The sequence below is a fragment of the Helianthus annuus genome, chromosome 6 (genome assembly GCF_002127325.2).
Source record: "Helianthus annuus cultivar XRQ/B chromosome 6, HanXRQr2.0-SUNRISE, whole genome shotgun sequence".
Lineage (NCBI taxonomy): Eukaryota > Viridiplantae > Streptophyta > Magnoliopsida > Asterales > Asteraceae > Helianthus > Helianthus annuus.
Genome location: NC_035438.2, coordinates 94,191,760 through 94,335,938, shown reverse-complemented (window position 1 = coordinate 94,335,938; position 144,179 = coordinate 94,191,760). Strand labels below are relative to the sequence as shown.

General features: G+C 38.1%; 1 protein-coding gene across 1 annotated transcript; it reads right to left on the bottom strand.

Annotated features, from left to right (window-relative positions):
* Positions 1 to 124,049: 124,049 nt before the first annotated feature.
* LOC110944899 lies at positions 124,050 to 124,910 on the bottom strand. Its single transcript, XM_022186544.1, has one exon. It carries the CDS (start codon positions 124,908 to 124,910, stop codon positions 124,050 to 124,052), a length of 861 nt encoding a protein of 286 aa, XP_022042236.1.
* Between the last annotated feature and the right edge of the window lie 19,269 nt (positions 124,911 to 144,179).

Genomic DNA, 144,179 nt, shown 5'->3' with positions numbered 1-144,179 from the left:
GGAGGCATAAAGGTATTCTCCTTTAGCCATCCATCGGTAGAGAATTTATTCAACTTTATTCTCTTCCAACAACAGGAATTTAAACGCGTTTTATGTGATTTTTCTAATATAATCTTACAATTAATTTTAGTCACTCATTAACTTTTGGCTAAACTTTTAATTTAATTTCTATCATACAAGATCAATAAAACAAAATTATTGCGGATTAATGAACTTGTTTCATACAAGAATCCACATATGGGCCAACTGAAAGTCACTCACAAGCTTCAACAGTTACATGTTGGCATAATTCTTACCATGCCTAGAAGCAAACTGAAGCTTGCTTTCATAAAGAACAACAAGGCAAGGAAAAACTCATTCATGAAAAGAAAGGAATGTTTAAAGAACAAGTTGAAGGAGGTATCAATCTTATGCAACATCGAGGCATGCGTGATAATGTATAGCTCATACGAACCCAAGCTAGAGGTGTGGACTGAAGACAACACTGCCTTTCAAAATGTGTTGAATGCGTTTCTAACAAAGTCACCCATGGAGATGGGCAAGTTTTTATTGAATCAGGATAGCTATATCTAGGAAAGTAACAACAAGATTAAGTAGAAGATCAAGAAGCAGATTGCGGTGAACTGTAATATGGCAATACCAACATGACTATGTAACTGGATGGTAACCCGCCTGAATGGACTAGTAATGATGTGGAGCATGGTTTGGATCTTAATCCGTGAGCCAGGATGTGTAGATCTTGTCATGAATACGCAACTGAAAGTTCCCAAGCTGCTCAACTTGTTTATTTTATTTGTTACATATATATTAAACCTGTTTTGGACCATTATTATTTTTTTAATTCATAAGCAAATATGTGACAACCCGCAACTTCAGGTTACTACTTTAACCTAACCACAGTTAATTTAATCATACATTCATAGCACTACATTTAACTAGTGTTAGTTAAAATAAGTCTACGTTTGTAATTCGGGGAATTACTGGAACACACACATGATAACTCTCCAACATTGGCGACTAACACGGATAATAATTATAACCGGATGGTTTATACCAAACTTATGTGTTGCATGAAAAATACGTGAATTATGTGTTTTAAGTGTGAATTACAAGATGTTATGTGCTTTTTTTTTTGTGAAAAGTAATAATTAAGGTTGTATCATGACTCTTAGGGAAAGTTATAATATAATATAACAAAAACCCTAAACACTCCCCATTATTTCACTTGTTGAATCCTCCTCTCTAATCATTTGGGCATCACACAAATTCCACACAATCATTCGTTGTTTTTCTGATCCTTCTATCCATCAATGTTTCAAGAACCAACTCTAAATCAATCTAAGGTAAGGTTTATATTACACTTGTTATGTTGTTTCTTTGATTCATATAAACCCTAGACATCCAAACACGCACTTGAAAATTATATTCTTAAGGAAAATAATTAAAGCACGACCACTATGAAATTATACTTATATTTGAAATATCAAGAAAACCTTTATGGGAATACACATGGCATTATTATAGTATAAAAAAGTATGCAACAATTTATATACAAGATGAGGCCTATAAGTATCTTAGAGTTTTCTACATCTTGATTAACTAGAGCAAAGAAAAAAAAATCAGAGGTTACATTAGTTATACCTCATTCCACAAAGTTGCCTAGAAAGAGCAAAGGTCTCCAAAAGATCCAAATGGCAAGGGTGGAGAAAGTAAGCGACTTACTGGTTACCTTCTCTAAATGCCGTTGTGTCTTGTTTACAAATGCAAGTGAGCTTAGCATCTTGTGCGGGGTTGAAATTGCAATCATTATCTTCTCTGGAGGCATAACGGTATTCTCCTTTGGCCATCCATCGGTAGAGAATTTATTCAACTTTATTCTCTTCCAACAGTAGGAATTTAAACGCTTTTTATGTGATTTTTTTATATAAATTTACAATTAATTTTAGTCACTCATTAAATTTTGGCTAAACTTTTAATTTAATTTCTATCACACAAGATCAATAAAAAAAACTATTGCGGATTAATGAACTTGTTTCATACAAGAACCCACATAAGGGCCAACTTAAAGTCACTCACAAGGGTCATAACCTAATGATAACTGGATTTTCTTTAGTCCAAAAAAGTAGTATTTCGAAATACGCTTCCAGTGGCACTAGAATCACAATTTTTAGATGTCCGTTAATATTTTAAACGAATTATTTGGTTTCAGTGGTCAATGCTGCATTTTCTCCAGAATTTGTGTGTTGTGTTTTATGTCATATCTTGGTAGATATTTGATGTTAGGTTATAAAATTTATATAGTAGATAGTCTTATGTTTCTGTACAAATCTCCAAGTGGAATTAGGTCAATTGGGTAATCGAGGATTTTTAAATGAATTTTTTCATAAGCTGTAGTCAGAAAATGACGATCTAGCCACTGCTTAGCAAATGAATTTTCTAATTTTTGTATAAAGAGTTAGAACTTCTAAATTTTACACAAATCCTATCCAACCAAAATATGCGTCACATAAAATAATTGTAATTTTTAAGCTTGTTTACTATTTTAATAAAATCACTGATAACAACCCACAATACTAGAAAACTGCTGCTATTCCCACGTCAATTTACGTGGGAAATCCGTGGGTAACTGCGTTACCCACGGATTTCCCACAAAAATGGGTTGTGGGAATTCTGCTCGTGGATAATTTTTTTTGACGCATTTCTTACAAATTCTCCTACTCATTTCCCACACAAATGTTTTGTTAGAATTCTCCTACACATTTCTCACGGAAGTAATTTTCTTAATTTTCCAACGCATTTGCCACGAAACATTACTTTTTTAATATTTTGTGTTTGAATCAATAATATTTATTTTTATTATATATATTTTATATATTTTAATTTTTTTACACAATTCCTACGGAAAGTTTTTTTCTTCCTACACAATTCCAATGGAATGTATTCGTTTTTCCTATATAGTTCCTACGGAAATATTTTTTTCCTACACAGTTCCAATGAAATACGTTCTTAATTCCTACATAATTTCTGCAATATTAGTTTTTTTCCTACATAATTCCAACAGAATGTATTATTTTTTCCCACATATTTCCTACGAATTTATCTTTGTTTCCTACACAATTCCAACAGAATGTGACGAAACCTGTTTATTCTTTTTCCTACATGTTTCCTATGGATAGACACTACTACAAAAAACAGAGCATTAGACGGGGTGATTTGAACTTTAAGACGGGGTTTCTAACCCCGTCTTAAAATACCGCGTCTTAAAATACGGTGTTTTTTGACGGGGTTTAAAGTAGACCCCGTCTTAAAAGATGATTTAAAAGATGATGAACCCCGTCTTTTAATCCAAAATACATATTTAAAAAGTTATTAACTATTATATGATGAACCCCGTCTTAAAATGTAAGCTGGAAAAAAATATAAAATTTGACATTTTCGAGCCCATTCAAAACCCGAACAAATCAAGCCAGTATATGTACACCAATTCAAACCTTTTCAAGTCAACCCAATCACATTAAATTCGGAAATAAACTGGTCAAATTACAATTATTTGCTAAATGTATAACAAGCTACATTAAATTACAAACTACATACAATTCCAAAATCTATATATAAAGCTAAACTAATGGAATACCTAACTCTTTAAAAGAACCAGCATCAACTCCTTCAGCAACATATGTATGGCATTGTCCGTAGCCTTTCTCATGTTGTTCCACATCTAAAAATAGGTAAATAGTAGAAGTTATTTCAAATATCATCAACGGAAACTAATAGTAAATAAATATAGGCAACAACATCTTCAATATATAACAACTATATAGTCATATATTCACATATCATATTTATACTAGTTGTGTGACCGGTGCGTTGCTGCATTAACCCTCGGTCAACATCGAATTGGTAAAATTATGTCGAACGTCTATTTCACTCAACTTACTATATAACAACTATATAATCATATATTCACATATCATTATATACAATATACCAAAGTTCCATCATACACTTATACAAAGGTGCCAGTGAGTTTAGTAGTTTACTAATACCATTGACCTATTATAATCATATTTTCCAAATCCAACAAATTCTAAGTTAATATTTTTGACTCAAAAATAACATTTACTTAAAACCTATGACATTTTCCATCCTGCATTTTACCAGGTTGTTGGTACCAACATGCTTTTCTTTTACTAAAGCCCAAAGTAAACCCACAGGTGCATGGCCTACATTTAATATGGCATCTAAATCAAGACATGACCTTATGAATTTCATGTTTGAGTAAACTTACATAACACAAAATTTCTGGCCGAGTAACTTAACACCATCGCCGTTATCGTTAACTTCACGTCCTCATCCCCATCACCAGTCTATCAACATCATCATCATCCGTGTCTCATCATCATCATCGAAACGCGGCTGGTGGCTGGCCGGACCTGAGAACGAGGGTGAGAACGAGGAAGAAGACCGGAGAAGAAGAAAGGAGGGTGTTGGGGTGTGCGACGGTCAGAGAAAATGGCCGGGGTTCCAATCTCCGGTCACCGGAATTTTGAGAGAGAAAGAGAGAGAGTGGCAGGTGATGTGGAGAGAAAGAGAGGAACCAGTGGGGGTGTCGGCTAAAAAGAAAAGTGGGGGCTAGGGTTTAAGTTAGTTATTTATATCAAGGGTTTCAAGTGGGCCTGGGCCCACTTCGTGTGGTCCAATGACATTCCTACGGCTCGTTTTCACTCCCGAATTTCTTAGGTTGTCGTAAAATAAATTTTTAGAGTCGAAACACTAAAAATTATGTCGGAAATTGAAGTTTGTCATGTTCTATCGCCGGTTGCGTTAAAATTGCGCAAAACGTTTCATTTGTCGTTTTTAATCCGTTTTTCGATCCGATCTCGTCTGCGGATGTTAAAATTCGATTACGAAGCTATATATTTCATAATATTTCAGTTTTGAAGGTAATACGCGTGTCCGATGTTTCTGTTTCGTTGTCGGTGCATTCCTGCAGTCACGTTTCTCGTTCACGTTTGCGTTTTGTGAAGTTCGAAAGCATGATTTTTTTCGCAAAACCACATTCATAAGTATAAGTTATACGTATAAACTTCATATTTGTCAGCATTGTCAGTATTTTGTCCGGTGTCAGTTCGTAATCGTTTAACGCTCAACAAATTTCCCGAAAATCACCATACGCGCACTGTAAAGTCAGATAGGCGTTCCAAGGCATACCAAGAGCCTAATTAAGTTAATTCATGCCTTAAACACTATTTATTATTGTCTTAAAATTTTGCTAATCACGTGATTAGAAGCTGTTAATTACCGGTTGTCACATACATGCCCTAATAGACTATGTTAAGCCTCAATATATATATATTAATGGATCGTTCAGGCTTTATTATGAAACATTCGATGTTGAAGGGTTAAAGAACGTTGTATTGGGTGCTATTATATCGTAATGAAGATTTACAAGTCATACATGCCCTAATAGACTGGGTTACAGCTTGGAGTTCCAATCTCCGGTCACCAGATTTATGACGAATTGCTAAAAGGAAACGTATTTCGTAGGAATTGCGTTAGTATTTTCCTACACATTTCCTACAGATATATATAACTTTGTTTTAAAAATAACATATATGTGTATTACAAAACAAAAAAAAATTATCCATTCCATGAGTAATCTATCGGAATTTCCAACACACTTCCTACGGAATTAATTTAGAAATAACAAATATTTTTATTAAATAATAAAACTTTATATTTTAATATCGTTAATTTTATTTACTATAAATATTTTTTATGATAAATTGGATTCCTACGCATTTCCTACTAATGATTAAAATGAAAACGAATTTTGTAGGAATTGCGTCAGTATTTTCCTACACGTTTCCTACGAATTTCGTAGGAAATGTGTCAGTATTTTTAAATGTGCTTTAAAAATAACATATATGTGTATTACAAAAAATATTATCCATTCCGTCAGTAATCTGTCGGAATTTCCAACACATATCCTACATAATCAATTTAGAAATAACATATATTTTTATTAAATAATAAAATTTATATTTTAATATCATTAATTTTGGTTATTATGAATATTTTTTACGATAAATTGGATTCCTATGCATTTCCTACTAATCGTTAAAATAAAAACGAATCCCGTCAGAATTCCGTCGAAAATTTCGGACACATTTCTTACGCATACCAATTCCTATGAATTCCGACTAATAGTTAAAATGAAAATGAATTCCGTCGCAAATACGTGGGAAATTTCTGACACTTTTCCTATGCATAACAATTTGTGGCTTTTTTCTCGCTTTTTTTTTGTCACAAAACTAAGACCCTTTCTTGTTCATCAGAATTTCGTGGGAAAAGTGTAGGCATTTTCGTTCGTAAGAAATATGTAGGAAATTTTGGTAGGAATAGTAGCAGTTTTCTAGTAGTGATATGAATCAAAATGAAACAAACGCAATCTAACAATAAGGGAGTGTCAGCTTATTTTAAACCAAATTATCTACAAATAAACCAAAAGCATACATGCATTACAAAAACAGATTCATAAACCAAAGGTTTGAACGTCCATTTCTTTTAACAAATTAGGGAGTGCCACCTGATGTCCTAACTTCCCACTCTTAGAACCAAAATTGGATTCATGAACCAAAATCCAATCCCACTTTATTTGCCAAAATCCAATCCCACTTTGTTTTGTAGTGCCACTTGAAGTGTGCATTTGTGCCTCCACGAAATTATAGAGTGTTTTCTTTCTTTCATCTTGTGCCTTAGTGCCAACAAGAAGAGATAGGTTCCATGAGGAAGGCCTACGAGCTGACCAACCTCTCTCCAAAGATAAATTCTCAAAATTCTTCCTCGTTTGCACTTCAAAAAAATAACACCAGTAGTTTAGTTCACCAATGATGTATTTATGAGGATCAAGGAACACTTTATACACAATTTTACTGGGTTTTGATTATCACACGAGTCGATAATCGCCGTTGGTAAGAGTGTAGTCATCTTCAAATGGTTGTAACCTCTTAGCTTCCTCACTCTCTTGAATTTGATAAACGTATTTAATTTAGTATTTTATTTTCAGTATTAACTTGTTTATCTTTTTACCAACTCTTAATTTATTATCTTTTGTGATAAGATCATTTGGCTCCTAATAAATTAACTTAATAACTTAATTTGACTAAATTAATTTAACTTAACTTTCATAACTGAGGATGTGTATGGCTTCTAGTACCCTTAGTCATATCCGGTGCCAAGCTTTAGGTATTGAACTAGAGCTTACAAGTAAGCTTCTAATATTCATCCATATCTTACAAGTAGGTCTCTTGTATTGAGCTAGATTCGGGTGATAAGTTTCAGGTACAACATCAGATTGGGTGAAAGGCTTCTTGTATTTCACCCAGGGAGCCTTCTTGTAAAGCACAAAAACGTGCCTTAAGAAAAGTTAAATTATCTCACATAAAAACTTTCAAAAAAAAAAAAAAAAAAAAGCAACGATGGTCCCTGCAGTTTTTTACTTTTAAAAACTTGCCCTATTTATTTAAAAGAAAACTTATTAGGTTTATTTTATAGTTTCACAATTTATAAATCAAATTTTATAAACTTAAAATCTTAAGTGAAATTGTATATGACTTTTAAAAATCTCAAGTCTTATATTTTACACACTTTATAAATTTCAAAATAAAAACCTTTATAATTGTTATTAACTATTTAAATTTCATTTATATTTGATGTATTTATAAAAAAATCAACTATTATTTAAATAAATAAATACTCCAAAAAGTTTGCAAACAGAAAACCTTTATATTATTTGATGAGCATGGAGAATAAACAAATATGAATGGAAATTGCTGAATAAAATAGCCAACTTGTATTCTTGAATATAATGGAAGTACTTTGGAATTAGAAAAATGATATACAAGGCTGAAAAATTCTTGGTGGTTACAAAAGTGGTGATCAATGGCGGATCTAAAACATATTCAAGGGTATCCTAATTTTTTTGAAGCTACGAGTGTCTTAACATTTCTTTTTGTAGGCTTTCAGTCTCCTAAAAGCTTCTTTGAATCTCATAGTATCCAACTCAAAACATTGCTAAATAGATGCTACAATTTGAATGAACGATCTAGACATTGAGTCCAACAATTTTCTCACCATGTTTCCCTCTTCAATAGTGGTTCCAATACTTTTTGCCTCATTAACCCTCTCAATCTACCCAAAAAATCATCAACTGAATCTCCCTCCTTCATATAAGTGTTTTCAAACTCTCTCCTCAAAGTTTGAAGTCTGAATATTCTTACTCGATCCGCCCCAAGAAATCTTGTCTTTAAAACATCCCATACAAGTTGGCCTCAGTGTAACATGCTAATTGCAACACGAGATCATCGGGTGTTGTTGATGCATATTGTGTGGATGCAGCTCGTTTCGTTCAACTTCGTTACGAAGTGAAGACCGAAGCAAGATATCCCCCATCTTGACTCGGAAGGACTTTGACTTTGTACATGTTGTAAAACAGATGCAAGAGTGCAATCTGTTAGATGTTAGCATAGTGTATCTTGATGTATGTTTGTGATCTGCAAGTTCTGCATGTAGCAGCCATAGACCATGGCCAGTATGGGTGTACACGAAAAACATCAGTCAAGTCAACAAAGAACATCATTCGTCCTATTGCTATCCACGAAGAACCATGATGTTTCGTCAGTTTGGGTTTGGACGAAATACTTCCATCTTTCGTGGGTTATGGTTGTTGGCAGGAAGATCTCACGAAGAACCCATATTCTTCGTGGGTTAATATATTTCGTGGGCCTTGTCTTTGGGCCCAGTACATCTTTCGTAGGTTGCTGGATATGTTGGATATTTATACAGACTTGCAGCACATAACAGAAAATAGAGCACACTAGCAAAGTTTGAGAGCTTTTTCTTGTATTACCAATGTAACCAAACTCTGCTGGATCAATATACATGAGCTTTAAACTTTGAATCTTTTCTTGTATTTTGTGTTCTTTGGCTTAGTTTGCACCTACACTTGGATTCCACACTCGTGTATGTGTTACATAACAAGGGAGTAGGTTTATCTTGATCCTCCGAGTGGACCTACAAGTGGCATCAGAGCGTAAGGCTTGATTTCTTGTTGAAAATCGAGTTTCCGGTGTGATTTTCGAGTGGGTGTTGAGTGTGTCTTGTATAATCTTTAGAAACCCAGTTTTGTTTCATAAAATTCTGAATTAAAACTCGAAAATCGTCAGTATTTAATGTTGTTTTTCGGATAAATATTTTTGAAACAGCTGGAGACAGTCGAAAGGACAAGACTTATTGAGTTTTGAAGTGAAAATTATAACTCACCATTTTTTCCGGCGAGCAAGGTCACCGGAAAAGTCACCAAAAGTGATAACTATAACTGGAAAATTTGCTTTAAACTTTCAAAGTCATATACAAGATTCTGTTTTTAAAAAGAAATTTTCCACCTACTTTTTTCACGAAAATCCTTTCTGTGAAACCGATCATTCACGAAACACCTTTTGGACGAAGAACTAACATACAGTTTAAACATCTTCCACGAAGAACTATCTTTCACCAAAGATTTTATCTATCCATTCACGAATGTTACTCGTCCTTCATGAATGAAGAGGTATTCTTCATAAATTCAATGCCAGGTACACTCCTCAACAAAATGGCGTCGCTAAGCGTAAGAACCGCACATTGATCGAAACTGCAAGGACTATGTGGGTAGAGTCACAGTTTCCCATTCCTTTGTTGAGTGAAGCTGTGGCCTCTGCTTGCTACACGATGAATCGAGTCCTTACCGTAAAAAGACACAACAAGACCTGCATTGAGCTACTGCATAAACGGAAACCAGACTTACTATTTCTTGAACCGTTTGGGGCTCCTTACACTATGATCGATCCTGATGGAAAGTTTGGGGCAAAAGCAATTGAGGGATACTTTCTTGGGTATGCCACCCCGAATTTAAGAGTTTGGAATCGCGATACAAAAAGGATTGAGGAATGGTCTGAAGTCAGAGTACAAAGGCATACGTTGCCAGTCAGATGTCCGGGTCATCCATGGATGTTTAAGTACGATGACTTTTTCAATTCGATCAATATTGAAGAAGATGTAGTAGATGCTGCGGCACAAATGTTTTTCGAGAGTGACAACGCAACAGAATCACCATTGGTTCGTCCAATTATTGTCAACAATCAAGAATCATCTTCGGTTAACAATAATGCTCTCGATAATGAGGATTTTCACGATGCTGCTGAACTTAATGAATCTTCAGAGGATGATGAATTTCTCGATGCAGACCAAGAAGTTCCTGCAATAGTTGTGCATGGTACTTCTGAGGCTACACCCCCAGTGGACTGCCCTAAAACAGCTGAAGCTACTGCATCATCCTCTTCGCCAGTTCATGGTATTGATTTGGTTGTAGATCTCAACTTCAACAATCTATCTGGGTAATTCTTAGGTTTTTTCTTTTTTTAGGTTATGTTTTTTTTTTCAACTTATGTAATGTTTGGTTTTTTAGTATTAATGAAATTATTTTTATATCTTATGTCACACCCTGTCTTTTGCGGAAGCGTATGATGTGTGACTAGTTTGTTATCATTGCATTCAATCATAATAAACAACTACATGATTAAAACGATGTTCATCCATTCAGAAAATCTTGAGTATTACAACACTTAATTACTTAAGTTTTAAAGCAAAACCTTCATCTACGTTACAATTCAACAAAAGTGGATGACATCTAAGCTTGTAGTCTACTTCTAGTTACGACACTTGCGCCCAAGATCCATCCTATAACCTGAAATACATGTAATTTTGGAAAACATCAACATAAAGTTGAGCGAGTTCATGCGTTTTGCATACCATGTATGAAAACATGGTATGTATCTTGTTTAGATAAAGTATTCTTGTATAAATCAAGTTTTCTTATGTACACCACGTACTAATTGAATGTTTCTACAAGGACATTAAGGCATGTGAGGACATATGGAGCATTAGTGTTGGCTCCTTTAAGGCATGTGAGGACTTATGGAGCATTAGTGTTGGCTCCTTTAAGGCATGTGAGGACTTATGGAGCATTAGTGTTGACTCCTTTAACGCATGTGAGAACATATGGAGCATTAGTGTTGGCTCCTTTACTGTGTCGATTACCCTCGACTGTGTCGATTAACCTCGACTGTGTCGATTTCCCTCGACTATGTCGATTAACCTCGACTGTGTCGATTTCCCTCGACTGTGTCGATTAACCTCGACTGTGTCGATTACCCTCGACTGTGACTCCGAAGCACTACTAGGTACTAGTTTTGACCATGAGTGGGGTTCGGCCGTACCCGTTAGATCTAACCCTCGTCCCTAATTAATGAATGTTTTTAATGGCTTGGTACTAGTTTTCACCAGGCATTTTTAGTATTTAGTCTATGCTCACATGATCTAGTATTTTCTAGGCATTTCTTAAAGCGCATCATACTCGGTACTCGTTCGGTACTCGTTCTCACCAAGTGTGCTTCTCGTATTTTTGTATTCTCAAATCGCATCATACTTGGTACTCGTTCTCACCAAGAGTGCTTCTTGTATTTTTTTTTTACCATTTGTAAAAAAATTGTAATATTTGTAACATGTATTTCACCCCCGAGAGTTATAAAACCAAAAACAGTTAAAGAAAAGGGGGAGCATGAACTCACAACTTTGCGTTACTTGCGTCGTAAACTTCACTGGATTTGCTTAGCTAGCGTCGTGACCTAAACGTGTTTTATTAACGTTAGTCACTAGACTTGTGTCGCACAAGTACGAGTCACTATATTTTGTGTATGTGTTCATGTGTTAAAAATATTTTATATTTTTAACTATGTATCTTACTTGAATTATTCTCTCAAAAATAAATATAAGTATCTTGTATTTTACACTTTGCACCCGAATTATGTATTTTGTCTAAATATGTTGTATGTGTATTTGCAAGTCCTAATATACTAGCACGTATTATACATACCACATACGTCTAGCACAAAGTTTAGTAATCAACAAATATATATACTTTTCCTCAGATAACATACTCGATATTTAGACATGCAAATTACAACTTATGTCATTCCAACTTAAATATCCAAATCTGGTCTGTTTTCGAGCATTTTAATAAAATAGTTATCTTATTTCAAAAATTCCCAACTTTTTACAGAAGGTGTTAAACGATCTAGATATTATTGTGTAAAAATCTCGGGATCCAATTCATTACCAATATTTCAATAAAAATCATTTTCCGGACTGCAATCAGATTCATTATTTTCTGACTGCAGCCCACGGAATAATTCACTAAAAATTCATTGTAAGTCGGATTGACGAAATTCCAGTGGGACAATTACTATGACATCAGTATCCATCTACAGTACCAGTTTCATGATCTAACTCTATACAGAACTCAAGTTATGACAGAAAACATAACGTATATTTTCAGCAGAAAAATGCAGCTCTAGCTGCAGTTACAAAATGACACTTTAAAAATAGTAAACGAAGTCTAAAAATTATGATTCCAGTGCCATTAGAACCGTATTTCATAATGCATAAATCTAGGCTTCAGAAAATACATTTTTCGTTGAGTTATGGTCTGGTTACAGCCAGTTAAAGGTGGCTGGAAATGCAGATCAGCAAGCTGTTTTTAGTTTAAAGGTTACTAAAACGCACGCATACGATCACCATTTGTCCTAATAACGATTTATATCGTAACATATATTATTTACAGCAGATTAGTGTTTGTATTACTCAGATTTATCATGTTTTACACATATATCTTCTCTTTATCCACCTTTAACACATCATGTTCAACATTTGTTCATGATCTTTAAAGTTTCTTAACTTTTATCATTCTTATCATCTATTAACCACCAAAGACAAGAACAAGATGAAGATTTAGAACACTTACTACTAGCACAAGGCTAGGGGAGTATCAAAGCGTAAAAGTGGTGGATAAAAGAAAAAGAGAGCAGTCCTTCAACTTCCGAACGCACCGAGCTTCGTCGTTCACCTTCTTGCACCTTTGTATGGATGGAAAATGGCTAGAAGGTGACTTGAAGGAGGTTGTATGGTGGTGTGGTGGTGGCTGCCGATTTCAAAGAAAGAGAAGGGAGAGTGAAATTTTTGGTTAAGTGTTGAGGTGTATGGAATGAATGAAATGAATGGTCTTGTGGGGATACTTATAATCCATTTAGAGCTATTAACCATTAAACAATATGTCCTCTAGATATAAGACATACATGATTTAAATAATCAAAAGTTGGATGGTGTGTTCCCTAGGGGAACCGAATCGTTGGGGGGTTTATGTGGTTAGATCTTAACCATTTAGTTAGGTAACTAGTTAAGATAGTTAGGTGATTAATTTAGTTATTAGTGTGTTATGTGTCATAACGGGTGTTAGGGTGTTCGGGGACCCTAACTAGCTCAGAAAAGGAAAAACAATGTCATTGTCAATATTTTTATGTTCCGGGTAAAGTCCGGTTGTTCGGTTGGATACTGATCCGTTAAAGTTCTTAATAAGCATTTAAAGTGTCGTTAAGTACCTTTTTGTAATATTTTCGATTCCCGTCACTTAGGGAGATATTCTGGATGATAAAACGACATTTCTGCACAATATTTATGTTGTTAAAAGCTGATTTGTGCTGAATTTAATAAAATTCTGCACTTAAAGTGTGTTTCAGGTGCTTTTTAGTGCGTATTTTAGCTTCCGTAAAGTTTATACATAAACCCTCGTATATACTCTTGGGTTTTAATGTATTCTTGTCGTTGGACCTACACCTAGGCCCTAATTCTAATGTCTGACTGCTTTCTGTAGTTCTGTTGACACGATGTGTCTTACCGGTGAGTTTACTAATTTATGTCGCAACGCTCTCGTTTATGCATAAAGCAATATTTTGTAGTATAAAACGTGCATGAATTCACTTGTATGGAATTCAGAAACTTATTTGTCATGTAAACTAGATCATGTACGTTCATTAAAGCACAGATCACTGTTCATTTAGTGTACTGAATGTACGGAAAAGTGACGGTTGTCACAGTCTCCCCCCGTTTAAATAATTTCGTCCCGAAATTCAAGCGATTCCATCGGTCGCAGGGGAGTTGTGAAACAAATATGGTCATTTATATTCGAAACACGTCTTCGTGTTCTCATGTCATGTATTTTATCGTACTCAAGTAAATCAATCATGTCTCTTCTGCATCTTGTGGACTCTTGGTCCGAAACCTCAGCAGGTTCTATAGTATTGTGGACTCTTGGTCCGTAACCTTAACAGGTTTCTATAGTATTGCGGACTCTTGGTCCAAAACTGTTGGACCGTTCTTTGACCCGAAAAGTCAGTCAGAGTAGCTCATCTTCATGTATGAAGGCGGAATCAACATATATGAAGTTACAACAGCTTATCCTTTCAATTCCTATCTTTTTATTGCTTTCTGATGAAATTTTGACAGAGTTTCGGCTCCTAAGCACACACACATACATGCATAACAACTATGAACCGCTCAGCCTATTTATAGAGTTCCTGGTCCGCTCATAAGACATGCCAAATGAGCGGTCCAGAACACTTGACATATAAGCGGTCCAGAATAATGACATAAAAGCGGTCCAAGATGATACATTGACTAATAAGCGGACCAACACCTATTTAACACAATATTTACACTTTGACCCCCTGTTGACCAATCTTGACTTCAGACTTTTTGTAGACGCAGTCAACAGACATTCCGTGCATCAACAGACTCCCCCTTGGATGTTGACGTAGTCTTTATCAGTCTTCAGTTCCATAGTCTTTAGTCTTTGTCTTTTCACCAACTCTGTCTATCCTCTCAAGCATTCTTCACAGGTTTCAGCATTAACACCTGTCTCTAACTTCAACTTCCCAATAATTTTTGATCCGGACTTCCCCTTTTACTGACTCCCCCTCTCAATATGCTGGAATCTCGAGATATCTGATTCAAGCTTTGACAATTTGTCTCCGTTGGGAAATAAAGTTCAAACCTGTTACTCACCCAATAACATTACAATCTATCTTTTCAACCAATAGAAACTAACTCAATCAGCTTTAGAAATCCACTCAAGTTTTCAAGTTCAAGTTAATGACCCTGAATACTTGATTAATCTACCAAGTTCAATTTAATGACCCTGGTTGATCTTTTGACGAATCAAACTGATTTAGTAAAACAATTTTTCAATTTTTTCAAAGTTTTTTTTAAATAACAAGTATCAATTTAATGAACTTGTTTTGACTTTGAAAACAAAACACATTTGCAACAATGTAAGCTCTCCTCATTCTTCAGCTCAGAATCTCCTGCATCTGCTTCATCTTGCTAGAATCCGACAATCAACTTTCCACTCTGGTTTGTCTAAAATAAAGCAGAAATAAAATCTTTTTGGATTTTAAGGTGATCTAAACTAAGAAATGAAATAAGAAAAAAAAACTTAAATTTCGGAAAGTAAACTATTTACAAGTTTTATTTTTGGTGAGCGTGTCATGGAATCATATCAGCTTTTCAGACAGATTACAAGTACCGTTAAGCTATATTACATATTCAGACTTAAACAATTCACCTCGATTGTCGATATACTGATCCATCTTAAATTCTCACACAAACTTCAATCTATTCAGGATACTGTTTAAGTGTTTTAAGAACATAGATCAATTCATGTGTTCCACCTCTTGAATATACTCCCGTATCCAGAATCCCAATATTCAGTCTTACAGGCAAGAATACTACAATGATGTCTGTACATAAATTAGGGGTTAAATGCGAGAACTGAGTGATCTCAGGTCAGAACTTCCGTTCAGCAGAGAGATATCAGCTTCGACTTTGCAGTGTGTCCCCTTTAGAGGATCTTTTCAGCTACAACAACTGATTATCAATTTTATTGTCTAATCAGCTGAGGGCTTCATGCTATATTTCAAGCATTTTGGATAAAGTATTAGCCAAGGACTAGGTCAGAACTACCGTTCAGCAGAAGTCCCGGAATAATACCCCAGACATCATAGAGTATAACCACCTAGTATATCAGAATACGAGACCTTTCAAACGAGATTTCAGGGGTTACCTATATATCCAAGTAGTGTTCCCCACGAATTTCACAAGTTTGAAATTTTAGGTTTATATCCCGAATAAATCTACTAAATGTACGAAAACCTATCGACACATCGTTAGTGAGACTGTTTAACTCATTTTGTCTTTCCAAATCTTTAGCATACTGTAATTGTCTTGCTGATGTACTATCATTTTCCCTATATACACAAGCTCTTTTTCAATTTTATCATGTTTTTGTATTTTTGCATTTTTTACTGTTTTTGTATTTTTCTGAAAATAAACTATGTACAACTATCTATCTCCCCCTAAATACCAAAACACGTAAAAAACCGACAAACCATCGCAGATTGTTTCTCATCTTCATCCGCAACAGTACTCTCATCAACGCTCACAGCCCCATCCGACACCGAAAGCAATTTCATACCATTAAGTTTTAACAAATATTGAAACCGATTTTTATCAAAAGCTTTGGTATGCAAATAGCTTTTTGTTCGTCAGTGTGGATTTTCTCAATTCGTATCAACTTTTTCTCGAAGCAATCGCAAATAAAGTGATGACGAATCTCGATATGTTTAGTTTTAGTGTGATGTACTGGATTTTTAGTTATATTAATTGCAGCCTCATTATCAACAAACAGAGGTGTGTTAAGAAACTGCAAACCGTAGTCGCGCATCTGTTGCTGTATCCACAGGATCTGAGAGCAGCAACTGCTAGCAGAAACATACTCCGCTTCACATGTAGATAGCGCCACAGATGTTTGTTTCTTACACTGCCAAGTAACCAATCTCGGACCAAAGAACTGGCATCCTGCAGTTGTTGATTTCGCGTTGACTTTGCAGCATCCGAAATCTGAATCGGAATACCCTTCGAGTGTAAAATCGCCTTTTCTAGGATACCATAACCCCAATGACGGAGTACCTTTCAGGTAACGTAATATCTTCTTGACAATAATCATGTGCGATTCTCTCGGGTTAGACTGATATCTTGCTGCGAGGCACGTTGGGTACATGATGTCAGGACGTGAAGCAGTTAGGTACATCAAAGAACCTATCATGGAACGGTAAAATGTTTCATCAGCCCTATCTCCGGTGAGATCTGGGTGAATCCCATGATTAGTCGCAAGTGGGGTAGCAGCTGGAGTAGAACTTGACATTCCAAATTTCTCTAGAATATCATGCACGTACTTCGTTTGATGAATGAAAATTCCCTCAGGAAGTTGTTCAACTTGTAATCCTAGAAAGAATTTCATCTCCCCCATTGATGACATTTCGAATTTCTGCTTCATCACCTGTTCGAAATCTTCGCATAATTTCTCATTTGTTGACCCAAAAATTATATCATCCACATAAATTTGTACTATCAGAAGATGACCATCAACAACTTTAGTGAAGAGAGTGGCATCCACTTTTCCACGTATAAACTGGTTAGCAAGTAGGTGTTGAGACAAAGTTTCGTACCAGGCTCTCGGCGCCTGATGTAGACCATACAACGCTTTGTCCAGCAGATAAACTTTGTTCTTGTGGATTGGGTCAGTAAAGCCCGGCGGCTGACCAACATAAACCTCCTCTTTGACCTTCCCATAAAGAAACGCTGATTTTACATCCAACTGATATACTTTGAAATTTTTCCAGGACGCAAATGCTAGGAAGATTCTGATAGCCTCTAGTCGTGCGACAGGAGCATAGACTTCGGTAAAATCAATCCCCTCCTGTTGACTAAAGCCCTGAACAACGAGTCGAGCTTTGTTCCTTACAACCACTCCTCTATCGTCCCTCTTACATTTAAAAACCCATTTTGTATTGATTTTTCGTTGACCCTCCGGCAAATCCACTAACTTCCAAACACCTAACTTCTCAAACTGACCTAACTCTTCTTGCATTGCTATGACCCAAGAGTCTTCAGTAAGCGCCTCTTTGTAAGTCCTCGGTTCGACATGCGAGATAAAACAACTTAATGAAAATTCAGTTTGTAAAGGTGCTACTGTAGAATAAAAACACGTTAAGCCCTGGTCAATTTGACGTCTCGTGCGAACGCCCGATTGCAATTCTCCTATTATCAACTCCTCTGGATGATAAGAAAGAGTTCGCGGCATCACTTCGCTTGGAACTTCTACATTTCCCTCCAGATTAGTAACATTCTGCTCTGCATCTTGATCACCAACTTGGTTTGTTTGACTTGACAACTGGACCTGCTCCCCCTCAAGATCTGAATCACCATGGTCAAAAACTGGCATATTTTCAGCTTCTTGATCATCATTCACCTCCGACTGATTACCAGGAGCAACTTCATCATCATGTTCACCAGCGTTACTAGGACCTGCTTCATCATCATTTGAAGTCTCCCGAGGTCTACTAGAATACTCTGCTGGAAACCTGAGCGTTGATTCATACTCTCGCAAAATATCCAGCTCATCAAAGAAATCTTCTTCTTCCTCTGATTCTTCTCTCATGTCAAACGAATCCCAAAGTTTGTCATAATGATAACACCATGAATCACCAGGATTCTGTGGCGGCATAGTGTACCCTTGACATTCAACATTTGCTGCCTCAATAATCTGCTTGTCGCTTGGAATGAAGACACGTCGCAAAGGACTTGAATAACCCACAAAGATTCCCTCAACGTTCTTCGGACCAAACTTTCCTTGAGGCTCTATCACCGTACAGGGTGACCCAAACGGTTCTAGATACTTCAAATTCGGCTTGCGTTTATTGAGTAGCTCAAAACACGTCTTGTTGAACTTCTTTACAGTAAGAACTCTGTTGAGAGTATAACATGCAGCAAAAACAGCTTCAGCCCAGAAATTAATTGGTAACTTAGAGTCTGCAAGCATCGTTCTGGCTGTCCCGATTAGCGTCCGGTTTTTGCATTCTGCAACTCCATTTTGCTGTGGAGTGTACGGAGCACTAAACTCATGCAGTATACCTCTTTCGTCACAAAATTCTTCCATCTTACTGTTTTTGAACTCAGCACCATTATCACTGCGAATTCTACAGATCAGCCTCTGGTACAGATTCTCAATTTTCTTAAACAATGCCATCAAGCTATCAAAAGTCTCATCTTTTGATTTCAAAAACATCACCCAAGAAAATCTGGAATAATCATCAGTCACGACCAAACAGTAGGAATCTCCTGTTATACTCTTGACATTCACTGGACCAAACAAATCCATGTGAAGTCTTTCCAAAGGTTTTGAAACTGAATTGACTTGCTTTGAGGGATGTGACTTTTTCTTCTGTTTGCCTTTGACACAACTTATGCACTCCCCTTCCAGATGAAAACCTTTAATATTCACTCCAGTAACCAAATCGTTATGTACCAAGTGATTCATTTTCCTTAGGTGAATATGCCCCATCTTTCGGTGCCATAACCTTGACTCTTTTTCCGTTGCTCTGGACACAAAACAATGAGCCTGACCCGTGGTTGTAGTAGCAACGCTCATGTCCAACACGTACAGATCGTTGACTCTTGGTGCCCTCATGATGATCCACTCTTCAGGTATCACAAATCCCGGTTTCAAGATCAAACATTCTTTGTCGGTGAAATGAGTAGTATACATCCTGTCACAGATCTGGGAGATACTTAGCAGGTTGTTCTCCAGCTCAGCGATGTAGTTAACTCTTTCAAACGTTATAATGCCATTTGACAATGTTCCTTTACCTATGATCCTTCCTCCTTGATTACCCGCAAAACCCACATAAACACCGTTAATGCTATTCATATCATACAGCAATGCGGTCTTCCCTGTCATATGCCTTGACGCTCCACTATCCATTATCCACCTGGATACAAGTTTTGGAAGATCCTGCACATAACAAATCATCATTTAGACAACTTCAAGAAAGATGCCGATTCATGCTTCGCAATCCAGGAAGCTCCGGGAATTCAAACTGTTTAGTCAAACATTGAGTCCACCCAGGCCTCATCAGCCTTAGGTGCAACCTTGACTCTCGCAATTTGAATTTTGAAATTTTCAGCCTTGAGTGGCGGAAAATTTGCATCATAATCAACAATAATTTGCTCTTCAGCCTTTTTCTCTTTAGAATTTGAAACTTTCTTCTCAACCTTTGATTCAGTTTTTGGTTTCCACACCTGTTGAGTTTCTGCAACCCTTTTATAAAATTTATCATTTTGAGTTACCAATTTCTTTACGGGTTCAGTTTTTGCTTTTACGTTGTCGATTTTAACGTGTTTCTTCTCAACCACTTTCTTCTCAACATACATCGGTGCTTTACCCTTCACATCAACCTTCTTTTGTTGAACCTTCACAGCATCAGTCCTAGGCTTCACATATGTACACTTTCGTGCAATATGACCAACTTGTTCACATCTAAAACAAGTACGAGTATCAGCTACCCGACTCGTGCCTTCAGACTGAGCATGCGAAGCTCTCTTCTCAAAAAATTCTTTGTTTGATTTTGAATAAATTTCTTTTTCTTCATCAGCAAGTGAACTTGAACTGTTCACAATTTTTTTCTTTTCGACAAACCTCTTGTGTGAAACATTCTTTTTCTGAAACGATTTACCCCCCTGATAACCACCCGACCAATTGTTTCTGTTGTTATTGTAAAAACGCGGTGGATAACCAGTTTTCTTGTTGTAAACCCTGTCTTTCTTTTGACTCAAATTGTTCACTGCTGACAACTCGACTTCAACAAGTTTGAAAACATTTGTCAATTTGTTCATGTTAACATTCTCAATCGGAAACTCTGAATCCGAAAACAACTTATCCGAACCCATCATCTTGTACATGACAAGATCAGATTCATCATGTAAGTTGTTTTTGGACTTTTGCTTTGGAATGTATTTGTCTAGAAAACACCCATCCTCCTCAGAAGTGTCACAATCCGGTTTAAGCACTTTGTCTACCACATCATTTTGGACACTTTCGTCATTGGAAGACGTGAACATGACATCAATATTCTCCGGAAGTTGCACTTCACTTCCTTCCTCAAGTTCAACCAACCCAGATTCCTTTTTAGTGTAATTGTGCAAAATTGGTGGTGGAACTTTGTGAAACCCTACACCGGTACCATCTGAAAAAACATCCTCGCCAGCTTTGTTTTTTCCTATAGGTTTAGGAACAATATGCTGCAACACATAGCTTGCAGAGTTATAACTGTTAAGTTTCAACTGAATTCGCTCATTCTCTATTTCAGCTTCTTGAACTTTAAGTTTAAATTTAGCAATCTCATCCAGTTGTTTATTCATTGATTCTTCTTTTATTCTCACCACAGCTCGCAGATGTTCATTTTCTTTAAACGTTTTACCATTTCGTTCATCACTTTCTTTAACTGTGGCTTTGAGTTTTTCAAATTTTTCAGAAATTTTACGATTTTCAAGAATTAGCTTTTCATTTTCAGTTTTAACCTTTTCATGATCAATTTTATCTTTTTCCATTTGAGAAGTTAACTCTTTGATTCGTTCAGTTGAAGCTCTCACAGTTTTGTCACGACCGAGTATTTGATCCTCAACACTGCTGACCTTGGCTGTCAGGTTTTTAATTTTCTCATTGTTGAGGTACGTGACAGTACTACAGAAATTGCATTCTTTTACCTGACGCATTAGCTGACACATTTTGATTGACCTGATCCTTAGACTCAGAAACAGAATTAGGATCTACCTCAAGTGCTTTTGCAGCTAGCACTTTGTCAGCCATCTTTCCCAGATTTTCAGCTGTCAACTCCTGCGTAACATCGATCAAACCCGTATCAATCTTTTTCACTTCATCTATCTCTTCTTTTTCTTTCTTTTCTTTCTCCTATTTCTCTTTCTCTTCTTGTTCTTCAATCATCTTTGACGTTGGTGTTCCCCACCACTTGTGCTGCCAATATTCATCTTCTTCTTTATACTCCTTGATGATGGCCTCGATATCAAGCGTTTTGTCATCAATTGCAATGTTGCCACACTTATCAAGGTAGCACTCTCTGTTTAGATCCCATCTATTCGCTCTTTCTGCCTCTAGATATACACCAGACAATCTGATAATCTTGTTTTCAGCAACCATCTTTCGGTATTTATACTTCTGTTCCTCTGTTCGATTATCTTTCCATGGAATAGGCTCATTCTTCGCCATAAAAGCATAACCAACAGCATCTTCTTCCGGTAAAACCTCTTTGCTCCAATCGTAACCCTCATCATCATAAATCACAGCTAAAGCCCTCGATTTGTCTCTGTTTTCTTCCTGCTGCTTCAATCTGGGCGGCTCAGATTTATTTTGATGATAGATTGCCTTCTTGTAATAGTCATCTCGAAACGGATTCTCCGATTCATCAGCATATGCATTCCTGCATTCCCTCTTGAAATGACCCTTCTGCTTACACTTAAAGCACGTCACCTTCGATTTATCAAACCCCAACTTTGTAGACGGACCTCCGATTGTCTTTCTCCCGGTAATTTCCATGAAACGCTGAGCACGTCGAACAGCACTCGCCATTGCCCAACGAATATCGATCAGTTCCATTTCCTCCGGGTCTATCTGATCGTAGTCTTCTTTTGTCAGATTTGTGTTCCCGATCTTTCTGGCCACCAAACCTTCATAGGACTCCAACACAGACGCCAGGAAAACCATTTGTTGCTTGGCCGACTCTTCATCAAAGTTCAGTGCGTTCTTCAGATCTATTGCGATGTTGCACGAAAACTTCGCATCAGAACGATTTGTAGAAGACGTAGATCCACTATGATAACCACTGTGGCTTCCACTGCTTGAACTGCTTTGCCTTTCTTTGTTTGCTGAAGAAACATTCTCAGCAGAAAATGCAGTTTTCGGAGAAGTAGCTTTCGGCATCAAGCTTTTCGGATAATAAAGATCCAAGTTTTGCTGATAGGATGAGTGATTGACTTTGTAAGTTTTCTTCAATTCAAGCTCATGACTTTCAAGTCTCTCAATCACCAAATCTAGAGTCAAATTTTCAGGAGAAATAGAGTTCTTCAACATTAATGCGTAATATCTCCAATCCACTTCATCTGGTAAGGAATCGAACAGTTTATCAACAAGTTCTTCCGGAGAATACGTGATCTTATGTCGTGCAAGTTCCAGCTTCAGATGACCGAACCTTTCAATCATTTTACAAACCGATTCATTTTTAAGACAACTAAACATGTCAAACTCTTTTCTAAGAAGTTTCGTTTTATTTTTTACAATCTCTTTGCTACCAAGACACTTCTTTTCAAGCTTTTCCCACAAATCTTTAGCATTGGAGTAATCTATCAGTGAAATGATATCTTCTCGCACCGATTGAAACAATAATGCCACACACTTTTGCTCTGCCACAAAGGATTCAATTTCGTCAGCTGATGATAAAGTTTCTCCACTTTTGTCTCCATGAACATATCCATTTTTCAAACTCTTCCAACTTGCAAACGCGAAAGCCATCAACCAATCCTCAAATTTTCTCGACTAACGGCTATATTCCTCGATTGCCATAAGCTTTGGAGGTTTGTTGAATGTACCGAATGCACTCTCAGACTCCCAAGCTTCCTTCTTTTTCTCCTTTGATTGATTCTCATTTGTATTGTTCGAAGATGTATCGTTGTTTCCCGAACTACCCGTGAATGCATACATGTCGCTGAACGGATTCATGAAAATATCATCCATTTTGATCGTACCTGCAAAATCAAACAACACTTAGAAAAATTTTGGTTTTGAAAAATAACAGATCCACAAAAGCGAACCGATCTATACTACTTGGCAGAAAAACGAACTGATTAGGTTCAAATAAGCGAACCAGAAATGTTCAAATATGCGAACCAAACAATTCCAACTATGTCCTCTTGAGCGGACCACAAATGTCAGAAAAGCGAGTCAACAGTATTTCAAGCGATCCAGAATATGATCGTTCGAGCGGGCCAGGAAATCCAAACAAATATTTCGAGCGGTTCAGAATATGATCGTTCGAGCGGGCCAGGTAGTGTCCGTTCGAGCGATCCTAACAGTAATATTGTCCGAAAAAGCGATCCAAACAGATTTTGTTCATAAAAGCGGTCCTGAATGTTCGAAAACGCGATCCATAGTTTTTAGCCTGTTTTACCTATTTTTAGTCCGAATTTCACTCTAAAACTTTCTAGGGTTTGTTATTAGTGTGTTTTATACGTTATACTCAAATTTCAGACAATTTTGACCGTTGGAACCACTAGAAACTGAAAAAGTATGAGAGAAAGTGAGTAGAAAAGAGAGATTTCTGCAGATCTATGCTGTAGTAGTATGAACTCCTCGTCCTGTGCTCTGATACCATTTGTTGGACCGTTCTTTGACCCGAAAAGTCAGTCAGAGTAGCTCATCTTCATGTATGAAGGCGGAATCAACATATATGAAGTTACAACAGCTTATCCTTTCAATTCCTATCTTTTTATTGCTTTCTGATGAAATTTTGACAGAGTTTCGGCTCCTAAGCACACACACATACATGCATAACAACTATGAACCGCTCAGCCTATTTATAGAGTTCCTGGTCCGCTCATAAGACATGCCAAATGAGCGGTCCAGAACACTTGACATATAAGCGGTCCAGAATAATGACATAAAAGCGGTCCAAGATGATACATTGACTAATAAGCGGACCAACACCTATTTAACACAATATTTACACTTTGACCCCCTGTTGACCAATCTTGACTTCAGACTTTTTGTAGACGCAGTCAACAAACATTCCGTGCATCAACAAAAACCTCAACAGGTTTCTATAGTATTGTGGACTCTTGGTCCAAAACCTCAACAGGTTTCGATCGTTTGTCATTGACGTGAATCTTATTTGTGGGAACAACGACTGTTTCTTGAGTCAGACTCCTCTAAAGACTAGACACATAAATGTGTCGCGATCACTACTGATCTTATCTGGGAGCTTCATCTTGTGAACAATGGTTCTGATCCCTACACCGGGGATTCAACCTTTTCATTTTCCAAATCACCCTACGCCTTCTCTAGGCGAGGCTCTCGTTTAAGCCACACTTCTTGTCTCAAAATCTTATGATTTCCGCCGCTCATTGGCGTAATTTTTCTGTATCTTACGGGCTGTCTCGATATGAGCACATATCTGAATGACCTTGCCTCTAGATTTTCCCGAACTAACGCGGGTCAGTAGATTGTTTATCTTCGGTCTCCGTCCAACATGACGGGGATTAACTTATTACGCTCCATCTAAAGCTTCACATGATGTGGTTTAGACGGCGATGTGATAAATACTGTTGTAGGAAGACTCTAGTAAGGGTAAGTGAGTGTTCCAACTTTTTATTGAAGTTTATCACACAAGCACGTATCGTGTTCATACAGTCTGCATCGTTCAACAGCTCAGTTCATATTCGAGTTCTTACGATCATCGGTGTGCTGCATTCCTTGTGATCAGTAAAGATCGTGCAGCGTTTTCTTTCAGGTAATAACGTCCAGTTTGCGGCGCACAATTACTGTATCTAGATCAAGGTTTCTTCTCACGATGCCTTAATCAATGTGCCACGTATGCGATGTTGTGGTCTCGTTGCATCGACGTACAATCAAGACTTTTTTGAGAAGCGTCACATAATTGTAACTCTAACTCCTTAGCTCTTGGTTGCAGGGTTGGCATGAATTTCGTTCTTATCTATCATGGATCTGAAAGTTCTCACTTCGCGAATTCGAAATTCGTTTTTTCGTCATCATAGCACATAACTGTTCTTTTCTCTAAGAGTTGCAAGGTAAATTGCAGCTGTTTGCTCACAACCTTCCTTGGTCGTTGGCCATATAAGAATGTAGTCAATGAGTATAATCATGATCTACCCAGGTATGGCTTACACATTCGTTTCATGAGGTCCATGAATATTGTTGATGCATGTGTTAAGCCGAATGGTACGACAAGGAACTCGTAATGCTCGAAGCGAGTTCTGAGGGTCGTTTTAGGGATATTTCCTTCTGGTATTCACCGTTGTGGACATCCTTTCCTCAAGTTGATCCTTGGGTGGCAACTAGGATCTTACGATTTTGTCTGTTTATGCTATCAGTCCTTGGCAAAGGATTCTGATTCTCAATTCTCTGGAATTTATGCAAAGTGGAGTCTATCAACTTTCTCCTTGTGCCCTTAACTAAGAATGTTATGTCCTTAATTTCCTCTGTCTAGCAGCTCTTGCAGTTATATCAGAGGTTCATGCTTCGCGGGTGAAGCTAGTCGGTATGGCGTCATTCGGCACTGGTGCTGCTCCTGGCACGCGATTTATCCTAAACTCCTCTCGTCGCTACGGAGGGGCGTTCCTGGCAAGTCTTTCGAAAAGGCTACTGGGACTTCTTCCGTCACGGGGATGTTCTCAGGCTCTTCAGTCTACTCGGAGGCGTTTCTATGCCTCTTTGCCCAATGAGGGATGTCGTAGATCTACCGCCTTATGGGGTCTAGCATCCTTACGCCTATTGCAGGAAAGTTGGGTTTCATTATTCGTAAGAGGGATGTGTCTGATTTCTCATATCGAACGACTTTAGCTGTATACCTGGATTTTCGATCCATGCTGACTATCATATTATGACTTCGCGAGTCAATGGTAACACAAAGTTCCGGCCTTCTGAGTCCCTAAATACAATCCTTGATTTCTTCAACTGTTTAAACTAGCCTTCTATATGCCCATTTCTAAAGAATACAGGACGTCTATTTTACTCAAAACTAGGCCAAGCAGTTTCTTAAGTTCTAAGCATGCAAGGTTGAAGTTGATGCCAGTATTAATTAAAAGTAGATGCATTAGGTTGGTTAATAGGGAACGTACCCATAACCGCATCTAGATCCTGGCGTGCTTCACAAGTTGCAATCGTGAAAACCCTTCCTTGTTTGTTTCTTCTTAAGGCAATCTTTCCTAAAGTGCCCTGCTTCACCACATCTGTAGCAACCTGGTATTCTCTTATTTCTTCCATCTGGGTCCTTCGCCCAACAGGCGTCCTTGCTGTGCCCTTCTTTCCCACACTTTCCGCACTTAGGCCTCCGACATCGACCTTCATGGTGAAAATTGCATTCCCCGCACCTCGGCTTAGTCCCCGAGTACATCTTATCACCAACCTTATTAGTGGTTCCAGAAGCTTTCCTGTCATGCGGCAGGTTCACTTTCTTTCTTTTGTTTGCTTTAGAGCTTCCACAGCTGACTTGGGTGCTCATCTTTAGATTTGTGGACTTCCTCTTCTTGTTGCCTGATGACTCCACATGAGTCTCTTTCTTGTTACCCTCAGATTCCGAAAATTTTCCTGCACGTAGAGCCTCTTCAGTAAGAGTGACACTCATTTCGATAGCCTCTGCAATGGTTGAGGGCTTTGAGGTAGTAACCATGCCCCTGATCTGGGGTGCAAGTCCCCAAATGAATCGTTCAATCCTTTTGAATTCCGGTTTGACTAAGTAGGGGACGACTCTAGACAAGTCGTGAAATCGCAGGACGTATTCAGGAATCTTTGGTCCGTCCATTTTCAAATTCCAGAACTCCACCTCAATCTTCTGGATTTCAGCCCTAGAACAGTATTTCTTCTCCATCATTTCTTTGAGCTCGTCCCAGCTCAGTACATAAGCAGCATCTGCACCAAGGGTCTGAACCTGAAGGTTCCACCAGGAGAGTGCGCCATCTAGAAATAACCCTGAGATATAGGTAACACTCTGTTGGGGCGAACAGTTACTTGTCGCACCCCCAAAATCCACACGCGGAGTACCACCGCATGGAGGCGTGACATGCCCAGGATCAAGCCACCAATCATATTGAACAATATGTATTAAATGAAATTCAACCCATCAATATAAAAGGTGTTCAAAACCAAACATAGTTTACGTATTCAGCGGAAGCATAATTGTAATATTCAACACAAGTATCTAGTTCACAAAATGTAAATGTTTGACATGGAACTCTAGAGTCCATGTGCCCACAACGATCGCGCCTCCCGTGCAAGCTCCATGAGTACCTATGGTCCTGCAAGGCATGTAACAGAAAGTCAACAACTAGTTGAGCGAGTTCACAGTAAGTAAGTTTGTTGCATAACTATGCGTTATTAACTAAGTCATTCGTAGGTTCAATTAGTGGGGGGCTTCCCATGTGTGTATGTACTAGACTAGAGATAACCATAAGTGTTCTTCTTAACCCGAGAACAGTAGTAAGTACGAGGTTTACGTAGGTTTTATGTAAGTGTCCTTCTTAACTCGAGGACAGTGGTACGCGGGGGTTTACGTAGGTTTTACGTAAGTGCCCTACACAACCCGAGGCAGCAGTGAGTATTAATTTACGTAGGTTTTACATAAGTGTCCGTCACAACCTGAGGACAGTGATAAGTACAAGTATACGTAGGTTTTACGTATGGGTCCTTCGCATCCGAGGACGATGGTAGATGGTCTAGTAACAGTGTAAGTACGAGTAATTGTTCAATCAAATCCCATTCCCTACCCGCCGGGAATCCCATACCTTGGTAAGAGTGTGAACTCACCTTGGTTTGCTCGGCAGAACACGAAAAGGTTACTTGAGCTAAGAGGGGTCAACCACGTCCTAACATGGTTACCATACGAGTCAGGTTTTGGTTCCAAGTAATGCACGTATATTTACACATAACTAATAGGTTACGAACACGTATAGATCATGGCAAACACATATTAACATTCTCCAACTTGTGCGATTCCGATTTGGGCTGATCGGCCCATCTGCTTAACATAATAAATTACGTTGGGCGGCCCAACATTTGTGCGATCAGCACAATCTTGTGCGATCGACAAAGTGTTGTGCGACTGAGCTTATTGAGGTTGTACAAGATGCTTTAATCAAGGTACTCTAGTTTAATTAGCTTGTGCGATTCCCTTGTGCGAGTGATCTTGTGCGACCGGAACCTCTTGTGCGATCAAGAGACTTGTGCGTTCAGATCAGATTTAGTATGATCTGATCTTGTGCGATTGGATCTTGTGCGATTGGTTATTTAAAATCCGAAATCATGCATATCAGTTACACAATTATCTTGCAAATCAACGGTTTCCTATTTTTGTGGTTATCAATCAACAACTAACAGTTCCAAATCATGCCAATTTTAGATCAAATGAGAGTTTTATCATCTTAGTTCACATGAACCCCAATAAATCATAATCATGAACAACTTATCAAACCCACAATCGCATTATCAGATCGATGATTCCTATTTCTAGCATACATGCAACATGCTATCTTAACAAATCATTCGAACATAAATTATAACAGCCGATTTCTTGCATCCCATCGGTTCTTAGATTAACATTATGACCTCCGATTCACATAAACATCATCATATAGTACATCATTGTTCATCATACATACCACCCTAATCGTTTAATCAAAACATGGAATCATAACATCATTCACAAACACATATCATGAAACACTAACCGATTAAGAGAGTGTGATGAGAATGATCCGAACAAAGCTCCGATGGAGAGGGGTGGTGTGGTCGCCGGCTTCAAGAGAGAGGAAGAGAGTAGGGTTTTGTGTGTGTGTGTTCTTGATTTGCAAGTTATGAGAAACAAACCCCAATAATGGGTGTTTGTTTTCGTTTAGGGGTAGTGGGCCGAACCCTTCTCTTGGGTTGCCCTTGGTTCGGGTTTCAAGTACACAAAAAGGGTGGAGCCCAATAGGACTTGTGCGATCGAGTTGAGTGTTGTGCGATCGGTTCAAATAATACACATAATATACATAACAATATAACCTTCAGTTAACCATTTAAGTTCACACAATCACATAAGGTTCAAACAAGTTACACTAAGTACAAAAAGAAGTTTGAAATACGAGTTGTCACATTATCCCCAACTTGAAAGAAATTTCATCCCGAAATTTGGTACGTACTCACCGAGGAAGCTAGTTAAGTTGCATGGTTTTCCTAGTTTTCCTGGGGTGTCACATCCTCCCCCCGTTGGTTTGGAATTTTGTCCCAAAATTCCGTAGTAGCTTCAGCCTCAGTAGTGATTGTACTGTTCGCGAACAATTGGGGATACTTTTCTTTCATTTGGTCTTCGCGTTCCCAGGTGAACTCTGGGCCACGACGGGAGTTCCAACGAACCCGAACAAGAGGTATTCTGGTGTGCTTGAGGACCTTAACATCCCGGTCCATGATTTCGACTGGTTCCTCAATGAATCGCAACTGTTCGTCGATAGTGAGTTCCTTCAAAGGAACTATAAGGGTCTCTTCTGACAGACACTTCTTCAGATTTGACACGTGGAAAACGTTGTGAACTGCACCGAGTTCTGCTGGTAGGTTCAGTCTGTAGGCCACTTTGCCTATTATTTCAATGATTTCGAACGGTCCGACATACCGCGGGTTGAGTTTGCCTCGTTTACCAAAACGAACTACACCCTTCCAGGGTGAGACTTTGAGTAGCACTCGATCCCCAACCTGGAACTCGAGTGGTTTCCTACGCTTATCAGCGTAGCTTTTCTGATGGTCATGAGCTGCCGCCATGCGTTGCCGTATCTGAGCAATTCTTTCCGTTGCGTCTACTACCATTTCTGGACCTGTGATCTGACTATCACCCACCTCTGCCCAACAAAGAGGTGATCGACATTTACGCCCGTACAATGCCTCGAATGGAGCGGCTTGAATGCTGGTGTGGTAACTGTTATTATACGAAAACTCCACCAAAGGGAGATGTTTTTCCTAGCTGTTGCCGAAATCGATAACACATGCCCGAAGCATGTCTTCTAGGGTTTGAATCGTGCGCTCAGACTGCCCATCCGTCTGAGGGTGATAAGCTGTGCTCATGTCTAACCGTGAGCCAAAAGCCTTGTGCATTGCTTGCCGCAGTTCTGAAGTGAATCGTGCATCACGATCAGAAATAATAGATGTTGGCACTCCATGCCTCGAAACCAGTTCTTTCAAGTAGACGTCTGCTAGGGTAGAGAATTTATCCGTTTCTTTGATAGCCAAAAAGTGAGCAGACTTTGTGAGTCGATCCACGATCACCCAAACGGTATCGTTACCACGCTGAGATCTAGGTAGGCTAGTAACAAAATCCATGGAAATTTCCTCCCATTTCCATTGTGGTATCTTGGGTTGCTGAAGTAGGCCTGATGGTTTCTGGTATTCCGACTTGACTCTCGCACAAGTTATGCACTTGCTAACGTATGTTGCTATGTGAGCTTTCATGCTAGGCCACCAATACGTAGTTCTGAGATCGTGGTACATTTTATCCGAGCCTGGATGTACCGAGTAGCGAGACTTATGAGCTTTGTCCATTACTAGCTCGCGTAAGTCGCCATAAAGTGGGACCCAAATACGCCCTGTTACATAATAAGCGCCGTCTTCCCTTTGTTCTAATCGTTGCCTTGAACCGCGCAGGGCTTCAGCCCTGACATTTTCTGGTTTCAATGATTCCACTTGAGCATCTCCTATCTGTGCAGGAAGACTAGACTGAATAGTAAGTTGTAATGCTCGTACGCGTCTAGGTACCGAATCCTTCGACTGAGAGCGTTAGCCACAACATTGGCTTTACCCAGATGGTACTTGATGGCACATTCGTAATCATTAAGTAGCTCAACCCATCGACGTTGACGCATGTTCAATTCCTTCTGCTTGAAGATATGCTCGAGACTCCTGTAATCGGTGTAGATAGTGCACTTGGTACCGTACAGGTAATGTCGCCATATCTTAAGCGCGAAAACAACAGCTCCCAGCTCTAAATCGTGTGTAGTGTAATTCCGTTCATGAACCTTGAGTTGACGCGATGCATAAGCAATAACCTTGTCACGCTGCATTAACACACATCCATGACCCTGAATGGATGTGTCACAACAAACCACAAAATCGTCCGTGCCCTCTAGAAATGAAAGAATAGGTGCGCTGCATAGTCTATCCTTTAAGTGCTGAAAAGCTGTTTCCTGCGTATTGCCCCAGCGATAAGTGACACCTTTCTGTGTCAGTAGTGTAAGCGGCTGCGCAATCTTTGAGAAGTCTTTGATGAACTGTCTGTAGTAACCCGCCAAACCCAAGAATTGGCGTATCTCCGTTGGTGTACATGGTGCAGGACAGTTCCTGATCGAGTCTACCTTGGATGGATCCACATGAATCCCATCCTTGTTTACAACGTGGCCTAGAAAGTGGACTTCACGAAGCCAGAAGTCGCATTTTGAAAACTTGGCGTATAACTGTTCTGTTCGAAGGAGCTTCAAAATAAGTTGCAAATGCTGCTCGTGTTCCTCCTGATTCTTGGAGTAGATTAGGATGTCGTCGATGAAGACAATCACAAACTTGTCTAAATAAGGCTTGCACACTTTGTTCATAAGATCCGTGAAGACTGCAGGAGCGTTCGTTAACCCGAATGGCATGACAAGGAACTCGTAGTGGCCGTAGCGAGTTCTAAATGCTGTTTTGGAGACGTCCTTATCCCGGACTCTCAGCTGATGGTAGCCTGACCTCAGATCTATCTTTGAGTAGTAGCTCGATCCTTGCAACTGATTGAACAAATCATCAATACGTGGAAGAGGATAGCAATTCTTCACTGTCACCTTGTTGAGCTCGCGATAATCTATGCACATCCTGAAGGTACTGTCCTTCTTTTTCACGAATAATACTGGAGCTCCCCAGGGTGAAGAGCTAGGACGAATAAAGCCCTTATCCAAGAGCTCTTGTAGTTGCTTAGACAGTTCTTCCAGCTCAGTTGGAGCTAAGCGATATGGTGCACGAGCTATGGGTGCTACTCCAGTTGCTAGCTCGATCTGGAATTTGACCTGGCCGTGAGGCGGTAGCCCAGGCAAATCTTCCGGAAACACCTGAGGAAAATCGCGTACAACTGGAATATCCTCTAATCTCTTCTCTTTCGTTGATGCGTCTGTAACGAGTGCCAAGATGGCAGTGTGGCCCTTTCGCTAACATTTCTGAGCCTTCAAAAAGGAGATGATGCCAACCACGGCACCATTCTTGTCGCCTTGAACTTCGAGAGGCTCTTTACCAGAACGGGGAATACGAACTATCTTCTCTTTGCATACGATCTCTGCTTGTTGTTTGGATAACCAATCCATACCAATGACGATGTCGAAACTACCCAGAGTTATAGGAATGAGATCGATAGAAAAAGTCTGACCAGCGAGGATAAGATTACAACCCTGAACTATGTGTGTGGCCTCTAGACTTTTACCGTTAGCTAACTCTACGACATGTTTAGTGCTCAGAAGTGTGGGTGTGCGCTTGAGCATTTGACTAACTTTCAAAGACATATAACTGGTATCCGCACCCGAATCAAATAATACAGTAACATAAAAGTCGTCGAGAAGAAACTTACCCATAACCACGTTAGGATCATTCCTTGCGTCACCCTGCCCCAACACAAATGCACGACCCCTAGCGCCATTGTTCCCATCATTGTTATTTCCCCCGTTGTTGTTCCCATTGCCTTGATTATTGTTGTTATTGTTGTTGTTCTGGTTTCGGTTTAGCTGGGGGCAGTGTCTCTTGAAGTGACCTTCAGCGCCACAATGAAAACATCCCTTGTTGCCCTGTTGCTGATTCTGCGGCGTTTGCTGCTGCTGCTGCTGGCGATCCTGAGTTACAGGCCGTGGGCTCCTACAATCCTTGGCCTCATGACCCATCTTGAGACACCTCTGACAACGACCCTTGTTGCACTGGCCACTGTGGTGTCTGTTACAATCGTTGCACCTTGGGTGATTTCCTCGATACACACCCCTTCCCTGATTGCCCGAAGATTGCTGACCAGGGCTCTGATAGTTGTCAGTCTTTCGCTGCTGCACCTGAGACTGAACTGTAGCAGGACCCTTGCTGGAATCCCCCTCACATTTTCTCTTGTTGTCACTGGGAGTAGCAGGAGTAGCAGATGTGGTAGCGGTAGTAATAGCACCAATGCGCTTAGGCGATGAGCAAGACGTTGAATATCATGGATATTACCAAGGTTGGCCGATGTCACATGGCTTTGAATTTCTGGTGCTAGCCCTTTGAGATACAACTCAATACGCTTGATTGGAGGGTCCACCATTGTTGGACACAAGATGGCCAGCTCGTTTGACCGTTTCGTATAAGCTTCAATTTCCGACCCTGTCATTTTCAGATGATAGAGCTCCAATTCCAACTTGTGGATGTCATCACGTGTGCAGTATTCCCGTTTGATGAGTTCCTTAAAATCATTCCAAGGGGTGGCGTTAGCAGCTGCCAACCCTAAGATCTGAACACCAAGTCAGCGCAATGCCTTCCAGAGTACCAGTGGCGTACTTCACCCTGCGAGCCTCAGGGCATTCACACATCTCAAATACGGACTCGAGTTTTTCAAACCAATGGAGGAGTCCGACTGCTCCTTCAATGCCACTGAATGTGCTTGGACAACAGTCCGTGAAATTCTTGAAAGTGCAAACAGGTGGCTGAGCGGGTTGACCTCCTGCTTGTGCGGCTGCAAGTGCCGCAGCAACTTGTTCGTTAATGAGAGCTTTCAATGGGCTTGAGTCATGTTAATACGTCCAGCCATGATCTTCATAGTAAAGGTAAACGTAAGTGAGAGAGGTTCTCGAAAAGTGCGATGACAGAAGAGAGTAAGCACACAAAAGTTCTCAAGCAGTAATAGTTATGTATATCTAAGCATACCCTGAGCAAAGTTCTATGTAATCTAGCAAGTAGGCAATAAGACATATACCATATTACCTAGAATGTTGAGTCTTGCACGTGGAGCGAAGTGTCGTTGTGGATCGTTGAGCACTGTACAGGTTATAGTCTGGTTTTAATAAAAAAAACGTTTTCCCCTTATTAAAACCAAGTTCTCTATAACCAATGGCTCTAATACCAATCTGTCGGACCCCCAAAATCCACACGCGGAGTACCACCGCATGGAGGCGTGACATGACCAGGATCAAGCCACCAATCATATTGAACAATATGTATTAAATGAAATTCAACCCATCAATATAAAAGGTGTTCAAAACCAAACATAGTTTACCTATTCAGCGGAAGCATAATTGTAATATTCAACACAAGTATCTAGTTCACAAAATGTAAATGTTTAACATGGAACTCTACAGTCCATGTGCCCACAACGATCGCGCCTCCCGTGCAAGCTCCATGAGTACTTATGGTCCTGCAAGGCATGTAACAGAAAGTCAACAACTAGTTGAGCGAGTTCACAGTAAGTAAGTTTGTTGCATAACTATGCGTTATTAACTAAGTCATTCGTAGGTTCAATTAGTGGGGGGCTTCCCATGTGTGTATGTACTAGACTAGAGATAACCATAAGTGTTCTTCTTAACCCGAGACCAGTAGTACGTACCAGGTTTACGTAGGTTTTACGTAAGTGTCCTTCTTAACTCGAGGACAGTGGTACGCGGGGGTTTACGTAGGTTTTACATAAGTGCCCTACATAACCCGAGGCAGCAGTGAGTATTAATTTACGTAGGTTTTATGTAAGTGTCCGTCGCAACCTGAGGACAGTGATAAGTACAAGTATACGTAGGTTTTACGTATGGGTCCTTCGCATCCAAGGACGTGGTCTAGTAACAGTGTAAGTACAAGTAATTGTTCAATCAAATCCCATTCCCTACCCGACAGGAATCCCATGCCTTGGTAAGAGTGTGAACTCACCTTGGTTTGCTCGGCAGAACACAAAAAGGTTACTTGAGCTAAGAGGGGTCAACCACGTCCTAACATGGTTACCATACGAGTCAGGGTTTGGTTTCAAGTAATGCACATATGTTTACACATAACTAACAGGTTACGAACACGTATAGATCACCGCAAACACATATTAACATTCTCCAACTTGTGCGATTCGGATTTGGGCTGATCGGCCCATCTGCTTAACATAATAAATTACGTTGGGCGGCCCAACATCTTGTGCGATCAGCACAATCTTGTGCGATCCACAAGGTGTTGTGCGACTGAGCTTAATGAGGTTGTACAAGATGCTTTAATCAAGGTACTCTAGTTTAATTAGCTTGTGCGATTCCCTTGTGTGAGTGGTCTTGTGCGACCGGAACCTCTTGTGCGATCAAGAGACTTGTGCGTTCAGATCGGATCTTGTATATCTGATCTTGTGCGATTGGAGCTTGTGCGATTGGTTATTTAAAATCCGAAATCATGCATATCAGTTACACAATTATCTTGCAAATCAACAGTTTCCTATTTTTGTGGTTATCAATCAACAACTAACAGTTTCAAATCATGCCAATTTTCGATCAAATGAGAGTTTTATCATCTTAATTCACATGAACCCCAATAAATTATAATCATGAACAACTTATCAAACCCACAATCGTATTATCAGATCGATGATTCCTATTTCTAGCATACATGCAACATGCTATCTTAACAAATCATTCGAACATAAATTATAACAGCCGATTTCTTGCATCCCATCGGTTCTTAGATTAACATTATGACCTCCAATTCACATAAACATCATCATATAGTACATCATTGTTCATCATACATACCACCCTAATCGTTTAATCAAAACATGGAATCATAACATCATTCACAAACACATATCATGAAACACTAACCGATTAAGAGAGTGTGATGAGAATGATCCGAACAAAGCTCCGATGGAGAGGGGTGGTGTGGTCGCTGGCTTCAAGAGAGAGGAAGAGAGTAGGGTTTTGTGTGTGTGTGTTCTTGATTTGCAAGTTATGAGAAACAAACCCCAATAATGGGTGTTTCTTTTCGTTTAGGGGTAGTGGGCCGAACCCTTCTCTTGGGTTGCCCTTGGTTCGGGTTTTGAGTACACAAAAAGGGTGGAGCCCAATAGGACTTGTGTGATCGAGTTGAGTGTTGTGCGATCGGTTCAAATAATACACATAATATACATAACAATATAACCTTCAGTTAACCATTTAAGTTCACACAATCACATAAGGTTCAAACAAGTTACACTAAGTACAAAAAGAAGTTTGAAATACGAGTTGTCACATTACTCATTCTTAGAACTGAGTCAGTCTTCTCTGCCCAATGAACAAATGCAACGGCACCTCCTGTGCCATCAAAATTCAAAGGCTTGCAGTCCAGGAACTGTTTATAGGTGCAACCAGTTGGAGGGTTATTTCCAGTAGTGCCATTGCTGTGCTTAGAGCGGAGGGCTTCATGTCGTGCAATTGCCTGTGAGATGCGTTCTTGCAGCTCGGCTTCTGTTCTTGGTAGCGTACTGTTGTTTGTGTCTCGCCTGGGCGGCATTCTCTTCGGCCAACATGATATGAAGTAGGTTAGACATCATTCCGATTGTCCATGAGGTACATAGCACCATAAGCCATCATGTAATCACCCAATTTCACATGTATATATAATCAATGTATGAGCGAGGAAACAGTTACTGAGCCTTCACATAGGCTTGCCAACTTGGCTTATTGTTTGTAATAAAATGAACTTGAGGCTACATTGCCTTGGTCATTTAAGTTTTAGTTATTTCCCGCTACATTGGTTTTCTTAGGTCTTTAGCTTTACTGGTGCGTATATTTTCCCTTAGAGGGGGTTGCTCGTGTAGGGGTGGTAGAGAGTGTAAAGTCGCTGAATCTTTTGAATGTTACTCATCTTCACTTGCTTAAATTTCGTTTTCTCAAACGTCTCGTATGCAAGTAGAAGTGTCAGTCACGAAGTAGGCTGAGACAGGCTTCCTACTTTCTAACGTGCTAAAGCACTGATCTATGTGTTGTTCTACCAGATGAAGGTGAGGACACCTATAGATTAAATTTGGTGTGGTTTTCATTAGCTCGACCCGCAGAGTCCACCAGGATTTTTGTGCACTACAAGTTGTTATTACGTGGGCCCCTGTAATAATAATTTGTCTTGCACAGTTACCCCAATTTTCTCTCGTCCAAGCAGATGGTCAATCAAGGAGGGGACACTACTGTCCTTATACCTCTATCATGGAAAGGACCATTGCGGTGGTCCACGCGCTGACACTCGTTGTTGTTACGCGCGAATAGGCACGATCTTTAGATGAAGTAGGAATAAAGCGGATTCCCAATAGTTGGAGGGGTACCTTTGAGATGAGTACTTCATCTTCCTTTTCTGGTCAAGTATGTCGTCAATCTTGCTTCACATAAGCCGCAGGGATCTCGTCCCGTTGATTGAGAATTCGTTCAAGGTTGCCGCCTCTGCCTTGTCATCATCACCGTAGTGTGGCATCTTCACGTTCGAGAGGGAAGAGTAGCCATCTCCTACGAAAGTAAGCTCAGAATCTTGTCTGGTAATCACTCTTAGCTATGAGCTTTGCAATGAATGCGAGGTCGACCGCTTCATCGTGCGAGTTACGTACAGTAACAGGAGTCGGAGTCAAAAGTGTCTTATTCACGTCAATAATCATTCCGTACACTTATTCATATGTATGTATATTAATAACACATATGCTACCTAGCATAATCAAGCAATTTAATGTATCATATCACGTATGACTCTTGTTTTGGGTGGTCATTTTGTCTTTGGCAAGTCTAACTCGTGTAGACTATGCCTTGGTTGGCACCTTATTCTATGGGTATTCCCCACTAATGTCCTTGCCTTGTCTTTTCTTTGAAAAGTGTCTGACTCGTGGATCTTGGCGCTTTCGTGAATGCAATGAAAACCTTTTTGTAAAATGTTTTTGTGGGAGAACTTTAGTGATTGTAGTCTAGACTCGAGAAGGAATCCTAGTTCACTGCAATCGAAGCTCTGATACCAAACTGTCACACCATGTCTTTTGCGGAAGCGTATGATGTGTGACTAGTTTGTTATCATTGCATTCAATCATAATAAACAACTACATGATTAAAACGATGTTCATCCATTCAGAAAATCTTGAGTATTACAACACTTAATTACATAAGTTTTAAAGCAAAACCTTCATCTAGGTTACAATTCAACAAAAGTGGATGACATCTAAGCTTGTAGTCTACTTCTAGTTACGACACTTGTGCCCAAGATCCATCCTGTAACCTGAAATACATGTCATTTTGGAAAACATCAACATAAAGTTGAGCGAGTTCATGCGTTTTGCATACCATGTATGAAAACATGGTATGTATCTTGTTTAGATAAAGTATTCTTGTATAAATCAAGTTTTCTTGTGTACACCACGTACTAATTAAATGTTTGTACAAGGACATTAAGGCATGTGAGGACATATGGAGCATTAGTGTTGGCTCCTTTAAGGCATGTGAGGACTTATGGAGCATTAGTGTTGGCTCATTTAAGGCATGTGAGGACTTATGGAGCATTAGTGTTGGCTCCTTTAAGGCATGCGAGAACATATGGAGCATTAGTGTTGGCTCCTTTACTGTGTCGATTACCCTCGACTGTGTTGATTAACCTCGACTGTGTCGATTTCCCTCGACTGTGTCGATTTCCCTCGACTGTGTCGATTAACCTCGGCTGTGTCGATTACCCTCGACTGTAACTCCGAAGCACTACTAGGTACTAGTTTTGACCATGAGTGGGGTTCGACCGTACCCGTTAGATCTAACCCTTGTCCCTAATTAATTAATGTTTTTAATGGCTTGGTACTAGTTTTCACCAAGACTTTATGGCATTTTTAGTATTTAGTCTATGCTCACATGATCTAGTATTTTCTAGGCATTTCTTAAAGCGCATCATACTCGGTACTCGTTCTCACCAAGTGTGCTTCTCGTGTTTTTGTATTCTCAAATCGCATCATACTTGGTACTCGTTCTCACCAAGAGTGCTTCTTGTATTTTTTTACCATTTGTAAAAAAATTGTAATATTTGTAACATGTATTTCACCCCCGAGAGTTATAAAACCAAAAACAGTTAAAGAAAAGGGGGAGCATGAACTCACAACTTTGCGTTCCTTGCGTCGTAAACTTACCGGATTTGCTTAGCTAGCGTCGTGACCTAAACGTGTTTTATTAACGTTAGTCACTAGACTTGTGTCGCACAAGTACGAGTCACTATCTTTTGTGTATGTGTTCGTGTGTTAAAAATATTTTATATTTTTAACTATGTATCTTACTTATATTATTCTCTCAAAAATAAATATAAGTATCTTGTATTTTGCACTTTGCACCCGAATTATGTATTTTGTCTAAATATGTTGTATGTGTATTTGCAAGTCCTAATATTTTGTCTAAATATGTTGTATGTGTATTTGCAAGTCCTAATATAGTAGCACGTATTATACATACCACATACGTCTAGCACAAAGTTTAGTAATCAACAAATATATATACTTTTCCTCAGATAACATACTCGATATTTAGACATGCAAATTACAACTTATGTCATTTCAACTTAAATATCCAAATCTGGGCTGTTTTCGAGCATTTTAATAAAATAGTTATCTTATTTCAAAAAATTCCCAACTTTTTACAGAAGGTGTTAAATGATCCAAATATTATTGTGTAAAAATCTCGGGATCCGATTCATTACCAATATTTCATTAAAAATCATTTTCCGGACTGCAATCAGATTCATTATTTTCTGACTGCAGCCCACAGAATAATTCACTAAAAATTCATTGTAAGTCGGATTGACGAAATTTCAGTGGGACAATTACTACGACATCAGTATCCATCTACAGTACCAGTTTCATGATCTAACTCTATAGAGAACTCAAGTTATGACAGAAAACAAGATGTATATTTTCAGCAGAAAAATGCAGCTCTAGCTACAGTTACAGAATGACACTTTAAAAATAGTAAACAAAGTCTAAAAATTATGATTCCAGTGCTATTAGGACCGTATTTCATAATACACAAATCTAGGCTTCAGAAAATACATTTTTCATTGAGTTACGGTCTGGTTACAGCCAGTTAAAGGCGGCTGGAAATGCAGATCAGCAAGCTGTTTTTAGTTTAAAGGTTACTAAAACGCACGCATACGATCACCATTTGTCCTAATAACGATTTATATCGTAACATATATTATTTACAGCAGATTAGTGTTTGTATTACTCAGATTTATCATGTTTTACACATATATCTTCTCTTTATCCACCTTTTAACACATCATGTTCAACATTTGTTCATGATCTTTAAAGTTTCTTAACTTTTATCATTCTTATCATCTATTAACCACCAAAGACAAGAACATGATGAAGATTTAGAACACTTACTACTAGCACAAGGCTAGGGGAGTATCAAAGCGTAAAAGTGGTGGATAAAAGAAAACGAGAGCGGTCCTTCAACTTCCGAATGCACCTTGTTCAACTTCTTGCACCTTTGTATGGATGGAAAATGGCTAGAAGGTGACTTGAAGGAGGTTTTATGGTGGTGTGGTGGTGGCTGCCGATTTCAAAGAAAGAGAAGGGAGAGTGAAATTTTTGGTTAAGTGTTGAGGTGTATGGAATGAATGAAATGAATGGTCTTGTGGGGATACTTATAATCCATTTAGGCTATTAACCATTAAACAATATGTCCTCTAGATATAAGACATACATGATTTAAATAATCAAAAGTTGGATGGTGTGTTCCCTAGGGGAACCGAATCGTTTGGGTGGGGGGGGGGGGTTTATATGGTTAGATCTTAACCATTTAGTTAGGTAACTAGTTAAGATAGTTAGGTGATTAATTTAGTTATTAGTGTGTTATGTGTCATCACGGGTGTTAGGGTGTTCGGGGACCCTAACTAGCTCAGAAAAGGAAAAACAATGCCATTGTCAATATTTTTATGTTCCGGGTAAAGTCCGGTTGTTCGGTTGGATACTGATCCGTTAAAGTGCTTAATAAGCATTTAAAGTGTTGTTAAGTACCTTTTTGTAATATTTTCGATTCCCGTCACTTAGGAAAATATTTTGGATGATAAAACGACATTTCTGCACAATATTTATGTTGTTAAAAGCTGATTTGTGCTTAATTTAATAAAATTCTGCACTTAAAGTGCGTTTCGGGTGCTTTTTAGTGTGTATTTTAGCTTCCGTAAAGTTTATACATAAACCCTTGTATGTACTCTTGGGTTTTAATGTATTCTTGTCGTTGGACCTACACCTAGGCCCTAATTCTAATGTATGACTGCTTTGTGCAGTTCTGTTGACACGATGTGTCTTACCGGTGAGTTTACTAATTTATGACGGAACGCTCTCGTTTATGCATAAAGCAATATTTTGTAGTATAAAACGTGCATGAATTCACTTGTATGGAATTCAGAAACTTATTTGTCTTGTAAACTACATCATGTACGTTCATTAAAGCACAGATCACTGTTCATTTAGTGTACGGGATGTACGGAAAAGTGACGGTTGTCACATCTTATTTAATAAATGTTAAAAAAGTAGAAAACCAAACCATTAGAGCGGTTTAGTTTATCTTCGAATCGTTATGATACCAAATAAAAACTTTATTTTGAGTACAACTTCGTTTTTAACAAAACTTATAACGGAAGATCAAGGAAAAATGAAGCCCGACTACGTGCTTAAGTTTACAGAAAAAAATTATAAACGTAAATTATTAAAGAAATATTAAATTAATCGATAGATTAATACATGTTTGAAAAAAAGGAAAAAAAAAAGAATTATTAAAGAAAATAGCAAAGGAAATATATGGTTTTAAAAAATTAAAAAAAAAACTGAAAGTATGTTATTAAAAGTAAATGTAATAATAAACTATTATGATATATAAAATAGAAAAAATAATAAAAAGTTATATATTATTATAAAAATAAAGTTATTATTCATCGTAGTTCTCGTTGACAATATATATATATATATATATGTATAATATGTATATATATATATATATATATATATATATATATATATATATATATATATATATATAATTTGACAACAATGAAAAATCAATCCAGCCATGTTGGTTGGGTAATTAGAAATCGGCAAATATACACTACTAGAAAACTGCTGCTATTCGCACATCAATTTCCGTGGGTAACTGCGTTTACCCACGGATTTCCCATTAAAATGGGCTGTGGAAATTCGGCTCGTGGGTAATTTTTTCTGACGTGTTTCCTACAAATTCTCCTACTCATTTTCCACACAAATGTTTGATTAGAATTCTCCTACACATTTCTCACGGAAGTAATTTTCTTAATTTTCCAACGCATTTCCCACGAAACATTACTTTTTTAAAATTCTGTGTTTAAATCAGTTATATTTATTTTTATTATATATATTTTATATATTTTAGTTTTCTTACACAATTCCTACGGAAAGTTTTTTCTTCCTACACAATTCCAACGGAATGTATTCGTTTTTCCTACATAGTTCCTGCGGAAATATTTTTTTTCCTACACAGTTCCAACGAAATATGTTTTTAATTCTTACACAATTTCTACAAAATTAGTTTTTTTCCTACATAATTCCAACAGAATGTATTATTTTTTCCCACACATTTCCTACGAATTTATCTTTGTTTCCTACACAATTCCAATGGAATGTGACGAAACCTTTTTATTCTTTTTCCTACATGTTTCCTACGGATACACACTACTACAAAACAGAGCATTAGACGGGGTGATTTGAGCTTTAAGACGGGGTTTTTAGACGGGTTTAAAGTAGACCCCGTCTTAAAAGATGATGAACCCCGTCTTTTGATCCAAAATACATATTTAGAAAATTATTAAATATTATATGATGAACCCCGTCTTAAAATGTAAGCTGGAAAAAATATATAATTTGACATTTTCGAGCCCATTCAAAACCCGAACAAATCAAGCCAGTATATGTACACCAATTCAAACCTTTTCAAATCAACCCAATCACATTAAATTTGGAAATAAACCGGTCAAATTACAATTTATCTGCTAAATGTATAACAAGCTACATTAAATTACAAACTACATACAATTTCAAAATCTATATATAAAGCTAAACTAATGGAATACCTAACTCTTTAAAAGAATCAGCATCAACTCCTTCAGCAACATATGTATGGCATTGTCAGTGGCCTTTCTCATGTTGTTCCACATCTAAAAATATGTAAATAGTAGAAGTTGTTACAAATATCATCAACGAAAACTAATAGCAAATAAATATAGGCAACAACGTCTTCAATATATAACAACTATACAATCATATATTCACATATCATATTTATACTAGATGCGTGACCGGTGCATTGTTGCATTAACCCTCGGTCAACATCGAATTGGTAAAATTATGTCGAACGTCTATTTCACTCAACTTACTATATAACAACTATATAATAATATATTCACATATCTTTATATACAACATACCAAAGTTCCATCGTACACTTATACAAAGGTGCCAGTGAGTTTAGTAGTTTACTAATACCATTGACCTATTATAATCATATTTTCCAAATCCAACAAATTATGTAACATAGGGTGTTTGGGATTCCTTCTCAATAAGGACTTATTAACTTATATAAGTCATAAGTTGAGAAGTTAGAAATTCTAACTTCTCAAAAATAACTTCTCAACACACAAAATCTTCTTAAATAAGTTAATCCAAACTCTACAAAAACAACTTATTAACTTTTATAAGTCAATAAGTCATAAGTTGCTCCAAAATAAGCTAACCCAAACACCGCCAGTATGCAAGTTAATATTTTTGACTCAAAAATAACATTTACTTAAAACCTGTGACATTTTCCAACCTGCACTTTACCAGGTTGTTGGTACCAACATGCTTTTCTTTTACTAAAGCCCAAAGTAAACCCACAAGTGCGTGGCCTACATTTAATATGGCATCTAAATCAAGACATGACCTTATGAATTTCATGTTTGAGTAAACTTACATAACACAAAATTTCAGGCCGAGTCACTTACCGGAGCCACGTGTCCGCCGTCGTCGGCGCACCATCGCCGTCATCGTCAACTTCACGTCGTCATCCCCATCACCAGTCTATCAACATCATCATCATCCGTGTATCATCATCATCATCGGAACGCGGCTGGTGGCTGGCCGGCCTTAGAAGGAGGGTGAGAACGAGGGGGTGCGGGTGAAGAAGACCGGAGAAGAAGAAAGGAGGGTGTTGGGGTGTGCGACGGTCAGAGAAAACGACCGGAGTTCCGATCTCCGGTCACCGGAATTTTGAGAGAGAGAGAGAGAGAGGCATGTGATGTGGAGAGAAAGAGAGGAACCAGTGGGGGTGTCGGCTAAAAAGAAAAGTGGGGGCTAGGGTTTTTGAAAAATTTAAGTGAGGTATTTATATCAAGGGTTTCAAGTCGGCCTAGGCCCACTTCGTGTGGTCCAATGACATTTCTATGGACCGTTTTCACTCCCGAATGTCGTAGGTTGTCGTAAAATAAATTTTTAGATTCAGAACACTAAAAATTATGTCGGAAATTGAAGTTGGTCGCGTTCGTTCGCCGGTTGCGTTAAAATCGCGCAAAACGTTTCGTTTGTCGTTTTTAATCTGTTTTTCGATCCGATCTCATCTGTGGATGTTAAAATTCGACTATGAAGCTAAATATTTCATAATATTTCAGTTTTGAAGGTAATACGCGTGACCGATGTTTCTGTTTCATTGTCGGTGCATTCCTGCAGTCACGTTTCACGTTTGCGTTTTGTGACGTTCGAAAGCATGATTTTTCGCAAAACCACATTCATATGTATAAGTTATACGTATAAACTTCGTATTTGTCGGCGTTGTCAGTATTTTGTCCAGTGTCAGTTTTAGGATCGTTGTCGGACCCGAAACGAGTCGTTTAGAGGCGTTCTACACAATATGAAAGGCGGAAACAGACATATTGTGTGTGATTCAGCTAGAATATCACTTTTAACTGTCTTTCTATTGATCTGATAACAATTACAAGTCTGTAGACACTTCGACAGAGCTTCGCCGTCGGAAAACCTCAACCTAATTCCGTTCCAAATGACTCAGAATGACCACTATTTATAGACACACCTAATTCCGCTTCAACACATACAAACGGAATCACTACAAACGAAATTAAACATTAAAGCGGAATTACCATGTAATTTCGTGCGAAATTACATGTGATCTCTTCAAGCGGAATTAAAGCCTTCAAGCGGAATTAGCTTTCTTGTCATTTTCTCGATCTTCGTGCCATGAACAATGCAAGACACGATACAAGACGAAGTCGACAGACGTATGCACGAACAGACTCCCCCTTGGATGTTGACGAGTCTTAAGTGTCGAATCTTCAACGTCTTCAGTCTTTATCGGTCTGACTGCTCCTCTCTGAAGTATCTTACAGTGTAAAACTTCTTCAATCTTCTCTTTTACTCTCCTCTTCAGCATCAACAGACTCCTACTCTTGACATGCTTTTTCAGGATCAGGATCGTGACCTATCTCTCTAGCTCTATAATTCTCTTGATCAGATCTCTTGATTCCTTAAGTTCATCAGCATCATCAGCTCCAGAATCGTAACGTGGCTCACATTCTACTCAGGATCCAGGTTATCCTGCACATCCTCTGCCACATAATAATTTTCACAACTTTAACATTTGACAAATTTATATATCAAGACTCCCTCTCAAAATTAATCATCATGTTTAGCATTTGGAACTTTGAAAATCAGCTCTTCAACACCAGTTGTCGAAAATCTTTTTGACTTTTCAAAAGTTTTATGCTAAAACACACTGAAAATCTTTTTGGATTTTAGAAATAGAAAGCAAAGCAGTAAAGAAATATTTACAAACAATATTTTTTGTTAGTTTGTATAAGAGGATCATAGCAGTTTTTGAGATAAATCACTAACACCATTAAGCTTTAAACATTTTATGTTCTAAACAATTCACTTAGATTGTCAGTATACTGGTCCACTTAAATTTTCACACAAAGTTCAACTGTTTCGAGATACGAGTTTAATGTTTTAAGCACTTAAACTTATTCGCGTCTCCCACCACTTGAATATACTCCCGTATCCAGATCCCAATATTCAGTCTTACAGGTGAGTATACCTAGATGATATCTGTAAAGGGTTAGATGCGAAACCGTGAGAGCTCAGGTCAGAACTTCCATTCAGCAGAGAGATGACAGCTCGACTTTTGGTGTGTCCCCTTTAGAGGATCTTTTATTCAACAGCACATGATTAGCATTTTTCAATGTTTCATCATTTTTTATGCTGAGGGCGGCGCTATATTTCAAGCAAGCAGAAAGTATTATGCGGGGACTAGGCTATTGCTTCCGCAAAATTAGAAGTCCCGGGATAATATCCCAGATAACACATAACACTGAGTATAAAGACCTAGTATCTCAGAAAGAGGGACCTTTCAAACAGGATTTCGGGGGTTACCCATATATCCAAGAAATGTTCCCCACGATATAAGCAAGTTTGAATATTTAGGTTTATATCTCGTCACAATCTACTAAATGTGTAAAAACCTACTGACACATCCGCAGTGAGATTGTTTATCACATTTTGACTTTCCAATTCTTTAGCGTGTTGTGAGAGTCCACTGATGTACTATCATTTCCTCTTTTCACTACCAAACTCATTTTTGATTTTATCATATTTTTGGCTTTTCAATATTTTCTAATGTTTTTGGATTTTCTGAAATTTTTACTCCCCCTAAAATTCAAACACATTTAAAGAAAATTGAAAAACAAACTGTACAAGTAAAGTGACAACTGTTATCGAATCGACCCAAATCGCCATCCTCTTGGCATAAACAATCAGAACTCCCCTTAAAACAAACTATTTTTCCATTAAGATTTCAAAACACTTAAGTTTGTTTTAATCAGAATGGTTTTTCCGGAAAATTAGTTTTGTTAAAACCATTTGTAGGTTCGGGGTTCATCATCTTGTTTTTCAAAAATATCACATGTATGAAAATTACATCAAGTTCAACCTAATGACCTTGATGAATCACTAATATGCACAAACCTCTGTACCACATGTAAGATGAAATTAATTAATTTTTTTTTATTTTTTTTTAGAGATATGCCGATTCCTACTCCTCACTTACCAACCTGGGAGTTCCGGCAATTCCACAACCTGTAGAATTTAACAATTTTAATATTCTTTCACAAAATCAATTATTAAGAAAGATGTTGATTCATGCTCGGTGATAACCATCTTGGGAGCTCCGGCAAGTCAGGTTTTTCAATTAAAGAAAATGTCCACCCAAGCCTGACCAGCCTTGGGTGATACTAACTCATCTGCAGTTAGGGTATAAGTTGCTTTCTTTGTAGCTTAAAAGTCTTTAACCCCTTTAACCTTTCCCTCGAACATCTTCCCAAAAATTTTCTTCACATTCCCATTAAAAGCTTTCTCAACATCAAATTCATTCTTTTCAGAATAAAATTGATTCGAGATCTCAACTTTACCAACCTTCGATTTAAAATTCTCAGTCCGCAATGGTGGAAAATGAACATCATCCAAAGGCGGAACTGAGTTTTCACCATTTTTAACAACTTGTGGCTCCTCTCATTTTATGGAATCAGATTCATCACCAGATTTTACATTTGATTTCTTAACAACCCATGCTTGGTTGTCAAGATTTCCCCTTCGTTTGTAAAATCTTTTCGAACACTCACCAACTTCATATGTTGAATTTTTAAACACTTTAAATTTCTCAGTTGTTGGTTAGGTATTATCAACAACTATTTCTTTGAGTTTTTCTGAGACTCCCTGTTTTGTGTTGGTTGCCTTTGGACAGTTCCAGGCAATATGACTAACTTCTTGACACCTGTAACAAGTTCTTGTCTCTTTTCTCTGATGAGCTTCAGTTTTCTTCTTTTCAGCATGAAATTTCTGATTTGACTGATTCCAGAATGAGCTCTTCTTTTCATCCTCAGCAGATGTACCTAAAACAAATTTTGTATTTTTAGAAATTTTCTCATTATTATAATTTTCAGGTGAAATAAAACCAAGTCCTTTCTTTTTGAATTACCGTTGTGGTTTGGTTTCTTTCGATAACCTGAACCAGAACTATAACCCATTTCCTTGTTTATTTTTTGCTTTATTCTTGAGGTGTAAGGATTAAGTTTTGTAGAAAGATTTACTTCTTTTATTTCAGAAATATTAATTTCTGTCAGCTTGAAAACCTTTTTGATCATTTCAGTTTTAACACCTCTTATTGGAAACTCTTTATCAAAATATAATTTGTCACAATCATTCAAAGTATATGCGACTTCAAATGTTTCGTCATTCAAATTAGATTTTGACAACAAAACTTCTTTACTATACACCCGTTTTCCCGACGACTTAGAACTCTTGACAGACGAACTTGAACTCCCAGACTCGGACATTGACTCAGACTCCTCATCCTTATCCAACACCTGATCGACCATCCTTTTTATTAACTCAGACTCATGATCTGTGTCGGACGCTGTGAAAGTAATGTCAATATTGTCTGGTAATGCATCGGTTAGCTCGGACTCTAACTTTATATTGACTGCCTTTTTTACTTGTTCCTCATTCGGTTTTCTAGGCGAATACCCTTCCCAAATCGGAGGCGGACACTTATTATAACTAACACTCTGTTTCTTACCAGTATCCTTCTTCTTCGACTTCTTGTCTTCAAACACTTCAAAACCTGCAACAGTTGGATAAATTCTGTCAGTTAAGTAATCAGAATTCGAATAACTTCTCAGTAATCGTCTGATTCTTTCATTTTCAGCTTTCTCAGTTTCCAACTCTTGCTTCCATTTTGCACATTCTTCAATATAAAAATTTATCTCTTTCTGCTTCGACATCATTGTTGCATTCATCATTGTCAAAGCATCTTCTCTTTCTGAATTTGTCCTTTGCAAATTATTCACAGTTCTGTTCAACACATCGTATGATTCTTTTACATTTTTGACATCAAACAGTAACTTCTCTTTCAACTTTTCAAGCTCACTAAACCTTTCATCTTTATCTTCACATTGTTTGCAGGGTTCCAAACATGTAAGACAAGGTTTTGTGACTTCAACAATCTTTTCAATCTCCACAATCTTCTCGACTTCAACTACCTTTTCCACTTCAACTATCTTCTCAACAACCTTAACTGCTTTCATTTCTTTAGCAGCTTTTCTCTCTTTGAGTTTCTTCAATTTATCTACAAAATAAAATTCAAAACTGTCAGAAGATAAATGAGTTTTTCCAACATTTATCTGTTCAATTTCTTCATCATCATCATCACTGCTTTCTGTTGAACTATTTTCTGAAGAAACAGATTCTTCATCTTGACTCTTCTCTTCCTCTGACAACACTGCTATCCATTCTTTCATCAATTCTGGCTTTTGAACAATTTGAGCAATGAAAGCTTTAAACTCCTTATTCTCATCCACAAATCTATCCCAGCTAAAGCCTGGAACCATTTTGTCATCATCTTGATCAATGATACCATAATAAGCTTTCTTATTAGCATCTTCGATCATTCTAGCATGTGCCGTTTGTGGTTCTTTTTGTTGATGCGGTTGATGAGCGATTTGTTGATATATAGCCTTCCGATAGTAATCATGGCCACCAAACGGATTCTTTGCTCCACTTGCTTCTTGATTTTTACATTCTCGCTTAAAATGTCCTTTCTCCCTGCATCGAAAACACGTAACTTTAGATTTATCAAAACCTAAATTAGAAACATTTGCATCTAAGAAATCATTTCTTCCTGTAATCATTTTAAACTTTTCTGCTCTCCTCAAGACACTAGCTAAGCACCACTTTATATCCATGAGCTCCAATTCCTCTGCATGGATCTGATCGTAATCTTCCTTGGTTAGCATAGGATTACCAATTCTTCCAGCAATCAATCCTTCATAAGATTCCAAAGCAGTAACCAGTAATGCCATATGACTTTTAACCACTTCTTCAGAAAAATTCTGACCATTTTGAAGATGCAATGCAACATTGCACTGAACCATATGTCCATTACCAACATTTGAACTTTGAACACTTGGAGGATTGACATCTGAAAATCCACTAGTGTTGATTGAACTTTGACTGACTGATCCAGATGAATTTCCTGTACTAAAAGCAGTTTGGATCTTTGGACTTGCTTCAACAGTTTGAACATTTCCTTTGTAGTAGAATTTGATGTCTTGTGGATTGCTCGAGCTGTTCATTCTGGCAATCTTTTGCTGTTCAAGATCCTGTGCCTCAAGTTTTTCAATAAACTGTCCAATTGACAATCTACTACACTCTCCTGAATTCTTTAAGATCATGAGATAAGTACCCCATTCTTTCTGTGGTAATGCGTCAGCTAACTTTTCAACCCATTCTGCTGGAGTTTTAGTAATTTTCAACTGAGACATGGTACGCACAAGATGACAATATCTCTTAGTAAGACTCTTTGTAGTCTCCCCTGGTATACTGGTAAACAACTCAAACTCTTTTTTCAGCAAAGATGCTTTACTCTTTAACATCTCTGTACTTCCTTTAAACTTTTTCTTAAGTGCTTCCGAAATCGAAAACGCACTCCCATCATGCTGAAGCAAAACACATATATCCTCTTGAACCGCTTGTTGTAAAAGACTGATCATCATTTTCTCTCCTTTATAACTATCTCTCTCTTTGTCTGAAAATTCTGAGATGATTTTGTCAACATTCAAAGCTGTCTGTGGTCTAACATGTTGTGTTTCAATGCTTTCCCAAGCTCTTAGATGGTTTGCCTGAACCCAGTTCTCAAATCTTTCTTTCCAGCTATGGTATTCTTCAATACCCATAAGCTTCGGGGGTTTTTGCAAAGTTCCGATTTCATTTTCCAAGTTCATGTTTTGAACAATGGTAGCCGGAGTAGTCGGGGATGTGGCAAATGTGTTGTAGAATTCTTCATCCATGATTCGGTTCACAACAGACACTTTCAAACGAAATTAAATTCTTCAAACGAGATCATTTCAAGCGAGATTACCCAGTCAAACGAGATTAACCTGCACACAACTTCAAACGAGATTAGAGATTTTCAAACGAAATCAGGTAATTCCGTGCGAAATTAATCAGTTTTCAAACGAAATTATGTTTGAAATGGGATTATACAAACGAAATTCTAATACCGTGCGGAATTAGATGTAATGTCAAACGAAATTAACTAAACAGTGTAATTCCGTGCGAAATTAAAGAACACTTTCAAGCGAAATTATGCTGATGTCACCATGTTCGAACAGATTGTCAAATGGAATTACAAGTTTTGTCAGTTTTAGATTGAATTATGGTCCAATTCTTTCAAGGATTCGTTAAAACACTGTTTCACTTGTATTGGGAAAAATTCAGGCCATTTTAACCGTAAAAACTTGTTCAATTGATAAAAGAAGGTGTAGAAGTAAGAAAATGAGATGAAATCAGGCTGAAATCTGCAGAACTCCTCCTGAGCTCTGATACCACATGTAGGATCGTTGTCGGACCCGAAACGAGTCGTTCAGAGGCGTTCTACACAATATGAAAGGCGGAAACCGACATATTGTGTGTGTTTCAGCTAGAATATCACTTTTAACTATCTTTCTATTGATCTGATAACAATTACAAGTCTGTAGAGACTTCGACAGAGCTTCGCCGTCGGAAAACCTCAACCTAATTCCGTTCCAAATGACACGGAATGACCACTATTTATAGACACACCTAATTCCGCTTCAACACATACAAACAGAATCACTACAAACGGAATTAAACATTAAAGCGGAATTACCATGTAATTCCGTGCGAAATTACATGTGATCTCTTCAAGCGGAATTAAAGCCTTCAAGCGGAATTAGCTTTCTTGTCATTTTCTCGATCTCCGTGCCATGAACAATGTAAGACTCGATACAAGACGAAGTCAACGGACGTATGCACCAACATCAGTTCGTTATCGTTTAACGCTCAACAGATTTCCCAAAAATCACCATACGCGCACTGTAAAGTCAGATAGGCGTTCCTAGGCATACCAAGAGCCTAATTAAGTTAATTCGTTCCTTAAACACTATTTATTATTGCCTTCAAATTTTGTTAATCGCGTAATTAGCAGCCGTTAATTACCGGTTGTCACATACATGCCCTAATAGACTATGTTAAGCCTCGATATATAATGGATCGTTCAGGCCTTTATTATGAAACATTCGATGTTGAAGGGTTACAACACGTTGTATTGGGTGCTATTATATCGTAACGAAGATTTACAAGTCATACATGCCCTAATAGACCGGGTTACAGCATGGAGTTCCGAACTTCGGTCACCGGATTTATGACGAATTGTTAAAAGGAAACGTATTTTGTAGGAATTGCGTTAGTATTTTCCTATACATTTCCTACAGATATATATAATTTTGTTTTAAAAATAACATATATGTGTATTACAAAAACAAATTATCCATTCCGTGAGTAATCTATGGGAATTTCCAACACAGTTCCTACGGAATTAATTTAGAAATAAAATATATTTTTATTAAATAAAAATACTTTATATTTTAATATCGTTAATTTTATTTACCATAATATTTTTTATGATAAATTGGATTCCTACGCATTTCCTACTAATGATTAAAATGAAAACGAATTTCGCTGGAATTGCGTCAGTATTTTACTACACGTTTCCTACGAATTTAATAGGAATTGCGTCAGTATTTTTAAATGTGTTTTAAATATAAAATATATGTGTATTACAAAAAATATTATCCATTCCGTGAGTAATCTGTAGGAATGTCCAACACATATCCTATGGAATCAATCTAGGAATAACATTTATTTTTATTAAATAATAAAATTTATATTTTAATATCATTAATTTTGTTTATTATGAATATTTTTTTACGATAAATTGGATTCCTCCGCATTTCCTACTAATCATTAAAAGAAAAACGAATTCCGTCAGAATTCTGTCGAAAATTTCCGACACATTTCTTACGCATACCAATTCCTACGAATTTCCGACTAATAGTTAAAATGAAAACGAATTCCGTCGGAAATCCGTGGGAAATTTCTGACACTTTTCCTACGCATAACAATTTGTGGCTTTTTTGTCGCTTTTTTTTGTCACAAAACTAAGACCCTTTCTTGTTCGTCAGAATTTCGTGGGAAAAGTGTTGGCACTTTCGTTCGTAGGAAATATGTAGGAAATTTTGGTAGGAATAGTAGCAGTTTTCTAGTAGTGCCAGTTTTAGGAGTTAAAGCTGAATTATCACAAGTTGATTTATATGTGTTTGCATGTTGCTTATATTATCATGGAATGCCTGGACTTGATTGATAGTTATGTGAGAATTGTTTAAAATGTTGAATGTTATGGTGATGTGCGTGTAACTATTCGGTTAAATGTTCACGTGTCAACGTGCTGTGTATTATATGTTAGATGAATGTAGAATTTCAAGTATTGCATGAACACACCCTAACGAATTAAATGGTAATCATTCTAGGACGTGGTTGACTATCCTCATTATTTCTCCATCTAAATCTAACCAAGCTTAAACTAAGGTGAGTTCACACATTTACTAGAAGTATGCATTCCCAGGTTTGGGAACTACACAGGACTACTCTATATTCCTCGGTTGGAATATTGCCTATTAAATACCGTAGTTTATATTTCATGTCTTTAGCAGACTAAACGAAACTCTATCTGAAAAGTCCCTACGCATTATACCGATTAGTTGCTAGGTTTGGCAAACGGGGTACTAGTTAATAGCGCTACTAGGTTCGATAAACCTCACACCGTGCAAGGAGCCGGGCGTGAACTTTTGACCTTGACTTTAAATCAATGACGATAGACATTGATATGGGGCATAACAACTTACTACAGTCAAGTATTAGGTACTTACTATTGGTTTTAAATTTTATTGAACACTGTGGTTTTTAACTTATGTCTGGATTTCACATTTAGCTTCTGCTGTTGATTTAAACTATGTTTTGGACATTTAAAACTTAATCACTAATCGTGTTGATTCTGATGATTTTTAATAACTTTAATATTTGTTCAACATGATTAGTGGCTTGATCCTTGTCAGTCGCATACCTCGCGGTAAAACCCCGCATGTGGATTTTGAGGGTGTGACATTTTAAATATCTACAAAATGTTCATGAACCATATATGTACGTATTTGATTATTTAAAGCACAATCAATATCAAATTAAATTGGTATTTGAAATATCAAGAAAACCTTTATGGGAGAATATATTAAGTGGTATTCTTAATTTATCAAAAACGAATATGGAACAATTCGTATGCAAAATGAGGCCTTTAAGTATCTTACAACCAACCAAATTAATATTGTCTAACATCATCAATGCCCCGTCGATTTCGAAGGAACAACATTGATACCGTTACCGGTACTATTAGAACCATTGCCACCGGTACTATTAGAACCATTGCTGACATCATTTTGGTCATATCATGACTTTATTTTTTGGTTTTAAACTTCTGATTGTTATACAGGTGCTGATAACGTAATGAATATAACCAATACTGATCTAAAACCTGCGGTAATGTGTGAGTGAATTGTACTACTTTTAAATTCTGTACTACTTTAGTTCTAAGCATGGTATCTAAAACAATATATTTCAAACTTTTAAATATCAACAAATATGTTCATGAACCATATTTGTACGTATTTAATTATTTAAAGCACGATTAATATTAAAGTAAATTGATATTTGAAATATCAAGAAAACCTTTATAGGAATATACTAAGTGGTATTATTAATTTATCAAAAAACAGAACCGAACAATTTGTTTGCAAAATGACGCATTTAAGTATCTTACCACCAACCAAATCAATATTGTCTAGCATCATTAATGCCCTGTCGATTTTAATAGAATGACACCAGTCGTGATACCGGTACCATTAGAATCTTTACTTACCGACATCATTTTGGTAATATCATGACTTTATTTTTTGGTTTAAACATCTAGTTGTGCTGATATCGCAATGAATGGAACCAATACCTACTTACACCTGCCGTAATATGTGAGTGAATTTTACCAGTTTTAAATTCTTTAATAATTTACTTTTGAGCATGGTATCTAAAACAATATATTACAAACGTTTAAATATCAACAAACAAGTTCATGAACCATATATGTGCATATTTAATTATTTAAAGTACGATTAATACGAAAGTAAATTGATTTTTGAAATATCAAGAAATACTTTATGGGAATACATTAAGTGCTATTCTTAATTTATCAAAAAGGAAATTTGGAACATTTTTTTTGTTGCAAAATAAAGCCTTCAAGTATCCTACGACTAACGGAATTATAATATTGTCTAGCATAATCAATGCCATGTCCATTTCAACGGAATGACAACGGAAATGATGCCGGTACTAATAGAACCGTTAATGACATCACTTTGGTCGTATCAAGACTTTATTTTTGGTTTTAAACGTCGGGTATTAAAATGGGGGTGCTGATACCTTAATGAATCTAACCAATTCTGACATAAAACTTGCCGCAACGTGCGAGTGAATTTTACTAGTTTTAAATTCTTCATTGATTTAGTTCTAAGTGTCGTATCTAAAACAATATATCACAAACTTTTAAATATCAACAAACATGTTCATGAACCATATTTGTACGAATTTAATTATTTAAAGTACAATGAATATGAAAGTAAATTGATATTTGAAATATCAAGAAAACCTTTATGGGAATACATTAAGTGGTATTCTTAATTTATCAAAAAAGATTTGGAACAATTTGTTCGCAAAATAAAGCCTTCAACTATCTTACGACCAACCAAATTAATATTGTCTGCCACCATCAATGCCCTGTCCATTCCGACAGAATGACATCTGTATTGGTACCTGTCACAATCAGAACTTCCTTCCGCAGCACTGATCCTTTTGGGCAACCTAGAACCATTAGAACCATTGCTGACCAATATGTACCATTTCCACTAAAACATGTTTTCTTGTCTGATTACAAACCAAAACAGATCAAACAAGCACAATTTCAAATATTTATCATGTTCATAACACATTCAAATTGTTCTTCACACATTCAACATATTCAATCACAAGTATCCAAATGACAATTAACCAAAATCAGGTTATTCAAGCAATATTTAACCACAATCTCAAATCATGAAAGTCATGAACACTCAATCCAACATCATGTCCAAATCCCCTTTAACCAAACCCTTGTTAACCGGAAACAAAACTATCTCCCCACAAAACCGAATACTCACATACTTTCATAAACATTCACCCTAAGTTATCTAGGCATGCTTTTCAAACATAATCAAGCATCAAATCTTTTATCCGAAATTTATACCATCATCCTATATTAATACAAGCAAGAATCATGGTAACACATAGTGACCTTATTAACACATGAACATCTAGAAAGAGCTAAAACCACTAACCGGCTATAGATTCAAGGTGTGCGGGTATGATGGATCGATGAATGAGCTTCCGGTTGGCGGTTCCGAGCTAAAACCGAGTAGGTTCTTGATGTTGGTTGACCCGAGAAGAAGGAGAAGGATGAGAAGAGTGGTCTTGGTTGCTAGAGCTTTAGGGTTTTGGGGTTTAGTGAAGAAGATGAGAGGAGAGTGTGAGAAGAGGGTGTGTAAAATGATTAAGGGAGGTGGGGTTGGGTTTATATAGTGTTGCGAGTGTGGGCTTGGGTTGGGTTTAATTCCTACGAGGCCAAGGCCTAGCCGGCCCATTACTAATGTTCACTCGAGACCATGGTCTCGAGTCGGGTTGCTTGTGGTTTCGGTTTACGTGTATAACACTTATATATATATGTACATACACATAAGCAAATCGGCACATAACACATAATAGCAAATAGTTTTTATATATTTTTACTGTTAGTCGATTACGTACACGTTTGTTACATCGAAAGGTTATCCGGAAAGATCCGAGGTGTCACATTATCCCCAAGTTTTAGGAACTTTCGTCCCGAAAGTTAAGGCAGCCACTGTCAAGCTAGTGTAAGTGAAAGCGTTTCAACGGGGTGTCACATCATTCCCCCGTTAGTTTAGAATTTCGTCCCGAAATTCGTTCGTAGCTTCAGTGCTGGGATTTTCGTTAGGGAACAGCTGGGGATACTTGTGCTTCATCTGGTCTTCCCGCTCCCAGGTATACTCTGGGCCACGTCGCGAGTTCCAACGAACTCGTACAAGAGGTATCTGGCTACGTTTGAGGATTTTGATCTCTCGATCAGTGATCTCAATCGGTTCCTCAGTAAAGTGTAGCTGTTCGTCAATCGTCAGTTCCTTAAAAGGAATCACAAGTGTTTCATCCGACAAACACTTCTTCAGGTTGGATACGTGGAAAACGTTATGTACCGCACTCAGTTCTTCAGGCAGGTTCAATCTATAAGCAACCTTACCGATCTTCTCGGTAATTTCGAATGGTCCGATATATCGCGGATTAAGCTTGCCCCGTTTACCAAAGCGAACCACACCCTTCCAGGGTGAGACTTTAAGTAGAACCCGGTCACCGACCTGGAATTCCAATGGTTTCCTACGCTTATCAGCGTAGCTCTTCTGACGGTCACGAGCTGCCGCCATGCGTTGTCTGATCTGGGCAATCTTTTCCGTTGTATCTACCACCATCTCTGGGCCCGTGATTTGACTATCACCGATTTCCGCCCAGCAGAGAGGTGACCGGCATTTACGACCGTACAATGCCTCAAAAGGTGCTGCCTGAATACTGGTGTGGTAGCTGTTGTTGTAAGAGAACTCTACTAACGGTAGATGTTTCTCCCAGTTCTTGCCAAAGTCGATCACACACGCTCTAAGCATGTCTTCGAGAGTTTGGATGGTGCGTTCGGACTGTCCATCCGTTTGCGGGTGATAAGCAGTGCTCATATCCAAACGTGAGCCAAAGCATTTGTGCATAGCTTGCCACAGTTCCGAAGTAAATCGAGCGTCTCGGTCTGAAATAATCGAGGTTGGCACTCCGTGCCTCGAAACTACTTCCTTTAAGTAAATCTCCGCCAGGGTAGAAAACTTGTCTGTTTCCTTAATAGCCAGAAAGTGCGCGGACTTGGTTAGTCGATCCACTATTACCCAAATAGCATCATTTCCGCGTTGAGATCTAGGTAGCCCTGTAACAAAGTCCATGGAAATTTGCTCCCATTTCCATTTCGGGATTTCTGGTTGTTGGAGTAGACCTGCTGGCTTCTGGTATTCCGTCTTGACTCTGGCGCAAGTCAAACATTTGCTGACGTATGTTGCTATGTGGGCTTTCATGCCAGGCCACCAATACGTAGTCTTCAAGTCATGGTACATCTTGTCCGAACCAGGATGTACTGAGTAGCGGGACTTGTGGGCTTCGTCCATCACGAGTTCACGTAAACCTCCAAAGAGAGGAACCCAAATGCGTCCTGTCACATAGTAAGCACCATCTTCTTTCTGTTCCATTTGCTGTCTCGATCCACGCAGAGACTCAGCCCTGATGTTTTCCGGCTTCAATGCTTCAACTTGAGCATTTCGAATCTGGGTAGGGAGGTTAGACTGGATGGTAAGTTGCAGTGCTCGCACGCGCTTTGGTACGGTGTCCTTTCGGCTGAGGGCGTCTGCCACGACATTGGCCTTGCCCGGATGGTATTTGATGGCGCATTCGTAGTCGTTCAAGAGTTCGACCCATCGACGTTGTCTCATGTTCAATTCCTTTTGCCTAAAGATATGCTCGAGACTTCTGTGATCGGTGTAAATGGTGCACTTGGTACCGTACAGGTAATGTCTCCATATCTTAAGAGCAAAAACCACTGCTCCTAGTTCCAAGTCGTGCGTCGTGTAGTTCTTTTCATGCGTCTTGAGTTGTCGAGAGGCATAGGCGATAACTTTCTCGCGTTGCATTAACACGCAACCGAGCCCATGAATAGACGCATCGCAGTAAACCACAAAGTCGTCAGTGCCGTCAGGCAACGAGAGAATAGGAGCGCTACAGAGGTTATCCTTAAGCCTCTGAAAAGCAGATTCCTGCGCTGCATTCCACTTGTAGGCGACGCCTTTCTGAGTGAGTGTTGTGAGAGGTTGTGCAATCTTTGAGAATCCCTGAATGAATCTGCGGTAGTAGCCCGCCAAACCCAAGAATTGGCGAACTTCAGTGGGAGTCTTAGGCGTAGGCCAGTTCTTTATCGATTCGATCTTAGCTGGGTCGACATGAATTCCGTTCTTATTGACTACATGGCCGAGGAAATGGACTTCCCGAAGCCAGAAGTCACATTTAGAGAATTTGGCATACAGTTGCTCGTTGCGAAGGAGTTCGAGAATAAGGCGTAGGTGTTGTTCATGCTCCTCTTGACTTTTCGAATAAATCAGGATGTCGTCGATGAACACAATCACAAATTTGTCGAGGTAAGGCTTACATACGCGGTTCATAAGATCCATGAACACTGCAGGCGCGTTGGTCATTCCAAAAGGCATGACGAGAAATTCATAGTGACCATAACGGGTCCTGAACGCAGTCTTAGAGATGTCTTCGTCACGTACCCTCAACTGATGGTAGCCTGATCGCAGGTCAATCTTTGAATAGTAGCTCGATCCTTGCAACTGATCGAATAGGTCGTCGATGCGCGGGAGAGGGTAACGATTCTTGATGGTAACCTTGTTCAACTCACGATAGTCGATGCACATTCGGAATGTGCCGTCCTTCTTCTTGACAAAGAGCACTGGGGCTCCCCAGGGTGATGAACTAGGACGGATAAATCCTTTATCCAATAATTCTTGTAGTTGCGTAGAGAGTTCCTTCAGTTCTGCAGGGGCTAGACGGTACGGTGCACGAGCTATGGGTGCTGCTCCAGGAGCTAGCTCGATTTGGAATTCGACCTGACGGTGGGGTGGGAGTCCAGGTAGTTCCTCAGGAAATACCTCGGGATAGTCGCGTACTACAGGAAAATCTTCAATCCTCTTTTCCTTATCGTGGGCGTTGGTGACAAGTGCTAAGATAGCGGTGTGCCCTTTCTGCAAACACTTCTGGGCTTTTAGAAGCGAGATAATGCCTGTGACTTCTCCACCTTTGTTGCCTTTGACGATGAGGGGTTGACCAGAACGACGAGGTATACGAACTGCTTTCTCTTGACAGAGGATCTCAGCGCGATGTTTGGATAACCAATCCATACCAATGACGACGTCGAAGCTTCCAAGTTTGACAGGGAAGAGATCGATACTAAACGTATGGCCAGACAATTCTAGGGTGCAGTCGTGGATCACGTGCGTGGCCTCGATGTTCTTACCATTAGCTATCTCGACGGTGTGCTTAGAACTTAATAATGCAGGCGAGTGCTTAAGTTTCTTACTAATGCGAAGGGATACATAACTGGCATCGGCACCGGAATCAAATAACACAGAAACATAACGATCATCAAGTAGGAACTTACCCGCCACGACGTTGGGATCGTTCCTCGCTTCTCCAGCTCCAATCACGAAAGCTCTGCCCCTTGCATTCCCAGCATTGTTGTTTTGCTCATTGTTCCCAGCCCCCTGATTGTTGTTGCGATTCTGATTCAGTTCAGGGCAATCCTTTCGCATGTGCCCTGTTGCCCCACATTTAAAACAAGCTCTGTTGTTTCCCTGCTGCTGTTGCTGTTGAGGTTGTTGCTGATTCTGCCTTGCTGGGAACTGACTTCTGCAATCCTTGGCTTCGTGCCCTATCTTGTGGCATCGCTGACACTGACCCTTGTTACATGCCCCATTGTGGTGCCTGTTACACTTGTTGCACTTAGGGTAGTTTCCCCGGTAGCCACCCTGTTGCTGATTGCCCTTGTTGTTGTCAGTTTTCCTTTGCTGAGCTGGGGCTTGAGTAGGGTTAGCATCCTTGCCCTGATTTCCATCCCACTTTCGTTTTCCATCACTAGAACTTCCTTCCGCAGCACTGATCCTTTTGGGCAACCTGCCCTCTTCCACAGCCTGATCCGTGAGTTTGTGAGCAAGTCGAACGATCGGCTGAATGGTAGTGTGGTTGGCTGAAGTTACATGGCTTCGGATTTCTGGAGCCAGACCCCTGATGTACAGTTCGATTCTTCGATACATAGGTCGAGACATGTTTGGACAAAGAGCAGCATAGTCGTTGGACAGCTTGGTGTAGGTCTCAATCTCTGACCCAACCATCTTGAGTTCATAGTACTCATTCTCAAGCTTGTGAATGTCATCCCTGTGACAGTACTCTTCCTTGATCATATCCTTGAAATCTTCCCACGCAGTAGCGTTTGCAGTCTCCAAACCAAGCATTTGAATTTGCGCCTTCCACCATGATAGTGCGCTTCCCTCTAGAGTACCAGTAGCAAACTTCACCCAATTAGCAGTTGGGCATTCACAGACAGCGAAAACAGCTTCGACCTTCTCGATCCAGTGCAGGAGTCCTATGGCACCCTCCGTGCCATTGAAAGGAAGAGGCTTGCAATCCATAAAGGTCTTGAAGGTACAAACACGTGGTTGCACAGGTGCAGGCTGACCTATAGGGTGAGCTGCGAAAGCTGCAGCCACAGTGTTGAGCAGGCTAGTGAACTGAGCCGGGGTCATGTTGACGTTTCCTCGTCCGCGTCCACTCATTGTCTTCATAACCAGAAAACATAGTATGAGTGCGTGATAGCGAGAATAAGATAGAAGAGAGAAGATGTATCTATCTAATCAGGCAACTAGTACGTATAGCAAAGCAGAAAGCATAAGACAAGTAAGCAAGTAACTATGGGTCCGAGCTATGAGGTCAGATAAGTCGAGCCTTGTACTTGGAGTGTAGTGTCGTCACGAGTCACGGGTTATAGTCTGGTTTTTCTCAAAAAGATTTTTTCCCCTTTTTAAAACCAAGTTCACTATAACCAATGGCTCTGATACCAATCTGTCACACCCCCAAAATCCACCCGCGGATAACACCCGCTTCGAGGGCGTGACTGACCAGGATCCAGCCACCAATTATACTAAGCATTGGTTAATATCGAAGTAATACTTACTAATCATGAGATTAGCAATATCAAGTTCAGAGTTTAAAGTTTTAAAGTTCAGAGTAAAAAGTAGCGGAAGCATAAGTAAACAGTTTTAAACAAAGTTCAAAAGGTAGACATGATAAATGCCCAACATACGGGCCGACGACCACTACACATCCCAAGCAGCTGCTCCAGTCACTGGCCACCTGCAAAGCATGCAGTAAGGGGTCAACAATAATGCTGAGTGAGTTCACTAGTTGTCCAGTTTTAATTACCAAAAACTTGTTTCACCAGTTAATTTATCCGTTTATACATGCCATGGGGAGCTACCCCAAAAGTTAGCGACTAAACTGTTTTCCAATACCGAACACTAGGTAACCGAATGCGTTTCCGCAGGATGCCCCGATGTCAATGTTCTATCATCATTGACGGATGCCTGAGTACATTAGTTCACGACCGATCCCATACCATGGCACGGTGTGAGGCTGGTAAAACCTAAATAGCGCTATCAACTAATAACCCGTTCGCCTGGCACCGGCGACTAATCGGTATTATGTAGTAGGGACTTGAGTGATAGAGTTGCGTTTAGTGCCGTTAGTTGCAATCCGTATAAACAGTAATTAACTAAAAAGGTTTCCCAATACAAGGGAAGATAAAGTAAGTTGTTTCCCAATAACTAGGGAAGGAGTGTAGACGGTATCCCCTTTACAAGGGGATAGGGTTGTTTTAGTCTCGTGTCCCAAACCACCGGGACGCATGCTTTTAAGTTGTGAACTCACCTTGGGTTGCTCGGTATGATACGTTACTTGGTTAAGTATGTTGGTCACCACGTCCTAACATGGTTACCAAATATGGGTCAAGTCGGGTACAAGTAAACACGTATAAGACACACTTAACGTAAATGCAGATAACCACAGTAGCAGGTAGACATGCAGCCCAGTCAACAGGAAGTCCAACATACAAACAGTGGGGCTATTGGGCCTAAGCAGTTACACAAGCAATCCAGTTAACAGACAATCCAACAAGTACATTGGCCCAATATCAGCCCAGTCGAGACGGAGGTGACTCGCAACCAAGGTTGCGACTCGCAACCGAGGTCTCGGTTCGTCATGCTTTGGTTGCGACTCGCAATCAGAGATTCCGACTCGCAACCGGCGATTCCGACAAGCAGCTGTGGTTACGACTCGCAATCAGATCGATACGCGTTGATTACGACTCGCAACCGGGAGGTCTCGACAAATCTTGGTGCGGTCTCGAGTAGCAACCAAAGGTTGCGACTCGCAACCGTAGTTACGTGTGCATGAAGACCTTCTAGAACCTGTCATATGTACGAACCAATGGAAATGCATTTTCATGAAACCAATATGTACCATTTCCACTAAAACATGTTTTCTTGTCTGATTACAAACCAAAACAGATCAAACAAGCACAATTTCAAATATTTATCATGTTCATAACACATTCAAATTGTTCTTCACACATTCAACATATTCAATCACAAGTATCCAAATGACAATTAACCAAAATCAGGTTATTCAAGCAATATTTAACCACAATCTCAAATCATGAAAGTCATGAACACTCAATCCAACATCATGTCCAAATCCCCTTTAACCAAACCCTTGTTAACCGGAAACAAAACTATCTCCCCACAAAACCGAATACTCACATACTTTCATAAACATTCACCCTAAGTTATCTAGGCATGCTTTTCAAACATAATCAAGCATCAAATCTTTTATCCGAAATTTATACCATCATCCTATATTAATACAAGCAAGAATCATGGTAACACATAGTGACCTTATTAACACATGAACATCTAGAAAGAGCTAAAACCACTAACCGGCTATAGATTCAAGGTGTGCGGGTATGATGGATCGATGAATGAGCTTCCGGTTGGCGGTTCCGAGCTAAAACCGAGTAGGTTCTTGATGTTGGTTGACCCGAGAAGAAGGAGAAGGATGAGAAGAGTGGTCTTGGTTGCTAGAGCTTTAGGGTTTTGGGGTTTAGTGAAGAAGATGAGAGGAGAGTGTGAGAAGAGGGTGTGTAAAATGATTAAGGGAGGTGGGGTTGGGTTTATATAGTGTTGCGAGTGTGGGCTTGGGTTGGGTTTAATTCCTACGAGGCCAAGGCCTAGCCGGCCCATTACTAATGTTCACTCGAGACCATGGTCTCGAGTCGGGTTGCTTGTGGTTTCGGTTTACGTGTATAACACTTATATATATATGTACATACACATAAGCAAATCGGCACATAACACATAATAGCAAATAGTTTTTATATATTTTTACTGTTAGTCGATTACGTACACGTTTGTTACATCGAAAGGTTATCCGGAAAGATCCGAGGTGTCACAGTACCGGTAGTATTAGAACCGTTACATCATTTTGGTCATATCATGTATTTAATTTTTGGTACCGGTACCGATACAGATGTTATTCTGAGTGATGATACTTTAACAAATATTGTATTGGTACCAGTACTATTAGAACGGTTACTCACATCATTCCGGGTGATGATACTGTAATGAATTAAACCAATACTTACCTAAAACCTGCCGCAATGTTTGAGTGTGAAATTTACTAGTTTTAAATTTTTTACTGATTTCGTATCTTTAACAATATATTACAAACTTTTAAATATCAGCAAACATGTGCATGAACCATATATATATATATAGGTATTTAATTACTTAAAGCATGATTAACATGAAAGTAAATTAATATATGAAATATCAAGAAAAGCTTTATGGGAATATATTAAGTGGTATTCTTAATTTATCAAAAAAAAAAAAAATATAAACAATATGTTTGCAAAATATGAAACAATATGTTTGCAAAATATGAAACAGTATGTTTGCAAAATGAGGCCTTTAGGTATCTTACGACCAACCAAATTAATATTGTCTAGTACTATTAATGCCCTATCGATTTTGACAGAAGGACATTACTGCTACTATTAGAATGGTTACCGACATTATTTTGGACATATCAGGATTTTTTTTTCTGGTTTTAAACTTCTGGTTGTTATACTGATGCGGTAATGAATCAAACCAATATTGACCTAAAATTTGGCGCAATGTGCAAATGAACTTTATTAGTTTTTTTTTTTTTGTAATTTATTTCTAAGCATCATATCTAAATCAATAAATTACAAACTTTTAAATATCAACAAACATGTTCATGAACCATATCTATGCGTATTTAATTATTTACTATCATGTGATCTCTCCGTGTTTTCTTTAAAAATAAATCTCGAAAAAAAAATCATACTCTTGAGCAAGAAAAACACGCACTTGAAAATTATATTCTTAAGGAAAATAATTAAAGCATGATCACTATGAAAAAATGCTTATATTTGAAATATCAAGAAAACCTTTATGGGAATACACATGGCATTATTATAGTATAAAAAAGTAAGCAACAATTTGAATGCAAGATGAGGCCTATAAGTATCTTAGAGTTTTCTACATCTTGATTAACTAGAGCAAAGAAAAAAAATCTGAGGTAACTTACCTCATTCCACAATGTTGCCTAGAAAGAGCAAAGGTCTTCAAAAGATCCAAATGGCAAGGGTGGAGAAAGCAAGCGACTTACTGGTTACTTTCTCTAAACGCCGTTGTGGCTTGTTTACAAATGCAAGTGAGCTTAGCATCTTGTGCGGGGTTGAAATTGCAATCATTGTCTTCTCTGGAGGCATAATGGTATTCTCCTTTAGCCATCCATCGGTAGAGAATTTATTCAACTTTATTCTCTTCCAACAATAGGAATTTAAACGCTTTTTATGTGATTTTTTTTATATAATCTTACAATTAATTTTAGTCACTCATTAACTTTTGGCTAAACTTTTAATTTAATTTCTATCATACAAGATCAATATAACAAAACTATTGCGGATTAATGAACTTGTTTCATACAAGAACCACCATAAGGGCCAACTTAAAGTCACTCACAAGCTTCAACAGTTACATGTTGGCATAATTCTTACCATGCCTAGAAGCAAAGTGAAGCTTGCTTTCATAAAGGACAACAAGGTAAGGAAAAAATCATTCATGAAAAGAAAGGAATGTTTAAAGAACAAGTTGAAGGAGGTATCAATCTTATGCAGCATCGAGGCATGCGTGATAATGTATAGCTCATACAAACCCTAGCTAGAGGTGTGGACTGAAGACAACACTGCCTTTCAAAATGTGTTGAATGCGTTTCTAACGAAGTCACCCATGGAGATGGGCAAGTTTTTATTGAATCAGGATAGCTATATCCAGGAAAGGAACAATAAGATTAAGTAGAAGATCAAGAAGCAGATTGTGGCGAACCGTAATATGGCAATTCTAACAGGAATATGTAAGGTATATGTAACTGGATGGTAACCCGCCTGAATGGACTAGTAATGATGTGGAGCATGGTTTAGATCTTGTTCTGTGAGCTAGGATGATAACATCATGTCATGAATACGTAACTCGAAGTTCCCAAGTTGTTTAACTTGTTTATTTTATTTATTACATATATATTAGACCTGTTTTGGACCATTATTTTTTTTTTTTAATTCATAAGCAAATATGTGACAACCCGCAACTTCAGGTTACTACTTTAACCTAACCACAGTTAATTTAATCATACATTCATAGCACTACATTTAACTAGGGTTAGTTAAATGAGTCTACATTGGTAATTCGAGGAATTACCGGAACACACACATGATAACTCTCGAACATTGGCGACTAACGCGGATAATAATTATAATCGGATGCTTTATACCAAACTTTTGTGTTGCATTAAAAATACGTGAATTATATGTTTTAAGTTTGAATTACAAGATGTTATGTGCTTTTTATGTGAAAAGTAATAATTAAGGCTGTATCATGACTCTTAGGGAAAGTTATAATATAATATAACACAAACCCTAAACACTCCCCATCATTTCACTTGTTGAATCCTCCACTCCAATCATTTGGGCATCACACAAATTCCACACAATCATTCGAAAGTCACTCACAAGCTTCATCAGTTACATGTTGGCATAATTCTTACCATGCCTAGAATCAAAGTGAAGCTTGCTTCATACAAGAACGCTCATAAGGGCCAACTGAAAGTCACTCACAAGCTTCATCAGTTACATGTTGGCATAATTCTTACCATGCCTAGAATCAAAGTTAAGCTTGCTTTTATAAAGGACCACAAGGCAAGGAAAAACTCATTCATGAAAAGAAAGGATTGTTTAAAGAACAAGTTGAAGGAGGTATCAATCTTATGCAGCATTGAGGCCTGTGTGGTAATGTATAGCACATACGAACCCCAGCTAGAGGTGTGGACTGAAGACAACACTGCCTTTCAAAATGTGTTGAATGCATTTCTAACGAAGTCACCCTTGGAGATGGGCAAGTTAGGATAGCTACATCTAGTAAAGGATCAGCAAGATTAAGTAGAAGATCAAGAAGCAGATTGTGGCGAACCTCAATATGGCAATACCAACATGAATATGTAACTGGATGGTAACCCGCCTGAATGGACTAGTAATGATGTGGAGCATGGTTTGGATCTTAATCCGTGAGCCAAGATGTCTACATCTTGTCATGAATGCGTAACTGAAAGTTCCCAAGCTGTTCAACTTGTTTATTTTATTTATTACATATATATTAGACCTGTTTTGGACCATTGTGTTTTTAATTCATAAGCAAATATGTGACAACCCGCAACTTTAGGTTACTACTTTAACCTAACCACAGTTAATTTATGTAGGATCGTTTTTAGACCCGAACGAGTCGATCAGAAGAGTTTATCTCAGTTTCAGAGGCAGAAACTAAGAAACTGAGTTCAAATCAACAAGTAATACACTTTAAACTGTCGTTTGTATTGATAGAATGACTTTTACAGCGTGACTCGACACTTCGGCAGCACTTCGTTGCAAACCGGAATCAATCGTTATGAGATTTCGCTTGAACACCCCTATATATAGGGTTTTGATTTCACTTGAAGATGTTTCAAGCGAAATCACCACATTACTTTGGAGCGAAATCACCATTATCATCTCAAGCGGAATTAGATCTAAGTGATTTCGCTTGGACTTGACTCATTGTCATTTCAAGCGGAATCTCATCTAATCCTACTTTCTCGTTTTTCGTGCCCTGATCTAATTACACTTATACAAGACTCGATACAAGACGAAAACGACAGACGGATGCGCCAACAAACTCCCCCTAGGATGTTGACGGAGTCTTCAGTGTCGAGTCTTCGCAACTTTAGTCTTTATCAGTCTTTGGGCTTCTCTTTGAAGTATCTCACGCTGTAAACATCCTCAATCTCTAACTTCTCTTCTCTTTCATCTCTAATAAACTTTTTCCCTCGGATGTTGACTTCTTCTCTAGTCATCAACACCAACACACACTCCCCCTCGAGTGTTGAATCTTTGTCCACAGAGTCTCTAGGAATCGGAAACCTGGCTTCTTTAAATCACAACCTTCTTAGGATCGATTAACCTAGCTCTTCAGAATTCATTTCAAGATTGTGACCTGACTCTCCTCCAGCTCAGGTTATCTGCACAATCTCTACCTTAAACATAAGTTTTCTAATATCAAGCTTTAACTCACTCAAACACCACTTGTAGAAATCACAAAATGATTTAACATTAAGTCTCCGATGAACTACTTGCAAAAATATCATTTCCAAAATTTTTGATTACCACTTGTAAGATTTAAACTCTTAAACACACTCTCCCAAACCAAATGTCATCATGTTTAGCACTTGGAATTTTGAAAATTAGCTCTTCAACACCAGTTGTCGAAAATCTCTTTGAATTTTTCAAAATTTATGCTAAAACACACATAAAATCTTTTTGGATTTTTGACAATATGAAATGCAATAAAGAAATATTTATAGACAATCTTTTTTTGAGTTTGTGTAAGAAGATAATATCAGTAGTTTCTGAGACAAATCACTAACACCGTTAAGCTTGATTTCATTTTAAGTTCTAAACAATTCACCTAGATTGTCAGTATACGCGTCCACTTAAATTTTCACATAAAGTTCAATTGTTTTGAGATACGATATTAATGTCTTAAGCACTTATTCGCGTGTCCCACTACTTGAATATACTCCTGTATCCAGATCCCAATATTCAGTCTTACAGGTGAGTATACCACAGATGATATCTGTAAAGGGGTTAGATGCGAAACCGTGAGAGCTCAGGTCAGAACTTCCGTTCAGCAGAGAGATGACGGTTCGACTTTTGGTGTGTCCCCTTTAGAGGATCTTTTCTTCAACAACAATGATTATCAATTTTATTGTTTCATCATTTTGTTGAGGGCGGTGCTATATTTCAAGCATTTACAGAAAGTATTATATGGGGACTAGGTCAGAATTTCCATTCAGCAGAAGTCTCGGGATAATACCCCCGATATCACTGAGCATAAAGACCTAATATCTCCGAAAGAGGGACCTTTCAAACAAGATTTCGGGGGTTACCCATATATCCAAGAAATTGTTCCCCACGTCATAAGCAAGTTTGAAATTTAGGTTTATATCTCGTCACAATCTACTAAATGTGAAAAAACCTACTGGCATATCCGCAGTGAGATTGTTTATCACATTTTTACTTTTCATTTCTTTAGCATGTTGTGATAGTCCACTGATGTACTATCATTTCCTCTTTTATACACCAAAACTCGTTTTTGATTTTATCATGTTTTTGGCTTTTTCAAATTTTCTAATGTTTTTGGATTTTCTGAAAATTTCTACTCCCCCTAAAATGCAAACACATCTAATGAAAATTTGAAAACAAACTATACAGAAAATGGACAACTGATATTGAATCACATCAATTCGCCATCTACTTGGCATAAACAAACAGAACCCCCTTATCAACAAACTATTTTCTCATTTAGATTTCAAAACACTTAAGTTTGTTTTAATCAAAATGACTTTTCCGAAAAATAAGTTTGGTTGATTTTACCACTTGTAGAGATACCATTTGTAGGTATGTGGATGTGGTTCATCATATTGTCTTTCAACCATTTGTAGGAAAATGCAAGTACAAATTAATGTCCTTGATTTACCATTTGCAAGTATGCACACTCAAACCTCTTTACCACTTGTATGAAAAACACAATCAAATATAGAGAAAGATGCCGATTCATGTTCCACTCTTACCAACCTGGGAACTCCGACAAGTCAGGTTTTTCATTCAAAAAAATATCCACCCAAGCCTGACCAGCCTTGAGTGTTACCGAGTCATCAACACTCGGTTTCTTACCTCCCGTCTTCTTCTCGTAGAACTCTTTAACCCCTTTGACTTTTCGATCAATCATCTTACCAAAGATATGTTTGACCTTGGGGTTAAAGACCTTTTCAACATCAAAAATCTGCTTATCAAAATAAAATTGGTTAGAAATCTCAACTTTACCAATTTTCTTTTTAAAATTTTCAGCCCGAAGTGGTGGAAAATTCTCATTATCTACAGTCGGAACTGATTTTTCTCCATTTTCCTCAACCTGTGGCTCCTCTGATTTTGTGGAATCAGATTCATCGCCAGACGATAGCTCCTCTGACTTTGATATATCAGAATCATCGCTAGAACTACCAACAGACTTCTTAACAACCCATTTCTGGTTGTCAGATTTAGCCCTCTTCTTGTAAAACTTGTTTGAACATTCACCAACTTCAAATTTTGAGTTTTTGAATAATTTGGTTCTGTCAATTGGTGGTTCAAACTCAATCACTTTCCCTTTCAGTTTACGAGATACTCCCTGTTTTGATTGTATTACCTTAGAACAATCTCTGGCAATATGTCCAACAGAGTTGCATTGGAAACATGTTCTCGTGTCTTTCTTCTGAACAACAAACTTCATATCTTCTTGCTTCTTAGCAAGGAACTCTCTGTTTGATTGTCTCCAAAATTCTTTCTTTTCTTCTTCGTCTGCTGATGTACCTGAAACAAATGTCATTTTGGATTTAAAATCACGAACATATTTTTCATTTTTCTGTTTTTCTGTTGGAATAAATCCTAAACCTTTCTTTTTGAAATTACCGTTATGGTTTGGTTTCTTTTGAAAACCAGAACCAGAACTGTAACCTTTTTTCTTGTTTAATCTTTGTTGTACTCTTGAGGTGTATTTTTTAGGTTTTTCAGAAAGATTTAAATCTTTTATTTCAGAAATATTAATTTCTGTTAGTTTGAAAACCTTTTTGATCAATTCAGTTTTGACACCTCTTATTGGAAATTCCTCATCAGAATATAATTTGTCCGAATCATTCAAAGTATATGCCACTTGAAATGTTTCATCATTCAAATTAGATTTTGATAACAGGAATTCTTTGTCATAAATCTTTTGCCCTGTTTTTCATTTTGACCCGGAGTGCTGGACTCAGACTTTGACTCCGACATAGATTCCGACTTTGACTCCTCAGTTTCATCGTTATCTAACACATGATCCACCACTTTCTTCATCAATTGAGATTGTTGATCAGTGTCAGACGATGTAAACGTGACATCAATATTTTCTGGCAAATTTACTGACGACTCCGACACCCACTGTAAGTTTGTAGCCTTTTTGACTCTTTCAAAATTTGGATTTTTGGGCAAATATCCATTTTCCAGCGGGGGTGGACACTTGTTGTAACTGACACCTTGTTTCTTACCAGAATTTTTCTTGTCAGTCTTTTTCTTTGTGTCACTCTTTTTCTCAGTCTTCTTTTCTGGAATCCTTTCTTCAGAAACTTTTTCAGCATTCTTTTCTTCAGTTACTTCATCATCTTCAAATGCCTTCATGCCTTCAACAGTTGGATAAATCCTGTCAATGACATAAGAAGTACATGAGTAACTTTTCAACAAACGATTTACTCTTTCAGTTTCAATTCTTTGTAACTATAGCTTTTGTTCCAGAGCAGCACACTTCTCGATGTAGTTGTTCACAACTTTCTGTTTGATCATGAATGCTCCTTGAAGTGTCTTCATTGCGGTAGCCTGCTCTTCACTTGTGTCATTGTACATGTTCATCGCTTTGTTCAACACATCATAAGATTCCTTCAATCGGTTCATATTGTGAATCAACGAACTGTTTTATTTCTTCATTTCTTTACAATTTTCACACATTACTGGACACTTTTTCGCAACAGCTTCTTCATTAATTTTAAACTTTGGAACTTCTTTCACTTTTTGCCTCACTACCGGTATTGCTTCATCTTCACTGCTGACCGGTGTCTTTACCTTTTTCTTTTTCTTTTTGGCTTTCTCATCTTCACTATCACTTTTAGCCATCATCTTTAAGTGATCTCTCATTTGTTTAGCATAATACTCATTTACATCATCATCACTATCTTCTTCTATTCGAGCAACAAATGCCTTTTGAGTTGAAGTATTGTTTGGGTCATAATCATCCCAATTGAAATTCTCCCAGCAAAAACCTTCAGGCATTTTCTCATCATCTTGGTCTATTACTAATGCTTTGCCATCCGCTGAAATATATTTATCCCAATTGAAATCTGTTGATGACTTTTTCTCATCGTGATCCACCATGCATGCTCTCTTTGAAGAATCTTCAATCACTTTCCTCCCATGAGCAACTTCTGGTTCTTGTTGACTCGATGATTGAGAAACTTGATGATAGATCGCTTTCCGATAGTAATCATTGTCGTTGTTGAACAGATTTTGAGCTCCACTTGCTTTGCGGTTCTTGCACTCTCTCTTGAAGTGTCCTTTTTGCCTGCAACGAAAACAAGTAACTTTAGATTTATCGAAACCCAAAGTATAAACACAAGCATCACGGAAATCGTCTCGTCCTGTGATCTGCTTGAATTTCTCAGCTCTCCTCAACACACTAGCGAAACACCATTTTATATCCATTAATTCCATCTCTTCAGCATCGATCTGATCGTAATCCTCCTTAGTCAGCATTGGATTCCCAATCCGACCTGCAACAAAACTTCCATATTATTCCAAAACGGCCCCTAACAAAGACATGTGGCTTTTTGCAACTTCCTTAGTGTAATCTTGATCATTTTCCAGATTCAGAACAATGTTGCATTGTAGCTTCCTACCACTCTTTGTCACCGTCAAGTTTGGATCAAATGAAGGATATGAAGAGAAACTTATTTTGCTGCTTGATCCTGTTGAAGAACTTCCGGATGAATTCTTTGCATTGTAAGCAGTTTCAACCTTTGGAGAAAAATTTGTGGTTTTATCATTCAACCCAGTTTTGTAGTAAAGCCCGATGTCTTGTTCACCATCGAAGTCTTTCATCCTGGAGATCTTTCTCTGTTCCATTTCCTGAGCCTCAATCTTTTCAATAAATTTTCTAAGCGTCAGATTACTTAACCCTTTCTTGTTCCTTAGCATCATGAGATATGTGCCCCAAGTCTCGTGTGGCAACGCATCAGCATGTTTTTCAATCAACTCTTCGTTATCTTTTTCAATACTTAACCTCCTCATGTTGGCTAAAAGATTGCAGTAATTTCAATAATCTGCTTTGTGCTCTCATTTTTCAACCCTTGAAACAAATCAAAGTCTTTCTTTAAAAGCGATTTCTTGTTCTTAATCATTTCCTGACTACCAACAAACTTTGATCTTAATGCTTTCCAAATCTGTAGGATCGTTGACCTGACCCGAATGAGTCGTTCAAAGGCGTTCTACTCTGTTTCAGGTGCGGAATAACACGAAACAAAGCTAGAATCAGCTGATTCTTCACTTTAACTACTGATTGTATTGATTTGAATGCAAATACAAGCAGTCTTCACACCGGCAGCACTTCGGTATGGAATTGCACAACTGTTATACTGATTTCGCCCAAGAGACCTATATATAGTGTTGCTGATTTTGCCTGAGTATACATATGACACATGAGCGAAATCCCAACTTGACCACATAAGCGAAATCACCTATCAAATACCCTATGAGCGAAATCAGGCTCTAAGACACATACGTTCTCCTATTTTCTTGTAAATCGTGCCCTAATCTATACAATTCAATGTAAGACTCGATACAAGACGAAGTCGACAGATGCATGCACCAACAGACTCTCCCTCAGATGTTGACGAGTCGACTATCGAGTCATGACAACGCCGTGTCTTCACTTCTTCAGTCTTGATCAGCCTCTGGGCTTTTCTCTCTCTATCTTCAACAGACTCCCCATAACGATTTGCTGGTATTTCTTTGTTCTTCAGCAACATCTGTATCAGGATCGTTGTCTAGCTTTTCATCTCACAGCTTCTTAGGATCAATCAGCCTGGCTCTTCATGTTCCAAGATAGTTGCCTGGCTTTAACTTTCACCGCAGAATCGAAACTTGACTCAAGCTCTCTTCACAGCGTTTAATTTCCATGATCGAAACTTGGCTCTAGTTCTCTTCAGATGTCTTCAGACTCCCCATTTCGATTTGCTGAGATCACAGCCTGGCTATCTCCAATCAGAGTCCTCAGGTATTGTAACCTGGCTCTCATCTAGCTTGGATCTCAGGATCGAATGACCTAGCTCAACTTGACCTGCATAAACTCTACCTCAAAGTAAGATTTCTAATTTTAACAATTCGAATATAAACGTAAGCACCAACATACACTCTCTCGCAGAATATAAATGTATGCACCAACACTGACTCCCCCTCAAAAATAACTCCTCTTTGATGAATCAATTGTTGATTAAAAATATATTTTGTAGTTCAAAGCACACCCCCCCTCACAACAATGTCATCATGTTTAGCACTTGGAATTTTGAACATCAGCTTTCCACCATCAGTTGTCGAAAATCTTTTTGACTTTTTCAAAAGTTTATGCTAAAACACACACAAAATCTTTTTGGATTTTCTGAAAGAAAGTAAATGACACCACTTGTAAACTCAGAAGAATGTAGAAAATAAAATATTTACAAACAATATTTTTGTGAGTTTGCGTAAGAGGATCATATCAGTTTATGAGACATGTCACCAACACCGTTAAGCTGATTACATACTAAGTTCTAAACAATTCACCTAGATTGTCAGTATGTTTGTCCACTTAAATTTTCACACAAATTTCAATTGATCTGAGATACGATGTTAATGTTTTAAGCTCTTGAACTTATCCGTGTGTCCCACTACTTGAATATACTCCCGTATCCAGATCCCAATATTCAGTCTTACAGATGAATATACCACAGATGATATCTGTCAGGGGTTAGGTGCGAGGGTCGTGAGAGCTCAGGTCGATACTTCCGTATACGCAAAGAGATGACGGCTTCGACTTTTCGGTGTGTCCCCTTTAGAGGATCTTTTTGATTTCAACAGCAGCGACTATCAATTTTATTGTTTCATCAGCTTGCTGAGGGCGATGCTATGTTTCAAGCATTTGCGGAAAGCATTATCCGGGGACTAGGTCAGTACTTCCATACAGCAGAAGTCCCGGGATAATACCCCAGATATCACTGAGCATAAAGACCTAGTATCTCAGAATAAGGGACCTTTCAAACAAGATTTCAGGGGTTACTGTAACACCCTAACACGTAATTAACGAAAGTTGCAGCGGAAGTTCATGCCATAAAAATTCTTTCATTATAAACCTTACGTCTTACTTGAAAGTTCACTTTTATAATAACTCTTTTATATTGAATACGACAAACTGACTCAATTATAGAATAAATCATAGCTTATGTACAACAATTTGCATCCTTAGACAACCCCGTACAATCCCTTATGTGACTCGTTCTTCGATCTTTATCCCTCGATGATCCTCCGTGACCCGCACAACCTGCATTCACCACATACATTCAAAAACATTAGCACACGATGTATAAACAAGATCATTCGCTTACACTTTACATCTCGTTCTTTATCAAACTTCAAGCATTTCATCTACGTATCCATTTCCTGGCGAGGCTTCATGAATGTACCTGTATTACTTATCATTCTTAAGGTACACCATTAATAACGTTAATCCTCAATGTGTCTAAATCATACACATATACGTATTTACATACCCACATACATATACATCTACATACGTATGTACACTCATACATACCCTTATACATATCTACATGCACAGCTACGTACTTACATATCCTTCCTATAACTAGACATACATTCAAACACTCATGCATATAATTAAGCATAACTACATAACCCACTACAAACGTACACTTGGAGTTATAAACATACATACCTTTCCTTTATCAAAAATGCATCAGAAACTTGATTTTGGTCCATCTGGGAGCTTAACGGAGCGCCGGGACACGAACTGGATCAATCGGGTTCACATATGGAAGAAAACAGAAAACATAAACTCTGGGCACCGTCGCCGACGCCCATAATGGCCGTCGGCGACGCACCTCCGTCGTCCAAAAGCTCCGTAGACAGGAAACTAGGCCGTCGGCCAAAATCCAATTCCCACATGCCGTCGGCGACGGCCCTTCTGGGATCAAGGAAATACTTGTCTTACATGCTCTTGGCTTATTAAATCCAATTCCCTCGTTTATTCATTTTCCAGCAGTGTTATTTCGTTGTTCGCATAAACTAAAATTCGCATAACTTTCAACCCGTTTACCCGTTTAACCTCCCGTTCCTTTCTACATGCTTGTAAATTCACCGTTTATCATAAGAACCCAAAACCCAACATCCGGATCAAGGAAATACTTGTCTTACATGCTCTTGGCTTATTATTCACTTATGAATTATTCGACCCGTTATGGGTATTTATACATTAAAAGGTCTATAACATACATAACCCTATACTTCGCTTTCATACTAAACCAAGACATTACTCTAATCGAATAACTCACTTCCAAATGACTTTTAAGGTCGTTTACCCGAAATCCCCACCAAGGGCGTTTTAGTCAACCTTGCCCCATTATTAACAACAAGCACTACCTTGCATAAGCAACCAATCCTACTACCTAGTTACGATTCTCAATCACGCATACCTTGCTCGGATCAGAGCTGAGATCCGTTTAATACTTCATCGACATCATACCATTTGTTCCTATTCGATCTCAATTATCATACCTAGTTAAGTTGCATATAACTTTACATAAATAACTAAGAAGTGATTACGGAATCACTTACCTTGTGCATCCGTGTTCATACCCGCTTGCTTGCCTCATCTTGACCCGTTAGTCTTTTGTGCTTGAGTCCATGTCCACATGATCCCTAATGCTTTCATATTACCGCAATCACATCCTTGTTAGTGTACATGATTTCACATCTAAATGATCATATCAAGAGCGTAACTCACATTTGACTTTCATGGTCAAGTCTAATAAACATAAAGCATACATCCAAAAACCACATCTTTTTAGACTCATGCAATCCATCACGTTAACGCATAAAACACATATTAATTTAGCACCTACCATACGACACTATGTACATTTCGTACTTATGATGCTAAAGTACCTACAACCACATGATCACATAATCATACTCGCATACACATTTGCTTACATATACTTTCACATATCATACACCTTCGCTCTTAATTACCTTGATATCAAGCACATCTAATACAAGGTGAGCATTACACCATTCAAGCACAAGGTACAAGCTCCTAATGCATAATTTTACCAAACCATATATTCAATCCGAATTCTCATATGGACTCCACCTTAAGCACACTTAACATATTATTTTGCTAACGACTACACCATAAACACCTTCTATACATACTACCCACAACTTTCATACGATTTCACAATTTTGTTCTCTTAGGCATTTTATCGAACACTTGGCGGGTATCACATTTGTAAAACATTATGTACAAGCTTTTAAAGCGTGATTCCTACTAATTCTTCACATAACTTATTAACAATCAATCAAGCTCATAACAATATTTCGCCCTAACTACGGACATATGGTTGTGACACCAATTATTCGTAACAAGATCACCAAAAACAATCAAATTAACACATAGAAATCTTAATGTTTCTAGCCATTCCTTGACATGCAAGTGGGTTTAGCCTAATCCATGTTCATATTCAAAATTTAACATATCTCGATGTCTACTCAGCCATTGCAACCATCATTCATACTGGATTTAGCATTACATTCACGAATTACACTAAACCCACTAAATCAAACATCACCAAATTGCAAAATTCGACTTACTTGATGTAGGAAATGCTTAGATGATCACCATTCTTAGTTTATGCAGTCAACTAGCCTTCGATTTCCCTTTTAATTTGAAGATTTTGAAGAAACTAGGGTTTGAACCCTTTTCTTCCTTCCTGCTCATCGACACACACACACACTCTATGTGTGTGTGTGGTGTTTAATTTCTTTTTTTATAAAATCATGTTTCCCACTTAACGGTTTTGGTCCCTCTAGTTTCATTTTGGTTAATTAAGAGATTAAAACTTATTTGTTTACATCAACCGGGTTTTTAATTTACCAAACCCGTTTTTGGGGCGTTACAAGTCTACCCCCCTTAAACGAGGTTTCGTCCCCGAAACCTTTCTCATTCTTAGTAGACTAAAACTACTCTTATTTTCCATCTATTCATTCACGATGCTCATCATAACATGAATACATTCGGGATCTTGGTCAGAAGTTCGTTTCATACCTAAACATGATCGTACGCATTGTCCTTACGTTCTTAAATTATATAAGTTACTTCCATAATTACATGAAACTCAGAATCTGTTCCAGAGTTCTTATTAGTGTCTTTCACTTTATGCTACTAGCTCTTAACGCCTATCATCACTATCGTTTCATTCATTGAGTTTATTCCAATTGTATACAATTATTAATCTAGCAAACCCAAGTCTATGGCTTGTTTCTAACTTCCTATTTAAGCATATTACATTCATATATTTACTAATCGAAATAAATCGATTTATTTCATACTACTCATACACCATATGCTATCTTTCATTTTGTTCACTATGAGTCATCCTAGACATTCCATTACTATCATTACTTTCGTTTTCCTTTAAGCTCATAGGAGGGGTCGATATATTACCATACGCATACTATAGTCATTCAAGGACTTATTAATACAACCAAAATCACCCTTTTTACACCTACTTATCCGTACTTAACATGAAGACTAAGCATTATTTCCATGGTTACTATTGTTATCTATGTCATGCATATCTTTTCTACAATGCCTTGTTCAAATGAACATGGCCAACAAGCCGAGCATCAAGGTTAGCATTTCTTATCGATACTTGTCGTTTCTTATATTCTATCAGAGTTTCCACAGTTATGATCACTCAATTCAGTATCACCGGTTCGCATAGAAGTATTTTTCAATATGTAACTTTCTATTTAACATCCACGAGTTAAACCATTTACTAACCTCGCTAATTTGGTACGAGCCAACGTGAAACAACCAGAGTTGACTTGCTCTTTCACGAATCCATAACTTAATAGGCCTGATCTTGTCCATCGGTATCATCAGCTTTCATTCATGGGCATTCTTTCGCCGTCCTAGGTAGTTTTATCGCATCGTGATTCCTGCCAATCTCATTATAAAATTAGGGGTTTACACATTCCATTCGATTTCATTCAGATATGATGTTTATCACATCGCCTTATTTATTTATTAATACTTTCTCAATTCCTTCGTAAGGCATTAGTGTGCTAGTCCTATTCATAACGGGTCAATACATGGCCATTTCTCAATATATCATTCTTATTATTTGACACGTTCTTGACAGGTAGATACATAACCATTATTTCATAATTCTATAACTTATTTGGTGTACTACTCTACACATTTCCTTTCTCCTCTAGCAGCCCCACGGTTTGAAATTAAATTATTTCTTAGCTTCTGCAGTTCGACTTTTCAAGGTCAAACTGCCACCTATTTCTTATTATACATATATATAAACATGCGTATCGGAGTACATGTTGGTACCCATTTTTAATTCAGACATGCTTGCGATCTCATCGCTTCACTGTTTCAATGTTTTCTCGCGAACACTTGCCCTTCCCGTTTTAAAAGTTAGTCATAATACTTATTTCGCTTACAATTCCAACATTTTAATTCCATTCACTTATATGCTTTTATTTCCTTTACGCATTCGATTACCCAATTAAATGGGTAATGGCATATATTCTCATAATGAGATTCAAGCATACCACTTACGACCCGGTCATATCGGGTTAATTGCTTTCAACATAAATCTTTCGTTCTATCCATATAACGGATTGAACTTCATACATTTGTTATTGCATTCACGACCACCCGTTCCAAACGGATGGTACCTTATCCTTACTCGACTTGTTCAATTTGAACCGGTCGACTTGCATAACTTATCATAGCATTCGCCATCATAACCAAATCCACAAGGGATTTGCATCATTCTTATCTTTCATTCCTTGAATCCGTCTCGCGGATTCAAGCGTTGCATTCGCATATTTCATTCCTTGAATCCGTCTCGCGGATTCAAGCATTGCATTCATACCTTTCTTTCATGTTTTGAATCCGTCTCGCGGATTCTAACATAGCATTTCATGTTTCGAATCCGTCTCGCGGATTCTAACATAGCATTTCATGCTCTCGTTTTTGAGAGTCTTACATTTCTCTTCACCCTCACGTCCACCTACTACTTAATTCTAACGGACACACCTGTAACAATTATCACGGGCTCACGAAAGTCATGCGTTTCTTGTGTACTGGCCAGGTACACAATCCACTCACTAGTTTCGTGTCTTCGTGTAATTGTCACCTTATGTCCGAAGAATTAGGTTTCGGCACGTGTAACATTTCCAAAACTTTATTACCATTTTTATCATTATTTTTCACTTAAAATCTTCCTTTCACTATTAGGTTTTACCATCACACGTACTTACATATATTAAACATATGTACTTGGGTCAATATGTCAAATTACATACCTTGGCGTCGGTGCTAGACCGCATCCACAAATCATTCCTTTCAAGCAACCATGCTTACCTTACACATAACATATAGTTAGTTATCTTCCAATACATACTTAAGCACATACTTACCTTTGATCCTACCTTTAGATCTTGGTCGAGTCTCGGATTGTACGGGTTTCTTGTGATAAGAGCACACAGGTTCGAGTTCAAGTACCTATCCTCTTGTACTTGATTCTCTCAAACCAGGGCTCTGATACCAACTTGTAACACCCTAACACGTAATTAACGAAAGTTGCAGCGGAAGTTCATGCCATAAAAATTCTTTCATTATAAACCTTACGTCTTACTTGAAAGTTCACTTTTATAATAACTCTTTTATATTGAATACGACAAACTGACTCAATTATAGAATAAATCATAGCTTATGTACAACAATTTGCATCCTTAGACAACCCCGTACAATCCCTTATGTGACTCGTTCTTCGATCTTTATCCCTCGATGATCCTCCGTGACCCGCACAACCTGCATTCACCACATACATTCAAAAACATTAGCACACGATGTATAAACAAGATCATTCGCTTACACTTTACATCTCGTTCTTTATCAAACTTCAAGCATTTCATCTACGTATCCATTTCCTGGCGAGGCTTCATGAATGTACCTGTATTACTTATCATTCTTAAGGTACACCATTAATAACGTTAATCCTCAATGTGTCTAAATCATACACATATACGTATTTACATACCCACATACATATACATCTACATACGTACGTACACTCATACATACCCTTATACATATCTACATGCACAGCTACGTACTTACATATCCTTCCTATAACTAGACATACATTCAAACACTCATGCATATTATTAAGCATAACTACATAACCCACTACATACGTACACTTGGAGTTATAAACATACATACCTTTCCTTTATCAAAAATGCATCAGAAACTTGATTTTGGTCCATCTGGGAGCTTAACGGAGCGCCGGGACACGAACTGGATCAACCGGGTTCACATATGGAAGAAAACAGAAAACATAAACTCTGGGCACCGTCGCCGACGCCCATAATGGCCGTCGGCGACGCACCTCCGTCGTCCAAAAGCTCCGTAGACAGGAAACTAGGCCGTCGGCCAAAATCCAATTCCCACATGCCGTCGGCGACGGCCCTTCTGGGATCAAGGAAATACTTGTCTTACATGCTCTTGGCTTATTAAATCCAATTCCCTCGTTTATTCATTTTCCAGCAGTGTTATTTCGTTGTTCGCATAAACTAAAATTCGCATAACTTTCAACCCGTTTACCCGTTTAACCTCCCGTTCCTTTCTACATGCTTGTAAATTCACCGTTTATCATAAGAACCCAAAACCCAACATCCGGATCAAGGAAATACTTGTCTTACATGCTCTTGGCTTATTATTCACTTATGAATTATTCGACCCGTTATGGGTATTTATACATTAAAAGGTCTATAACATACATAACCCTATACTTCGCTTTCATACTAAACCAAGACATTACTCTAATCGAATAACTCACTTCCAAATGACTTTTAAGGTCGTTTACCCGAAATCCCCACCAAGGGCGTTTTAGTCAACCTTGCCCCATTATTAACAACAAGCACTACCTTGCATAAGCAACCAATCCTACTACCTAGTTACGATTCTCAATCACGCATACCTTGCTCGGATCAGAGCTGAGATCCGTTTAATACTTCATCGACATCATACCATTTGTTCCTATTCGATCTCAATTATCATACCTAGTTAAGTTGCATATAACTTTACATAAATAACTAAGAAGTGATTACGGAATCACTTACCTTGTGCATCCGTGTTCATACCCGCTTGCTTGCCTCATCTTGACCCGTTAGTCTTTCGTGCTTGAGTCCATGTCCACATGATCCCTAATGCTTTCATATTACCGCAATCACATCCTTGTTAGTGTACATGATTTCACATCTAAATGATCATATCAAGAGCGTAACTCACATTTGACTTTCATGGTCAAGTCTAATAAACATAAAGCATACATCCAAAAACCACATCTTTTTAGACTCATGCAATCCATCACGTTAACGCATAAAACACATATTAATTTAGCACCTACCATACGACACTATGTACATTTCGTACTTATGATGCTAAAGTACCTACAACCACATGATCACATAATCATACTCGCATACACATTTGCTTACATATACTTTCACATATCATACACCTTCGCTCTTAATTACCTTGATATCAAGCACATCTAATACAAGGTGAGCATTACACCATTCAAGCACAAGGTACAAGCTCCTAATGCATAATTTTACCAAACCATATATTCAATCCGAATTCTCATATGGACTCCACCTTAAGCACACTTAACATATTATTTTGCTAACGACTACACCATAAACACCTTCTATACATACTACCCACAACTTTCATACGATTTCACAATTTTGTTCTCTTAGGCATTTTATCGAACACTTGGCGGGTATCACATTTGTAAAACATTATGTACAAGCTTTTAAAGCGTGATTCCTAATAATTCTTCACATAACTTATTAACAATCAATCAAGCTCATAACAATATTTCGCCCTAACTACGGACATATGGTTGTGACACCAATTATTCGTAACAAGATCACCAAAAACAATCAAATTAACACATAGAAATCTTAATGTTTCTAGCCATTCCTTGACATGCAAGTGGGTTTAGCCTAATCCATGTTCATATTCAAAATTTAACATATCTCGATGTCTACTCAGCCATTGCAACCATCATTCATACTGGATTTAGCATTACATTCACGAATTACACTAAACCCACTAAATCAAACATCACCAAATTGCAAAATTCGACTTACTTGATGTAGGAAATGCTTAGATGATCACCATTCTTAGTTTATGCAGTCAACTAGCCTTCGATTTCCCTTTTAATTTGAAGATTTTGAAGAAACTAGGGTTTGAACCCTTTTCTTCCTTCCTGCTCATCGACACACACACACACTCTATGTGTGTGTGTGGTGTTTAATTTCTTTTTTTATAAAATCATGTTTCCCACTTAACGGTTTTGGTCCCTCTAGTTTCATTTTGGTTAATTAAGAGATTAAAACTTATTTGTTTACATCAACCGGGTTTTTAATTTACCAAACCCGTTTTTGGGGCGTTACAGTTACCTATATATCCAAGATGTTATTACCCCACAGAACAAGCAACTTTGAATTTAGGTTTATATCTCGTCACAATTTACTAAATGTGTAAAAACCTACTGACACATCCGCAGTGAGACTGTTTATCACATTTTATCATTACAATTCTTTAGCATGTTGTGACAGTCCACTGATGTACTATCATTTCCTCTTTTCAAAACAAAACTCATTTTTGATTTTATCATGTTTTTATCTTTTTTCAAATTTTCTAATGTTTTTGGATTTTCTGAAAATTTTCTACTCCCCCTAAAATGCAAACACATTAAAGAAATTTGAAAAACAAACTGAACTCTTGACCCACTTGAAAACATAGAATGCAACATAAACTATACAGAAACTTGACAACTGACATCGAATCACATCAAATCGCCATTCACTTAGGCATAAACAATCAGAACTCCCCCTTTCACAAACCATTTTCTCCTTTAGATCTCAAAACACTTAAGTTTGTTTTAATCAAAATGATTTTTCCGGAAAATGAGTTTGTTTTTACCACTTGTAGGTTTACCACTTGTTAAGTACGGGGATATAATTCATCTTGTCAGTTTTACCCATATGTAGTAAATCAAGTACAACTTAATGTCCCTGATTTACCATTTGCCGTTAAGCAACCACTGAACCACTTGAAAGAATAACCACTTGTAAAAACACACAATACCACTTGTAGGTATAATCAAGCAATACCAGTTGTAGGAATCTTACGTCTACATAAACCATTTTACCAATCAGGATGCCGATTCCTGCTTCTCACTTACCAACCTAGAAGCTCCGGCGAAGTCCTTTCACCTGTAAAATTTTAACAAATTTCAACACTTTTCAAACAACACCATTTAAACATGAATGATGCTGATTCCTGATCTACGATATAAACTTGGGATCTCCGGCATAGTCCTAAGACTATCAAGGGAAACAAACTTCCATCCAAGTCTTCTCAGACTTGATGGCTTTCAATTCTTGCACAGTAGGGTTGTAAGTTGCCTTTTTAGTTGCATAAAAATCTTTAACCCCCTTTGCTTTCCCATTCAACATTTTCCCAAAAATTTTCTTAACATTCCCATTGAAAGTTTTCTCGACATCAAATTTAGTTTTCTCATTGTAAAACTGATTCATTTCAACCTTTCCAACCTTTTGTTTAACCTCTTCAAATTTCAGTGATGGAAATTCATCATCATTCACTGAAATTTTCATTTCAACCTGTGGCTCTTCTGGCTTTGTAGAACCAGATTCATCGCTGACTTTCTCACTAACCTTTTTAACAACCCACACTTGAATTTTCAGAAACTTTAAGTTTTTCGGTTGGTTGTTCAATATCCACAACTTTTTCTTTCATTTTCTTAGAAACTCCCTGTTTTGTTTTGACATTTTTTGGACAGTTCCAAGCAATGTGACCAGCTTCATTGCATTTGTAACAAGTTCGAGTTTCCTTTGGATGTAACACTTCAGTTCCATTCCTGCTCTTCTTTTCAGCAAGAAACTCTTGATTTGACTGTCTCCAGAATGGTTTCTTCTGTTCATCTTCTGCACTTCCACCTGACACAAATTTAGTTTTTGTTTTAGAATTTTTCTCATTTTTATGTTTTTCAGGTGGAATAAATCCTAAACCTTTCTTTTTGTAGCTACGATTTTGGTTAGGTTTCTTTTGAAAACCAGGACCAGAATTGTAACCCTTTTTTTCTTGTTTAGACGTTGTTGAACTCTTGATGTGTATTTTTTTAGGTTTTCCAGTAAGATTTAAATCTTTTATTTCAGAAATTTTAATTTCTGTCATTTTGAAAACCTTTTTGATCATGTCAAAACGAACACTTCTTTTTAGAAACTCTTTTTCAGAGTATAATTTGTCAGAATCATTTAAAGTGTATGCGACTTCAAATGTTTCATCATCCAAATTTGCTTTTGATAATAAAAACTCTTTACTATAAGATCGTTTAACCGACGACTTTGGGCTGTTGACTGACGAATTTGACCCTCCAGACTCAGACTTTGACTCGGACTCCTCATCAGTATCCAACACCTGATCGACCACCTTTTTGACTAACTCAGACTCATGATCAGCGTCAGACGAGGTAAACGTGACGTCAATGTTTTCTGGTAAATCATCAGTTGTGTCGGTTTTTAGCTTTATATTGACAGCCTTTTCAAGTTGCTCCTCGTTTGGTTTTCTAGGAGAATGCCCTTCCCAAATTGGAGGCGGACACTTGTTATAGCTAACAGTCGGTTTCTTACCACAGTCTTTCTTCTTTGGCTTGTCATCTTGAAAAGCTTCCATACCTGCAACAGTTGGGTAAATACGATCAATGAGATAATCAGAACTAGAATAACTCTGCAATAATCGTCTAATTCTCTCATTCTCAATCTTCTTTGTCTCCAACTCTTGCTTCCACTTAGCACTCTCTTCGATGTAGAAGTTTTAGCTTTTTGTTTTGACATCATCACAGCATTCATCATAGTCAGTGCTTGTTCTCTTTCTGAATTTGTCTTTTGAAGACCAGTTACTGTTTTGTTCAAGACATCATAAGATTCTTTTACATAGTTGAGATTAAACAGCAACTGCTCCTTCTTCTTCTCACACTCAGCAATTATATCATCTTTTGCTGCACAATCCTTGCATGCTTCCAAACACTTCTCGCAAGGCTTGACAACTTCAACAATCTTCTCAACTTCGATTGTTTTCACCACTTCAACCACCTTTTCTGCCTCAATCACCTTCTCATCTTTAGCAATCTCCTCAACAACACTTTCAACTTTATCATTCTGAACAACCTCTTCAGTTTTCATTTGTTGTTTTTCTTTAGTAGCTCTTTTCTCTTTTAGCTTCTCCATGCGATATGCAAAATAGAAATGAAAACTTTCAGGAGAAAGATGAGTTTTAGCAACATTAATATATTTTTATTCCTCATCATCACTACTGTCATCTAGAGGTGACTGATCAAACTGTGCAGATTTTTCTGAACTAGCATCTGATAAACCAGAATCAGACGGTGTTTGATCAAAAACAACTTCCTTTTCTGAAGTAACATCATTTTGTACACTCTCATCTGCACTCTCTGAGCTTTCGTCAGATGCAACAGACTTTTCATCTATACTCTTCACAGTCTCACTAATAGATTTCATCCATGTGGCAAACATGTCTGGTTCTCTTACAATCTTAGCGATGAAAGCTTTGAAATCACCCTTTTCATCAACAAACATATCCTAGCTGAAGCCTTCTGGTAGTCTTTCATCATCTTGATCGACTAAACATGCTTTGCTTTCAGATGATATGTAGTTGTTCCAGTTGAAGTCTACCAAACATGCTCTTTTAGAATCTTCGATCTTTCTACCATAAGCCGTCTGTGAGTCTTGTGATTGACCAACCTGCTGATAAATGGCTTTTCGGTAGTAATCGTCTTTTCCAAACGGATTCTGAGCTCCACTGGCTTCCCTGTTCTTGCACTCTCGCTTGAAATGGCCCTTCTCCCTGCATCGAAAACAAGTAACTTTAAATTTATCAAAACCTAAAGTAGATACATGAGCATCGAGAAAGTCATTTCTCCTAGTAATAAGTTTGAACTTTTCAGCTCGTCTGAGAACACTAGCAAGACACCATTTTATATCCATTAATTCCATCTCTCCGACGTCTATCTGATCGTAATCCTCCTTTGTGAGCATAGGATTTCCGATCCGACCAGCTACTAGACCTTCATAAGATAGTAACACAGAACCAAGTAAAGCCATGTGGTCTTTCGCAGTTTCCTCAGAAAAACTTTGACCTTCTGGAAGATTTAGAGCGATGTTGCACTGAATCATGTAACCATTTCCTGTCTTTGTGCTTTGAGAATGAAAACTCGTGTTTGACTCTTTAGGATTAACACTTGGAAATGATGAAAATCCACTGCTGCTGCTGATTGAACCCTGATCAAGTTTTTCTGTTGAATCTCCAGCACTGAACGCAGTTTGTATTTTCGGACTTCTCTCAGCTTCAGGAACCGGAACACTACCTTTGTAATACATCTTTACGTCCTGTTGACCACTTGGACTATTCATCCTAGCGATCTTCTGCTGTTCCAAATCCTGACTCTCTATCTTTTCTATGAACTGAGAAATCGTTAGCCCATCATAAACACCCGTATTTTTTAGAATCATCAAATACGTTCCCCACTCTTTCTGCGGTAATGCATCAGCTAAATTGTCTACCCACTCTTCACGATCTTTTGTAATACTCAACATTGACATGGATCGCATTAAGTGGCAGTACCGTTCAATCAGCTTCTTCGTGTCTTTACCTGGTAGACTGCTGAACAGATCAAACTCTTTCTTTAGCAACGCCTTCTTGCTCTTTATCATGTTCTCGCTACTCTCAAATTTGACTTTAAGTGCAACCCAGATTGATTTTGCAGTTTTGTCATGCTGAAGTAATATGAAGATGTCTTCTTTGATAGCTTGCTGAAGCAAACTGATCATCATCTTTTCAGCTTTATACATAACCCGTTCTTGATCAGTAAACTCAGATAATTCTTTGAGAACCTGCAACTCTATTTGAGGCAACACATATTTCTTCAGTATACATTCCCATGACCTAAGATGGTTTGCCTGAACCCAATTCTCGAATCTGTCTTTCCACCCGTAGTATTCTTCGATACTCATCAATTTAGGGGGCTTTTGGGTGGTTCCTGTCTCATTTTCTAGGTTCATAGCTTGAGCAATAGCAGCCGGACCAGACGGTGTTGCAAACGCATTGTAGAACTCGGTATCCATGATGACTTACCACGTTTTTCAAAATTAGTGACTTATAAGCGAAATTAACAAATAATCCCTCAGAAACGAAATCCCAAAGTACGTTGGAGCGAAATCACTATATGCACTTTGAGCGAAATCCCTATATGCACTTGGAGCAAAATCCCTAATGATCAAATGAGCGAAATCTCAGAGTGACTTAGAGCGAAACCTCTAGTCAATATGTCACAGGAGCGAAATCAGAAGTCATTGGAGCGAAATCCCTCACAACTTGTCTACTGGAGCGAAATCTGATGTGTACTATAAGCGAAATCACCAGGTGTTCAAATGAGCGAAATCAACTCGGGACCTAATTTTATCCATTTTTAGTCCGTATTTAGGTATGAAACTTTCAGGGATTTGTCTATGTCCAATAACACACAGTCTGTTAAATTTTGAGCGAATTTTGACCGGTAAATCTCGATCTGATGAAGAAAGAAGGTGTAGAAGTAAGAAAACTTGATGAATTCCAGCTAATCTCTGTAGAACTCCTCCTCCTGTGCTCTGATACCAATTGTAGGATCGTTGACCTGACCCGAATGAGTCGTTCAGAGGCGTTCTACTCTGTTTCAGGTGCGGAATAACAAGAAACAAAGCTAGAATCAGCTGATTCTTCACTTTAACTACTGATTGTATTGATCTGAATGCAAATACAAGCAGTCTTCACACCGGCAGCACTTCGGTATGGAATTGCACCACTGTTATACTGATTTCGCCCAAGAGACCTATATATAGTGTTGCTGATTTCGCCTGAGTGTACATATGACACATGAGCGAAATCCCAACTTGACCACATAAGCGAAATCACCTATCAAATACCCTATGAGCGAAATCAGCCTCTAAGACACATACGTTCTCCAATTTTCTCGTAAATCGTGCCCTAATCTATACAATTCAATGTAAGACTCGATACAAGACGAAGTCGACAGATGCATGCACCAACAAAATCGAATAAGAACTTCCGTTATGTTGCAATAAGACCAAAATATCTTCCTTCACAGCTTGTTGTAGTAGACTTAGCATCATTTTCTCATCTTTGTATTTCTTTCTGTTTTCAGCACTCAGATCTTTAATAGCAATCACCTCTTCATCGTCATTTGTCGGTCTCACATACTTTGTTTCAACACACTCCCAAGCATCTAAATAGTTTGCTTGTACCCAGTTCTCGAATCGACCTTCCCAACCTTTATACTCCTCGATGTTCATGAGTTTGGGAGGTTTTTGCATAGTCCCGGTTTCGTTTTCCAACATCGTGTTTTATGCAAGAGTTATTGGAGTAACTGGAGTAGCGAATGCGTTATAAAATTCTTCGTCCATGGTTCGGATTTCAAGATTCTCAACACTGTCTGTTCAAGCGAAATATCAGTTTTCAAACAAGACCCCTTTTCAAGCGAAATCACTCAACACAGTTCAAGCGAAATTAGACTTGAAGCGGAATCAATAAGATTTTCAAGCGAAATCTTGTTTCGAGCGGAATCAACCCATAATTTCAAGCGGAATACTGATCTTGAAGATTCAAGCGGAATCAATCCAATACTTTCAAGCGAAATACTGGTTTTCGAGCGGAATCAATACCAATGTTGAAGCGGAATCACGCTGATGTCATCATTCTCTCGAACAGTTTCAAGCGAAATTACAAAAATCAATAGTTTTAGATTGAATTTTAGCTTGAAACTTTCAAGGCTTTGTTAAAACATGATTGCGCGTGTTGTGTGTGAATTTGAACCAATTTTAACCATGAAAAGATGTTTAATTTGAAAAAGAAGGTGTAGAAGACAGAAAAATCAGCTGAATTGGTATGAAATCTTCCTCCTGAGCTCTGATACCACTTGTAGGATTGTTTTCAGACCCGAACGAGTCGATCAGAAGAGTTTATCTCAGTTTCAGAGGCGGAAACTAAGAAACTGAGTTCAATTCAGCAAGTAATACACTTTAAACTGTCGTTTGTATTGATAGAATGACTTTTACAGCGTGACTCGACACTTAGGCAACACTTCGTTGCAAACCGGAATCAATCGTTATGAGATTTCGCTTGAACACCCCTATATATAGGATTTTGATTTCGCTTGAACATGTTTCAAGCGAAATCACCACTTTACTTTGGAGCGAAATCACCATTATCATCTCAAGTGGAATCAGATCTAAGTGATTTCGCTTGGAGTTGACTCATTGTCATTTCAAGCGGAATCTCATCTAATCCTACTTTCTCGTTTTTCGTGCCCTGATCTAATTACACTTATACAAGACTCGATACAAGATGAAGACGATAGACGGATGCACCAACAATTTAATCATACATTCATAGCACTACATTTAACTAGGGTTAGTTAAATAAGTCTATGTTGGTAATTCGGGGAATTACTGGAACACACACATGATAACTCTCCAACATTGGCGACTATCACGGATAATAATTATAACCGGATGGTTTATACCAAACTTATGTGTTGCATGAAAAATACGTGAATTATGTGTTTTAAGTGTGAATTACAAGATGTTATCTGCTTTTTTTTTGTGAAAAGTAATAATTAAAGTTGTATCATGACTCTTAGGGAAAGTTATAATATAATATAACAAAAACCCTAAACACTCCCCATCATTTCACTTGTTGAATCCTCCTCTCCAATCATTTGGGCATCACACAAATTCCACACAATCATTCGTTGTTTTTCTGATCCTTCTATCCATCAATGTTTCAAGAACCAACTCTAAATCAATCTAAGGTAAGGTTTATATTACACTTGTTATGTTGTTTCTTTGATTCATATAAACCCTAGACATCCAAACACGCACTTGAAAATTATATTCTTAAGGAAAGTAATTAAAGCATGACCACTATGAAATTATACTTATATTTGAAATATCAAGAAAACCTTTATGGGAATACACATGGCATTATTATAGTATAAACAAGTATGCAACAATTTATATGCAAGATGAGGCCTATAAGTATCTTAGAGTTTTCTACATCTTGATTAACTAGAGCAAAGAAAAAAAAATCAGAGGTTACATTAGTTATACCTCATTCCACAATGTTGCCTAGAAAGAGCAAAGGTCTCCAAAAGATCCAAATGGCAAGGGTGGAGAAAGTAAGCGACTTACTTACTGGTTACCTTCTCTAAACGCCGTTGTGTCTTTTTTACAAATGCAAGTGAGCTTAGCATCTTGTGCGGGGTTGAAATTGCAATCATTGTCTTCTCTGGAGGCATAAAGGTATTCTCCTTTGGCCATCCATCGGTAGAGAATTTATTCAACTTTATTCTCTTCCAACAGTAGGAATTTAAACGCTTTTTATGTGATTTTTTTATATAATCTTACAATTAATTTTAGTCACTCATTAACTTTTGGCTAAACTTTTAATTTAATTTCTATCACATAAGATCAATAAAACAAAACTATTGCGGATTAATGAACTTGTTTCATACAAGAACCCATATAAGGGCCAACTGAAAGCCACTCACAAGGGTCATAACCTAATGATAACTCAGTCCAAAACGTAGTATTTCGAAATACGCTTCCAGTGGCACTAGAATCACAATTTTTAGATGTCCGTTAATATTTTAAACGAATTATTTGGTTTCAATGGTCAATGCTGCATTTTCTCCAGAATTTGTGTGTTGTGTTTTATGTCATATCTTGGTGGATATTTGATGTTAGGTTATGAAATTTATATAGTAGATAGTCTTATTTTTCTACACAAATCTCCAAGTGGAATTGGGTGAATTGGGAAATCGAGGATTTTTTAATGAATTTTTTCATAAGCTGTAGTCAGAAAATGACGATCTAGCCACTGCTTAACTAATGAATTTTCTAATTTTTGTATAAAGAGTTAGAACTTCTAAATTTTACACAAAGCCTATCCAACCAAAATATGCATCACATAAAATATTCGTAATTTTTGAAGCTTGTTTACTATTTTAATAAAATCACTGATAACAGCCCACAATACTAGAAAACTGCTGCTATTCCCACGAAAATGTTGTGCGAATTCTGCTCTTGGGTAATTTTTTTGACGCATTTCTTACAAATTCTCCTACTCATTTCCCACACAAACGTTGCGTTAGAATTCTCCGACACATTTCTCACGGAAGTGATTTTCTTAATTTTCCAACGCATTTGCCACGAAACATTACTTTTTTAAAATTTTGTGTTTAAATCAATAATATTTATTTTTATTATATATATTATATATATTTTAATTTTCTTACACAAGTCCTACGGAAAGTTTTTTTCTTCCTACACAATTCCAACGGAATGTATTCGTTTTTCCTACATAGTTCCTACGGAAATATTTTTTTTTCCTACACAGTTCCAACGAAATATGTTCTTAATTCCTACACAATTTCTACAATATTAGTTTTATTCCTACATAATTCCAACAGAATGTATTATTTTTTCCCACATATTTCCTACGAATTTATCTTTGTTTCCTACACAATTCCAACGGAATGTGACGAAACCTGTTTATTCTTTTTCCTACATGTTTCCTATGGATACACACTACTACAAAAACAGAGCATTAGACGGGGTGATTTGAGCTTTAAGACGGGGTTTCTAACCCCGTCTTAAAATACCGCGTGTTAAAATACGGTGTTTTTTGACGGGGTTTAAAGTAGACCTCGTCTTACAAGATGATTTAAAAGATGATGAACCCCGTCTTTTGATCCAAAATACATATTTAAAAAATTATTAACTATTATATGATGAACCCCATCTTAAAATGTAAGCTGGAAAAATATATAATTTGACATTTTCGAGCCCATTCAAAACCCGAACAAATCAAGCTAGTATATGTTCACCAATTCCAACCTTTTCAAATCAACCCAATCACATTAAATTCGAAAATAAACCGGTCAAATTACAATTATTTGCTAAATGTATAACAAGCTACATTAAATTACAAACTACATACAATTCCAAAATCTATATATAAAGCTAAACTAATGGAATACCTAACTCTTTAAAAGAATCAGCATCAACTCCTTCAGCAACATATGTATGGCATTGTCCGTAGCCTTTCTTATGTTGTTCCACATCTAAAAATATGTAAATAGTAGAAGTTATTACAAATATCATCAACGAAAACTAATAGTAAATAAATATAGGCAACAACATCTTCAATATATAACAATTATATAATCATATATTCACATATCATATTTATACTAGATGTGTGACCGGTGCGTTGCTGCATTAACCCCTGGTCAACATCGAATTGGTAAAATTATGTCGAGCGTCTATTTCACTCAACTTACTATATAACAACTATATAATCATATATTCACATATCATTATATACAACATAACAAAGTTCCATCATACATTTATACAAAGGTGCCGGTGAATTTAGTAGTTTACTAATACCATTAACCTATTATAATCATATTTTCCAAATCCAACAAGTTTTGCAACATAGTGTGGGTGTTTGGGATTCTTTCTCAATAAGGACTTATTAACTTATATAAGTCTTAAGTGAGAAGTTAGAAATTCTAACTTCTCAAAAATAACTTCTCAACACACAAAATCTTGTTAAATAAGTTAATCCAAACACTACAAAAACAACTTATTAACTTTTATAAGTCAATAAGTCATAAGTTGCTCCAAAATAAGCTAACCCAAACACCCCCCAGTATGCAAGTTAATATTTTTGACTCAAAAATAACACTTACTTAAAACCTATGACATTTTCCAACCTGCATTTTACCAGGTTGTTGGTACCAACATGCTTTTCTTTTACTAAATCCCAAAGTAAACCCTTAGGTGCATGGCCTACATTTAATATGGCATCTAAATCAAGACATGACCTTATTAATTTCATGTTTGAGTAAACTTACATAACACAAAATTTCAGGCCGAGTCACTTACCGGAGCCACGTGTCCGCCGACGTCGGCACACCATCGCCGTCATCGTCAACTTCACGTCCTCATCCCTATCACCAGTCTATCAACATCATCATCATCATCCGTGTATCATCATCATCATCATCGGAACGCGGCTGGTGGCTGGCCGGACCTGAGAACGAGGGTGAGAACCAGGAAGAAGACCAGAGAAGAAGAAAGGAGGGTGTTGGGGTGTGCGACGGTCAGAGAAAACGGCCAGAGTTCCAATCTCTGGTCACCAGAATTTTAAGAGAGAGAGAGAGAGAGAGAGAGAGTGGAAGGTGATGTGGAGAGAAAGAGAGGAACCAGTGGGGGCTAGGGTTTTTGAAAAATTTAAGTGAGTTATTAATATCTAGGGTTTCAAGTGGGCCTGGGCCCACTTCGTGTGGTCCAATGACATTTCTACGGCCCGTTTTCACTCCCGAATTTCGTAGGTTGCAAAATAAATTTTTAGAGTCGAAACACTAAAAATTATGTCGGAAATTGAAGTTTGTCGTGTTCGTTCGCCGGTTGCATTAAAATAGCGCAAAACGTTTCGTTTGTCGTTTTTAATCCGTTTTTTGATCCGATCTAGTCTGCGGATGTTAAAATTCGATTACAAAGCTAAATATTTCATAATATTTCTGTTTTGAAGGTAATACGCGTGTTCGATGTTTCTGTTTCGTTGTCGGTGCATTCCTGCAGTTACGTTTCTCGTTCACGTTTGCGTTTTGTGAAGTTCGAAAGCATGATTTTTTCGCAAAACCACATTCATAAGTATAAGTTATACGTATAAACTTCGTATTTGTTAGCGTTGTCAGTATTTTGTCCGGTGTTAGTTCGTAATCATTTAACGCTCAACAAATTTCCCGAAAATCACCATACGCGCATTGTAAAGTTAGATAGGCGTTCCTAGGCATACCAAGAGCCTAATTAAGTTAATTCGTGCCTTAAACACTATTTATTATTGCCTTAAAATTTTGTTAATCGCGTAATTAGAAGCTGTTAATTACCGGTTGTCACATACATGCCCTTATAGACTATGTTAAGCCTCGATATATATTAATGGATCGTTCAGGCCTTTATTATGAAACAATCGATGTTGAAGGGTTACAACATGTTGTATTGGGTGCTATTATATCGTAATGAAGATTTACAAGTCATACATGCCCTAATAGACCGGGTTACAGCATGAAGTTCCAATCTCCGGTCACCGGATTTATGACGAATTGTTAAAAGGAAACGTATTTCGTAGGAATTGCTTTAGTATTTTCCTACACATTTCCTACAGATATATATAATTTTGTTTTAAAAATAACATATATGTGTATTATAAAAATAAATTATCCATTCCGTTAGTAATCTATCGGAATTTCCAACACACTTCCTACCGAATTAATTTAGAAATAACATATATTTTTATTAAATAATAAAACTTTATATTTTAATATCGTTAATTTTATTCACTATAAATATTTTTTATGATAAATTGGATTCCTACGCATTTCCTACTAATGATTAAAATGAAAACGAATTTTGTAGGAATTGCGTCAGTATTTTCCTACACGTTTCCTACGAATTTCGTGGGAATTGCGTCAGTATTTTTAAATGTGTTTTAAAAATAACATATATGTGTATTACAACAAATATTATCCATTCCGTGAGTAATCTGTCGGAATTTCCAACACATATCCTACGGAATCAATTTAGAAATAACATATATTTTTATTAAATAATAAAATTTATATTTTGGTATCAATAATTTTGTTTATTATGTATATTTTTACAATAAATTGGTTCCTATGCATTTTCTACTAATCGTTAAAATAAAAACGATTTCTTACGCATACCAAATCCTTCGAATTTTCGACTAATAGTTAAAATGAAAACGAATTCCGTCGGAAATCCTTGGGAAATTTCTGACACTTTTCCTACGCATAACAATTTGTGGCTTTTTTCTCGCTTTTTTTTTTGTCACAAAACTAAGACCCTTTCTTGTTCGTCAGAATTTCGTGGGAAAAGTGTCGGCATTTTCGTTCGTAGGAAATATGTAGGAAATTTTGGTAGGAATAGTAGCATTTTTGTAGTAGTGATATGAATCAAAATGAAACAAACGCAATCTAACAATAAGGGAGTGTCAGCTTATTTTAAACCAAATTATCTACAAATAAACCAAAAGCATACATGCATTACAAAATCAGATTCATAAACCAAAGTTTTGAACGTCCATTTCTTTTAACAAATTAGGGAGTGCCACCTGATATCCTAACTTCCCACTCTTAGAACCAAAATCGGATTCATGAACCAAAATCCAATCCCACTTTATTTGCGGCGTTGATTATAGTGTGTCATCATTTATACATGCTTTATATGCATTTTATCCTATTTTTATGTACTTTTGAGACTTTATCATAAGAAAACGGTACCTTAATCATTCCATTTATATGATTCTGGGCTTCTAGGCTTCTAGAACAAAAAGAAGTGAAAAAAGAAAGAAAAACAACAATCTGCAGCCTATGCATGGCCATGCACACTATTGGCATGCCCATGCAACCTCAACCAGCCTTGAACAAAGCAAAGGAAGTCAAGAGTTGAAGAGGCATGATCGTGCACAACCATGCATGACCAAGCCACAGAAAAGACAAAAAGAGACACAAGTACGACAACTAGAAATCATGTCTGGGCACCTGTCCCTATGCACGACCATGCATAGTCCAAGCATAGTCATGCTTGTACCTGATTCCAACAACAAAGTAACAAATTCTGAACATTCAACCGACGAAAAGACATGCACAACAGTGCATGTACGATGCATAGTTGTGCACCCTCGTCACCAGCTGCCAATATTAGGCCCTACTTGCTTGCCACTTGGGGTGTGCCTTGGAGTGTTTTGTAGTGCCACTTGAAGTGTGCATTTGTGCCTCCATGAAATTATAGAGTGTTTTCTTTCTTTCATCTTGTGCCTTAGTGCCAACAAGAAGAGATAGGTTCCATGAGGAAGGCCTACGAGCTGACCAACCTCTCTCCAAAGATAAATTCTCAAAATTCTTCCTCGTTTGCACTTCAAAAAAATAACACCAGTAGTTTAGTTCACCAATGATGTATTTATGAGGATCAAGGAACACTTTATACACAATTTTACTGGGTTTTGATCATCACACGAGTCGATAATCGCCGTTGGTAAGAGTGTAGTCATCTTCAAATGGTTGTAACCTCTTAGCTTCCTCACTCTCTTGAATTTGATATACGTATTTAATTTAGTATTTTATTTTCAGCATTAACTTGTTTATCTTTTTACCAAATCTTAATTTATTGTCTTTTGTGATAAGATCATTTGGCTCCTAATAAATTAACTTAATAACTTAATTTGAGTAAATTAATTTAACTTAACTTTCATAACTGAGGGTGTGTATGGCTTCTAGTACCCTTAGTCAGATCCGGTGCCAAGCTTTTGGTATTGAACTAGAGCTTACAAGTAAGCTTCTAATATTCATCCATATCTTACAAGTAGGTCTCTTGTATTGAGCTAGATTCGGGTGATAAGTTTCAGGTACAAAATCAGATTGGGTGACCCAGGGACCTTTCTTATAAAGCACAAAAACGTGCCTTAAGAAAAGTTAAATTATCTCACATAAAAACTTCCAAAAAAAAAAAAAAAGCAATGATAGTCCCTGCAGTTTTTTTCTTTTAATAACTTGCCTTATTTATTTAAAAGAAAACTTATTAGGTTTATTTTATAGTTTCACAATTTATAAATCAAATTTTATAAACTTAAAATCTTAAGTGAAATTTTATGACTTTTAAAAATCTCAATTCTTATATTTTACACACTTTATAAATTTCAAAATAAAAACCTTTATAATTGTTATTAACTATTTAAATTTCATTTATATTTGATGTATTTATAAAGAAAATCAACTATTATTTAAATAAATAAATACTCCAAAAAGTTTGCAAACAGAAAACATTTATATTATTTGATGAGCATGGAGAATAAACAAATATGAATGGAAATTGCTGAATAAAATAGCCAACTTGTATTCTTGAATAAAATGGAAGTACATTGGAATTAGAAAAATGATATATAAGGCTGAAAAATTCTTGGTGGTTAGAAAAGTGGTGATTAATGGAGGATCTAAAACATATTCAAGGGTATCCTAATTTTTTTGGATCTACGAGTATCTTAACATTTCTTTTCGTAGGCCTTTAGTCTCCTAAAAGCTTCTTCGAATCTCATAGTATCCAACTCAAAACATTGCTAAATAGATGCTACAATTTGAATGAAAGATCTAGACATTGAGTCCAACAATTTTCTCACCATGTTTCCCTCTTCAATAGTGGTTCTAATACTTTTTTCCTCATTAACCCTCTCAATCTACCCAAAAAATCATCAACTGAATCTCCCTCCTTCTTTTAAGTGTTTTCAAACTCTCTCCTCAAAGTTTGAAGTCTGGATATTCTTACTCGATCCGCCCCAAGAAATCTTGTCTTTAAAGCATCCCATACAAGTTGGCCTCAGTGTAACATGCTAATTGCAACACGAGATCATCGGGTATTGTTGATGCATATTGTGTGGATGCAGCTCGTTTCGTTCGACTTCGTTACGAAGTGAAGACCGAAGCAAGATATCCCCCATCTTGACTCGGAAGGACTTTGACTTTGTACATGTTGTAAAACAGCTGCAAGAGTGCAATCTGTTAGATGTTAGCATAGTGTATCTTGATGTATGTTTGTGATCTGCAAGTTCTGCATGTAGCAGCCATAGACCATGGCCAGTATGGGTGTACACAAAAAACATCAGTCAAGTCAACAAAGAACATCATTCGTCCTATTGCCATCCACGAAGAACAATGATGTTTCGTCAGTTTGGGTTTGGACGAAATACTTCCATCTTTCGTGGGTTATGGTTGTTGGCAGGAAGATCTCACGAAGAACCCATATTCTTCGTGGGTTAATATATTTCGTGGGCCTTGTCTTTGGGCCCAGTACATCTTTCGTAGGTTGCTGGATATGTTGGATATTTATACAGACTTGCCGCACATAATAGAAAATAGAGCACACTAGCAAAGTTTGAGAGCTTTTTCTTGTATTACCAATGTAACCAAACTCTGTTGGATCAATATACATGAGTTTTAAACTTTGAATCTTTTCTTGTATTTTGTGTTCTTTGGCTTAGTTTACACCTACACTTGGATTCCACACTCGTGTATTGTGTTACATAACAAGGGAGTAGGTTTATCTTGATCCTCCGAGTGGACCTACAAGTGGCATCAGAGCGTAAGGCTCGATTTCTTGTTGAAAATCGAGTTTCCGGTGTGATTTTCGAGTGGGTTTTGAGTGTGTCTTGTATAATCTTCAGAAACCCAGTTTTGTTTCATAAAATTCTGAATTAAAACTCGAAAATCGTTAGTATTTGTTGGTGCACTTTGTGTCTGTACTTTGTCTATGTTTTGTAATGTATAAAACGATGTCTTTTGTCGGTTGTGTTTACGTCTTTTGTATGTTGTTTATGTGTTGTAATATGTGTTTGACCAAGTCAACCATCCTCCTGGTTTGACTTGGCCAAACTTCAACACTTAGTGGTTGAAAGATATGATGTCTCGAAGGATGTCATCGAAGGATGTTGTTATCCTTCAATGACTTCGAAAGATGATGTTTCGGAGGATCTTTATGGACCTCGAAGGATATACCATCCTTCGAGGTATGTCTAGATCCTTCGAGATCTTTCGATAGCTTTTCTGGTCGATAGATGATCCTTCGACCAGAATACCTATCCTTCGTGCATGGTAATCTGTCATGGGTATATATATCCCATGAGGGTTTCACTCCTCATTAGTTCTGTCCAAGTTAGTGTTCATTGTTGAGAGCTTTTGTGTGTGTGAACCCAAGTCTTGTAAGAGTGTATTTTCAGTTTGGTCAAGGTCTGTAACCGTGTCCACTGAAATACAAGAGAAAACTTTGATACTTGCTTGTCTACTCTTTCTCTTGTTCACTTTGCTTTCATATAAACTCCGGTTTGCTTGCTAGCTTGGATTCCGCACTTGCTAGTGGGTTAAACATAACAAGGAATAGGTTAAACCTCAACCTCCGAGGGACCTACAAGTGGTATCAGAGCCGTGGCTCTTTTCCTTGTTAAAACCGGGTTTTTGTGCAAGACTTGGTTGTGTTTGGACAAAAAGTTTCTTGGTTTAGCTCCCGTTTTTAGTGTGTTTTCTGCTGTTTTAACCATAAAAACGTGTTCTAAACTAACCGGGTGTGTTACGGGAAGGTTTGGGTAACTTAAAAATCATATTTGAAAAGGTTTGTGTTTTTCCGGCCATTATTCCGGTCAAAAATCCGGTTGCCTTGGTGTGGATAAGAACCTTCCTATTTGGGTATTATTTTGAAAGTCAAATCTGCTTGGGAAAAGTTGTTGTCAGATCATACTCTTTTGCCGAAAGTTGGTCACCTACCACATCAACTTTTCACCAACCTGTCGTACTTTCTGTCCTTGTGTCAGAACCATCGAAAGATAACTTTCGATCTCGAAAGATTATCCTTCGATCAAGGAGATTCGAAAGATAGCCATCCTTCGAACATCCTTCGAAGTCAATAGGTTATCCTTCGAGTCAAGGAATCTTTTTGAAAGATCATCTTTCGAGTTACTGTTCATTTCGAAAGATAAGGATCCTTCGTATAGGTGAATCTTTCAAGTTCATCTTTCGAGGTTATTGTTCGAATCTCAACAGTGATCTTTCGAACACTGTTGATCCTTCGAACAGGTGTGATCTTTCGTGGATCCTTCGAGTCTTATTTGTTTAGACTTAACAGTTTGTGAATTTCAGGTCTTTCGATCCTACATCCTTCGACTGTTTTGTTATCCTTCGAAATTGTTTAACATAGTTTGTGAAAATCAATTTTTCTAAAATTAATTTTCACCTAATATATTAAATATAAAATGGGAACAAACGGTCAATGGGATCCATCCGCGTGGACTATGACATCTTTGGCTTCGCAATCATCTAATACGCAATCATCTACTTCTCAATCTGATCAAGACTTCAAGAATGCTTGGATGCAGGCTATTGCTCCACCTTCAGCTGCCATGATATCTGCACATCAGTGGGCCTTAGTTACAAATCAAAGCAGCAGTATTCAAGCGATGATGCAAAATGATAATGAAACGGGTACAAATACAAAGCCGCCAAAGCTTAATCACATAAATGATTGGGGTTGGTGGAAAGAAAGATTGAAAACGTATGTTTAAGGACAAGGCCAAGACTTATGGATGTGTTTCTTCAATAAATTTGAGAATGAGTTAGAAGTCGCAGGATCTAATCCTCAGACTTACAGCAGCCTGTCCGATGATGATAAAAAGAAGTTCGAGTTGGAGAAGAAAGCATTTATGATTCTCATGCAAGCGCTTCACAGAGACATATACCATCAGTTTGTCTACTGCACAACTACAAAACAATTGTGGGATATGCTTACTATGAGATGTGAAGGAAATGCTCAATCAAGGAAGATCAAGCAGGAACTGCTTAAGAAAGAGTTTGAAGGTTTTACTTGCATGGAGAATGAGGGTCTAACAGAGTTGTCTACAAGATTTCACCATCTGTTGAGTGAAATGTTTGCTTTCAAAGTTGCCGCCACTCCACAAGAAATGGTTAAGAGATTTGCTGATAGTTTACCAGCAAAGTGGAGCAGTTATCTCGAGATTCTCAAAGAAAATGGTGTTCTAGATACAATCTCCATTTATGAGCTAATTCAGAAGTTAGAAAACAAAGATGTTGAAGAAAGGCTCAAGGCGAAAAGAACAATCACTCCTCAAAATCCAGAAGTGTATTTTGGGATTGCAGGTGGTATTCAAGGAGATAAGCCAGCTCCTCAACATGCTAAGCTTCAAACAGCTTTTCTTTCTAACTCCGGACCGTCAACAGCAAATCAGTTTGATCCTTCAGCATATACTATGCTCTCAAGACCAGATTCTTCTTCTTCTCAACAACAACAGTATGTGCAACAGACAGCTCCTCAGTTCACTCCACCACCTTTCCTGGATCCAAACAGAGCTCAACAGCAACAACCACAACAACAAGGGTTTTATGGAAGTTCTTCAAGCTTTCAAGCTACTTCCAACCCTAACACTGTCCGATTGGATACTTCCAATTTCTCAAAAGTCAGTGTTGAGATAGCCAAGGAACATATGGAGATGTTGAATACCTTGGTCAGCACTTATTGTGGGTTGGTTGCCGGTCAAATTGGAAATATCAACCTGACCAACGAAGATTATCAACAGGTTGATAAAGAAGAGTTCGAGATGATGGATATAAAGTGGGCTCTTGCGAGTGCTATTCGTAGAGCTAAAGAGTTTATGGAGAGAACAGGAAGAACCAACTTGGAAAGCAACAACAACACCAAGTATGGTTTTGATAAAAATGCTGTCACCTGCTTCAACTGCGGTGAAAAAGGTCATTTCAAACGGGAATGTCAGAAACCAGCCAAGCAAGGCAATCAGAATCCTTTTAGGAATCAAAGACAGCCTCAGCAACAACAGAACAATTCTGACAGACAAATAGTTCCCGTGGGAGGAAATTCTTCTGGATCTGCAAACTCTAATCCCCACAGAGGATTAGTTGTTCAAGCTGACGAGATTTGCAACTGGAATCTTCAGCTTGGTGAAGGAGGTAATGGTGGCACAGCTTGTTATGCCAAGGTAGTTGAAAAAGTTGAAGAACCCGTGCATGCTGGTGAATCTTCTGAGGATGAAGATAGCTCGGGTTACAGTGGAAGTTCAGATGGGGAATCACTTGATGCTAGTGATATATCAAGTGATGCTTTGGATCTGGAGGTTGATGAGTTATTGGCTGATGCTGAAGCCTTATGCAAAAGAAGATCTATTCTTTGTCAGAAAGCTGCTGGAACTTCTGAGAAGCTTTCTCAATTTTTCTCTGAAGACGGATCTTTCTCTTTTCATACAGCCTTTATGGCTCATGTTGAAGGACAAACCTCTCAGGTATGTGACTCTAAGCCTGAATCTATTTCTGCTAATGTTGAATGTGCTAAATGTAAAGAATATGCAGAAAAAGAAAGTCTTTTTGAAATAACACACAAACACAATCAAGAATTGATTGTGGATCTTTCAAAGGGAACAGAGGCTAACTTGTTTTTGACAAGAAATGAAAAAGAGTTTAAAGCTACAATTGCGTCACTTAAACATGATGTTTCTGAACTTCAAAGGGCTGTTTTAAGAAAACAATATGCTAATAACAATTTAATTGACACAATTGAGCAACAGATGGTTGAGTTAGCCACAGCAAAGTGTGAATGTGAAACAATCAAGCAGAAATTGGAAAGTTATTCCAATTCCCGCTATGTTTTGGATCACATTATTGATGTGCAAAAGAAAAAGAAGGATGAGAAATTCACTGGGGTAGGATTCAAATCATGTCCTCCTCCAATGAATCATAACTACTCCAAGTTGCCTGATCACGAGGAGATGCCCCGTTTTGAACCTACAGTGCCACTCAATCTCGATGATTTTGCAGTAGGTCTCGGGTTCAAAACAGGTACATCATCCTCGGGGCAATCTGAGTCTGAAAAGGTGGAAACTTCATCGTTTGTTAAGGAACAGAGTCCTCCGATCATTGAGGATGCTGATTCTTCAGACGATGAATCTGAAGAAAATGAGAAACCACAGTCTAACTTGGTTGCACCCGAAATTCCAATTGAGAATCACATCTTGTGTGATCCCCCGGTGAAACCAAGTAAGATTGAAACACCAAAGGCAATGAAGCCAAATGTACCTAGCATTGAAAAGAATAACTTGTTGTATACGCTCAAGGGAGACAGTAAAATCTATTCTGACAAAGATTTTCCAATCAAAAACGTAAATCAAGAGTTAATTGAGAAAATTTTTGAAGGAAGAACTGACAAGTTTTTGGGAAACAAAGGTAACAAAATCACTGTCACTCAATGTGAACCAGTTCCGTGTGAAGTAATTAGAAAACAATACGGAAATCAAAAACTGTCAACTGAGCGAAAACAACAAGTGAATTCTGGAAAAGGTAAAGGGCAGGTACAGGAAAAGAAAGCTCAAAAGGCTCAAGCACCAAAAGTACAGCAGCTTAAAACTGAACAACCTAAGGTTCAACAACCTAAGGTTGAACAGCCTAAAGCTCCTCAACCTAAGGCTGCACAACCCAAAATTCTACAATCTAGGGTTGAGCAACCTAAGGTTCCTAGGATGCAAAACAAGAGAGCTCCTGTCAAGAAAGGAGAACAGAAAATGAACTTTGTTGAATCAAAGGGTACGGACAAACTGGAAACATTTCAAAATAAATCTAACATTGAATTCATAAAACAAGTTAGAATTTTAAAGCGAAATGATGAGAACAATTATACCCAGCAAACAAATGGATGTGACTTAGGTCCTAGCACATCTAAATCACAAAGTTCAGTCTCTGGTTCTCAGTCGGGTCATCAACACAGTTCTCCGAGGTTTGTAGAGCGGAGAATGTGTTTTGAATGTGGAACAATTGGGCACATCGTAAGATACTGCCCATATTTGAAAAAGTTGAAAGGAAAAACAAGTGTTCCCCATGAAAACAATTACCAAAAACAACCGGTTTCCCCTAAACAAGACCCACGTGTCTTGAAAGAAAGGGAAAAGAAGGAGAAACAAAAGAATAAAAAGGTAATTGAGAAGGCCTTAAAAACTGAGGTCAAGGATGCAAAACCTGTACAAGCTAAGTCTGCAAAAGTAAAACCAGTAAACTCAAAAATAATTAATACGAATACTGGTAAAAGTCAACAAGCTTGGAAACAAAAACAGGTATTGAATTCAGGGGGAGCACCAGAGGTTTTATTTCCTAATCATCAAGTGATAGAGATCACTTTCCTTGATGATCAAGGACGACCCAAGTCAACAAAGGCTTGGGTCCCCCTCTCAATCTGATGTGTTAATTGCATGTGCAGGCGGCTCCAGGAGGAACTATTATTAGTCTTTGGATTGTTGATAGTGGGGCTTCCAGGCACATGACTGGCGACTATCGTCTTCTTTTCGATGTGCGAAGTATAAGAGGAGGATATGTTGCGTTTGCGGGAGATAAGGGAGGTTATATCACCGGCGAGGGAATGATCTCTAATGGGATTGTGAGTTTCGACAAGATCAATTATGTGAAGCAATTGGATCACAATCTCTTGAGTGTTTCTCAAATCTGCGATAAGAAGTTCACCGTGCATTTTGATGATGCCGGTTGTTATGTGCTGAAGCCAGGTTTCAAGATTCCCCCAGAATGGATTCTCTTATCAGCACCAAGAGTTAATGATTTGTATGTCCTTGATATGAGCCAAGCAATAACTCAGTCAAAACAAGTTACTTGCTTCATCTCAAAAGCCACTGAAAAGGAGACGATCTCTTGGCACAGACGGATGGGTCATATTCACCTCAGAAAAATGAATCACCTTGTCAAAAACAACTTGGTGAGAGGTGTCAATGTGAAGAACTTTCAACTTCAAGATGTCTGTGTGCCGTGTCAAAAGGGAAAGCAGACCAAGAAATCTCATCCATTGAAGAAGGTTAACACTGTTAACATGCCACTTGAGCGTTTGCACATGGATCTTTTCGGCCCTGTCAAACACAAGAGTGTGCACGGAGAAGTTTTCTTCTTGGTAGTTACTGATGACTACTCAAGATTTTCATGGGTAGACTTTATGGTTCACAAGAGCGAGACTCCAGAAATTCTGAAGAATTTGATCACCTTGTTGGAAAATCTGTATATTCTAAAGGTGAGGCGAATTCGAAGCGACAACGGTACCGAGTTCAAAAACAGGGTTATGGATGAGTTTTGCACTGCAAAAGGAATCCTTCATGAATACAGCTCTCGGTACACGCCACAACAAAATGGAGTCGCTGAAAGAAAGAACAGAACCTTAATAGAGACTGCAAGAACCATGTTGGTTGAGTCTCAGCTTCCAGTTCGATTCTGGACTGAAGCTGTTGCCTCGGCTTGCTACACGTTAAACAGGGTTCTCACAGTGAAAAGACATGGAAAAACGTGCTTCGAACTCCTACACAAGAAGACTCCTGACTTGGAATATCTAGAACCTTTTGGTGCACCATGTACCATGATTGAGCCTGACGGGAAGTTTGGTGCCAAAGCTATCGAAGGTTATTTCCTTGGGTATGCTACTCCTAATCTGCGAGTATGGAACCTGACTACCAAAAGGATTGAAGAATGGGGTGAAGTAAGAGTCCAAAGATATTCTAATCCTCCGAAGCCTTCTGGTGAACCATGGATGTTCGATTATGATGGTCTTTTCGACTCATTCAATCTGCCTACATTTGATGATGATAATGCAATTGCTCAAATGTTGTCTGAAAGCGAGAATGCGACTGGCTCTCAGTTAGCTCGTCCAATCATTGTTGACTCACAAGCATCTTCTTCTGTCAACAATCTCGTTTCAAATGAGGTGTTTAATGATGCTGTCGATTACAATTTGTCATCGGAAGATGAGGAGTATGTTGATGCAAATGATGGTGAAGCACTGCGTCCGGTTCAAGGTACTTCAGAAGCAACGGATCCAGTGTCTGCGCCAATTATCCAAGAAGAAAATGCATCATCTTCTACAACTCACCAGCTTCAGAATGATATCGGGAATTTAAATATCACTAACTTGAGGTCAAATGTTGAAGTTCCTCAAGTTACTGAAACCCGAATTCATAACATTCATCCTCAGCAGAATATAATAGGTGATGTTCTCAGTGGCGTAAGGACAAGAAATCAAATCAGAAACAACGAAAATGCTGGCTTGTATGCTGAGATACGAGAATCGGGACAACAGAATCAGTGGTCCTTTGCCTGCTACGTTAGCCAAGAAGAACCAAAATCTTGGAAAGAGGCATTGAAGGATGATTCCTGGGTGGAAGCAATGCAAGAAGAACTTCAGCAGTTTGAGAAATTGGGCGTATGGAAATTGGTTGATAGGCCCGATAACTACAAGAAGATCGGAACTCGCTGGGTATTCAAATGCAAAAAGGACGACCGTGGGATTGTTGTCCGAAACAAAGCAAGGTTGGTTGTCCAAGGCTTTAGTCAGATTGAAGGCATTGACTACAATGAAGTGTATGCTCCTGTTGCTCGTCTGGAGGCTATTAGAATCTTTCTAGCCTATGCATCTTTCAAGAAATTTAAGGTGTACCAGATGGATGTCAAAAGTGCTTTTCTACACGGAGTAGTCGAGGAGGAAGTATATGTCGAGCAACCACCGGGGTTTGAAGATCCATTACATCCTGACAGGGTTTTACTTCTAAACAAGGCGTTATATGGTCTTCATCAAGCACCTCGGGCTTGGTATGAAACGTTGTCTACCTATCTGCTCAGCAATGGTTTTAGACGGGGTTTGATCGACTGTACCCTCTTCATCAAAGAGAATGGTGAAGATCTTCTGTTGGTACAAGTGTATGTCGACGACATTATCTTTGGTTCTACCGATGATAAGCTGTGCAAGGAATTTGAAAGGGTGATGCAAGATCGATTCGAGATGAGTGTGATGGGTGAAATGACGTTCTTCTTGGGTTTGCAAGTTAATCAGTCCGAATCTGGAATTTTTATTCATCAAACCAAGTACGTCGGGGACATCTTGAGCCGGTTCCAGATGTCCGATTCGAAGCCTATTTCTACTCCTCTTCCTCAGAATCATGGAATTACTCCGGATGACGAAGGAGATGCTGTGGATTCTTCGCTCTATCGTGCTATGATTGGATCTTTAATGTATCTCACCGCATCAAGACCCGACATCATGTATCCAACTTGTCTTCTCGCTAGATATCAAGCGAATCCGAAGGTCTCTCACTACGCTGCTGTCAAGAGGATCTTTCGTTATCTGAAGACTTACCCTGACACCGGGTTATGGTATCCTAAGGATGATAACTTTGATCTCACAACTTTCAGTGATTCTGGTTTTGGTGGCTGCAAAAAGGATGGAAAATCAACTACAGCAGGATGTCAGTTTTTAGGCAATCGCCTAGTCACTTGGCAATGCAAGAAGCAGACATGTGTGGCTACGTCTACATATGAAGCGGAATACATTGCTGCGTCTAGTTGCTGCTCCCAGGTTCTATGGATCCAACAACAGATGCGGGACTACGGTTTTGAATTCCTAACTACTCCTATTTATGTTGATAATGAGGCTGCCTTACAGATCACTAGAAATCCTGTACAGCACTCGAAAACGAAGCACATCGATATTAAATATCACTTCATACGTGATTGCTTTGAAAAGAGACTTATCGATGTGGTTCATATTCATACCGACCACCAACGTGCCGACCTTTTTACCAAAGCATTTGATAAATCAAGATTTGATTATTTACTTTTGGTAAACGGCATTAAGGTGAAGCAAGAGTAACCGACATCAGGAAATCGTTTTTGTAAATATTTTTCTAAACACCAAAAATCCAAAAATATTTTTACTTCACTTTATTTTTGAATTTTAGGGGGAGAAAGTTTCAAGAAAAATACAAAAACATTGAAAAACCACAAAAATACAAAAATATGTCTTTAATTTATTTACTTTCTGCATTTAAGGGGGAGAAAATTCAGAAAAACACAAAAACAATAGAAAATCAAAAATGAGTTTCTTGGCAATATAAGAGAAAGTGATATTACATCAGAGGTCGGTTGAAACATGTTTCCAGAAATCAAAAGAAAAAGAAAATGATAAGTAGCTCTACTAATGATGTACCGGTAGACTCACGATCATTTTAAAGTATGCAGGAGATATAAACATAACAGACTGAAAACCGCGTGGGAACCGTTCATTGGCATATGGTCTTGGTACCGAAATTTCGTTTGATAGATTGCCGAGGTTCTGAAATATTCGGGGTTTATGCTGTTTATCATCTGGGTATCATGGTTGTTTCTATAAAAGACAAAGTCTAAGTTCTTCCATGATACCATACATACGTGTACATATCTCATACTGCATACTGCATTCGACCTCAATAAGTGATAAACAATCACATGTCCAAATCAAATAAGTGATAAAATATCACATTTATCCGGGAGTCAAGTTCGTCTCTCTGCTATACGGAAGTACTGACCTGTTCACGGACTTGCTCCTGTGCCCTCATGCATCGAAAATCAAGTTCCTCATCAATAAGTGATTCTATCACATAGGGCTTGTTTTCAAACTCAAATAAGTGACTTGTTCACATTGTATATATATACGTCAAAAACGGATGATAAACGGTATACTCCCCAGTATGATGAATTCTCGTGCATACCTTGATACGGGAATGTGTCGTGAGTGGATGAACACCGGTCAGTAAGTATAAATCATACCTTAAACGTATCTCATTGTATTATGATTACACCTGATCGTTGAGTTTAAGTGGACAACAATATCGGTAATTGTGGTAGAATACTTATCCGCTTCTGTAAAAGAATTTTAAAAGGAAGTGTGTTTTGACAAAAGACCGCAAGCTGATATGATTCTCTTCGCCAGAAACTCGCAAAAATATTGTTGTGTTTGTATATATTTATTTACTGCTTTATTTTAAACAGTTTTTGTCGTTTGGTGCATATCAGCACGACATTAGCGGTGATGTCGTTTGATAACATTCAAAGGATTTTAAAATTGTTACCTTTTATTTTATCAAACCACAAAATCCAAAAAGATTTTCAATTCAAACATTATTTTTGATTAACTGATGTTGGTGCTCGATCCGATACCTGACAAGCCGAGATACTTCATAAAATTAACCTTGCAGAACTTCATAACGGACAACTTTTCAAAATGGTCATTCCTGAAAAATCTCCAAAATTTGAAGTGTGGAAATTGAAAATTCCCAAAAATCCAAAGTGTTGGTGGGAAATCTGATCCTTCGAGGAAGCAATGGCCCTCGAAAGATCAGATAGTCAAGAAAGTCAATGAAAGTCAATGGTTTTAGTCGAAAGATACCTTGGTCAACGAAGGATTTGACCAAGTGATCCTTCGATTTGACCAGACCACTTGAAAGATGGTTTTAGATCGAAGGATATCTTTCGAAGGATCCATAAATATCTGGTATCTTTCGATCCAGATCCTTTAAATATCTGGATCTTTCGAACCTTATATGGATCCTTCGAACCAAAAGTTATCCTTCGAGACCACTGTTCATCTTTCGAGTAGGTTCGAGTCTTTCGAGACGGTTCGACTTTCGAGGTGGAGTATAAAAAGGTGTCTTCTTCATCATTGTCATTATCAGTTTTTCAAAACCCTCAAAATCCTCTCGAAACTCTGCCAAAAATTTCAAAATCACTTGTTCGTTCATCAGGATTTGATAACATTATCTTGGTAGGATGTTTATGCTCTAATCTATTAACAAACATCAAAACAAAACTTCATAAACATATCATTGATCATGATTCATTCTTTAATGTTCTTGTTTTATTCATGTAAGATTTTGAATGTCTAGGTTATGAGTCAGTGATGTTGTGATTATGTGATGCTACTGTATCTGTTTGTGGATGTTATGTTGTTTAGATTGAACATTGTTGACTGAATGTTTGGGTTGATTAAAACAGGGGAGGTTAGGGTTTTGGGTAAAGTTTAAGTGTTTGGCTTGTGTTTATGTCCGGTTTGGGTTAAATGTGTTTTGATTTGAAATTGGAAATCGTTTTAAGGGTGTTGATATGTTAATGTTTGGTATAAAACATAACCAAATTCGTTTAATATTCTGACCGGAAAAACATTTAACACCACCGGGAAAACCCACCGGAAAAATATGCAGATGAACAGTCGCCGTATCGGAAGATGATGAGTCGCCGTATCGGAAGATGATGAGTCATCACCTCGAGAGATGTGCTAAACAGCATTCTTCGAGGTGAATCTCGAAAGATGGTACATATCTTGAAAGATCATCTTTCGATTGATTAGCCTTCGAAAGATCAAGATATCTTTCAAAATTTCTTGTTCATTCGAAAGATTATCCTTCGATAAGTTTGACATCTTTCAAGATAAATAGCATCTTTCGAGCTGGATCAACATCCTTCGAACTATTTGTCATCCTTCGAACTGATTTTCATCTTTCGAACTGATTTTCATCTTTCGGGCTCAATTTCTATCCTTCGATGGATATATAGATCCTTCGAAGGGTTCAACACTTAGAATATTTTCAAGAAATTGGAAATTTTCTAAGTGTAGAATTCTCTGTTGACTGTTTGACCTGTTCTTATTACGTGTCGTTTTTGATGCACAGAGATGGCACCAAAGGTTAAAAAGGAGCGGGCAAAGCCAACAAAGAAGGTGAAATCAGAGCTGGAAGCTATGTCTGAATCTAGACATAACATGGTGGCGTATTTACAACCTGAAGGAAGTGTCAGTGCAGAGTTTGATGGAATCATGGAGTATCTACATCGGTCGCGAATCAACTACGCTATCACAACTCAGCATGTCGCCTATCAGTCATACATCAAGGCATTCTGGAATACAGCTGTAGTTGAAACGGTGGATAATCAGGAAGTAATCAGGGCAGTAGTCGCTGAAAAGCCCGTGGTCATTACTGAAAACTCTATCAGACAACGTTTGCAGCTTGGTGATAAATCTGAAGACCCAACGTCTATAGAGCTACAGTGTCAGCGGGGGTTATTGTTAAGGATTAAGTACAGCGAGAACGTTCTTACCAATCAAATCAACAAGAAGTTTCTGCCTCTTCGATATAAGTTTCTTCTGCACATTCTCATTCATTGCCTAAGCAACAAGCGCTCTGGGTATGATTTGTCTCCTATTGATTTGACGGGATTGTTTACGGCGCTGATTCTGAACAAGCCGTTCAACATTTCTCGGTATATCTTCAATAATCTGAAGGAGAACACTCGGAGGCCACTTCCGTCAGATACACAGCGAACTAACACCAAGTTTTGGTTATACCCTCGGTTTCTGCAAATGATGATAGATGATCAGATTCCTGATCTTGCTAAAGCTGAGGCAGATGTGTTTCCTGTGAATCCGATGAACGAACGCACACTGCTAATCGTCAAGTCTATGGGGGTTTACAAGGGATCGGATCCGGATAGGAAACTGATCGGTCATCTTAATGCTCCTGATTATGAGGCTCCGCAGAATCACAGATGGCGTCGTGAAGGAAGTGTTTCTGATAATGAAGAACCAGCGTTAATTGCTATGGCTGATGAGCAACTCACAGCTAAACATGGAATCAAGGCAACTAGAAGGTCTGCTGGAAGTCCTGGTGCAGCAGCTAGTACTGAGGTTGATATAAATGTGGCTGCAGAAGAGGTTCAGGATATGTCTGTTGATCCTGATGTTCATATTGTCTCTGGTGGTGATGGTGGTGCTGGAAATGTTGCTGGTCAGTCTGCTTCTGTGGAGACTGACAAGGGTAAAGGCAAGATCGATGAGGCGAGGAACTTAATAGATGAAAGCAGTTCATCTTCTGAAGAGGAAGGAGGTCCTGATGGTGATGGTTCATCCTCTGATGATGATAATCCTCCTCCTCCAGGGTTGAAGAAAGTCCTTGACAAACGCGGGAATCCCCGGTTTGTAAAGATAAAGAAGACAGGTGATGATGAAGAATCTGATAAGGATGAAGACTATACGCTTACTTCTCCGGGCTTTATTAAGAAGAGGAAGGCACAGAAACAGGGTGTACGTGCATCGAAGAAGGCTGCTGATGTTTCTTCTATTCCTGTGTCAGTCCAACCTTCTTCTGAGCCAGAGCAACAGTTTCCTCCGATTGGCGATCAGCTGACTGCTTCTGAGACGCTGGAGCTCATGTCTGCTTCTGAGACGCTGGAGCTCATGTCTTCTCCACCAAAGTCTTCTGGGACACGCACGGTGTCTGTTGATCGACAGACGCCTGCAACTCCCGCCTCAGGTACACATACTAGACCTTCTCTCGTTATTTCCGGTCCTACAGGAGCTACTGGTCAATCTGGGTCATCAGGACCAGAACCATCTCTACCGACATTGGCAGAGACTCTGTCAGGCTTATCTGATGCTGAAAAGATTCAATTCCTGATTGGACAAATCAGTGAATTAGGTTCTATTGTCAGTCGACATACACGAACGATTGAAGAACACCGTGTACAACGAGTGAAGGATGCAGAGGCTCACAATCAGCTGTGTTCTATTGTAAATGCTCAAAGTATGAAGATCAAAGAACAAGCTGAAGAAATTGATAGATTAAAGAAGGCTAACTTGGCAAGGGATAAAGAGGTGGAAATCATGAAAAGACACAGCACTAATTTGGAAAATTCAGCAAAAGCGTTGAGGGAGATGGTAAGTAATCGTGATGATAGACTGATGAAAGCTTTCAAGCCCATGCACAGCAATTTTGGTAGGGTGTATAAACAGGTTGGTACATTGTGGAACGAAAGGTGTAAAACCTTAGGAATAGTTCCCGAAAGGCGTGAGGATGATCAGGATGATGATGCTGCTAATCCAGATCAAACAACAGCCTCAGGCTCCGGTGCAACTGCATCCGGTGCTGCAGGCGGATCTGGTACTCCTCAAGATACTCCGTCTGCTCCTCCTACAGCTACTACCGGCCCAACTGAACAGACTGAGACATTGGAAATGTCTGTAGACCCTTCACAGATCAGCCTAGAACCAGAAACATTTACTGAAGATCCTCCTGAATCCTCAAGTGCTCAAAAGTTTCATCCTATCACGGGTGAAGTACTGGAAGAGGGAGAGTTTATTTCAGAGATGACTGATGAACAGATTGCGATCTTAACTAATTTGGATGATGTTGCTGAGTGTTTGATTGATGCTACTCCACTGGTACAGGATCAGACTGATTTCTCTTCAATTGATGAAATCTTCATCAGTTCTGATCCTGAACGTCCTGTATATGTTCGAGAGGACGATACCGAGATGAATGCTCTTGACGATACTTTTGTTGCTGAAAAGACCGCAGAGTTTGAAAATCTGTCTTCTGATTCGCCATCAGCTCAGGAAAGCCGTGAGAAAACTATTAATGAATGGCGAGCGGATTTCCTTGCTAGGAATCCTCCTCCGCTTGCCCCTTTGGAACAGGCTAACTACATGATGTTGGAGAAAAATCAGGCTAGAGGTAGAATCATCAGCTGGATGTTCGTAAAAGATCTGCATTGCATGGTTGTGAAGAGAGAATCTGGTCTTCAATACTTCAGGACTCTCCTTAGTATTCTCACACTTCCATATTATGATGTGGCAGTGTTGGCGCAGCTTGATGTATTCAATCGAGCTAAAGAATATATGGTGGATCTATTCGCGAAGAAACTCAGGTTAGAGAGAAGATTGGGTTGGAAGGATCCTCTGTACAAGCCTCAATTTCCAAGATACGAGCAGATCAAGTTCACTCTTGATCCAGAGACTAACACCGCTCGTTATCGTTTGGTATACGATCCTCCTATGGTGATGAAGAAGATTCCGTTACTGAAAATGAAGACCGACTTTCTTGAAAATTTCCGCTGCTGGGTTTATGATGCGGATACCGGTGAAGCTGTGATCTTGTTCAGAGACAATTCGGAGAACTTCAGGATAATCGATCCGATGTGGATTACAAATATGTCCAGATCGGATATCATTGTTTTGAAGGATCATGAAATCAATTACTTAGTTCAAGATCGAGATCAAGCCATGAAGTTTCAAAGGATGGCCCGATACTGCTTCAACTTGTTAATCAACGCAGGAAGTGCATGGTCGTCGCATCATTTAGCCGTGGAAAGGGCGTTAGAGACTTAAGACATGAAGACCAAGACAAAGCTACAGCCAAGGGGGAGTTTGTTGGTGCACTTTGTGTCTGTACTTTGTCTATGTTTTGTAATGTATAAAACGATGTCTTTTGTCGGTTGTGTTTACGTCTTTTGTATGTTGTTTATGTGTTGTAATATGTGTTTGACCAAGTCAACCATCCTCCTGGTTTGACTTGGCCAAACTTCAACACTTAGTGGTTGAAAGATATGATGTCTCGAAGGATGTCATCGAAGGATGTTGTTATCCTTCGATGACTTCGAAAGATGATGTTTCGGAGGATCTTTGTGGACCTCGAAGGATATACCATCCTTCGAGGTATGTCTAGATCCTTCGAGATCTTTCGATAGCTTTTCTGGTCGATAGATGATCCTTCGACCAGAATACCTATCCTTCGTGCATGGTAATCTGTCATGGGTATATATATCCCATGAGGGTTTCACTCCTCATTAGTTCTGTCCAAGTTAGTGTTCATTGTTGAGAGCTTTTGTGTGTGTGAACCCAAGTCTTGTAAGAGTGTATTTTCAGTTTGGTCAAGGTCTGTAACCGTGTCCACTGAAATACAAGAGAAAACTTTGATACTTGCTTGTCTACTCTTTCTCTTGTTCACTTTGCTTTCATATAAACTCCGGTTTGCTTGCTAGCTTGGATTCCGCACTTGCTAGTGGGTTAAACATAACAAGGAATAGGTTAAACCTCAACCTCCGAGGGACCTACAGTATTTAATGTTGTTTTTTGGATAAATATATTTGAAACAGCTGGAGACAGTCGAAAGGACAAGAGTTATTGAGTTTTGAAGTGAAAATTATAACTCACCATTTTTTCCGGCGAGCAAGGTCACCGGAAAAGTCACCAGAAGTGATAACTATAACTGGAAAATTTGCTTTAAACTTTCAAAGTCAGATACAAGATTCTGTTTTTAAAAAGAAATTTTCCACCTACTTTTTCACGAAAATCCTTTTTGTGAAACAGGTCATTCACGAAACACCTTTTGGACGAAGAACTGACATTCAGTTTAAACATCTTCCACGAAGAACTATCTTTCACCAAAGATTCTATCTATCCATTCACGAATGTTACTGGTCCTTCATGAGTGAAGAGGTATTCTTCATGAATTCAGTGCCAGGTACACTCCTCAACAAAATGGCGTCGCTAAGCGTAAGAACTGCACATTGATCGAAACTGCAAGGACTATGTTGGTAGAGTCACAGTTTCCCATTCCTTTCTTGAGTGAAGCTGTGGCCTCTGCTTGCTACACGATGAATCGAGTCCTTACCGTAAAAAGACACAACAAGACCTGCATTGAGCTACTGCATAAACGAAAACCAGACTTACTATTTCTTGAACCGTTTGGGGCTCCTTACACTATGATCGATCCTGATGGAAAGTTTGGGGCAAAAGCAATTGAGGGATACTTTCTTGGGTATGCCACCCCGAATTTAAGAGTTTGGAATCTCGATACAAAAAGGATCGAGGAATGGTCTGAAGTCAGAGTACAAAGGCATACGTTGCCAGTCAGATGTCCGGGTCTTCCATGGATGTTTGAGTACGATGACTTTTTCAATTCGATCAATATTGAAGAAGATGTAGTAGATGTTGCGGCACAAATGTTTTTCGAGAGTGACAACGCAACAAAATCACCATTGGTTCGTCCAATTATTGTCAATAATCAAGAAACATCTTCAGTTAATAATAATGCTCTCGATAATGAGGATTTTTCACGATGCTGCTGAACTTAATGAATCTTCAGAGGATGGTGAATTTCTCGATGCAGACCAAGAAGTTCCTGCAATAGTTGTGCATGGTACTTCTGAGGCTACACCCCCAGTGGACTGCCCTAAAACAGCTGAAGCTACTGCATCATCCTCTTCGCCAGTTCAGGGTATTGATTTGGTTGTTGATCTCAACTTCAACAATCTGGGTAATTCTTAGGTTTTTTATTTTTTTAGGTTACGTTTTTTTCAACTTATGTAATGTTTGGTTTTTTAATATTAATGAATTTATTTTTATATCTTATTTAATAAATGTTAAAAAAGTAGACAGCCAAACCATTAGAGCGGTTTAGTTTATCATCGAATCGTTATGATATCAAATAAAAACTTTATTTTGAGTACAACTTGGTTTTTAACAAAACTTATAACGGAATATCAGGGAAAGATGAAGCACAACTACGTGCTTAAGTTTATAGAAAAAAATTATAAACGTAAATTATTAAAGAAATATTAAATTAATCGATAAATCAATACATGTTTGAAAAAAAGGAAAAAAAAGAATTATTAAAGAAAATAGCAAAGGAAATATATGGTTTTAAAAAATTAAAAAAAAAAAACTAAAAGTATGTTATTAAAAGTAAATGTAATAATAAACTATTATGATGTATTAAATAGAAAAAATAATAAAAAGTTATATATTATTATAAAAATAAAGTTACTATTCATCGTAGTTCTCGTTTGCACCGGATTATCATCATTCCCATCAGACATCTTGAAACTGAAATGTTTGCATTTAAACGTTAAACATTTCATTCATAGCATTGCTTCATTTGTTTTGGTTTAGCCAAGTTTCTAACTTACTTTAACCATTCACATCTAATGCACTTTCCGGGTTTGAGTGTGTTAAGACGCTCTTCCCATGCATATCAATTCGTTTCTCATTCCTTACATAAGACATAATCTACTAACATAATAAGTTAATTCTTACCGGACGATCGACCCAGCTTGAACCGAACACTTTGTTGACAACCTTAAGCTCTGATTACCAACTTGTAACACCCGTCTAATTTTCTTAATTTTAATAATAGATTATGCCAATTTTAATAAAATACTTCATAAGTAACACAACTTTCATTCAAGAAGGTCATAAGTAGTATCAACCTTAGTCAACTACGACTAAGTTAAAATGTTTCAAAAGCTGTTTAGAAATTCTTTACAACCCATACACAAAGTCTATTAGAGTTTTAAAACATTGCGGAAGCTTCAAAATGTAGTGTTCGGTTCTTCATCATTCGCTTGATCGCCATCCGTAGGATCCACTTCGTCACCTATGGTCAAAACGTTAAAACATTAGTTTTGACATTATTATATAGTATATAAACACGAGATCCAACATCTGATTATGAAAAATAAATTACAAGTTTTTCTGGTTCCACCGTAACTTACGGTGTCACCGTAAGTTACGGTAGGTCCTGGAACTTTTGGTCTACCGTAAGACAGGGGTAATCCACCGTAAGCATCTGACCTCTACCGTAAGTTACGGTACCACCGCTTACGGTAGTCCCTAGAAATCTATATTTCGTTTGATTTGTTCATTACACTCAACTCCAAATCTCGTATTTCGCTTTTCTAGCATACCATTACATTAAATTCTCGTACTTCTAATATGTTACCTATCAACCAATATCAAAGATCAATCCATCATATTCTGAAGCATCAAACATGCCTTATTTGATTATTCGACCCGTTTGGCTCGTCTAAGGAATCCTCCTTTGTGACGACTACCAACGAGTTCTAACCAACTTTGGCCTATTATTCAATGTAGCGACATCACCGCTTTAATTCAAACAACTCTTATTCTAAAATTTCAATTACGCATTATATGATATTAAAATCTACTTAATGTAACGGGTCAAGTTACATACCTTCAAAGCAACCCCTTCAAACATGCGTCCACACCGGTTTGCCCGCTAGATGCCCCGACCTCTTTTCCTATAGAGTTCAATCACCTTATGTTTAGAACTCTTGGTTTCACATATATAACACACATTTTGTCATACATCATAATTATGCGTTTTTAACTTAACAATTCAGTTTCAAGCCTTCTTTGAGGCATTTCAACAAACACTATAGAGGCAGAATTTTTATATCTTTTGCATTCAAGTTCATAGCTTGCTAATTAGCTACCTTAACATCAATAAAGCCCTCATATAGCATTTAAACATCATACTTTTCTGAAATCACTTTCTATAATCAAATTACACTAGGATAATCATTCTAAACCCTAATGTTCATCATTATCTTGTAAAACCCACAACCCACCTTCAAGGTGTTCATGGAATTTCTAAATTTGAACATGATTTCACATGTAGTTGTCTAGGTTTCACTTCTAGACACTATATTATCCCTAATGTAACCAAATAACACACATGCAACATCTAATTTCAGATTTTCCAAAATCATGAGAATTTCAAGTTGAGAAATTTCATCAGATTTTACATACCTTATAATCCTCTTGCGACGAGAATCACGAATCTACGTTCGGATTTCAATTTGGAACAGAAATTAGCCTTCAATTGATTGAATTGTGAAGTTAGGGTTTTGGTGAGAAGCTTGGTCGCCCCCCCCCCCCCCTTGTGTTCTGAGACCTCCAAAAATGGAGTGTTTGGTTTTTTAATTTCACTAACTTAGTGATTTAAGTTTCTTATTTAACAACTTAAACCCCTCCACTTTGATCAACATGAAATTTGGTTGATTTTTAATCCTACAATAAGTTATTTCTAGACTATTAGCTAACTAGGTTAAAATTCCTAGTTAGTAAATTATTGTTTATTTATACTTTATAACTCTAATATAAAGTTTTATATTTTCAGGGTGTTACAAGTCCACCCCCCTTAGAAGGGTTTCTTCCCCGAAACCGAAATACGTACCAAATAATGTTGGGTGGAGACGTCGCATCTCCTCTTCGGACTCCCACGTAGTGTCCGAACCTTTCCTGTGCTCCCATTTGACCTTGACTTGATTAATCACCTTGTTCCTCAAACTTTTCTCTTTACGATCTAAAATCGCAATTGGTTTTACTGCATAGTTGAGGCTGTTATCCACCTCGATATCATCGTAGTGGATATGAGCAGTTTCGTCGGCCAAACATTTTCGGAGATGTGACACGTGGAATGTGCTATGAATCCCACTCAACTCCTCGGGTAATTTGAGACGATAAGCTACTTTGCCAACCCGTTCAGTGATCCTGAATGGCCCAATAAATCTCGGGCTTAGTTTCCCCCTTTTTCTGAATCTAATAATGCCCTTCCATGGGGAAACCTTTAGCATAACCATGTCGCCAACTCGAAATTCAATCGGCCTATTCCTTTTATCCGCATACGCCTTTTGCCTGTCTTGAGCCGCTTTCAAGTGTGCCCGAACCATGTCGATTTTCTCATTCGTAGTTTGGATTATATCAGTAGGTGCTAGTCCTCGTGGACCCACTTCTCCCCAACATACCGGAGTTCGACATTTTCTGCCATATAACAGTTCATACGGGGCCATTTTAATGCTCGAGTGATAGCTATTGTTATATGCAAATTCGACCAAGGGTAGATGGACATCCCAACTACCTCCGGAGTCAATAATGCAAGCCCGCAGCATATCTCCCAACGTTTGTATTGTCCTTTCACTCTGCCCATCCGTTTGTGGATGGTAAGCAGTGCTAATGAACAATTTAGTTCCCATTTGTTCTTGGAATTCACGCCAAAATTTCGAAGTAAACCGAGTATCTCTGTCTGACACAATGGATATCGGTACCCCATGCCGTGCTATGATTTCATTGGTGTACACTTCCGACATCTTCTCGGATGTATAGGTCTCACGAATTGGAATGAAGTGAGCGCTTTTCGTCAATCTATTTACAACTACCCACATAGCATCAAACCCGCAGTTAGTTTTGGGCAATTTGGTCAACAAATCCATAGTGATTTGTTCCCATTTCCAAACCGGGATTTCCAACGGTTGAAGTTTACCGTATGGTTTTTGGTGCTCCGCCTTGACTTGTAAACATGTCAAGCATTTCTCTATGTTCTTCACCACATCTCTTTTCATCCCGGGCAACCAATAGTTTTGCTTTAAATCATTGTACATTTTGGTCGCTCACGGATGAATTGAATATCGGGATTTATGAGCTTCCTCAAGTAAAAGCGCCTTCACCCCACAAGTATTTGGAACCCATATTCTCCCGAATCGAGTCTTCAACCCGTTATTCCCATCCGTCAAATCTTTCAACTGCCCGATTATTCTTTCCTTCTTCCAATTCTCCTCTTTTACTGCTTCTAATTGTGCCTCTCGAATACGTTCAAGTATACCCGAGGTCACCACGAGTTGCATCGACCTTACCCGTATTGACACGTAATCCGCTTTTCTGCTCAAAGCATCCGCTACCACATTTGCCTTTCCGGGGTGGTAGTGTATTTCACAGTGAAAATCCTTCACCGTTTCTATCCATCGCCTTTGTCGCATATTTAACTCTTTCTGATCGAAGAAGTATTTCAAGCTCTTGTGGTCGGTGACTATGGTGCACTTTACCCCATATAGGTAGTGCCTCCATATTTTTAAGGCAAATACCACCGCAGCTAACTCAAGATCGTGCGTGGGATATTTCTTCTCATGTATTTTTAATTGCCTTGAGGCATAAGCTATAACTTTGCCCCATTGCATCAAAACGCATCCGAGCCCCGATAGTGAAGCATCCGAATAAACCACCATATCTTCGACTCCGTCCGGCAATGTCAGTACCGGAGCTTGAGTTAACTTTTCTTTTAGCGTTTGAAACGCTTTTTCTTGATCGACACCCCAAATGAACTTTTCTTTCTTTTGGGTTAGCTTTGTTAGCGGTGACGCAATCTTGGAGAAATCTTGAATGAATCTCCTATAGTATCCCGCAAGCCCCAAAAAGCTTCTAATTTCCAAAGGGTTCTTCGGGGAACTCCATTTTGACACGGCCTCAATCTTTGACGGATCCACCAATACTCCGTCGGCACTTATGACATGGCCAAGAAATTGTACCTCTCGTAACCAAAAGGCACACTTAGATAATTTCGCATATAGCCTTTCTCGTCTAAGTGTCTCTAACACTTCTTGTAAGTGGTGTGCGTGTTCAGGTTCGCTTTTTGAATATACCAAAATATCATCGATAAACACAATGACCGACTTATCCAACATTGGCTTGCAAACCCGGTTCATGAGGTCCATGAAAGCCGCGGGTGCATTTGTTAGCCCAAATGACATCACGAGGAATTCGTAATGTCCGTATCTCGTGCGAAAAGCCGTCTTCGGCACATCCTCTTCCTTGACCTTTAGTTGGTGATACCCCGATCTAAGGTCAATTTTTGAAAACCAATTCGCACCTTGTAGTTGGTCGAATAAATCATCTATCCTCGGAAGCGGGTATCGGTTCTTTACCGTGGGTTTGTTTAACTCCCGGTAATCGATACACATACGCATGCTTCCGTCTTTTTTTCTCACGAACAACACCGGTGCGCCCCAAGGAGACACACTCGGCCTAATGAATCCCTTATCAAGCAGGTCTTGAATTTGGGACATCAACTCTTGTAATTCTGACAGTGCGAGTCGGTACGGAGCTTTAGCTACGGGTTTTACGCCCGGAATCAATTCGATCCCGAACTCTACTTCCCGTTCAGGCGGTATCCCCGGTAAATCCTCTGGAAACACATCTCCATAATCTCGTACCACCGGTACATCTTCAATCCTCCGTGATTCTTTCTCGGGTTCATTTGCGTATATCATGAATGCCTTGCATCCTCGCTTCATAAGCTTGTGAGCTTTCAACATTGAGCACACTATGGGGTTACCTCCTTTTTCAACATAAATGGTGACGTGTTTCCCGCTCAGAGATGTTAGTTTTATCTCTTTACGAAAACACACGACTTTTGCATGGTGCTGGGCTAGCCAATCCATCCCAACGACTACTTGAAATTCCCCCATTGACATCGGGATTAGGTCTATCAAGTATTCCTCATCGTCGATGTTTAATTTGCAGTCTCGACAAACATCACAAACTATAAAACTTTTGTTATCCCCTATTTCAACTTCTAAGGGCACAGGTAATTTCGTCAATACAAATGAAGGATGTCGAATAAATCCATGCGAAAGGAAGGATTTATTCGCACTCGTATCAAACAATAAACGTGCTGGAATTGAGTTAATTGTGAATATACCTGAAACCACATCGGGTTCTGTCTTCACTTCAGCCGCGGTAAGTTGGAAGGACCTAGCCTTCGCTTTGGGAGCTTCTGTTGGAGATTCTTTAACATCTCTCTTTCCAACTAAGTCCAGACATTCGGACTTTTTGTGGCCGGGTTGATAACAGTTGTAGCAAACAGAGACTTTTCCCGGGCATAGCGAGGCCGTGTGCTCCGTCTTATTACATATGGGGCATGGCTTGTCCTTGAACCGACATTCCCCTTTGTGTCCCTTCCCTTAAACTTTACAACTTGGCGACCCACCTTTAGCATCCACCTTCTTTCCCGATTCTCCCGTTCGGGCTTTCTTTGTAGGGCTTGGATTCACATCATGTGCCCTTCGCTCACCTCTTTCGACTTGCTTCTTCAACTCGATTTCCCGTTCCCGAGCAACGTTAATGATTTTCGTAAGGGTCTCGTATTTTGAAGGAGTCATAAACTCCCTATATTCAGCGCTCAACATATTGTAGTAGTAGTATATTTTCTGTTCTTCATTCGTCACCAATTCACTACTAAACTTCATTTTATCCATAAACATCGCCGTTATCTTGTCTATGGTTTCACCCTTGTGCCTAAGTTGCATGAACTCTTCCTTGATTTTGTTAATGACCGCTTTGGGACTATGATGCTTAAGAAATGGTGTCTTAAACTCTTCCCATGTCATGGCTCTTACCGCTTCGGCCCCTATTTCATTCTTTTTGTTATCCCACCAATCCTTGGCTTGTCCTCTTAACTGACCCGTTCCGTAAGCAACGAAATCGCTTTCGTCGCAATGGGTCCTTTCAAACACCCCTTCAATATCGCCCAACCATCTTTGGCAAATTATCGGATCGACTTCTCCATTATAAATTGGCGGTTTACACGCCATGAATTCCTTGTACGAACACCCCTTGCGTTCTCCCGTTTTCTCCTTCATAAGGTTGACAATATCCTCCAACCTTTTAACTCGCTCTTCTACAAGCGACAACACCGTGCCTTGAATATTGTCTATAAACCCAGATAGACTTCCTTCAATTGCCTTCCCTACCTCTTCGGCAATTATCTCTTTCATTTGTTTAGTGCTTGTTTGCACCGGATTATCATCATTCCCATCAGACATCTTGAAACTGAAATGTTTACATTTAAACGTTAAACATTTCACTCATAGCATTGCTTCATTTGTTTTAGTTTAGCCAAGTTTCTAACTTGCTTTAACCATTGACATCTAATGCACTTTCCGGGTTTGAGTGTGTTAACACGCTCTTCCCATGCATATCAATTCGTTTCTCATTCCTTACATAAGACATAATCTACTAACATAATAAGTTAATTCTTACCGGACGATCGATCAAGCTTGAACCGAACACTTTGTTGACAACCTTAAGCTCTGATTACCAACTTGTAACACCCGTCTAATTTTCTTAATTTTAATAATTGATTATGCCAATTTTAATAAAATACTTCATAAGTAACACAACTTTCATTAAAGAAGGTCATAAGTAGTATCAACCTTAGTCAACTACGACTAAGTTAAAATGTTTTGAAAGCTGTTTAGAAATTCTTTACAACCCATACACAAAGTCTATTAGAGTTTTAAAACATTGCGGAAGCTTCAAAATGTCGTGTTCGGTTCTTCATCATTCGCTTGATCGCCATCCGTAAGATCCACTTCATCACCTATGGTCAAAACGTTAAAACATTAGTTTTGACATTATTATATAGTATATAAACACGAGATCCAACATCTGATTATGAAAAATAAATTACAAGTTTTTCTGGTTCCACCGTAACTTACGGTGTCACCGTAAGTTACGGTAGGTCCTGGAACTTTTGGTCTACCGTAAGACAGGGGTAATCCACCGTAAGCATCTGACCTCTACCGTAAGTTACGGTACCACCGTAACTTACGGTAGTCCCTGGAAATCCATATTTCGTTTGATTTGTTCATTACACTCAACTCCAAATCTCGTATTTGGCTTTTCTAGCATACCATTACATTAAATTCTCGTACTTCTAATATGTTATCTATCAACCAATATCAAAGATCAATCCATCATATTCCGAAGCATCAACCATGCCTTATTTGATTATTCGACCCGTTTGGCTCGTCTAAGGAATCCTCCTTTGTGACGACTACCAACGAGTTCTAACCAACTTTGGCCTATTATTCAATGTAGCGACATCACCGCTTTAATTCAAACAACTCTTATTCTAAAAATTCAATTACGCATTATATGATTATCAAAATCTACTTAATGTAACGGGTCAAGTTACATACCTTCAAAGCAACCCCTTCAAACGTGCGTCCACACCGGTTTGCCCGCTAGATGCCCCGGCCTCTTTTCCAATAGAGTTCAATCACCTTATGTTTAGAACTCTTGGTTTCACATATATAACGCACATTTTGTCATACATCATAAATATGCGTTTTTAACTTAACAATTCAGTTTCAAGCCTTCTTTGAGGCATTTCAACAAACACTATAGAGGCAGAATTTTTATATCTTTTGCATTCAAGTTCATAGCTTGCTAATTAGCTAACTTAACATCAATAAAGCCCTCATATAGCATTTAAACATCATACTATTCTGAAATCACTTTCTATAATCAAATTACACTAGGATAATCATTCTAAACCCTAATGTTCATCATTATCTTGTAAAACCCACAACCCACCTTTAAGGTGTTCATGGAATTTCTGAATTTGAACATGATTTCACATGTAGTTGCCTAGGTTTCACTTCTAGACACTATATTACCCCTAATCTAACCAAATAACACACATGCAACATCTAATTTCAGATTTTCCAAAATCATGAGAATTTCAAGTTGAGAAATTTCATCAGATTTTACATACCTTATAATCCTCTTGCGACGAGGATCACGAATCTACGTTCGGATTTCAATTTGGAACATAAATTAGCCTTCAATTGATTGAATTTGTGAAGTTAGGGTTTTGGTGAGAAGCTTGGTCCCCCCCCCCCTTGTGTTCTGATCGACCAGACCTCCAAAAATGGAGTGTTTGGTTTTTTAATTTCACTAACTTAGTGATTTAAGTTTCTTATTTAACAACTTAAACCCCTCCACTTTGATCAACATGAAATTTGGTTGCTTTTTAATCCTACAATAAGTTATTTCTAGACTATTAACTAACTAGGTTAAAATTCCTAGTTAGTAAATTATTGTTTATTTATACGTTGTAACTCTAATATAAAGTTTTATATTTTCGGGGTGTTACAGTTTAAATCAATTATATTTATTTTTATTATATATATTTTAGTTTTCTTACACAATTCCTACGGAAAGTTTTTTCTTCCTATACAATTCCATCGGAATGTATTCATTTTTCCTACATAGTTCCTGCGGAATTTTTTTTTTCCTACACAGTTCCAACGAAATATGTTTTTAGTTCTTACACAATTTCTACAAAATTAGTTTTTTTTTCCTACATAATTCCAACAGAATGTATTATTTTTTCCCACACATTTTCTACAAATTTATCTTTGTTTCCTACACAATTCCAATGGAATGTGACGAAACCTTTTTATTCTTTTTCCTACATATTTCCTTCGGATACACACTACTACAAAACAGAGCATTAGACGGGGTGATTTGAGCTTTAAGACGAGGTTTTTAGACGGGGTTTAAAGTAGACCCCGTCTTAAAAGATGATGAACCCCGTCTTTTGATCCAAAATACATATTTAGAAAATTATTAAATATTATATGATGAACCCCGTCTTAAAATGTAAGCTGGAAAAAATATATAATTTGACATTTTCGAGCCCATTCAAAACCCGAACAAATGAAGCCAGTATATGTACACTAATTCGAACCTTTTCAAATCAACCCAATCACATTAAATTTGGAAATAAAAGGGTCAAATTACAATTATTTGCTAAATGTATTGTGACAACTATGTTCTATAATCGTTGTTCAATGTAAAACAATGTTGGTTATCAGTAAAACAATTTGCTTTGGTGTTATTATATGTGTTTTGGTGTTATTGTGTGTGTATTTATGTTTGGTGATTTTACAATTCAATTAGATTCCAATTTCAAGCTCTAAATCGCTTTCTGGAAGGTTATACGCGCACTAATACGTAAATATAACCAGTTTAATGCAACGAACACTCCGGAATAGTGAAATAGGCTTAACATACCTTAAATAACCTCCACATAACTTAGAAATAAGTTTTGGATGGTTTGGTGTGTTGAAATCAAGTTTGTTCGATCGCAGGGACTATTTGTGTCAAACTGTGAAACTATACCAATTTGTATAGTAACGAACATTCCGGAACTTGATCATAAGTTAAACATACCCTAAATAACCTTTACATAGCTTAGAAATAGGCTTTGAGGGGTTCGGTATGCTAAAATAAACTTTCTTGATCAATAGGGACTAAAAGGGTCAAAAAGTGCACAAGTTTGCATTTTCGTGCATATCTTACGTTCTGAATATATCCGGACATCCAAAAATTTATGTAAGCATTAAAATATTTTATTTTAGTGTTTGGCATAAGAAAGTTCCATTCGTCGCTTGATTTGGATCGTTTTTGCGTTCGTTACAACTCCGGTCGTAATTAAGCGAATAACGCAACCGTACGACCAAACGAACCAACATCCGAGATATTTTTGTGCATGTTTTGAGTTCCCTATACTTTAACTTCATTTTAGAGCCTTGAAATGAGGTTAACGGGGCTTAAACGTGCCAAAAATGAGCCGAAATGCATGTTTCTAAAGCTCAGGGACCAAAGTTGACAAACTGTGGAACTACCCTCAAGCGGGGCGTGTAAGCATAGGGCCTCCCCTTACGCGGGGCGTGATAGCTGTCCAGATTAGCAAAACAGCAGTTTAAACCAGCAGCTGGGTTGTTAGTGCACGATGTCTATAGCCTACGTCTTAGTCTAGGCCATGCTTGTATAGGGTTTTCAGGGGTCTAATGTGTAAATTAGTGAAAGTTTATGTAATTGCATGTGATTCCGCTTGAAAATGACACTTTTTCATTTCAAGCGAAATCATAAAGTTTGTGATTCCGCTCGAAATGACATGTGTCATTTCAAGCGGAATAAGGAGCCTATAAATAGGTTAGTGTGTTTCTCATTTTGGCACGGATTCCAAAGTTGTATACCGAACTGCTGCCGGATTTTCAAGTGATATATTAATGAGAAACGTGTGTTAAAGTGATATTCTTCTGTTTTCTACTCAATTCTCTCTGTTTCAACAATGTTTGTTTGTTTCCGCCACTCAAACAGTGATGTATTGACTTGAATTGACTCACTTGATCGTCAAATCGATCCTACAATTGGTATCAGAGCCAATTATGAGCCAATACACCTGATTCAGAGCATTTTTTCTACATTTTTTGGATTTCTGGACGTTTGAACGGACAAAATGGACTGAGTTTTTGATATAGTGTGTAAAACTGTGTTTTAACAAACCCTAGAAAGAACCAGATTAAAATTCGGCCTAAAATTGATAAAAATAGACTGAAAACCTGATTCTGCTTAAACGAGACATTGTGATTCCGCTCGAAATTTCAAGCGAAATAAGGTATTCCGCTTGAAAGGTTCTGATTCCGCTCGAAAATTGAAGTCATTTCAAGCGAAATAAGTGATTCCGCTTGAGTGTAACCTGATTCTGCTTGAGTTGGTGATTCCGCTTGAATCATCACTTTGATTCCGTTTGAAACTCACTGATTTCGCTTGAAACATATTTCAGCTGATTTCGCTTGAAACTTAATTCACCTGATTCCGCTTGAAAACCTTATTCAGCTTGAAAATTATGGTTTTGGTGTGAAAGTCCATTTCATTCGTATTTCATTTCGTGTAGAAAGTGTTTTCACTTAAAGAGACCAGTTTTTAAAACTTGAAAATTTTTTCGGAAATTTGATTTCGTAAAAATGGACAACCAAGATTTTTACAACATGTTTGCCGGCAGTGGTATGACAGCAGCACAGAATCTAGCAAGTATTGTTCAGAACGTCAATGTGGAGAACGAGTTGTGAACGATGCAGAAACCACCCAAGCCGATGAATCTAGATGAATATACAGGTTGGTCTGGGAGATTCAAAGACTGGGTACAAGCTAATCACTTTGAATGCTGGATGAAGATCGAAAAGAAGTATGTTCCACCGGTAGATGGTTTGGGTTTGGAAAAGGGAATTGGAAGTTTAACTCAAACTGAACAGGATGACTTCAAAGCTGAGAAAAAGATGATAAGCATTCTTCAACAGGCTATCAAAGAGGATATTTTGGTGTTGTTGCAGCATGAGGATAATGCACAATCTATTTGGCAGTCGATGGAAGAAAAAATTTCAAGGGAGCGTGTCCATGATCAAGAGCAAAAAGGCTTTAATAAAGAAAGAATTCGACATCTTCACTAGCATAAAAGGCGAAACTACAAAACAATTGATTGAAAGATATTGCCATTTAGTAGTGGAGATGAAGAGATTGGCAATAACCAAGATAAATGAGGAGTGGATCGATAAATTGGCTGATGCATTGCCTTATGACGAATGGGGCACTTATTTGATGATGTTGAAGAACAATTCAGATTTTGTGAATTTGAATCTCAGTTCGTTCATAGAGAAAATCGAAGCCCATGAGTTAGAGTTACTAAAGATAAAAAAGATGAACTCTGCGAATGTTCAACAGGATGTGTCTCTTTACTATAAAGGCAGCATTCCAGCACCAACAAATCAAAGCCCGAAGATTCAAACAGGGTTTAGTGCAGACACAACATCAGGTGCTCCGTCGAATACTCCAAGTAACAACAAGCCTTCACCATTTGCTAGCTACGAGCCAAATTTCAAAGCTTCTGAACAGACACCACCTCAAAGCTCGTCTAGCTCGAATAATCAGGCATATGTTTCTGGGATTGAATACAATATTGCAGTCACCATCAGGAACGGGAATGAGTTTACTGAATCGGCTACAAAGCAACATATTGCATTGTTAGCTTCCGTGTTGGAGTCGTACGAGAGTTTAGTGGCTGGTAAGATCGGAAATCCTGACATGACCCAAGAGGATTACGATCAAATAGATCCGGAGGAGCTTGAGTTGATAGACATAAAGTGGGGTATGGCTAGTTTGGTGAGAAGAGCGCAACGTTTTATGGAAATAACTGGTAGAAACAGTCTTTCTGGACCAGATCAGAAGCTCGGTTTTGATATGGCTAAAGTGACTTGTTTCAAGTGCAAAGAGAGAGGGCATTTTAAAAGAGAGTGTCCAAACAAAGAGGTCCACACTCACCAGAATCCATTTACCAACGACTACTACAGACAGGCAATCTATCACAGGCCAAATCAACAACCAGTCATTCAAAGACCGCAGATTGAGAACAAACCAGTGAAAGCTCTCATAGTTAATCAAGATGACAAAAAGTTAGCTGAGGGTTTCAGCTGGGATAAATACATCCCGGGTAGTGAAGGAAGAGCTATGATGGCTGAGATTGTCGAAGAATTAGAGAGTGTTGTTGAGCCAGAAGTGGTTAATGAAAATGTTTCTGTGGAAAATGTGGCTGATCTTGAGGAAATTGCTGCTGAAGTTTATTACTTTTCAATCCGAACAGGGGGTATTAGCCAGTTCTTTGAAATCTATCATGCCTCCTAAAGTGTTTGATTCTTTTGCAGGTTTCTTCGAAGAGCCAAAAACAGGATTGTGCCCACGATATGAGGAGAAGAAAGATTCTGTTGAACAGATGATTGATGTAACCAAAGAGATGACCGAAGAAACGTTGAAGGAGATTGCTGACAGGGCTCTTATGGGAAAACTGAAAGAGATAGACACAGAACCTGTAAAACCAGAGTCTGTCGGTACCAAGTCAGTACAAAAGGAGTCTGATGAGGAGTCAGGAATTGAGGAAGTCAAATCCGAGAGAGTGTCTAAGTCAGAGTCGGAAGGTGTCGGTAAACAGGAAGTTAAAACTGATCATGAAGAAAAGATTGTTGAGAAACTTGATTCAATCTCTGAAACCCCATGCCAAAATTGTTCAAAACCTTGCATGGAGTGTCTCGAAAAGGACACAAAGTTTCAGAAATTGAAACAACACGCTAATATGATTAATTTTGATCTAAGTCAAGTAAAAGAGGCATATGACACACTGGCTAGATCTATAAAGATGATTCAAAAAGAAAGTGTTGAAAATGATAAAGCCACAAAGTTGTTAAAATCAACACTTTTTGATAAACAAGTGGAAGTCAATTTTCATCTTGACAAAATTGCATCATTAAAGAAAGAGTTAGAATTAACCAAAATTGAGAATGAACGAATTGATAAGAAGTTAATGAGCTATGTTGCATCTTCTTATGTCATTGAGCAGATTGTTCCACAACAACCAAATGCAACACCGGTCTTTAACAGCGTTCCACCCCCAATGTGGAATCATTACACTCAGAAGTATCCAGATGGGGTGGAGGCTGCATTGAACCTCAAACTGAGGACAATTGAGGATGAGTTACCGGAGAGTATTGATGTTACATTCTCTCCGTCCGACACAAACAATGAGTTACGGGTCATCAAGACCGTTGTCAACAAAGTGTTAGACCAAGAGAGTGATAACTCTGAGGCTGATATCATGAAAACTCATTCTAAAAATTTTGTGTCTGATTCTGAAGAAGAGGGTAAATTTTTAGACCGATTCATACCAAAATCAGACAAAGTCGCGAATGATGATCTGATCATGGTGGTTTACACAATGATTGGAACTGACAAGCTTTATTCTGATTTTGAGTATCCACTTCAGAATGCAAAGATTGAAAATGTTCAAAAAGTGTTGAAATTGGTCGAAATTGACATTGCTGAAGTAAACAACAAAGATTTCTTATCAAAACCCAAGAAGTAGTTTGTTAAGTCACAACCTAACAACTCCGGTAAGAAAGAGTGGGAGGGAAATGGTAACAACAAGAAAAATGGAAACAATTTTAAAAACAAAGGAATTGGTTTTGAGAAGAAAATGGCTAAGAAAAATTTCAAGCCAAAGGATAACATGAATGATGTTTTTGTCGCTGGACCAAGTGTTGATGCTGAAAAAGAGTACATTTTTAGTCAGAAAGCCATTGATGATTTCAATGCGGCGAAGAAACTGAAAGAAGAGTCGTTCAAATCAACTTTTGTCGAGTATGACAAAAGAGTTTGCTATCGCTGCAATGAGATCGGTCACATGGCCAAACAATGCAAGAAAGTTTTTGAAAAACCTGTTTTGCAAAAACCCCGACCTAAATCTCCAACTGATAAAAAGGGTAAAAAATCTATGATTTCACCAATTCACATTTTGAAGAGGGGTGAATCTCTGAAGTCAGAAGATAAGCCGAAATCGACCTTTGAGGTTGGAGAATCTTCAAAGACTCACAAGACTTCAAAGATTTATCCAAAAACAAAAGTTTTTGAAAATCAATCTTGGGTTGTGAAATCAAAATCATCGGTCGAGGAGAAAAAGATGGAGAGCACTTTGAAAAATGAAACAAAAGTTTTTAAAGATGATGTTGAAAAACTTGAATTTGAGTTTGATAAACTTCTTGAAGAGTTTCCACCGATTATAAAGGAAAAAGTAAAATCAGAAGTAAAAACTGATGTTCCAAATGTCGTTTTCAACTTTCCAAAGGATGATATGACGTGTGACTTAGTATTTGGAAGTGTTTCAACGGTTAAGAAGTCATGGGCATCATTTTTTGAGTGATTTGCTATAATGTTTGCAGGGGCTGCCGAGGTCGATAATTTCAAAATGGATAATGGACAGCGGAGTCTCTAGACACATGACTGGAATGCTGGCGTTACTCTATGATGTGAAATCAATCAATGGTGGATACATCGGATTCGCTGGAAACCAGGGAGGAAGGATTGTTGGACAAGGAACACTGACAAATGGAGTGATTTCGTTTGAGAAAGTGAACTACATAATTGAATTGGAAAACAACTTGCTCAGTATTTCACAAATTTGTGATAAATCTTTTACCGTACATTTCACTAAAGATGAATGTCTTGTTTTAAAACCTGTGTTTAAAATCCCTGAGGATATGGTGCTGTTGCACGCTCCACGAGAAAATGACTTGTATATTCTTGATATGAGTGTCGCAACACCAACAGATCATCAAAAACAATGTTTTGTGACAAAAACCAAAGCTACTGAAAAAGAGTCGATCATGTGGCATCGAAAGATGGGCCACATTCACGTTAGAAAAATGATTTTTCTGGTTCATAATGATTTAGTCGAAGGTGTGAATTTAAAGAATTTTCATTTGAATGATGACTGTGTAGCTTGCAAGAAAGGAAAGCAGACCAAGAAGTCACATCCACAGAAGTTGCTGAATTCGATCAGAGTACCGCTCGAGAGACTTCACATGGATCTCTTTGGGCCGGTTAATGTGAAGAGTATCAGTGGTGACCTATACTGTCTTGTGGTCACTGATGACTTTACAAGGTGTTCGTGGGTAGTGTGCATGGAAAGGAAAGATCAGACGTTTGAGTCACTAATGTTTCTGTTCAAGAAGATGTAGACGCTGTATAAGCTGTCGATCAGAAGAATAAGGGTGTTTGTGCCTTGCCTGGGAAAAGTAATACAAGTTCAGCATGTAGACTGTCAGAAGCACACTACACCACCACAACTTCCTGGACAAACATTCTTGTTCGACTATGACAAACTCTAGGAGTCGTTTCAATTACCGATTCAGCCGAGTGATGAGGAACTAGTAATCTTATATCAATATCAGCAGTCCATGTCGCAAGAACAACTGCCTAGACCGCTAGTAGTGTCTCAACCCACAGGGGGTTCAAACGATCATGAGGCAGGTCCAAGTGGAATGACACACGAACCACCAGAGGAACCAGCTCCAACGTTTGACAATTCTGACGACTCAGAAGAGGAATCCGTTCCTACTTTTGACGAGGAACCAAATGTTGAATCAACAGAAGCTGAGGATCACACTGGTGATCTAGATATTTCGAACTTGCAATCGGAAGTTAACGTGCCTGACACTGCTATGCCACGAACATTGTCTTATCATCCGTCAGAACAGATTATCGGTGACCTACAAAGTGGTGTTAAGACGAGAGATCAAATTAACAGAGCACTTACCTGTTTTTATTCATCTGTTGCTCCTTTACAGGAAGAACTCTCACTAAAATGTTTTATCTCACAGATTGAACCCAGAACGTATAAAGAAGCTTTAACTGAAGACAGCTGGGTGATTGCAATGCAGGAAGAGCTGCAACAATTTGAGAAGTTGGGAGTGTGGAGACTAGTAGACCTCCCGAAAAATCAAAAGTTGATTAAAACAAAGTGGGTGTTCAAGTGTAAAAGAGACGATAAAGGAGTCGTGGTTTGGAACAAAGCACGATTAGTGGTACAGGGATTCAGTCAGCAAGAAGGCATCGACTATGATCAGGTTTATGCGCCTGTTGCTAGACTTGAGGCTATTCGGATCTTCTTAGCGTTTGCGTCGTGGAAAGACTTCAAAGTGTACCAACTTGATGTTAAATCTGCATTCCTGTACGGAAAGATTAAAAAAGAAGTGTATGTGGGACAACCACCGGGTTTCACTGATCCACTACACAAGAACAAAGTCTATCTTCTAGATAAGGCGCTCTACGGTTTACACCAGGCCCCGAGAGCCTGGTATGAGACGCTTTCCCAACATCTGTTGGCCAACGGGTTCACCAGAGGGACAGTCGATAGTACTCTGTTTACAAAGGAAGTTGCAGGCCATCTCTTAATCGTGCAGATCTATGTCGATGATATCATTTTTGGTTCAACGAACGACGACTTGTGTAAAGAGTTTGAGAAGGTTATGAAAAAGAAATTCGAGATGAGTTCGAGGGGGGAGATGAAGTTCTTCCTCGGGCTGCAGGTGGAGCAGATGCCCGACGGAATCTTCATTCATCAAACTAAATATGTGAATGACGTACTGGAAAAGTTCGATATGGCTCAATCCAGTCCAGCAGCAACCCCCCTAGCACAGAATCATGGAATATGTCTAGATGCGAGTGGAGTAAAGGTGGATGAGACGTTGTATCGGTCGATCATCGGATCCTTAATGTATCTTACTGCTTCTCAACCGGACATCATGTATCCAACATGTCTTTGCGCCAGATATCAGTCAAGCCCGAAGCAGTCACACCTGACAATTGTCAAACGAATTTTACGGTATTTGACAGGCTGCCCAAGCATCGGCTTGTGGTATCCCCGATCGGGTGACTTCTCTCTTACTGGTTTTGCTGATTCTGACTTTGGAAGCTGCAAGCATAACGCTAAGTCCACCACCGCTGGGTGTCAGTACTTCGGAACTCGACTTGTTACCTGGCAATGCAAGAAACAAACCTCAGTAGCGCTCTCTACTTGTGAGGCTGAATACGTTTCGGCCTCCAGCTGTTGTTCTCAGATCCTTTGGATCCAACAGCAGATGCGTGACTTTGATTTGGAATTCTTGGATACACCGATTTTCGTGGACAATGAAGCAGCAATTAATATAACAAAAAACCCAGTTCACCATTCTAAAACCAAACATATTGAAATCCGTCATCATTTCATCTGTGATTGTCACGAGAAGAAATTTATTCGGATAGAACATATACACACCGATGATCAGAAGGCTGATTTCTACACAAAACCGTTTGATAAAAAGAGATTTAACTATCTTTTGAAATTAAATGGGATGAAATATTTTCTTTCTGGGAGGGTAGAGGAATGTGAAGCCGAGGAGGACGGCGATCTGATGTGATCTGCGTTACGTTGTCAAATTTTCTGTACAGTTTATTTTCAGCTTTCGATAAAAACAAAAACACAAAAATATGTTTTTATTTTTAGGGGGAGAAAGTTTGCAGAAAAATACAAAAACATGATAAAATTTCAAAAAGCCAAAAACAATAGAAAATTTGAAAAATCCAAAAACAATGAAAAACTGAAAAAGAGTTTGTGTATAATAGGGGAAATGATAGTACATCAGCTAGACAGATGCAATACGCTAAGTATATGTAATGTTTAACATGCGTTAAGCAATCTCGCTGATGATGTGCCGATAGGTTTTTACAAAATTAGTAGATTTGTTTGGGATATAAACATAAATAATAACTTGCTTTTACGTGGGGAACATCTCCAGGATATATGGGTAACCACTGAAATCTTGTTTGAAATGTCCCTCTTTCTGAGATATTAGGTCCTTATACTTAGTGATATCTGGGGTATTATCCCGGGACTTCTGCTGAATGGAAATTCTGCCTAGTCCCCTTATAATACTTTACGCAATTCTTTACTCGTAAAGCCTCCCCTCAGCATAAAAAATGATAACACATTGCAAAATTCTAATCATGTGCTGTTGTAAAAAAGATTCCCTAAAGGAAACACACCAAAAGTCGAGCCGTCATCTCTCTGCTGAACGGAAGTTCTGACCTGAGCTCTCACGGCCTCGCATTCACCCCATTACAGATATCATCTAGGTATACTCACCTGTAATACTGAATATTGGGATCTGGATACAGGAGTATATACTGAGGTGGGACACGTGTAAAAGTTTAAGTCCTAAAACACTTAATCTGTATCCTGAACAAGTTGAAAATTCTGTGAAAATTTAAGTGGATCAGTATATCGACAATCTAAGCAAACGGTTTAATGCTGAGTATGAAATCAAAGCTTAACGGTACTTGTGTATTGTCGAAAGCTGATATGATCCCCTAACACGCTCACAAAAATATTGTGTGTACAGATTTCTGCATATCATATTCTAAAATCCAAAAATATTTTTATTTTCATCTTATTTTCGACAACGTATGTTGGGGATCAGATGATCAAAGTCTTATGTGCAGAACATGTCTGAATCATGAGGGTTGGGTAAGCAGAAGATTCTGAAAAATGTCTGGTATGTGTTTGAAAGTTTGAAAATTTTCAAAAGTTCATTAATTTGAACTAATTTCTGTTTCTGAAAGTCATCAAACTTCATAAACTGGTCAACCAAGGTCATTAATTTGGACTTGGTAGGCTGAACAGTTGACCAAGTCATTAATTTGGACTTGGTTAACTGGGTGTGTTGGTAAAATATGAAAAAGTTAAAAAATTAAAATTTTGAAATTTTAGAATCTGATTCCGCTTGAAAATCAAGTTTTCACCTTAAATTGCTGATTCCGCTTGAAAAGGCTTAAAAGGTGATTCTGCTTGAACTGCTTCATGACCATTTCAAGCGAAATCAGGTGGCCTATAAATAGCCATCTGATTCCGCTTGAACCATTCATTGTCCTTATTTCGCTTCAACCATCTGTTCGAGACGATTTCAAGCGAAATCTCAAATCCTCCATTTTACAGTCGTTACTCTGCTTGTTTGTTGTCCGATTTGTTGTTTTTAGTTGGTTGGCACAACTATAAACATGGGAAAGGTAGGATTGATGATCGATTTGATCCATATCTTGTGTATTTTTGTTTGTCGGCGATGAACTGATCTGAAAACGTAGATTTAGGGTGTTTTTGTTGTTTAAAATGAACAAAGATCATGTTAGTGTTGTCGGATTGTGTTGTAGATCATGTGTAGGGATGTAATTGAACCAGATCTGATGTATTGTGCATGTTTGACGATGAACAGGATGAACAAACTTAGATCTAGGTGGATTTTGTTGATAAAAAAGAAATTAAAATACATCCACATGCTCGGAATTCACTGATAAACAAGCCCAATTGATTGATTTGATCATCAGAAAGGTTTCGAAGTTTTGTTCATGATTCCGCTTGAATTATGTGGTTTCGCTTCAAATTGAAATCATGTGATTCGGCTTTAACATATTCATATGATTCCGCTTCAAAATGTTCATGTGATTCCGCTTCAAATTCGATTCATGTAATTTCGCTTCAAAATGCATTAACTGATTCCGCTTCAAACTGTCTTATGTGATTTCGCTTCAATTGATGATGTCACATAATGTTATTTCGCTTGAAATGTAGTTTTATTTCAAGTAATTTCGCTTGAATGATGTTTGATGTTGAAATTTCTCAAAGTATTTGATTTATCTGTATTGTGTTGATTTTCAGGCCTCGAACGTGATTTTTGATCCGTTGCATAACAGTTGTTGTGATTTTGACGAGGATAAGATTCCAAAGCTGTCTGATTTCGGAAGTATTCTGGAATTTATGAGGAGACTACCAATTCAAAAGGCGTTGACGAATCAACATATGGTGTTCAAATCTCATGTCAAATGTTTTTGGAAGCATGCAACATATGATGAAGAAAACAAAGTGATTAATTTGGTTGTTAAGCAATATGATGAAAAGAACGCGATTATTATTTCAGAGGCACTTGTTCGTGAAGTATTGAATTTTCCTGATGATGTAAACTCTCCAACGAAATTCCCTGAGAGGATGGTCAAAGGCTGTATGCTGCGGATGGGTTATAATGGTGCTCTGAATAGTGCAAATTACTTGAAGTCAAAGTTTACAAAGCCTTACAAGTTTCTAATTCACTCGGTACCGCAGGCTCTAAGTCACTATAAAGGAGGTTATGATGCTATGAGAGACTATCAGATGAATATGGTGACAGCTCTTGTATTAAACAAGAAGTACAACTTTTCTCACATCGTGTTTCATTATATGGTAGAGAACATTACGTCAAAGAGTAAGACTTGGGTGTATCCAAGATTTGTTCAAATGATGATAGATCATGCATATCCTGACCTTGAAAGAGATGTAAACAATGATCTGTTGGTGCTATCTCACATGAGTAATGATTCGTTGAAACAGTTAGTCAGATATCATCCAAATCACCCTGAGCCAAAGAAGAAAGCTGAATTTTTTGGTTTCATCAAGGATGAGAATTATGTTGATCCAGATCCAGTCAATCATCAGAACTGGAGAAATGAAGAAGAAATGAAAGAGAAGAGCTATGCAGACGAATTAGAGATACATAAAGAATTTAAAGGAACTCGAAATGATTGGTTTGTGAAAGAACAAAAGAAGAGGGGCAGGAAAGCTACTCCTAAGCAGAGGGTTCGTCTTCACAACCCAAAAAGCATCAAAAGAAAGTTGCTAAAACATTTCTTGTTGATGAATCAGAAGAAGAAGCTGAAGTTGAAGCTGAAACTGAAGCTGCAGCTGAAGCTGAAACTGTAGTAAATGTGGGAGTTGATGTTCGTTTATCTCCTAATTCTGATAGTTTGTTGAAAAAGCTTAAAGTGTTTAATGCTCAGAAAGATAAGGCAGCTGATGATGTAGAAGGTGATGATGTAAACAAAAGTACTACAATCTCATCAAGTTCTTCTGAAGATGAGATTGACGAGACTGAACGTTACAAGAAAGTCATGTCTGTTATTGAAAAAGAGAGAAAAAAAAGAGGAAAAGGAGTGATAAAGATGATGATGATGTGTACATTCCTTCTCAAGAAAATGTTGAAGATGTTTAAACACCGCCATCATCTGGTGGTAAGAAGAAAGCTGGTGCAAGAAAGAGAATTGTTTCTCCAAAGATAAAAAAGCCATTGAAGATCAAACTGAAAAAGAAACCTACCCAAGAACCCAGTAAACCACTGTAGGATCGTTTGGCGACCCGAATGAGTCGATCAGAGGCATTTTCGTCAATTACAGGTGCGGAATAACAAGTAATCAACGTAGGAATAGCTTGCAATTCACTTTAAACTCTTTTTCTATTGATTTGACGGTAAATACAACGAGTTCTCGATCCGGCAGCACTTCGGTACGAGATTCAACCAACTATTACAAATGAGATCGCCCTAAGGGTATTTATAAGGATCTGGAACCGCTTATTGGACAGGCCCAATAAGCGGCCCATGAAGACAAACGAGCGGTCCAGCCTAGTTGACACTCGAGCGGTCCACGCATTTGCCATTTGAGCGATCCACTAAGGTGTCACTCGAGCGGTCCAACTACCTAATGGTCCTATTAGCGATCCAACATGCCAAACGCTATACAATCACTCAATTTCTCACATTTCTAGCCCAGATCTAACACTTTAACACAATGACTCGATACAAGACGGAATCAGCAGATGTAGTGCACCAACAGACTCCCCCTTAGATGTTGATGGAGTCGACTATCGAGTCACACCAATGCTGTGTCTTCACATCTTCAGTCTTGATCAGTCTTTGGGCTTCTCTCTTTCTATCTACAGACTCCCCCTCTCGATTTGCTGGCATTTCTTTGGTCTTCAGCAACATCTTCAGGATCAACGCCTGGCTATCCTGCATAAGCTCTACCTCAAATTAAATTGCTTTCACATATATTTCAAATATATAACCCTGCACCAATACAAACTCTCTCTCAAAACAAACACAGATTTTGATGAACCATTTGAAAGGTTAGATTATGAAAACATTTAATTTCACACACACACTCCCCCTCAAGAATTGCTCATCATGTTTAGCACTCGGAATTTTGAAAATCAGCTATTCAACATCAGTTGTCGAAAATCTTTTTGAATTTTCAAAAATTTATGCTAAAACACACCAAAAATCTTTTTGTATTTTGAAATAAAGAAACTAAAATGCAGAAATAAACTATTTACAAACAATATTTTTTGTGAGCTCGTGCAAGAGGATCATATCAGTTTTGAGACAAATCATCAACACCGTTAAGCTTTAAACATACTCAGTTATAAACAATTTACCTAGATTGTCAGTATGTTTGTCCACTTAAATCTTCACACAAATTTCAATCGATTCGAGATACGATATTAATGTTTTAGAGACTTAAACTTAATTGTGTATCACTCCACTTGAATATACTCCCGTATCCAGATCCCAAATATTCAGTCTTACAGGTGAGTATACCACAGATGATATCTGTAAAGGGGTTAAATGCGAAACCGTGAGAGCTCAGGTCAGAACTTCCGTTCAGCAGAGAGAGGACGGCTCAACTTTTGGTGGGTCCCCTTTAGAGGATCTTTTTGCATTTCAACAGCAGCGACTATCAATTTTATTGTTTCATCAACATGCTGAAGGCGGCGCTTTTTCAAGCATTTACAGAAAGTATTATCCGGGGACTAGGTCAGTACTTCCATACAGCAGAAGTCCCGGGATAATACCCCAGATATCACTGAGTATAAAGACCTAGTATCTCAGAATACGGGACCTTTCAAACAAGATTTCGGGGGTTACCCATATATCCAAGAATAGTTACCCACGAATCAAGCAAGTTTGATTTAGGTTTATATCTCGTTTCAATTTACTAAATGTGCAAAAATCTACTGACACATCCGCAGTAAGATCGTTTATCACATTTTGACTTTCCAATTCTTTAGCGTGTTGTGATAGTCCACTGATGTACTATCATTTCCTCTTTTATGCAACAAAAACTCATTTTTGATTTTATCATGTTTTTGACTTTTTCAAATTTTCTGATGTTTTTGGATTTTCTCTAAAAATTCTTACTCCCCCTAAAATTCAAATACATCTAATGAAAATTGAAAACAAACTATACAGAACATGACAACTGATATCGAATCTCCTCAATTCGCCATTCACTAGGCATAAACAATCAGAACTCCCCCTATCAACAAACTATTTTCCCATTTAGATTTCAAAACACTTAAGTTTGTTTTAATCAAAATGGTTTTTCCGGAAAATAAGTTTGATTGATTTTACCAATTGTAGATTATCATTTGTAGAAATATCCAACAAATGTTCGGGGTTGTGGTTCATCATCTTGTCTTTCGACCAATGTAGGAAAATACAAGTACAACTTAATGTCCTTGATTTACCATTTGCATTTCAGAAACCTCTGTAACAATTGTAAGAAATACACAAACAAACCTCTTTACCGTTTGAATGACGTTACCGAATACAACTCTAAGAAAGATGCCGATTCATGCTCCACGCTTACCAACCTGGGAGCTCCGGCAAGTCCTGAGACTTACTGTTCAAAATATGTACCATCCCAGTCACAAACCAGGGATGGTTCAACTTTTTCCTTCTTTGTCTTCTTCTCATAAAATTCTTTAACCCCTTTGACTTTTCGATCAATCATTTTGCCAAAGATATGTTTTACCCTGGAGTTAAAGACCTTTTCAGCATCAAATTCCTGTTCATCATGATAAAATTGGTTAGAAATCTCAACTTTACCAATTTTCTTTTTATAATTCTCAGCCCTAAGTGATGGAAACTCATCATCATTAGCACTCGGAACTGAGTTCTCAACTTTTTCATCAGCTTCACATTTTGAAATAACTTGTGGCTCAACTGACTTTGTGGAATCAGTTTCATCGCCTGAAGATAGCTCCTCTGATTTCGATCTATCAGAATCATTGCTAGAGCTTTCACCACCCTTCTTTACAACCCATTTCTGGTTTTTAGATTTGGCTTTCTTTTTGTAAAACTTGTTCGAACTCTCACCAATTTCAAAAATAAAATCTTTGAACAATTTTGTTCTATCAAGTGGTGATTCGAACGCAAACACCTTTTCTGAAATTTTGCGAAAAACTCCCTGTTTTGATTGTATCACCTGAGAACAATCTTTGGCGATATGTCCAACATTGTTGCACTTGAAACAGGTTCTCGAGTCTTTCTTTAGTTCAGCTTGTTTCTTTTTCAAAAATTCACTGTTCTTTTCCCTCCAGAAACATGTCTTTTCTTCTTCATCTGTTGATGTACCTGAAACAAAGGACATTTTGGATTTAAAATCACGAACATATTTTTCATTTTTCTGTTTTTCTGTCGGAGTAAAACCTAATCCTTTCTTTTTGAAATTACCGCTATGGTTTGATCTCTTTTGGAAATCTGAACCAGAACTGTAATTCTTTTTCTTGTTTAATCTCTGTTGTACTCTTGAGGTGTATTTTTTAGGTTTTTCATTAAGACATAAATCTTTAATTTCAGAAATATTAATTTCTGTGAGTTTGAAAACCTTGTTTATCAATTCAGTTTTGACCCCTTTTAATGGAAATTCCTCATCAGAATATAATTTGTCCGAATTATTCAAAGTGTAAGCAACTTTAAACAACCCATCATCCAAATTAGATTTTGATAAAAGAAATTTTCTATCATAAACTAATTTTCCCTGTTTTTCTGTTTGCCCCGGAGTTTTCGACTCAGATTTTGACTCTGACGCGGACTCCGACTTTGACTCGTCACTGTCATCACTATCTAACACATGATCCACAACTTTCTTCATCAATTGAGACTGTTGATCAGTGTCAAATGATGTAAACACAACATCAATACTTTCTGGAAGATTAACCGACGACTCTGACTCCCACTGTAAATTTGTAGCCTTTTTGACTCTTTCATCGTTAGGATGTCTAGGCAAATATCCGTTTTCCAGTGGAGGTGGACATCTGTTATAACTAACACCTTTCTTCTTACCAGATGAAGTCTTTTCAGTATCCTTTTTCTTTTCACTCTTTCTCTTGTCAGCAATCTTTTCTTCAATACTAACTTCAGCTGCTTTTTCTTCAGTTATCTCGTCTTCTTCCC

Coding starts and splice junctions, on each gene's coding strand:
- LOC110944899 (XM_022186544.1), bottom strand. CDS start 124,910: ATGTCTGATGGGAATGATGATAATCCGGTGCAAACAAGCACTAAACAA.